Genomic DNA, 139974 nt, shown 5'->3' with positions numbered 1-139974 from the left:
TTTCCACTCTGTCGGGCAAGGAAAACCTGCGGGAGCACAGAATACATCTCCCATCGTGTTCTGGACGTTGCACGGATGTCTGCCAAGTGTTTGGCATAAAGAAAAGAAAAGCTGTCCAAAACAGCTTCTTATCGAATATTCATGTGATTAAAAAAGTCAGGAGAATATAAGGTACTGTTTTGTATCTGTTGGCAAGTTGAGCACACAATCCCAGTGTTGTACAGCTTCTTTCTTCACCTTTCCGATGCTGCCGCTCTCTCCAGCTCCCGGAGCCGAAGAAGCGGCTTCTTCGCGCAAAGACGATTGTACCGGTCACAGTGCTCTCTTAGCGCGGCTTCTGCCGAAAGAAGCCCGGGAGCGGCGCTTAGCTCCGGAGAGCATCGTCCCTTCGTCTTTAGCGTCTTTTGTGGTCTACACCTTAGCAAATAGCGTTTCCAGTCTGTCTGGCAAAGAAAACCTGCGGGAGCACAGAAAACATCTCCCATCGTGTTCTGGACATTGCACGGAGGTCTGCAAAGTGTTTGCAAGAAGAAATTAATAGTTGTCCAAAAAAACTTTCTATCAAATATTCTTGTGATTGGAAAAGTCAGGAAAGTGGTAAGGTACTCATTTCTATCAGTTGGCTAGTTGAGCACACAATCCCAGGGTTGTGCAGCTTCCCTCTTCACCTTTCCGATGCTGCCGCTCTCTCCGGCTCCCGGAGCCGAAGAAACGGCTTCTTCGCGCAAAGACGATGGTACCGCTCACAGTGCTCTCTTAGCGCGGCTTCTGCCGAAAGAAGCCCGGGAGCGGCGCTTACCTCCGGAGAGCATCGTCCCTTCGCGTTTGGCGTCTTTTGTAGTCTACATTTTAGCAGATAGCGTTTCCACTCTGTCTGGCAAGGAAAACCTGCGGGAGCACAGAAAACATCTCCCATCGTGTTCTGGACATTGCACGGATGTCTGCCAAGTGTTTGGCATAAAGAAAGGGAAAGCTGTCCAAAACAGCTTCCTATCGAAAATTCTTGTGATTGGAAAAATCAGGAAAGTGGTAAGGAAATGTTTTCTATCAGTTGGCAAGCTGCGCACACAATCCCAGTGTTGTACAGCTTCCTTCTTCACCTTTCCGATGCTGCCGCTCTCTCCGGCTCCCGGAGCCGAAGAAGCGGCTTCTTCGCGCAAAGACGATTGTACTGCTCACAGTGCTCTCTTAGCGCGGCTTCTGCCGAAAGAAGCCCTGGAGCGGCGCTTAGCTCCGGAGAGCATCGTCCCTTCGCGTTTAGCGTCTTTTGTAGTCTACATTTTAGCAGATAGCGTTTCCACTCTGTCTGGCAAGGAAAACCTGCGGGAGCACAGAAAACATCTCCCATCGTGTTCTGGACATTGCACGGAGCTCTGCCAAGTGTTTGTATGAAGAAATTGATAGTTGTCCAAAATAACTTTCTATCGAATACTCTTGTGATGGGAAAAGTCAGGAAAGTGGTAAGGTAATGTTTTCTATCAGTTGGCGAGCTGCGCACACAATCACAGTGTTGTAGAGCTTCTTTCTTCACCTTTCCGATGCTGCCGCTCTCTCCGGCTCCCGGAGCCGAAGAAACGGCTCCTTCGCGCAAAGACGATTGTACCGGTCCCAGTGCTCTCTTAGCGCGGCTTCTGCCGAAAGAAGCCCGGGAGCGGCGCTTAGCTCCGGAGAGCATCGTCCCTTCGTCTTTAGCGTCTTTTGTGGTCTACATCCTAGCAGAAAGCTTTTCCATTCTGTCTGGCAAGGAAAACCTGCGGGAGCACAGAATACATCTCCCATCGTGTTCTGGACGTTGCACGGAGGTCTGCCAAGTGTTTGGCATAAAGAAAGGAAAAGCTGTCCAAAACAGCTTCCTATCGAATATTCATGTGATTGGAAAAGTCAGGAGAATGGTAAGGTACTGTTTTCTATCAGTTGGCAAGCTGCGCACACAATCACAGTGTTGTAGAGCTTCTTTCTTCACCTTTCCGATGCTGCCTCTCTCTCCAGCTCCCGGAGCCGAAGATGCGGCTTCTTCGCGCAAAGACGATTGTACCGGTCACAGTGCTCTCTTAGCGCGGCTTCTGCCAAAAGACGCCCGGGAGCGGCGCTTAGCTCCGGAGAGCATCGTCCCTTCGTCTTTAGCGTCTTTTGTGGTCTACATCCTGGCAGAAAGCTTTTCCACTCTGTCTGGCAAGGAAAACCTGCGGGAGCACAGAAAACATCTCCCATCGTGTTCTGGACATTGCACGGAGGTCTGCCAAGTGTTTGTATGAAGAAATGGATAGTTGTCCAAAATAACTTTCTATCGAATACTCTTGTGATGGGAAAAATCAGGAAAGTGGTAAGGTAATGTTTTCTATCAGTTTGCGAGCTGCGCACACAATCACAGTGTTGTACAGCTTCTTTCTTCACCTTTCCGATGCTGCCTCTCTCTCCGGCTCCCGGAGCCGAAGAAACGGCTTCTTCGCGCAAAGACGATTGTACCGGTCCCAGTGCTCTCTTAGCGCGGCTTCTGCCGAAAGAAGCCCGGGAGCGGCGCTTAGCTCCGGAGAGCATCGTCCCTTCGTCTTTAGCGTCTTTTGTGGTCTACATCCTGGCAGAAAGCTTTTCCACTCTGTCTGGCAAGGAAAACCTGCGGGAGCACAGAATACATCTCCCATCGTGTTCTGGACGTTGCACGGAGGTCTGCCAAGTGTTTGGCATAAAGAAAAGAAAAGCTGTCCAAAACAGCTTCTTATCGAATATTCATGTGATTAGAAAAGTCAGGAGAATGGTAAGGTAATGTTTTCTATCAGTTGGCAAGTTGAGCACACAATCCCAGGGTTGTGCAGCTTCCCTCTTCACCTTTCCGATCCTGCCGCTCTCTCCGGCTCCCGGAGCCGAAGAAGCGGCTTCTTCGCGCAAAGACGATTGTACCGCTCACAGTGCTCTTAGCGCCGCTTCTGCCGAAAGAAGCCCGGGAGCGGCGATTAGCTCCGGAGAGCATCGTCCCTTCGCGTTTGGCGTCTTTTGTAGTCTACATTTTAGCAGATAGCGTTTCCACTCTGTCTGGCAAGGAAAACCTGCGGGAGCACAGAAAACATCTCCCATCGTGTTCTGGACATTGCACGGACGTCTGCCAAGTGTTTGGCATAAAGAAAAGAAAAGCTGTCCAAAACAGCTTCTTATCGAATATTCATGTGATTAGAAAAGTCAGGAGAATGGTAAGGTACTGTTTTCTATCAGTTGGCAAGCTGCGCACACAATCCCAGTGTTGTACAGCTTCCTTCTTCACCTGAGCCGAAGAAGCGGCTTCTTCGCGCAAAGACGATCGTACCGGTCACAGTGCTCTCTTAGCGCCGCTTCTGCCGAAAGAAGCCCTTGAGCGGCGCTTAGCTCCGGAGAGCATCGTCCCTTCGCGTTTAGCGTCTTTTGTAGTCTACATTTTATCAGATAGCGTTTCCACTCTGTCTGGCAAGGAAAACCTGCGGGAGCACAGAAAACATCTCCCATCGTGTTCTGGACATTGCACGGATCTCTACCACGTGTTTGTATGAAGAAATTGATAGTTGTCCCAAATAACATTCTATCGAATACTCTTGTGATGGGAAAAGTCAGGAAAGTGGTAAGGTAATGTTTTCTATCAGTTGGCGAGCTGCGCACACAATCCCAGTGTTGTACAGCTTCCTTCTTCACCTTTCCGATGCTGCCTCTCTCTCCGGCTCCCGGAGCCGAAGAAACGGCTTCTTCGCGCAAAGACGATTGTACCGGTCCCAGTGCTCTCTTAGCGCGGCTTCTGCCGAAAGAAGCCCGGTAGCGGCGCTTAGCTCCGGAGAGCACCGTCCCTTCGTCTTTAGCGTCTTTTGTGGTCTACATCCTAGCAGAAAGCTTTTCCACTCTGTCGGGCAAGGAAAACCTGCGGGAGCACAGAAAACATCTCCCATCCTGTTCTGGACGTTGCACGGAGGTCTGCCAAGTGTTTGGCATAAAGAAAAGAAAAGCTGTCCAAAACAGCTTCTTATCGAATATTCATGTGATTAGAAAAGTCAGGAGAATGGTAAGGTAATGTTTTCTATCAGTTGGCAAGTTGAGCTCACAATCCCAGGGTTGTGCAGCTTCCTTCTTCACCTTTCCGATGCTGCCGCTCTCTCCGGCTCCCGGAGCCGAAGAAACGGCTTCTTCGCGCAAAGACGATTGTACCGGTCACATGGCTCTCTTAGTGCGGCTTCTGCCGAATGACGCCCGGGAGCGCCGCTTAGTTCCGGAGAGCACCGTCCCTTCGTCTTTAGCGTCTTTTGTGGTCTACATCCTAGCAGAAAGCTTTTCCAGTCTGTCGGGCAAGGAAAACTTGCGGGAGCACAGGAAACATCTCCCATCGTGTTCTGGACGTTGCACGGACGTCTGCCAAGTGTTTGGCATAAAGAAAAGAAAAGCTGTCCAAAACAGCTTCTTATCGAATATTCATGTGAACAGAAAAGTCAGGAGAATGGTAAGGTACTGTTTTCTATCAGTTGGCAAGTTGAGCACACAATCCCAGTGTTGTACAGCTTCTTTCTTCACCTTTCCCATGCTGCCGCTCTCTCCGGCTCCCGGAGCCGAAGAAGCGGCTTCTTCGCGCAAAGACGATCGTACAGGTCACAGTGCTCTCTTAGTGCGGCTTCTGCCGAAAGACGCCCGGGAGCGGCGCTTAGCTCCGGAGAGCATCGTCCCTTCGTCTTTAGCGTCTTTTGTGGTCTATACCTTAGCAAATAGCGTTTCCAGTCTGTCTGGCAAGGAAAACCTGCGGGAGCACAGAAAACATCTCCCATCGTGTTCTGGACATTGCACGGAGCTCTGCCAAGTGTTTGGCATAAAGAAAGGGAAAGCTGTCCAAAACAGCTTCCTATCGAAAATTCTTGTGATTGGAAAAATCAGGAAAGTGGTAAGGTAATGTTTTCTATCAGTTGGCAAGCTGCGCACACAATCCCAGTGTTGTACAGCTTCTTTCTTCACCTTTCCGATGCTGCCGCTCTCTCCGGCTCCCGGAGCCCAAGAAGCGGCTTCTTCGCGCAAAGACGATCGTACCGCTCACAGTGCTCTCTTAGCGCGGCTTCTGCCGAAAGAAGCCCGGGAGCGGCGCTTAGCTCCGGAGAGCATCGTCCCTTCGTCTTTAGCGTCTTTTGTGGTCTACATCCTAGCAGAAAGCTTTTCCACTCTGTCTGGCAAGGAAAACCTGCGGGAGCACAGAAAACATCTCCCATCGTGTTCTGGACATTGCACGGAGGTCTGCCAAGTGTTTGTATGAAGAAATTGATAGTTGTCCAAAATAACTTCTTATCGAATACTCTTGTGATGGGAAAATTCAGGAAAGTGGTAAGGTAATGTTTTCTATCAGTTGGCAAGCTGCGCACACAATCACAGTGTTGTAGAGCTTCTTTCTTCACCTTTCCGATGATGCCTCTCTCTCCGGCTCCCGGAGCCGAAGAAACGGCTTCTTCGCGCAAAGACGATTGTACCGGTCCCAGTGCTCTCTTAGCGCGGCTTCTGCCGAAAGACGCCCGGGAGCGGCGCTTAGCTCCGGAGAGCATCGTCCCTTCGTCTTCAGCGTCTTTTGTGGTCTACATCCTAGCGGAAAGCTTTTCCTCTCTGTCTGGCACGGAAAACCTGCGGGAGCACAGAAAACATCTCCCATCGTGTTCTGGACGTTGCACGGAGGTCTGCCAAGTGTTTGGCATAAAGGAAAGAAAAGCTGTCCAAAACAACTTCTTATCGAATATTCATGTGTTTAGAAAAGTCAGGAGAATGGTAAGGTAATATTTTCTATCAGTTGGCAAGTTGAGCACACAATCCCAGGGTTGTGCAGCTTCCCTCTTCACCTTTCCGATGCTGCCGCTCTCTCCGGCTCCCGGAGCCGAAGAAGCGGCTTCTTCGCGCAAAGACGATTGTACCGCTCACAGTGCTCTTAGCGCCGCTTCTGCCGAAAGAAGCCCGGGAGCGGCGATTAGCTCCGGAGAGCATCGTCCCTTCGCGTTTGGCGTCTTTTGTAGTCTACATTTTAGCAGATAGCGTTTCCACTCTGTCTGGCAAGGAAAACCTGCGCGAGCACAGAAAACATCTCCCATCGTGTTCTGGACGTTGCACGGAGGTCTGCCAAGTGTTTGGCATAAAGAAAAGAAAAGCTGTCCAAAACAGCTTCTTATCGAATATTCATGTGATTAGAAAAGTCAGGAGAATGGTAAGGTACTGTTTTCTATCAGTTGGCAAGCTGCGCACACAATCCCAGTGTTGTACAGCTTCCTTCTTCACCTTTCCGACGCTGCCGCTCTCTCCGGCTCCCTGAGCCCAAGAAGCGGCTTCTTCGCGCAAAGACGATTGTACCGCTCACAGTGCTCTCTTAGCGCGGCTTCTGCCGAAAGACGCCCGGGAGCGGCGATTAGCTCCGGAGAGCATCGTCCCTTCGTCTTTAGCGTCTTTTGTGGTCTACATCCTAGCAGAAAGCTTTTCCATTCTGTCTGGCAAGGAAAACCTGCGGGAGCACAGAAAACATCTCCCATCGTGTTCTGGACGTTGCACGGAGGTCTGCCAAGTGTTTGGCATAAAGAAAAGAAAAGCTGTCCAAAACAGCTTCTTATCTAATATTCATGTGATTATAAAAGTCAGGAGAATATAAGGTACTGTTTTCTATCAGTTGGCAAGTTGAGCACACAATCCCAGTGTTGTACAGCTTCCTTCTTCACCTGTGCAGAAGAAGCGGCTTCTTCGCGCAAAGACGATTGTACCGGTCACAGTGCTCTCTTAGCGCCGCTTCTGCCGAAAGAAGCCCGGGAGCGGCGCTTAGCTCCGGAGAGCATCGTCCCTTCGTCTTTAGCGTCTTTTGTGGTCTACACCTTAGCAAATAGCGTTTCCAGTCTGTCTGGCAAAGAAAACCTGCGGGAGCACAGAAAACATCTCCCATCGTGTTCTGGACATTGCACGGAGCTCTGCCAAGTGTTTGCAAGAAGAAATTAATAGTTGTCCAAAAAAACTTTCTATCAAATATTCTTGTGATTGGAAAAGTCAGGAAAGTGGTAAGGTACTCATTTCTATCAGTTGGTTAGTTGAGCACACAATCCCAGGGTTGTGCAGCTTCCCTCTTCACCTTTCCGATGCTGCCGCTCTCTCCGGCTCCCGGAGCCGAAGAAGCGGCTTCTTCGCGCAAAGACGATTGTACCGCTCACAGTGCTCTCTTAGTGCCGCTTCTGCCGAAATAAGCCCGGGAGCGGCGCATAGCTCCGGAGAGCATCGTCCCTTCGCGTTTGGCGTCTTTTGTAGTCTACATTTTAGCAGATAGCGTTTCCACTCTGTCTGGCAAGGAAAACCTGCGGGAGCACAGAAAACATCTCCCATCGTGTTCTGGACGTTGCACGGAGCTCTGCCAAGTGTTTGTATGAAGAAATTGATAGTTGTCCAAAATAACTTTCTATCGAATATTCTTGTGATGGGAAAAGTCAGGAAAGTGGTAAGGTAATGTTTTCTATCAGTTGGCGAGCTGCGCACACAATCACAGTGTTGTAGAGCTTCTTTCTTCACCTTTCCGATGCTGCCTCTCTCTCCGCCTCCCGGAGCCGAAGAAACGGCTTCTGCGCGCAAAGACGATTGTACCGGTCCCAGTGCTCTCTTAGCGCGGCTTCTGCCGAAAGACGCCCGGGAGCGGCGCTTAGCTCCGGAGAGCATCGTCCCTTCGTCGTTAGCGTCTTTTGTGGTCTACATTTTAGCAGATAGCTTTTCCACTCTGTCTGGCAAGGAAAACCTGCGGGAGCACAGAAAACATCTCCCATCGTGTTCTGGACGTTGCACGGAGGTCTGCCAAGTGTTTGGCATAAAGAAAAGAAAAGCTGTCCAACACAGCTTCTTATCGAATATTCATGTGATTAGAAAAGTCAGGAGAATGGTAAGGTACTGTTTTCTATCAGTTGGCAAGTTGAGCACACAATCCCAGTGTTGTACAGCTTCTTTCTTCACCTTTCCGATGCTGCCGCTCTCTCCGGCTCCCGGAGCCGAAGAAGCGGCTTCCTCGCTCAAAGACGATTGTACCGCTCACAGTGCTCTCTTAGCGCGGCTTCTGCCGAAAGAAGCCCGGGAGCGGCGATTAGCTCCGGAGAGCGTCGTCCCTTCGTCTTTAGCGTCTTTTGTGGTCTACATCCTAGCAGAAAGCTTTTCCACTCTGTCTGGCAAGGAAAACCTGCGGGAGCACAGAAAACATCTCCCATCGTGTTCTGGTCGTTGCACGGATGTCTGCCAAGTGTTTGGCATAAAGAAAAGAAAAGCTGTCCAAAACAGCTTCTTATCGAATATTCATGTGATTAGAAAAGTCAGGAGAATGGTAAGGTACTGTTTTCTATCAGTTGGCAAGTTGAGCACACAATCCCAGTGTTGTACAGCTTCCTTCTTCACCTTTCCCATGCTGCCGCTCTCCCCGGCTCCCGGAGCCCAAGAAGCGGCTTCTTCGCGCAAAGACGATCGTACCGGTCACAGTGCTCTCTTAGCGCGGCTTCTGCCGAAAGACGCCCGGGAGCGGCGCATAGCTCCGGAGAGCATCGTCCCTTCGTCTTTAGCGTCTTTTGTGGTCTACACCTTAGCAAATAGCGTTTCCAGTCTGTCTGGCAAGGAAAACCTGCGGGAGCACAGAAAACATCTCCCATCGTGTTCTGGACATTGCACGGATGTCTGCCAAGTGTTTGCAAGAAGAAATTAATAGTTGTCCAAAATAACTTTCTATCAAATGTTGTTGTGATTGGAAAAGTCAGGAAAGTGGTAAGGTACTCATTTCTATCAGTTGGCTAGTTGAGCACACAATCACAGTGTTGTAGAGCTTCCTTCTTCACCTTTCCGATGCTGCCGCTCTCTCCGGCTCCCTGCGCCCAAGAAGCGGCTTCTTCGCGCAAAGACGATTGTACCGCTCACAGTGCTCTCTTAGCGCGGCTTCTGCCGAAAGACGCCCGGGAGCGGCGCTTAGCTCCGGAGAGCATCGTCCCTTCGTCTTTAGCGTCTTTTGTGGTCTACATTTTAGCAGAAAGCTTTTCCACTCTGTCTGGCAAGGAAAACCTGCGGGAGCACAGAAAACATCTTCCATCGTGTTCTGGACATTGCACGGAGGTCTGCCAAGTGTTTGTATGAAGAAATTGATAGTTGTCCAAAATAACTTTCTATCGAATACTCTTGTGATGGGAAAAGTCAGGAAAGTGGTAAGGTAATGTTTTCTATCAGTTGGCGAGCTGCGCACACAATCACAGTGTTGTAGAGCTTCTTTCTTCACCTTTCCGATGCTGCCGCCCTCTCCGGCTCCCTGAGCCGAAGAAACGGCTTCTTCGCGCAAAGACGATTGTACCGGTCCCAGTGCTCTCTTAGCGCGGCTTCTGCCGAAAGAAGCCCGGGAGCGGCGCTTAGCTCCGGAGAGCATCGTCCCTTCGTCTTTAGCGTCTTTTGGGGTCTACATCCTAGCGGAAAGCTTTTCCACTCTGTCTGGCAAGGAAAACCTGCGGGAGCACAGAAAACATCTCCCATCGTGTTCTGGACATTGCACGGAGGTCTGCCAAGTGTTTGGCATAAAGAAAAGAAAAGCTGTCCAAAACAGCTTCTTATCGAATATTCATGTGATTAGAAAAGTCAGGAGAATGGTAAGGTACTGTTTTCTATCAGTTGGCAAGTTGAGCACACAATCCCAGTGTTGTACAGCTTCCTTCTTCACCTTTCCCATGCTGCCGCTCTCCCCGGCTCCCGGAGCCCAAGAAGCGGCTTCTTCGCGCAAAGACGATCGTACCGGTCACAGTGCTCTCTTAGCGCGGCTTCTGCCGAAAGACGCCCGGGAGCGGCGCATAGCTCCGGAGAGCATCGTCCCTTCGTCTTTAGCGTCTTTTGTGGTCTACACCTTAGCAAATAGCGTTTCCAGTCTGTCTGGCAAGGAAAACCTGCGGGAGCACAGAAAACATCTTCCATCGTGTTCTGGACATTGCACGGATGTCTGCCAAGTGTTTGCAAGAAGAAATTAATAGTTGTCCAAAATAACTTTCTATCAAATGTTGTTGTGATTGGAAAAGTCAGGAAAGTGGTAAGGTACTCATTTCTATCAGTTGGCTAGTTGAGCACACAATCACAGTGTTGTAGAGCTTCCTTCTTCACCTTTCCGATGCTGCCGCTCTCTCCGGCTCCCTGCGCCCAAGAAGCGGCTTCTTCGCGCAAAGACGATTGTACCGCTCACAGTGCTCTCTTAGCGCGGCTTCTGCCGAAAGACGCCCGGGAGCGGCGCTTAGCTCCGGAGAGCATCGTCCCTTCGTCTTTAGCGTCTTTTGTGGTCTACATTTTAGCAGAAAGCTTTTCCACTCTGTCTGGCAAGGAAAACCTGCGGGAGCACAGAAAACATCTTCCATCGTGTTCTGGACATTGCACGGAGGTCTGCCAAGTGTTTGTATGAAGAAATTGATAGTTGTCCAAAATAACTTTCTATCGAATACTCTTGTGATGGGAAAAGTCAGGAAAGTGGTAAGGTAATGTTTTCTATCAGTTGGCGAGCTGCGCACACAATCACAGTGTTGTAGAGCTTCTTTCTTCACCTTTCCGATGCTGCCGCCCTCTCCGGCTCCCTGAGCCGAAGAAACGGCTTCTTCGCGCAAAGACGATTGTACCGGTCCCAGTGCTCTCTTAGCGCGGCTTCTGCCGAAAGAAGCCCGGGAGCGGCGCTTAGCTCCGGAGAGCATCGTCCCTTCGTCTTTAGCGTCTTTTGTGGTCTATACCTTAGCAAATAGCGTTTCCAGTCTGTCTGGCAAGGAAAACCTGCGGGAGCACAGAAAACATCTCCCATCGTGTTCTGGACATTGCACGGAGCTCTGCCAAGTGTTTGGCATAAAGAAAGGGAAAGCTGTCCAAAACAGCTTCCTATCGAAAATTCTTGTGATTGGAAAAATCAGGAAAGTGGTAAGGTAATGTTTTCTGTCAGTTGGCAAGCTGCGCACACAATCCCAGTGTTGTACAGCTTCTTTCTTCACCTTTCCGATGCTGCCGCTCTCTCCGGCTCCCGGAGCCCAAGAAGCGGCTTCTTCGCGCAAAGACGATCGTACCGCTCACAGTGCTCTCTTAGCGCGGCTTCTGCCGAAAGAAGCCCGGGAGCGGCGCTTAGCTCCGGAGAGCATCGTCCCTTCGTCTTTAGCGTCTTTTGTGGTCTACATCCTAGCAGAAAGCTTTTCCACTCTGTCTGGCAAGGAAAACCTGCGGGAGCACAGAAAACATCTCCCATCGTGTTCTGGACATTGCACGGAGGTCTGCCAAGTGTTTGTATGAAGAAATTGATAGTTGTCCAAAATAACTTCTTATCGAATACTCTTGTGATGGGAAAATTCAGGAAAGTGGTAAGGTAATGTTTTCTATCAGTTGGCAAGCTGCGCACACAATCACAGTGTTGTAGAGCTTCTTTCTTCACCTTTCCGATGATGCCTCTCTCTCCGGCTCCCGGAGCCGAAGAAACGGCTTCTTCGCGCAAAGACGATTGTACCGGTCCCAGTGCTCTCTTAGCGCGGCTTCTGCCGAAAGACGCCCGGGAGCGGCGCTTAGCTCCGGAGAGCATCGTCCCTTCGTCTTCAGCGTCTTTTGTGGTCTACATCCTAGCGGAAAGCTTTTCCTCTCTGTCTGGCACGGAAAACCTGCGGGAGCACAGAAAACATCTCCCATCGTGTTCTGGACGTTGCACGGAGGTCTGCCAAGTGTTTGGCATAAAGGAAAGAAAAGCTGTCCAAAACAACTTCTTATCGAATATTCATGTGTTTAGAAAAGTCAGGAGAATGGTAAGGTAATATTTTCTATCAGTTGGCAAGTTGAGCACACAATCCCAGGGTTGTGCAGCTTCCCTCTTCACCTTTCCGATGCTGCCGCTCTCTCCGGCTCCCGGAGCCGAAGAAGCGGCTTCTTCGCGCAAAGACGATTGTACCGCTCACAGTGCTCTTAGCGCCGCTTCTGCCGAAAGAAGCCCGGGAGCGGCGATTAGCTCCGGAGAGCATCGTCCCTTCGCGTTTGGCGTCTTTTGTAGTCTACATTTTAGCAGATAGCGTTTCCACTCTGTCTGGCAAGGAAAACCTGCGCGAGCACAGAAAACATCTCCCATCGTGTTCTGGACGTTGCACGGAGGTCTGCCAAGTGTTTGGCATAAAGAAAAGAAAAGCTGTCCAAAACAGCTTCTTATCGAATATTCATGTGATTAGAAAAGTCAGGAGAATGGTAAGGTACTGTTTTCTATCAGTTGGCAAGCTGCGCACACAATCCCAGTGTTGTACAGCTTCCTTCTTCACCTTTCCGACGCTGCCGCTCTCTCCGGCTCCCTGAGCCCAAGAAGCGGCTTCTTCGCGCAAAGACGATTGTACCGCTCACAGTGCTCTCTTAGCGCGGCTTCTGCCGAAAGACGCCCGGGAGCGGCGATTAGCTCCGGAGAGCATCGTCCCTTCGTCTTTAGCGTCTTTTGTGGTCTACATCCTAGCAGAAAGCTTTTCCATTCTGTCTGGCAAGGAAAACCTGCGGGAGCACAGAAAACATCTCCCATCGTGTTCTGGACGTTGCACGGAGGTCTGCCAAGTGTTTGGCATAAAGAAAAGAAAAGCTGTCCAAAACAGCTTCTTATCTAATATTCATGTGATTATAAAAGTCAGGAGAATATAAGGTACTGTTTTCTATCAGTTGGCAAGTTGAGCACACAATCCCAGTGTTGTACAGCTTCCTTCTTCACCTGTGCAGAAGAAGCGGCTTCTTCGCGCAAAGACGATTGTACCGGTCACAGTGCTCTCTTAGCGCCGCTTCTGCCGAAAGAAGCCCGGGAGCGGCGCTTAGCTCCGGAGAGCATCGTCCCTTCGTCTTTAGCGTCTTTTGTGGTCTACACCTTAGCAAATAGCGTTTCCAGTCTGTCTGGCAAAGAAAACCTGCGGGAGCACAGAAAACATCTCCCATCGTGTTCTGGACATTGCACGGAGCTCTGCCAAGTGTTTGCAAGAAGAAATTAATAGTTGTCCAAAAAAACTTTCTATCAAATATTCTTGTGATTGGAAAAGTCAGGAAAGTGGTAAGGTACTCATTTCTATCAGTTGGTTAGTTGAGCACACAATCCCAGGGTTGTGCAGCTTCCCTCTTCACCTTTCCGATGCTGCCGCTCTCTCCGGCTCCCGGAGCCGAAGAAGCGGCTTCTTCGCGCAAAGACGATTGTACCGCTCACAGTGCTCTCTTAGTGCCGCTTCTGCCGAAATAAGCCCGGGAGCGGCGCATAGCTCCGGAGAGCATCGTCCCTTCGCGTTTGGCGTCTTTTGTAGTCTACATTTTAGCAGATAGCGTTTCCACTCTGTCTGGCAAGGAAAACCTGCGGGAGCACAGAAAACATCTCCCATCGTGTTCTGGACGTTGCACGGAGCTCTGCCAAGTGTTTGTATGAAGAAATTGATAGTTGTCCAAAATAACTTTCTATCGAATATTCTTGTGATGGGAAAAGTCAGGAAAGTGGTAAGGTAATGTTTTCTATCAGTTGGCGAGCTGCGCACACAATCACAGTGTTGTAGAGCTTCTTTCTTCACCTTTCCGATGCTGCCTCTCTCTCCGCCTCCCGGAGCCGAAGAAACGGCTTCTGCGCGCAAAGACGATTGTACCGGTCCCAGTGCTCTCTTAGCGCGGCTTCTGCCGAAAGACGCCCGGGAGCGGCGCTTAGCTCCGGAGAGCATCGTCCCTTCGTCGTTAGCGTCTTTTGTGGTCTACATTTTAGCAGATAGCTTTTCCACTCTGTCTGGCAAGGAAAACCTGCGGGAGCACAGAAAACATCTCCCATCGTGTTCTGGACGTTGCACGGAGGTCTGCCAAGTGTTTGGCATAAAGAAAAGAAAAGCTGTCCAACACAGCTTCTTATCGAATATTCATGTGATTAGAAAAGTCAGGAGAATGGTAAGGTACTGTTTTCTATCAGTTGGCAAGTTGAGCACACAATCCCAGTGTTGTACAGCTTCTTTCTTCACCTTTCCGATGCTGCCGCTCTCTCCGGCTCCCGGAGCCGAAGAAGCGGCTTCCTCGCTCAAAGACGATTGTACCGCTCACAGTGCTCTCTTAGCGCGGCTTCTGCCGAAAGAAGCCCGGGAGCGGCGATTAGCTCCGGAGAGCGTCGTCCCTTCGTCTTTAGCGTCTTTTGTGGTCTACATCCTAGCAGAAAGCTTTTCCACTCTGTCTGGCAAGGAAAACCTGCGGGAGCACAGAAAACATCTCCCATCGTGTTCTGGTCGTTGCACGGATGTCTGCCAAGTGTTTGGCATAAAGAAAAGAAAAGCTGTCCAAAACAGCTTCTTATCGAATATTCATGTGATTAGAAAAGTCAGGAGAATGGTAAGGTACTGTTTTCTATCAGTTGGCAAGTTGAGCACACAATCCCAGTGTTGTACAGCTTCCTTCTTCACCTTTCCCATGCTGCCGCTCTCCCCGGCTCCCGGAGCCCAAGAAGCGGCTTCTTCGCGCAAAGACGATCGTACCGGTCACAGTGCTCTCTTAGCGCGGCTTCTGCCGAAAGACGCCCGGGAGCGGCGCATAGCTCCGGAGAGCATCGTCCCTTCGTCTTTAGCGTCTTTTGTGGTCTACACCTTAGCAAATAGCGTTTCCAGTCTGTCTGGCAAGGAAAACCTGCGGGAGCACAGAAAACATCTCCCATCGTGTTCTGGACATTGCACGGATGTCTGCCAAGTGTTTGCAAGAAGAAATTAATAGTTGTCCAAAATAACTTTCTATCAAATGTTGTTGTGATTGGAAAAGTCAGGAAAGTGGTAAGGTACTCATTTCTATCAGTTGGCTAGTTGAGCACACAATCACAGTGTTGTAGAGCTTCCTTCTTCACCTTTCCGATGCTGCCGCTCTCTCCGGCTCCCTGCGCCCAAGAAGCGGCTTCTTCGCGCAAAGACGATTGTACCGCTCACAGTGCTCTCTTAGCGCGGCTTCTGCCGAAAGACGCCCGGGAGCGGCGCTTAGCTCCGGAGAGCATCGTCCCTTCGTCTTTAGCGTCTTTTGTGGTCTACATTTTAGCAGAAAGCTTTTCCACTCTGTCTGGCAAGGAAAACCTGCGGGAGCACAGAAAACATCTTCCATCGTGTTCTGGACATTGCACGGAGGTCTGCCAAGTGTTTGTATGAAGAAATTGATAGTTGTCCAAAATAACTTTCTATCGAATACTCTTGTGATGGGAAAAGTCAGGAAAGTGGTAAGGTAATGTTTTCTATCAGTTGGCGAGCTGCGCACACAATCACAGTGTTGTAGAGCTTCTTTCTTCACCTTTCCGATGCTGCCGCCCTCTCCGGCTCCCTGAGCCGAAGAAACGGCTTCTTCGCGCAAAGACGATTGTACCGGTCCCAGTGCTCTCTTAGCGCGGCTTCTGCCGAAAGAAGCCCGGGAGCGGCGCTTAGCTCCGGAGAGCATCGTCCCTTCGTCTTTAGCGTCTTTTGGGGTCTACATCCTAGCGGAAAGCTTTTCCACTCTGTCTGGCAAGGAAAACCTGCGGGAGCACAGAAAACATCTCCCATCATGTTCTGGACGTTGCACGGAGGTCTGCCAAGTGTTTGGCATAAAGAAAAGAAAAGCTGTCCAAAACAGCTTCTTATCGAATATTCATGTGATTAGAAAAGTCAGGAGAATGCTAAGGTACTGTTTTCTATCAGTTGGCAATCTGCGCACACAATCCCAGTGTTGTACAGCTTCCTTCTTCACCTGAGCCGAAGAAGCGGCTTCTTCGCGCAAAGACGATTGTACCGGTCCCAGTGCTCTCTTAGCGCGGCTTCTGCCGAAAGACGCCCGGGAGCGGCGCTTAGCTCCGGAGAGCATCGTCCCTTCGTCTTTAGCGTCTTTTGTGGTCTACATCCTAGCGGAAAGCTTTTCCTCTCTGTCTGGCACGGAAAACCGGCGGGAGCACAGAAAACATCTCCCATCGTGTTCTGGACGTTGCACGGAGGTCTGCCAAGTGTTTGGCATAAAGAAAAGAAAAGCTGTCCAACACAGCTTCTTATCGAATATTCATGTGATTAGAAAAGTCAGGAGAATGGTAAGGTAATATTTTCTATCAGTTGGCAAGTTGAGCACACAATCCCAGGGTTGTGCAGCTTCCCTCTTCACCTTTCCGATGCTGCCGCTCTCTCCGGCTCCCGGAGCCGAAGAAGCGGCTTCTTCGCGCAAAGACGATTGTACCGCTCACAGTGCTCTTAGCGCCGCTTCTGCCGAAAGAAGCCCGGGAGCGGCGCTTAGCTCCGGAGAGCATCGTCCCTTCGCGTTTGGCGTCTTTTGTAGTCTACATTTTAGCAGATAGCGTTTCCACTCTGTCTGGCAAGGAAAACCTGCGCGAGCACAGAAAACATCTCCCATCGTGTTCTGGACGTTGCACGGACGTCTGCCAAGTGTTTGGCATAAAGAAAAGAAAAGCTGTCCAAAACAGCTTCTTATCGAATATTCATGTGATTAGAAAAGTCAGGAGAATGGTAAGGTACTGTTTTCTATCAGTTGGCAAGCTGCGCACACAATCCCAGTGTTGTACAGCTTCCTTCTTCTCCTGAGCCGAAGAAGCGGCTTCTTCGCGCAAAGACGATTGTACCGGTCACAGTGCTCTCTTAGCGCCGCTTCTGCCGAAAGAAGCCCGTGAGCGGCGCTTAGCTCCGGAGAGCATCGTCCCTTCGCGTTTAGCGTCTTTTGTAGTCTACATTTTAGCAGATAGCGTTTCCACTCTGTCTGGCAAGGAAAACCTGCGGGAGCACAGAAAACATCTCCCATCGTGTTCTGGACATTGCACGGAGCTCTGCCAAGTGTTTGTATGAAGAAATTGATAGCTGCCCAAAATAACTTTCTATCGAATACTCTTGCGATGGGAAAATTCAGGAAAGTGGTAAGGTAATGTTTTCTATCAGTTGGCGAGCTGCGCACACAATCCCAGTGTTGTACAGCTTCCTTCTTCACCTTTCCGATGCTGCCACTCTCTCCGGCTCCCGGAGCCGAAGAAACGGCTTCTTCGCGCAAAGACGATTGTACCGCTCACAGTGCTCTCTTAGCGCGGCTTCTGCCGAAAGAAGCCCGGGAGCGGCTCTTAGCTCCGGAGAGCATCGTACCTTCGTCGTTAGCGTCTTTTGTGGTCTACATTTTAGCAGATAGCCTTTCCACTCTGTCTGGCAAGGAAAACCTGCGGGAGCACAGAAAACATCTCCCATCCTGTTCTGGACGTTGCACGGAGGTCTGCCAAGTGTTTGGCATAAAGAAAAGAAATCTGTCCAACACACCTTCTTATCGAATATTCATGTGATTAGAAAAGTCAGGAGAATGGTAAGGTACTGTTTTCTATCAGTTGGCAAGTTGAGCACACAATCCCAGTGTTGTACAGCTTCTTTCTTCACCTTTCCGATGCTGCCGCTCTCTCCGGCTCCCGGAGCCGAAGAAGCGGCTTCCTCGCTCAAAGACGATTGTACCGGTCACAGTGCTCTCTTAGCGCGGCTTCTGCCGAAAGAAGCCCGGGAGCGGCGATTAGCTCCGGAGAGCGTCGTCCCTTCGTCTTTAGCGTCTTTTGTGGTCTACATCCTAGCAGAAAGCTTTTCCACTCTGTCGGGCAAGGAAAACCTGCGGGAGCACAGAAAACATCTCCCATCGTGTTCTGGACATTGCACGGAGCTCTGCCAAGTGTTTGGCATAAAGAAAGGGAAAGCTGTCCAAAACAGCTTCCTATCGAAAATTCTTGTGATTGGAAAAATCAGGAAACTGGTAAGGTAATGTTTTCTATCAGTTGGCAAGCTGCGCACACAATCCCAGTGTTGTACAGCTTCCTTCTTCACCTTTCCGATGCTGCCGCTCTCTCCGGCTCCCTGAGCCCAAGAAGCGGCTTCTTCGCGCAAAGACGATTGTACCGCTCACAGTGCTCTCTTAGCGCGGCTTCTGCCGAAAGACGCCCGGGAGCGGCGCTTAGCTCCGGAGAGCATCGTCCCTTCGTCTTTAGCGTCTTTTGTGGTCTACATCCTAGCAGAAAGCTTTTCCATTCTGTCTGGCAAGGAAAACCTGCGGGAGCACAGAAAACATCTCCCATCGTGTTCTGGACGTTGCACGGAGGTCTGCCAAGTGTTTGGCATAAAGAAAAGAAAAGCTGTCCAAAACAGCTTCTTATCTAATATTCATGTGATTATAAAAGTCAGGAGAATATAAGGTACTGTTTTCTATCAGTTGGCAAGTTGAGCACACAATCCCAGTGTTGTACAGCTTCCTTCTTCACCTGTGCAGAAGAAGCGGCTTCTTCGCGCAAAGACGATTGTACCGGTCACAGTGCTCTCTTAGCGCCGCTTCTGCCGAAAGACGCCCGGGAGCGGCGCTTAGCTCCGGAGAGCATCGTCCCTTCGTCTTTAGCGTCTTTTGTGGTCTACATTTTAGCAGAAAGCTTTTCCACTCTGTCTGGCAAGGAAAACCTGCGGGAGCACAGAAAACATCTTCCATCGTGTTCTGGACATTGCACGGAGGTCTGCCAAGTGTTTGTATGAAGAAATTGATAGTTGTCCAAAATAACTTTCTATCGAATACTCTTGTGATGGGAAAAGTCAGGAAAGTGGTAAGGTAATGTTTTCTATCAGTTGGCGAGCTGCGCACACAATCACAGTGTTGTAGAGCTTCTTTCTTCACCTTTCCGATGCTGCCGCCCTCTCCGGCTCCCTGAGCCGAAGAAACGGCTTCTTCGCGCAAAGACGATTGTACCGGTCCCAGTGCTCTCTTAGCGCGGCTTCTGCCGAAAGAAGCCCGGGAGCGGCGCTTAGCTCCGGAGAGCATCGTCCCTTCGTCTTTAGCGTCTTTTGGGGTCTACATCCTAGCGGAAAGCTTTTCCACTCTGTCTGGCAAGGAAAACCTGCGGGAGCACAGAAAACATCTCCCATCATGTTCTGGACGTTGCACGGAGGTCTGCCAAGTGTTTGGCATAAAGAAAAGAAAAGCTGTCCAAAACAGCTTCTTATCGAATATTCATGTGATTAGAAAAGTCAGGAGAATGCTAAGGTACTGTTTTCTATCAGTTGGCAATCTGCGCACACAATCCCAGTGTTGTACAGCTTCCTTCTTCACCTGAGCCGAAGAAGCGGCTTCTTCGCGCAAAGACGATTGTACCGGTCCCAGTGCTCTCTTAGCGCGGCTTCTGCCGAAAGACGCCCGGGAGCGGCGCTTAGCTCCGGAGAGCATCGTCCCTTCGTCTTTAGCGTCTTTTGTGGTCTACATCCTAGCGGAAAGCTTTTCCTCTCTGTCTGGCACGGAAAACCGGCGGGAGCACAGAAAACATCTCCCATCGTGTTCTGGACGTTGCACGGAGGTCTGCCAAGTGTTTGGCATAAAGAAAAGAAAAGCTGTCCAACACAGCTTCTTATCGAATATTCATGTGATTAGAAAAGTCAGGAGAATGGTAAGGTAATATTTTCTATCAGTTGGCAAGTTGAGCACACAATCCCAGGGTTGTGCAGCTTCCCTCTTCACCTTTCCGATGCTGCCGCTCTCTCCGGCTCCCGGAGCCGAAGAAGCGGCTTCTTCGCGCAAAGACGATTGTACCGCTCACAGTGCTCTTAGCGCCGCTTCTGCCGAAAGAAGCCCGGGAGCGGCGCTTAGCTCCGGAGAGCATCGTCCCTTCGCGTTTGGCGTCTTTTGTAGTCTACATTTTAGCAGATAGCGTTTCCACTCTGTCTGGCAAGGAAAACCTGCGCGAGCACAGAAAACATCTCCCATCGTGTTCTGGACGTTGCACGGACGTCTGCCAAGTGTTTGGCATAAAGAAAAGAAAAGCTGTCCAAAACAGCTTCTTATCGAATATTCATGTGATTAGAAAAGTCAGGAGAATGGTAAGGTACTGTTTTCTATCAGTTGGCAAGCTGCGCACACAATCCCAGTGTTGTACAGCTTCCTTCTTCTCCTGAGCCGAAGAAGCGGCTTCTTCGCGCAAAGACGATTGTACCGGTCACAGTGCTCTCTTAGCGCCGCTTCTGCCGAAAGAAGCCCGTGAGCGGCGCTTAGCTCCGGAGAGCATCGTCCCTTCGCGTTTAGCGTCTTTTGTAGTCTACATTTTAGCAGATAGCGTTTCCACTCTGTCTGGCAAGGAAAACCTGCGGGAGCACAGAAAACATCTCCCATCGTGTTCTGGACATTGCACGGAGCTCTGCCAAGTGTTTGTATGAAGAAATTGATAGCTGCCCAAAATAACTTTCTATCGAATACTCTTGCGATGGGAAAATTCAGGAAAGTGGTAAGGTAATGTTTTCTATCAGTTGGCGAGCTGCGCACACAATCCCAGTGTTGTACAGCTTCCTTCTTCACCTTTCCGATGCTGCCACTCTCTCCGGCTCCCGGAGCCGAAGAAACGGCTTCTTCGCGCAAAGACGATTGTACCGCTCACAGTGCTCTCTTAGCGCGGCTTCTGCCGAAAGAAGCCCGGGAGCGGCTCTTAGCTCCGGAGAGCATCGTACCTTCGTCGTTAGCGTCTTTTGTGGTCTACATTTTAGCAGATAGCCTTTCCACTCTGTCTGGCAAGGAAAACCTGCGGGAGCACAGAAAACATCTCCCATCCTGTTCTGGACGTTGCACGGAGGTCTGCCAAGTGTTTGGCATAAAGAAAAGAAATCTGTCCAACACACCTTCTTATCGAATATTCATGTGATTAGAAAAGTCAGGAGAATGGTAAGGTACTGTTTTCTATCAGTTGGCAAGTTGAGCACACAATCCCAGTGTTGTACAGCTTCTTTCTTCACCTTTCCGATGCTGCCGCTCTCTCCGGCTCCCGGAGCCGAAGAAGCGGCTTCCTCGCTCAAAGACGATTGTACCGGTCACAGTGCTCTCTTAGCGCGGCTTCTGCCGAAAGAAGCCCGGGAGCGGCGATTAGCTCCGGAGAGCGTCGTCCCTTCGTCTTTAGCGTCTTTTGTGGTCTACATCCTAGCAGAAAGCTTTTCCACTCTGTCGGGCAAGGAAAACCTGCGGGAGCACAGAAAACATCTCCCATCGTGTTCTGGACATTGCACGGAGCTCTGCCAAGTGTTTGGCATAAAGAAAGGGAAAGCTGTCCAAAACAGCTTCCTATCGAAAATTCTTGTGATTGGAAAAATCAGGAAACTGGTAAGGTAATGTTTTCTATCAGTTGGCAAGCTGCGCACACAATCCCAGTGTTGTACAGCTTCCTTCTTCACCTTTCCGATGCTGCCGCTCTCTCCGGCTCCCTGAGCCCAAGAAGCGGCTTCTTCGCGCAAAGACGATTGTACCGCTCACAGTGCTCTCTTAGCGCGGCTTCTGCCGAAAGACGCCCGGGAGCGGCGCTTAGCTCCGGAGAGCATCGTCCCTTCGTCTTTAGCGTCTTTTGTGGTCTACATCCTAGCAGAAAGCTTTTCCATTCTGTCTGGCAAGGAAAACCTGCGGGAGCACAGAAAACATCTCCCATCGTGTTCTGGACGTTGCACGGAGGTCTGCCAAGTGTTTGGCATAAAGAAAAGAAAAGCTGTCCAAAACAGCTTCTTATCTAATATTCATGTGATTATAAAAGTCAGGAGAATATAAGGTACTGTTTTCTATCAGTTGGCAAGTTGAGCACACAATCCCAGTGTTGTACAGCTTCCTTCTTCACCTGTGCAGAAGAAGCGGCTTCTTCGCGCAAAGACGATTGTACCGGTCACAGTGCTCTCTTAGCGCCGCTTCTGCCGAAAGACGCCCGGGAGCGGCGCTTAGCTCCGGAGAGCATCGTCCCTTCGTCTTTAGCGTCTTTTGTGGTCTACACCTTAGCAAATAGCGTTTCCAGTCTGTCTGGCAAAGAAAACCTGCGGGAGCACAGAAAACATCTCCCATCGTGTTCTGGACATTGCACTGAGCTCTGCCAAGTGTTTGCAAGAAGAAATTAATAGTTGTCCAAAAAAACTTTCTATCAAATATTCTTGTGATTGGAAAAGTCAGGAAAGTGGTAAGGTACTCATTTCTATCAGTTGGCTAGTTGAGCACACAATCCCAGGGTTATGCAGCTTCCCTCTTCACCTTTCCGATGCTGCCTCTCTCTCCGGCTCCCGGAGCCGAAGAAGCGGCTTCTTCGCGCAAAGACGATTGTACCGCTCACAGTGCTCTCTTAGTGCCGCTTCTGCCGAAATAAGCCCGGGAGCGGCGCATAACTCCGGAGAGCATCGTCCCTTCGCGTTTGGCGTCTTTTGTAGTCTACATTTTAGCAGATAGCGTTTCCACTCTGTCTGGCAAGGAAAACCTGCGGGAGCACAGAAAACATCTCCCATCGTGTTCTGGACGTTGCACGGAGCTCTGCCAAGTGTTTGGCATAAAGAAAGGGAAAGCTGTCCAAAACAGCTTCCTATCGAAAATTCTTGTGATTGGAAAAATCAGGAAAGTGGTAAGGTAATGTTTTCTATCAGTTGGCAAGCTGCGCACACAATCCCAGTGTTGTACAGCTTCCTTCTTCACCTTTCCGATGCTGCCGCTCTCTCCGGCTCCCTGAGCCCAAGAAGCGGCTTCTTCGCGCAAAGACGATTGTACCGCTCACAGTGCTCTCTTAGTGCGGCTTCTGCCGAAAGACGCCCGGGAGCGGCGCTTAGCTCCGGAGAGCATCGTACCTTCGTCTTTAGCGTCTTTTGTGGTCTACATCCTAGCAGAAAGCTTTTCCACTCTGTCGGGCAAGGAAAACCTGCGGGAGCACAGAAAACATCTCCCATCGTGTTCTGGACGTTGCACGGAGGTCTGCCAAGTGTTTGGCATAAAGAAAATAAAAGCTGTCCAAAACAGCTTCTTATCGAATATTCATGTGATTATAAAAGTCAGGAGAATATAAGGTACTGTTTTCTATAAGTTGGCAAGTTGAGCGCACAATCCCAGTGTTGTACAGCTTCTTTCTTCACCTTTCCGATGCTGCCGCTCTCTCCGGCTCCCGGAGCCGAAGAAGCGGCTTCTTCGCGCAAAGACGATCGTACCGCTCACAGTGCTCTCTTAGCGCGGCTTCTGCCGAAAGACGCCCGGGAGCGGCGCTTAGCTCCGGAGAGCATCGTGCCTTCGTCTTTAGCGTCTTTTGTGGTCTACATTTTAGCAGAAAGCTTTTCCACTCTGTCTGGCAAGGAAAACCTGCGGGAGCACAGAAAACATCTTCCATCGTGTTCTGGACATTGCACGGAGGTCTGCCAAGTGTTTGTATGAAGAAATTGATAGTTGTCCAAAATAACTTTCTATCGAATATTCTTGAGATGGGAAAAGTCAGGAAAGTGGTAAGGTAATGTTTTCTATCAGTTGGCGAGCTGCGCACACAATCACAGTGTTGTAGAGCTTCTTTCTTCACCTTTCCGATGCTGCCTCTCTCTCCGGCTCCCGGAGCCGAAGAAACGGCTTCTGCGCGCAAAGACGATTGTACCGGTCCCAGTGCTCTCTTAGCGCGGCTTCTGCCGAAAGACGCCCGGGAGCGGCGCTTAGCTCCGGAGAGCATCGTCCCTTCGTCGTTAGCGTCTTTTGTGGTCTACATTTTAGCAGATAGCTTTTCCACTCTGTCTGGCAAGGAAAACCTGCGGGAGCACAGAAAACATCTCCCATCGTGTTCTGGACGTTGCACGGAGGTCTGCCAAGTGTTTGGCATAAAGAAAAGAAATCTGTCCAACACACCTTCTTATCGAATATTCATGTGATTAGAAAAGTCAGGAGAATGGTAAGGTACTGTTTTCTATCAGTTGGCAAGTTGAGCACACAATCCCAGTGTTGTACAGCTTCTTTCTTCACCTTTCCGATGCTGCCGCTCTCTCCGGCTCCCGGAGCCGAAGAAGCGGCTTCCTCGCTCAAAGACGATTGTACCGGTCACAGTGCTCTCTTAGCGCGGCTTCTGCCGAAAGAAGCCCGGGAGCGGCGATTAGCTCCGGAGAGCGTCGTCCCTTCGTCTTTAGCGTCTTTTGTGGTCTACATCCTAGCAGAAAGCTTTTCCACTCTGTCTGGCAAGGAAAACCTGCGGGAGCACAGAAAACATCTCCCATCGTGTTCTGGTCGTTGCACGGATGTCTGCCAAGTGTTTGGCATAAAGAAAAGAAAAGCTGTCCAAAACAGCTTCTTATCGAATATTCATGTGATTGGAAAAGTCAGGAGAATGGTAAGGTACTGTTTTCTATCAGTTGGCAAGTTGAGCACACAATCCCAGTGTTGTAGAGCTTCTTTCTTCACCTTTCCCATGCTGCCGCTCTCCCCGGCTCCCGGAGCCGTAGAAGCGGCTTCTTCGCGCAAAGACGATCGTACCGGTCACAGTGCTCTCTTAGCGCGGCTTCTGCCGAAAGAAGCCCGGGAGCGGCGCATAGCTCCGGAGAGCATCGTCCCTTCGTCTTTAGCGTCTTTTGTGGTCTACACCTTAGCAAATAGCGTTTCCACTCTGTCTGGCAAGGAAAACCTGCGGGAGCACAGAAAACATCTCCCATCGTGTTCTGGACATTGCACGGATGTCTGCCAAGTGTTTGCAAGAAGAAATTAATAGTTGTCCAAAATAACTTTCTATCAAATATTGTTGTGATTGGAAAAGTCAGGAAAGTGGTAAGGTACTCATTTCTATCAGTTGGCTAGTTGAGCACACAATCACAGTGTTGTAGAGCTTCCTTCTTCACCTTTCCGATGCTGCCGCTCTCTCCGGCTCCCTGAGCCCAAGAAGCGGCTTCTTCGCGCAAAGACGATTGTACCGCTCACAGTGCTCTCTTAGCGCGGCTTCTGCCGAAAGACGCCCGGGAGCGGCGCTTAGCTCCGGAGAGCATCGTGCCTTCGTCTTTAGCGTCTTTTGTGGTCTACATTTTAGCAGAAAGCTTTTCCACACTGTCTGGCAAGGAAAACCTGCGGGAGCACAGAAAACATCTTCCATCGTGTTCTGGACATTGCACGGAGGTCTGCCAAGTGTTTGTATGAAGAAATGGATAGTTGTCCAAAATAACTTTCTATCGAATACTCTTGTGATGGGAAAAATCAGGAAAGTGGTAAGGTAATGTTTTCTATCAGTTGGCGAGCTGCGCACACAATCACAGTGTTGTGCAGCTTCCCTCTTCACCTTTCCGATGCTGCCGCTCTCTCCGGCTCCCGGAGCCGAAGAAGCGGCTTCTTCGCGCAAAGACGATTGTACCGCTCACAGTGCTCTCTTAGCGCCGCTTCTGCCGAAAGAAGCCCGGGAGCGGCGATTAGCTCCGGAGAGCATCGTCCCTTCGTCTTTGGCGTCTTTTGTGGTCTACATTTTAGCAGAAAGCTTTTCCACTCTGTCTGGCAAGGAAAACCTGCGCGAGCACAGAAAACATCTTCCATCGTGTTCTGGACATTGCACGGAGGTCTGCCAAGTGTTTGTATGAAGAAATTGATAGTTGTCCAAAATAACTTTCTATCGAATACTCTTGTGATGGGAAAAGTCAGGAAAGTGGTAAGGTAATGTTTTCTATCAGTTGGCGAGCTGCGCACACAATCACAGTGTTGTAGAGCTTCTTTCTTCACCTTTCCGATGCTGCCGCCCTCTCCGGCTCCCTGAGCCGAAGAAACGGCTTCTTCGCGCAAAGACGATTGTACCGGTCCCAGTGCTCTCTTAGCGCGGCTTCTGCCGAAAGAAGCCCGGGAGCGGCGCTTAGCTCCGGAGAGCATCGTCCCTTCGTCTTTAGCGTCTTTTGGGGTCTACATCCTAGCGGAAAGCTTTTCCACTCTGTCTGGCAAGGAAAACCTGCGGGAGCACAGAAAACATCTCCCATCATGTTCTGGACGTTGCACGGAGGTCTGCCAAGTGTTTGGCATAAAGAAAAGAAAAGCTGTCCAAAACAGCTTCTTATCGAATATTCATGTGATTAGAAAAGTCAGGAGAATGCTAAGGTACTGTTTTCTATCAGTTGGCAATCTGCGCACACAATCCCAGTGTTGTACAGCTTCCTTCTTCACCTGAGCCGAAGAAGCGGCTTCTTCGCGCAAAGACGATTGTACCGGTCCCAGTGCTCTCTTAGCGCGGCTTCTGCCGAAAGACGCCCGGGAGCGGCGCTTAGCTCCGGAGAGCATCGTCCCTTCGTCTTTAGCGTCTTTTGTGGTCTACATCCTAGCGGAAAGCTTTTCCTCTCTGTCTGGCACGGAAAACCGGCGGGAGCACAGAAAACATCTCCCATCGTGTTCTGGACGTTGCACGGAGGTCTGCCAAGTGTTTGGCATAAAGAAAAGAAAAGCTGTCCAACACAGCTTCTTATCGAATATTCATGTGATTAGAAAAGTCAGGAGAATGGTAAGGTAATATTTTCTATCAGTTGGCAAGTTGAGCACACAATCCCAGGGTTGTGCAGCTTCCCTCTTCACCTTTCCGATGCTGCCGCTCTCTCCGGCTCCCGGAGCCGAAGAAGCGGCTTCTTCGCGCAAAGACGATTGTACCGCTCACAGTGCTCTTAGCGCCGCTTCTGCCGAAAGAAGCCCGGGAGCGGCGATTAGCTCCGGAGAGCATCGTCCCTTCGCGTTTGGCGTCTTTTGTACTCTACATTTTAGCAGATAGCGTTTCCACTCTGTCTGGCTAGGAAAACCTGCGCGAGCACAGAAAACATCTCCCATCGTGTTCTGGACGTTGCACGGACGTCTGCCAAGTGTTTGGCATAAAGAAAAGAAAAGCTGTCCAAAACAGCTTCTTATCGAATATTCATGTGATTAGAAATGTCAGGAGAATGGTAAGGTACTGTTTTCTATCAGTTGGCAAGCTGCGCACACAATCCCAGTGTTGTACAGCTTCCTTCTTCTCCTGAGCCGAAGAAGCGGCTTCTTCGCGCAAAGACGATTGTACCGGTCACAGTGCTCTCTTAGCGCCGCTTCTGCCGAAAGAAGCCCGTGAGCGGCGCTTAGCTCCGGAGAGCATCGTCCCTTCGCGTTTAGCGTCTTTTGTAGTCTACATTTTAGCAGATAGCGTTTCCACTCTGTCTGGCAAGGAAAACCTGCGGGAGCACAGAAAACATCTCCCATCGTGTTCTGGACATTGCACGGAGCTCTGCCAAGTGTTTGTATGAAGAAATTGATAGCTGCCCAAAATAACTTTCTATCGAATACTCTTGTGATGGGAAAAGTCAGGAAAGTGGTAAGGTATTGTTTTCTATCAGTGGGCGAGCTGCGCACACAATCCCAGTGTTGTACAGCTTCCTTCTTCACCTTTCCGATGCTGCCACTCTCTCCGGCTCCCGGAGCCGAAGAAACGGCTTCTTCGCGCAAAGACGATTGTACCGCTCACAGTGCTCTCTTAGCGCGGCTTCTGCCGAAAGAAGCCCGGGAGCGGCTCTTAGCTCCGGAGAGCATCGTACCTTCGTCGTTAGCGTCTTTTGTGGTCTACATTTTAGCAGATAGCCTTTCCACTCTGTCTGGCAAGGAAAACCTGCGGGAGCACAGAAAACATCTCCCATCCTGTTCTGGACGTTGCACGGAGGTCTGCCAAGTGTTTGGCATAAAGAAAAGAAATCTGTCCAACACACCTTCTTATCGAATATTCATGTGATTAGAAAAGTCAGGAGAATGGTAAGGTAATGTTTTCTATCAGTTGGCAAGTTGAGCACACAATCCCAGTGTTGTACAGCTTCTTTCTTCACCTTTCCGATGCTGCCGCTCTCTCCGGCTCCCGGAGCCGAAGAAGCGGCTTCCTCGCTCAAAGACGATTGTACCGGTCACAGTGCTCTCTTAGCGCGGCTTCTGCCGAAAGAAGCCCGGGAGCGGCGATTAGCTCCGGAGAGCGTCGTCCCTTCGTCTTTAGCGTCTTTTGTGGTCTACATCCTAGCAGAAAGCTTTTCCACTCTGTCTGGCAAGGAAAACCTGCAGGAGCACAGAAAACATCTCCCATCGTGTTCTGGACATTGCACGGAGCTCTGCCAAGTGTTTGGCATAAAGAAAGGGAAAGCTGTCCAAAACAGCTTCCTATCGAAAATTCTTGTGATTGGAAAAATCAGGAAACTGGTAAGGTAATGTTTTCTATCAGTTGGCAAGCTGCGCACACAATCCCAGTGTTGTACAGCTTCCTTCTTCACCTTTCCGACGCTGCCGCTCTCTCCGGCTCCCTGAGCCCAAGAAGCGGCTTCTTCGCGCAAAGACGATTGTACCGCTCACAGTGCTCTCTTAGCGCGGCTTCTGCCGAAAGACGCCCGGGAGCGGCGCTTAGCTCCGGAGAGCATCGTCCCTTCGTCTTTAGCGTCTTTTGTGGTCTACATCCTAGCAGAAAGCTTTTCCATTCTGTCTGGCAAGGAAAACCTGCGGGAGCACAGAAAACATCTCCCATCGTGTTCTGGACGTTGCACGGAGGTCTGCCAAGTGTTTGGCATAAAGAAAAGAAAAGCTGTCCAAAACAGCTTCTTATCTAATATTCATGTGATTATAAAAGTCAGGAGAATATAAGGTACTGTTTTCTATCAGTTGGCAAGTTGAGCACACAATCCCAGTGTTGTACAGCTTCCTTCTTCACCTGTGCAGAAGAAGCGGCTTCTTCGCGCAAAGACGATTGTACCGGTCACAGTGCTCTCTTAGCGCCGCTTCTGCCGAAAGAAGCCCGGGAGCGGCGCTTAGCTCCGGAGAGCATCGTCCCTTCGTCTTTAGCGTCTTTTGTGGTCTACACCTTAGCAAATAGCGTTTCCAGTCTGTCTGGCAAAGAAAACCTGCGGGAGCACAGAAAACATCTCCCATCGTGTTCTGGACATTGCACTGAGCTCTGCCAAGTGTTTGCAAGAAGAAATTAATAGTTGTCCAAAAAAACTTTCTATCAAATATTCTTGTGATTGGAAAAGTCAGGAAAGTGGTAAGGTACTCATTTCTATCAGTTGGCTAGTTGAGCACACAATCACAGGGTTATGCAGCTTCCCTCTTCACCTTTCCGATGCTGCCTCTCTCTCCGGCTCCCGGAGCCGAAGAAGCGGCTTCTTCGCGCAAAGACGATTGTACCGCTCACAGTGCTCTCTTAGTGCCGCTTCTGCCGAAATAAGCCCGGGAGCGGCGCATAACTCCGGAGAGCATCGTCCCTTCGCGTTTGGCGTCTTTTGTAGTCTACATTTTAGCAGATAGCGTTTCCACTCTGTCTGGCAAGGAAAACCTGCGGGAGCACAGAAAACATCTCCCATCGTGTTCTGGACATTGCACGGAGGTCTGCCAAGTGTTTGTATGAAGAAATTGATAGCAGCCCAAAATGACTTTCTATCGAATACTCTTGTGATGGGAAAAGTCAGGAAAGTGGTAAGGTAATGTTTTCTATCAGTTGGCGAGCTGCGCACACAATCCCAGTGTTGTACAGCTTCCTTCTTCACCTGTCCGATGCTGCCTCTCTCTCCGGCTCCCGGAGCCGAAGAAACGGCTTCTTCGCGCAAAGACGATTGTACCGGTCACAGTGCTCTCTTAGCGCGGCTTCTGCCGAAAGACGCCCGGGAGCGGCGCTTAGCTCCGGAGAGCATCGTCCCTTCGTCTTTAGCGTCTTTTGTGGTCTACATCCTAGCAGAAAGCTTTTCCACTCTGTCGGGCAAGGAAAACCTGCGGGAGCACAGAAAACATCTCCCATCGTGTTCTGGACATTGCACGGAGGTCTGCCAAGTGTTTGGCATAAAGAAAAGAAAAACTGTCCAAAACAGCTTCTTATCGAATATTCATGTGATTAGAAAAGTCAGGAGAATGGTAAGGTAATGTTTTCTATCAGTTGGCAAGTTGAGCACACAATCCCAGGGTTGTGCAGCTTCCTTCTTCACCTTTCCGATGCTGCCGCTCTCTCCGGCTCCCGGAGCCGAAGAAGCGGCTTCTTCGCGCAAAGACAATTGTACCGCTCACAGTGCTCTCTTAGTGCCGCTTCTGCCGAAAGAAGCCCGGGAGCGGCGCATAGCTCCGGAGAGCATCGTCCCTTCGCGTTTGGCGTCTTTTGTAGTCTACATTTTAGCAGATAGCGTTTCCACTCTGTCTGGCAAGGAAAATCTGCGGGAGCACAGAAAACATCTCAAATCGTGTTCTGGACGTTGCACGGAGGTCTGCCAAGTGTTTGGCATAAAGAAAAGAAAAGCTGTCCAAAACAGCTTCTTATCGAATATTCATGTGATTAGAAAAGTCAGGAGAATGGTAAGGTACTGTTTTCTATCAGTTGGCAAGTTGAGCACACAATCCCAGTGTTGTACAGCTTCTTTCTTCACCTTTCCGATGCTGCCGCTCTCTCCGGCTCCCGGAGCCGAAGAAGCGGCTTCTTCGCTCAAAGACGATCGTACCGGTCACAGTGCTCTCTTAGCGCGGCTTCTGCCGAAAGAAGCCCGGGAGCGGCGATTAGCTCCGGAGAGCGTCGTCCCTTCGTCTTTAGCGTCTTTTGTGGTCTACATCCTAGCAGAAAGCTTTTCCACTCTGTCTGGCAAGGAAAACCTGCGGGAGCACAGAAAACATCTCCCATCCTGTTCTGGACATTGCACGGAGGTCTGCCAAGTGTTTGTATGAAGAAATTGATAGTTGTCCAAAATAACTTTCTATCGAATACTCCTGTGATGGGAAAAGTCAGGAAAGTGGTAAGGTAATGTTTTCTATCAGTTGGCGAGCTGCGCACACAATCCCAGTGTTGTACAGCTTCCTTCTTCACCTTTCCGATGCTGCCTCTCTCTCCGGCTCCCGGAGCCGAAGAAACGGCTTCTTCGCGCAAAGACGATTGTACCGGTCCCAGTGCTCTCTTAGCGCGGCTTCTGCCGAAAGACGCCCGGGAGCGGCGCTTAGCTCCGGAGAGCATCGTCCCTTCGTCTTTAGCGTCTTTTGCGGTCTACATCCTAGCAGAAAGCTTTTCCACTCTGTCTGGCAAGGAAAACCTGCGGGAGCACAGAAAACATCTCCCATCGTGTTCTGGACATTGCACGGAGGTCTGCCAAGTGTTTGGCATAAAGAAAAGAAAAACTGTCCAAAACAGCTTCTTATCGAATATTCATGTGATTAGAAAAGTCAGGAGAATGGTAAGGTAATGTTTTCTATCAGTTGGCAAGTTGAGCGCACAATCCCAGGGTTGTGCAGCTTTCTTCTTCACCTTTCCGATGCTGCCGCTCTCTCCGGCTCCCGGAGCCGAAGAAACGGCTTCTTCGCGCAAAGACGATTGTACCGGTCCCAGTGCTCTCTTAGCGCGGCTTCTGCCGAAAGAAGCCCGGGAGCGGCGCTTAGCTCCGGAGAGCATCGTCCCTTCGCGTTTGGCGTCTTTTGTAGTCTACATTTTAGCAGATAGCGTTTCCACTCTGTCTGGCAAGGAAAACCTGCGGGAGCACAGCAAACATCTCCCATCGTGTTCTGGACATTGCACGGAGGTCTGCCTAGTGTTTGTATGAAGAAATTGATAGTTGTCCAAAAAACCTTCTTATCGAATACTCTTGTGATGGGAAAATTCAGGAAAGTGGTAAGGTAATGTTTTCTATCAGTTGGCAAGCTGCGCACACAATCACAGTGTTGTAGAGCTTCTTTCTTCACCTTTCCGATGATGCCTCTCTCTCCGGCTCCCGGAGCCGAAGAAACGGCTTCTTCGCGCAAAGACGATTGTACCGGTCATAGTGCTCTCTTAGCGCGGCTTCTGCCGAAAGAAGCCCGGGAGCGGCGCTTAGCTCCGGAGAGCATCGTCCCTTCGTCTTTAGCGTCTTTTGTGGTCTACATCCTGGCAGAAAGCTTTTCCACTCTGTCTGGCAAGGAAAACCTGCGGGAGCACAGAAAACATCTCCCATCGTGTTCTGGACGTTGCACGGAGGTCTGCCATGTGTTTGGCATAAAGAAAAGAAAAGCTGTCCAAAACAGCTTCTTATCGAATATTCATGTGATTAGAAAAGTCAGGAGAATGGTAAGGTAATGTTTTCTATCAGTTGGCAAGTTGAGCACACAATCCCAGGGTTGTGCAGCTTCCTTCTTCACCTTTCCGATGCTGCCGCTCTCTCCGGCTCCCGGAGCCGAAGAAGCGGCTTCTTCGCGCAAAGACGATTGTACCGCTCACAGTGCTCTTAGCGCCGCTTCTGCCGAAAGAAGCCCGAGAGCGGCGCTTAGCTCCGGAGAGCATCGTCCCTTCGTCTTTAGCGTCTTTTGTGGTCTACATCCTAGCAGAAAGCTTTTCCACTCTGTCGGGCAAGGAAAACCTGCGGGAGCACAGAAAACATCTCCCATCCTGTTCTGGACGTTGCACGGACGTCTGCCAAGTGTTTGGCATAAAGAAAAGAAAAGCTGTCCAAAACAGCTTCTTATCGAATATTCATGTGATTAGAAAAGTCAGGAGAATGGTAAGGTACTGTTTTCTATCAGTTGGCAAGCTGCGCACACAATCCCAGTGTTGTACAGCTTCCTTCTTCACCTGAGCCGAAGAAGCGGCTTCTTCGCGCAAAGACGATTGTACCGGTCACAGTGCTCTCTTAGCGCCGCTTCTGCCGAAAGAAGCCCGGGAGCGGCACTTAGCTCCGGAGAGCATCGTCCCTTCGCGTTTAGCGTCTTTTGTAGTCTACATTTTAGCAGATAGCGTTTCCACTCTGTCTGGCAAGGAAAACCTGCGGGAGCACAGAAAACATCTCCCATCGTGTTCTGGACATTGCACGGAGGTCTGCCAAGTGTTTGTATGAAGAAATTGATAGCTGCCCAAAATAACTTTCTATCGAATACTCTTGTGATGGGAAAAGTCAGGAAAGTGGTAAGGTAATGTTTTCTATCAGTTGGCGAGCTGCGCACACAATCCCAGTGTTGTACAGCTTCCTTCTTCACCTTTCCCATGCTGCCGCTCTCTCCGGCTCCCGGAGCCGAAGAAACGGCTTCTTCGCGCAAAGACGATTGTACCGCTCACAGTGCTCTCTTAGCGCGCCTTCTGCCGAAAGACGCCCGGGAGCGGCGCTTAGCTCCGGAGAGCATCGTCCCTTCGTCTTTAGCGTCTTTTGTGGTCTACATCCTAGCAGAAAGCTTTTCCACTCTGTCTGGCAAGGAAAACCTGCGGGAGCACAGAAAACATCTCCCATCGTGTTCTGGACATTGCACGGAGGTCTGCCAAGTGTTTGGCATAAAGAAAAGAAAAACTGTCCAAAACAGCTTCTAATCGAATATTCATGTGATTAGAAAAGTCAGGAGAATGGTAAGGTAATGTTTTCTATCAGTTGGCAAGTTGAGCGCACAATCCCAGGGTTGTGCAGCTTTCTTCTTCACCTTTCCGATGCTGCCGCTCTCTCCGGCTCCCGGAGCCGAAGAAACGGCTTCTTCGCGCAAAGACGATGGTACCGGTCCCAGTGCTCTCTTAGCGCGGCTTCTGCCGAAAGAAGCCCGGGAGCGGCGCTTAGCTCCGGAGAGCATCGTCCCTTCGCGTTTGGCGTCTTTTGTAGTCTACATTTTAGCAGATAGCGTTTCCACTCTGTCTGGCAAGGAAAACCTGCGGGAGCACAGAAAACATCTCCCATCGTGTTCTGGACATTGCACGGAGGTCTGCCAAGTGTTTGGCATAAAGAAAGGGAAAGCTGTCCAAAACAGCTTCCTATCGAAAATTCTTGTGATTGGAAAAATCAGGAAAGTGGTAAGGTAATGTTTTCTATCAGTTGGCAAGCTGCGCACACAATCCCAGTGTTGTACAGCTTCCTTCTTCACCTTTCCGATGCTGCCGCTCTCTCCGGCTCCCGGAGCCCAAGAAGCGGCTTCTTCGCGCAAAGACGATTGTACCGCTCACAGTGCTCTCTTATCGCGGCTTCTGCCGAAAGACGCCCGGGAGCGGCGCTTAGCTCCGGAGAGGATCGTCCCTTCGTCTTTAGCGTCTTTTGCGGTCTACATCCTAGCAGAAAGCTTTTCCACTCTGTCTGGCAAGGAAAACCTGCGGGAGCACAGAAAACATCTCCCATCGTGTTCTGGACGTTGCACGGAGGTCTGCCAAGTGTTTGTATGAAGAAATTGATAGTTGTCCAAAATAACTTTCTATCGAATACTCTTGTGATGGGAAAATTCAGGAAAGTGGTAAGGTAATGTTTTCTATCAGTTGGCAAGCTGCGCACACAATCACAGTGTTGTAGAGCTTCTTTCTTCACCTTTCCGATGCTGCCTCTCTCTCCGGCTCCCGGAGCCGAAGAAACGGCTTCTTCGCGCAAAGACGATTGTACCGGTCCCAGTGCTCTCTTAGCGCGGCTTCTGCCGAAAGAAGCCCGGGAGCGGCGCTTAGCTCCGGAGAGCATCGTCCCTTCGTCTTTAGCGTCTTTTGCGGTCTACATCCTAGCAGAAAGCTTTTCCTCTCTGTCTGGCAAGGAAAACCTGCGGGAGCACAGAAAACATCTCCCATCCTGTTCTGGACGTTGCACGGAGGTCTGCCAAGTTTTTGGCATAAAGAAAAGAAAAGCTGTCCAAAAGAGCTTCTTATCGAATATTCATGTGATTAGAAAAGTCAGGAGAATGGTAAGGTAATGTTTTCTATCAGTTGGCAAGTTGAGCACACAATCCCAGGGTTGTGCAGCTTCCTTCTTCACCTTTCCGATGCTGCCGCTCTCTCCGGCTCCCGGACCCGAAGAAGCGGCTTCTTCGCGCAAAGACGATTGTACCGCTCACAGTGCTCTTAGCGCCGCTTCTGCCGAAAGAAGCCCGGGAGCGGCGCTCAGCTCCGGAGAGCATCGTCCCTTCGTCTTTAGCGTCTTTTGTGGTCTACATCCTAGCAGAAAGCTTTTCCACTCTGTCGGGCAAGGAAAACCTGCGGGAGCACAGAATACATCTCCCATCGTGTTCTGGACGTTGCACGGACGTCTGCCAAGTGTTTGGCATAAAGAAAAGAAAAGCTGTCCAAAACAGCTTCTTATCGAATATTCATGTGATTATAAAAGTCAGGAGAATATAAGCTAAAGTTTTCTATCAGTTGGCAAGTTGAGCACACAATCCCAGTGTTGTACAGCTTCTTTCTTCACCTTTCCGATGCTGCCGCTCTCTCCGGCTCCCGGAGCCCAAGAAGCGGCTTCTTCGCGCAAAGACGATCGTACCGGTCACAGTGCTCTCTTAGCGCGGCTTCTGCCGAAAGACGCCCGGGAGCGGCGCTTAGCTCCGGAGAGCATCGTACCTTCGTCTTTAGCGTCTTTTGTGGTCTACATCCTAGCAGAAAGCTTTTCCACTCTGTCTGGCAAGGAAAACCTGCGGGAGCACAGAAAACATCTCCCATCGTGTTCTGGACATTGCACGGAGGTCTGCCAAGTGTTTGTATGAAGAAATTGATAGTTGTCCAAAATAACTTTCTATCGAATACTCTTGTGATGGGAAAAGTCAGGAAAGTGGTAAGGTAATGTTTTCTATCAGTTGGCGAGCTGCGCACACAATCACAGTGTTGTAGAGCTTCTTTCTTCACCTTTCCGATGCTGCCGCCCTCTCCGGCTCCCGGAGCCGAAGAAACGGCTTCTTCGCGCAAAGACGATTGTACCGGTCCCAGTGCTCTCTTAGCGCGGCTTCTGCCGAAAGAAGCCCGGGAGCGGCGCTTAGCTCCGGAGAGCATCGTCCCTTCGTCTTTAGCGTCTTTTGGTGTCTACATCCTAGCAGAAAGCTTTTCCACTCTGTCTGGCAAGGAAAACCTGCGGGAGCACAGAAAACATCTCCCATCATGTTCTGGACGTTGGACGGAGGTCTGCCAAGTGTTTGGCATAAAGAAAAGAAAAGCTGTCCAAAACAGCTTCTTATCGAATATTCATGTGATTAGAAAAGTCAGGAGAATGCTAAGGTACTGTTTTCTATCAGTTGGCAATCTGCGCACACAATCCCAGTGTTGAACAGCTTCCTTCTTCACCTGAGCCGAAGAAGCGGCTTCTTCGCGCAAAGACGATTGTACCGGTCCCAGTGCTCTCTTAGCGCGGCTTCTGCCGAAAGACGCCCGGGAGCGGCGCTTAGCTCCGGAGAGCATCGTCCCTTCGTCTTTAGCGTCTTTTGTGGTCTACATCCTGGCAGAAAGCTTTTTCACTCTGTCTGGCAAGGAAAACCTGCGGGAGCACAGAAAACATCTCCCATCGTGTTCTGGACGTTGCACGGAGGTCTGCCAAGTGTTTGGCATAAAGAAAAGAAAAGCTGTCCAAAACAGCTTCTTATCGAATATTCATGTGATTAGAAAAGTCAGGAGAATGGTAAGGTAATGTTTTCTATCAGTTGGCAAGTTGAGCACACAATCCCAGGGTTGTGCAGCTTCCTTCTTCACCTTTCCGATGCTGCCGCTCTCTCCGGCTCCCGGAGCCGAAGAAGCGGCTTCTTCGCGCAAAGACGATTGTACCGCTCACAGTGCTCTCTTAGCGCGGCTTCTGCCGAAAGAAGCCCGAGAGCGGCGCTTAGCTCCGGAGAGCATCGTCCCTTCGTCTTTAGCGTCTTTTGTGGTCTACATCCTAGCAGAAAGCTTTTCCACTCTGTCGGGCAAGGAAAACCTGCGGGAGCACAGAAAACATCTCCCATCCTGTTCTGGACGTTGCACGGACGTCTGCCAAGTGTTTGGCATAAAGAAAAGAAAAGCTGTCCAAAACAGCTTCTTATCGAATATTCATGTGATTAGAAAAGTCAGGAGAATGGTAAGGTACTGTTTTCTATCAGTTGGCAAGCTGCGCACACAATCCCAGTGTTGTACAGCTTCCTTCTTCACCTGAGCCGAAGAAGCGGCTTCTTCGCGCCAAGACGATTGTACCGGTCACAGTGCTCTCTTAGCGCCGCTTCTGCCGAAAGAAGCCCGGGAGCGGCGCTTAGCTCCGGAGAGCATCGTCCCTTCGCGTTTAGCGTCTTTTGTAGTCTACATTTTAGCAGATAGCGTTTCCACTCTGTCTGGCAAGGAAAACCTGCGGGAGCACAGAAAACATCTCCCATCGTGTTCTGGACATTGCACGGAGGTCTGCCAAGTGTTTGTATGAAGAAATTGATAGCTGCCCAAAATAACTTTCTATCGAATACTCTTGTGATGGGAAAAGTCAGGAAAGTGGTAAGGTAATGTTTTCTATCAGTTGGCGAGCTGCGCACACAATCCCAGTGTTGTACAGCTTCCTTCTTCACCTTTCCCATGCTGCCGCTCTCTCCGGCTCCCGGAGCCGAAGAAACGGCTTCTTCGCGCAAAGACGATTGTACCGGTCACAGTGCTCTCTTAGCGCGCCTTCTGCCGAAAGACGCCCGGGAGCGGCGCTTAGCTCCGGAGAGCATCGTCCCTTCGTCTTTAGCGTCTTTTGTGGTCTACATCCTAGCAGAAAGCTTTTCCACTCTGTCTGGCAAGGAAAACCTGCGGGAGCACAGAAAACATCTCCCATCGTGTTCTGGACATTGCACGGAGGTCTGCCAAGTGTTTGGCATAAAGAAAAGAAAAACTGTCCAAAACAGCTTCTAATCGAATATTCATGTGATTAGAAAAGTCAGGAGAATGGTAAGGTAATGTTTTCTATCAGTTGGCAAGTTGAGCGCACAATCCCAGGGTTGTGCAGCTTTCTTCTTCACCTTTCCGATGCTGCCGCTCTCTCCGGCTCCCGGAGCCGAAGAAACGGCTTCTTCGCGCAAAGACGATGGTACCGGTCCCAGTGCTCTCTTAGCGCGGCTTCTGCCGAAAGAAGCCCGGGAGCGGCGCTTAGCTCCGGAGAGCATCGTCCCTTCGCGTTTGGCGTCTTTTGTAGTCTACATTTTAGCAGATAGCGTTTCCACTCTGTCTGGCAAGGAAAACCTGCGCGAGCACAGAAAACATCTCCCATCGTGTTCTGGACATTGCACGGAGGTCTGCCAAGTGTTTGGCATAAAGAAAGGGAAAGCTGTCCAAAACAGCTTCCTATCGAAAATTCTTGTGATTGGAAAAATCAGGAAAGTGGTAAGGTAATGTTTTCTATCAGTTGGCAAGCTGCGCACACAATCCCAGTGTTGTACAGCTTCCTTCTTCACCTTTCCGATGCTGCCGCTCTCTCCGGCTCCCGGAGCCCAAGAAGCGGCTTCTTCGCGCAAAGACGATTGTACCGCTCACAGTGCTCTCTTATCGCGGCTTCTGCCGAAAGACGCCCGGGAGCGGCGCTTAGCTCCGGAGAGGATCGTCCCTTGGTCTTTAGCGTCTTTTGCGGTCTACATCCTAGCAGAAAGCTTTTCCACTCTGTCTGGCAAGGAAAACCTGCGGGAGCACAGAAAACATCTCCCATCGTGTTCTGGACGTTGCACGGAGGTCTGCCAAGTGTTTGTATGAAGAAATTGATAGTTGTCCAAAATAACTTTCTATCGAATACTCTTGTGATGGGAAAATTCAGGAAAGTGGTAAGGTAATGTTTTCTATCAGTTGGCAAGCTGCGCACACAATCACAGTGTTGTAGAGCTTCTTTCTTCACCTTTCCGATGCTGCCTCTCTCTCCGGCTCCCGGAGCCGAAGAAACGGCTTCTTCGCGCAAAGACGATTGTACCGGTCCCAGTGCTCTCTTAGCGCGGCTTCTGCCGAAAGAAGCCCGGGAGCGGCGCTTAGCTCCGGAGAGCATCGTCCCTTCGTCTTTAGCGTCTTTTGCGGTCTACATCCTAGCAGAAAGCTTTTCCTCTCTGTCTGGCAAGGAAAACCTGCGGGAGCACAGAAAACATCTCCCATCCTGTTCTGGACGTTGCACGGAGGTCTGCCAAGTTTTTGGCATAAAGAAAAGAAAAGCTGTCCAAAACAGCTTCTTATCGAATATTCATGTGATTAGAAAAGTCAGGAGAATGGTAAGGTAATGTTTACTATCAGTTGGCAAGTTGAGCACACAATCCCAGGGTTGTGCAGCTTCCTTCTTCACCTTTCCGATGCTGCCGCTCTCTCCGGCTCCCGGACCCGAAGAAGCGGCTTCTTCGCGCAAAGACGATTGTACCGCTCACAGTGCTCTTAGCGCCGCTTCTGCCGAAAGAAGCCCGGGAGCGGCGCTCAGCTCCGGAGAGCATCGTCCCTTCGTCTTTAGCGTCTTTTGTGGTCTACATCCTAGCAGAAAGCTTTTCCACTCTGTCGGGCAAGGAAAACCTGCGGGAGCACAGAATACATCTCCCATCGTGTTCTGGACGTTGCACGGACGTCTGCCAAGTGTTTGGCATAAAGAAAAGAAAAGCTGTCCAAAACAGCTTCTTATCGAATATTCATGTGATTATAAAAGTCAGGAGAATATAAGCTAAAGTTTTCTATCAGTTGGCAAGTTGAGCACACAATCCCAGTGTTGTACAGCTTCTTTCTTCACCTTTCCGATGCTGCCGCTCTCTCCGGCTCCCGGAGCCCAAGAAGCGGCTTCTTCGCGCAAAGACGATCGTACCGGTCACAGTGCTCTCTTAGCGCGGCTTCTGCCGAAAGACGCCCGGGAGCGGCGCTTAGCTCCGGAGAGCATCGTCCCTTCGTCTTTAGCGTCTTTTGTGGTCTACATCCTAGCAGAAAGCTTTTCCACTCTGTCTGGCAAGGAAAACCTGCGGGAGCACAGAAAACATCTCCCATCGTGTTCTGGACATTGCACGGAGGTCTGCCAAGTGTTTGTATGAAGAAATTGATAGTTGTCCAAAATAACTTTCTATCGAATACTCTTGTGATGGGAAAAGTCAGGAAAGTGGTAAGGTAATGTTTTCTATCAGTTGGCGAGCTGCGCACACAATCACAGTGTTGTAGAGCTTCTTTCTTCACCTTTCCGATGCTGCCGCCCTCTCCGGCTCCCGGAGCCGAAGAAACGGCTTCTTCGCGCAAAGACGATTGTACCGGTCCCAGTGCTCTCTTAGCGCGGCTTCTGCCGAAAGAAGCCCGGGAGCGGCGCTTAGCTCCGGAGAGCATCGTCCCTTCGTCTTTAGCGTCTTTTGGTGTCTACATCCTAGCAGAAAGCTTTTCCACTCTGTCTGGCAAGGAAAACCTGCGGGAGCACAGAAAACATCTCCCATCATGTTCTGGACGTTGGACGGACGTCTGCCAAGTGTTTGGCATAAAGAAAAGAAAAGCTGTCCAAAACAGCTTCTTATCGAATATTCATGTGATTAGAAAAGTCAGGAGAATGCTAAGGTACTGTTTTCTATCAGTTGGCAATCTGCGCACACAATCCCAGTGTTGAACAGCTTCCTTCTTCACCTGAGCCGAAGAAGCGGCTTCTTCGCGCAAAGACGATTGTACCGGTCCCAGTGCTCTCTTAGCGCGGCTTCTGCCGAAAGACGCCCGGGAGCGGCGCTTAGCTCCGGAGAGCATCGTCCCTTCGTCTTTAGCGTCTTTTGTGGTCTACATCCTGGCAGAAAGCTTTTTCACTCTGTCTGGCAAGGAAAACCTGCGGGAGCACAGAAAACATCTCCCATCGTGTTCTGGACGTTGCACGGAGGTCTGCCAAGTGTTTGGCATAAAGAAAAGAAAAGCTGTCCAAAACAGCTTCTTATCGAATATTCATGTGATTAGAAAAGTCAGGAGAATGGTAAGGTAATGTTTTCTATCAGTTGGCAAGTTGAGCACACAATCCCAGGGTTGTGCAGCTTCCTTCTTCACCTTTCCGATGCTGCCGCTCTCTCCGGCTCCCGGAGCCGAAGAAGCGGCTTCTTCGCGCAAAGACGATTGTACCGCTCACAGTGCTCTTAGCGCCGCTTCTGCCGAAAGAAGCCCGAGAGCGGCGCTTAGCTCCGGAGAGCATCGTCCCTTCGTCTTTAGCGTCTTTTGTGGTCTACATCCTAGCAGAAAGCTTTTCCACTCTGTCGGGCAAGGAAAACCTGCGGGAGCACAGAAAACATCTCCCATCCTGTTCTGGACGTTGCACGGACGTCTGCCAAGTGTTTGGCATAAAGAAAAGAAAAGCTGTCCAAAACAGCTTCTTATCGAATATTCATGTGATTAGAAAAGTCAGGAGAATGGTAAGGTACTGTTTTCTATCAGTTGGCAAGCTGCGCACACAATCCCAGTGTTGTACAGCTTCCTTCTTCACCTGAGCCGAAGAAGCGGCTTCTTCGCGCCAAGACGATTGTACCGGTCACAGTGCTCTCTTAGCGCCGCTTCTGCCGAAAGAAGCCCGGGAGCGGCGCTTAGCTCCGGAGAGCATCGTCCCTTCGCGTTTAGCGTCTTTTGTAGTCTACATTTTAGCAGATAGCGTTTCCACTCTGTCTGGCAAGGAAAACCTGCGGGAGCACAGAAAACATCTCCCATCGTGTTCTGGACATTGCACGGAGGTCTGCCAAGTGTTTGTATGAAGAAATTGATAGCTGCCCAAAATAACTTTCTATCGAATACTCTTGTGATGGGAAAAGTCAGGAAAGTGGTAAGGTAATGTTTTCTATCAGTTGGCGAGCTGCGCACACAATCCCAGTGTTGTACAGCTTCCTTCTTCACCTTTCCCATGCTGCCGCTCTCTCCGGCTCCCGGAGCCGAAGAAACGGCTTCTTCGCGCAAAGACGATTGTACCGGTCACAGTGCTCTCTTAGCGCGCCTTCTGCCGAAAGACGCCCGGGAGCGGCGCTTAGCTCCGGAGAGCATCGTCCCTTCGTCTTTAGCGTCTTTTGTGGTCTACATCCTAGCAGAAAGCTTTTCCACTCTGTCTGGCAAGGAAAACCTGCGGGAGCACAGAAAACATCTCCCATCGTGTTCTGGACATTGCACGGAGGTCTGCCAAGTGTTTGGCATAAAGAAAAGAAAAACTGTCCAAAACAGCTTCTAATCGAATATTCATGTGATTAGAAAAGTCAGGAGAATGGTAAGGTAATGTTTTCTATCAGTTGGCAAGTTGAGCGCACAATCCCAGGGTTGTGCAGCTTTCTTCTTCACCTTTCCGATGCTGCCGCTCTCTCCGGCTCCCGGAGCCGAAGAAACGGCTTCTTCGCGCAAAGACGATGGTACCGCTCACAGTGCTCTCTTAGCGCGGCTTCTGCCGAAAGAAGCCCGGGAGCGGCGCTTAGCTCCGGAGAGCATCGTCCCTTCGCGTTTGGCGTCTTTTGTAGTCTACATTTTAGCAGATAGCGTTTCCACTCTGTCTGGCAAGGAAAACCTGCGCGAGCACAGAAAACATCTCCCATCGTGTTCTGGACATTGCACGGAGGTCTGCCAAGTGTTTGGCATAAAGAAAGGGAAAGCTGTCCAAAACAGCTTCCTATCGAAAATTCTTGTGATTGGAAAAATCAGGAAAGTGGTAAGGTAATGTTTTCTATCAGTTGGCAAGCTGCGCACACAATCCCAGTGTTGTACAGCTTCCTTCTTCACCTTTCCGATGCTGCCGCTCTCTCCGGCTCCCGGAGCCCAAGAAGCGGCTTCTTCGCGCAAAGACGATTGTACCGCTCACAGTGCTCTCTTATCGCGGCTTCTGCCGAAAGACGCCCGGGAGCGGCGCTTAGCTCCGGAGAGGATCGTCCCTTGGTCTTTAGCGTCTTTTGCGGTCTACATCCTAGCAGAAAGCTTTTCCACTCTGTCTGGCAAGGAAAACCTGCGGGAGCACAGAAAACATCTCCCATCGTGTTCTGGACGTTGCACGGAGGTCTGCCAAGTGTTTGTATGAAGAAATTGATAGTTGTCCAAAATAACTTTCTATCGAATACTCTTGTGATGGGAAAATTCAGGAAAGTGGTAAGGTAATGTTTTCTATCAGTTGGCAAGCTGCGCACACAATCACAGTGTTGTAGAGCTTCTTTCTTCACCTTTCCGATGCTGCCTCTCTCTCCGGCTCCCGGAGCCGAAGAAACGGCTTCTTCGCGCAAAGACGATTGTACCGGTCCCAGTGCTCTCTTAGCGCGGCTTCTGCCGAAAGAAGCCCGGGAGCGGCGCTTAGCTCCGGAGAGCATCGTCCCTTCGTCTTTAGCGTCTTTTGTGGTCTACATCCTATCGGAAAGCTTTTCCTCTCTGTCTGGCACGGAAAACCTGCGGGAGCACAGAAAACATCTCCCATCGTGTTCTGGACGTTGCACGGAGGTCTGCCAAGTGTTTGGCATAAAGAAAAGAAAAGCTGTCCAAAACAGCTTCTTATCGAATATTCATGTGTTTAGAAAAGTCAGGAGAATGGTAAGGTAATATTTTCTATCAGTTGGCAAGTTGAGCACACAATCCCAGGGTTGTGCAGCTTCCCTCTTCACCTTTCCGATGCTGCCGCTCTCTCCGGCTCCCGGAGCCGAAGAAGCGGCTTCTTCGCGCAAAGACGATTGTACCGCTCACAGTGCTCTTAGCGCCGCTTCTGCCGAAAGAAGCCCGGGAGCGGCGATTAGCTCCGGAGAGCATCGTCCCTTCGCGTTTGGCGTCTTTTGTAGTCTACATTTTAGCAGATAGCGTTTCCACTCTGTCTGGCAAGGAAAACCTGCGCGAGCACAGAAAACATCTCCCATCGTGTTCTGGACGTTGCACGGACGTCTGCCAAGTGTTTGGCATAAAGAAAAGAAAAGCTGTCCAAAACAGCTTCTTATCGAATATTCATGTGATTAGAAAAGTCAGGAGAATGGTAAGGTACTGTTTTCTATCAGTTGGCAAGCTGCGCACACAATCCCAGTGTTGTACAGCTTCCTTCTTCTCCTGAGCCGAAGAAGCGGCTTCTTCGCGCAAAGACGATTGTACCGGTCACAGTGCTCTCTTAGCGCCGCTTCTGCCGAAAGAAGCCCGGGAGCGGCGCTTAGCTCCGGAGAGCATCGTCCCTTCGCGTTTAGCGTCTTTTGTAGTCTACATTTTAGCAGATAGCGTTTCCACTCTGTCTGGCAAGGAAAACCTGCGGGAGCACAGAAAACATCTCCCATCGTGTTCTGGACATTGCACGGAGGTCTGCCAAGTGTTTGTATGAAGAAATGGATAATTGTCCAAAATAACTTTCTATCGAATACTCTTGTGATGGGAAAATTCAGGAAAGTGGTAAGGTAATGTTTTCTATCAGTTGGCAAGCTGCGCACACAATCACAGTGTTGTACAGCTTCCTTCTTCACCTTTCCGATGCTGCCGCCCTCTCCGGCTCCCGGAGCCGAAGAAACGGCTTCTTCGCGCAAAGACGATTGTACCGGTCCCAGTGCTCTCTTAGCGCGGCTTCTGCCGAAAGAAGCCCGGGAGCGGCGCTTAGCTCCGGAGAGCATCGTCCCTTCGTCTTTAGCGTCTTTTGTGGTCTACATCCTGGCAGAAAGCTTTTCCACTCTGTCTGGCAAGGAAAACCTGCGGGAGCACAGAAAACATCTCCCATCTTGTTCTGGACGTTGCACGGAGGTCTGCCCTGTGTTTGGCATAAAGAAAAGAAAAGCTGTCCAAAACAGCTTCTTATCGAATATTCATGTGATTAGAAAAGTCAGGAGAATGGTAAGGTAATGTTTTCTATCAGTTGGCAAGTTGAGCACACAATCCCAGGGTTGTGCAGCTTCCTTCTTCACCTTTCCGATGCTGCCGCTCTCTCCGGCTCCCGGAGCCGAAGAAGCGGCTTCTTCGCGCAAAGACGATTCTACCGCTCACAGTGCTCTTAGCGCCGCTTCTGCCGAAAGAAGCCCGGGAGCGGCGCTTAGCTCCGGAGAGCATCGTCCCTTCGTCTTTAGCGTCTTTTGTGGTCTACATCCTAGCAGAAAGCTTTTCCACTCTGTCGGGCAAGGAAAACCTGCGGGAGCACAGAAAACATCTCCCATCATGTTCTGGACGTTGCACGGAGGTCTGCCAAGTGTTTCGCATAAAGAAAAGAAAAGCTGTCCAAAACAGCTTCTTATCGAATATTCATGTGATTAGAAAAGTCAGGAGAATGGTAAGGTACTGTTTTCTATCAGTTGGCAAGCTGCGCACACAATCCCAGTGTTGTACAGCTTCCTTCTTCACCTGAGCCGAAGAAGCGGCTTCTTCGCGCAAAGACGATTGTACCGGTCCCAGTGCTCTCTTAGCGCGGCTTCTGCCGAAAGAAGCCCGGGAGCGGCGCTTAGCTCCGGAGAGCATCGTCCCTTCGCGTTTAGCGTCTTTTGTAGTCTACATTTTAGCAGATAGCGTTTCCACTCTGTCTGGCAAGGAAAACCTGTGGGAGCACAGAAAACATCTCCCATCGTGTTCTGGACATTGCACGGAGCTCTGCCAAGTGTTTGTATGAAGAAATTGATAGTTGTCCAAAATAACTTTCTATCGAATACTCTTGTGATGGGAAAATTCAGGAAAGTGGTAAGGTAATGTTTTCTATCAGTTGGCGAGCTGCGCACACAATCCCAGTGTTGTACAGCTTCTTTCTTCACCTTTCCGATGCTGCCGCTCTCTCCGGCTCCCGGAGCCGAAGAAGCGGCTTCTTCGCTCAAAGACGATCGTACCGGTCACAGTGCTCTCTTAGCGCGGCTTCTGCCGAAAGAAGCCCGGGAGCGGCGATTAGCTCCGGAGAGCGTCGTCCCTTCGTCTTTAGCGTCTTTTGTGGTCTACATCCTAGCAGAAAGCTTTTCCACTCTGTCTGGCAAGGAAAACCTGCGGGAGCACAGAAAACATCTCCCATCCTGTTCTGGACATTGCACGGAGGTCTGCCAAGTGTTTGTATGAAGAAATTGATAGTTGTCCAAAATAACTTTCTATCGAATACTCCTGTGATGGGAAAAGTCAGGAAAGTGGTAAGGTAATGTTTTCTATCAGTTGGCGAGCTGCGCACACAATCCCAGTGTTGTACAGCTTCCTTCTTCACCTTTCCGATGCTGCCTCTCTCTCCGGCTCCCGGAGCCGAAGAAACGGCTTCTTCGCGCAAAGACGATTGTACCGGTCCCAGTGCTCTCTTAGCGCGGCTTCTGCCGAAAGACGCCCGGGAGCGGCGCTTAGCTCCGGAGAGCATCGTCCCTTCGTCTTTAGCGTCTTTTGCGGTCTACATCCTAGCAGAAAGCTTTTCCACTCTGTCTGGCAAGGAAAACCTGCGGGAGCACAGAAAACATCTCCCATCGTGTTCTGGACATTGCACGGAGGTCTGCCAAGTGTTTGGCATAAAGAAAAGAAAAACTGTCCAAAACAGCTTCTTATCGAATATTCATGTGATTAGAAAAGTCAGGAGAATGGTAAGGTAATGTTTTCTATCAGTTGGCAAGTTGAGCGCACAATCCCAGGGTTGTGCAGCTTTCTTCTTCACCTTTCCGATGCTGCCGCTCTCTCCGGCTCCCGGAGCCGAAGAAACGGCTTCTTCGCGCAAAGACGATTGTACCGGTCCCAGTGCTCTCTTAGCGCGGCTTCTGCCGAAAGAAGCCCGGGAGCGGCGCTTAGCTCCGGAGAGCATCGTCCCTTCGCGTTTGGCGTCTTTTGTAGTCTACATTTTAGCAGATAGCGTTTCCACTCTGTCTGGCAAGGAAAACCTGCGGGAGCACAGCAAACATCTCCCATCGTGTTCTGGACATTGCACGGAGGTCTGCCTAGTGTTTGTATGAAGAAATTGATAGTTGTCCAAAAAACCTTCTTATCGAATACTCTTGTGATGGGAAAATTCAGGAAAGTGGTAAGGTAATGTTTTCTATCAGTTGGCAAGCTGCGCACACAATCACAGTGTTGTAGAGCTTCTTTCTTCACCTTTCCGATGATGCCTCTCTCTCCGGCTCCCGGAGCCGAAGAAACGGCTTCTTCGCGCAAAGACGATTGTACCGGTCACAGTGCTCTCTTAGCGCGGCTTCTGCCGAAAGAAGCCCGGGAGCGGCGCTTAGCTCCGGAGAGCATCGTCCCTTCGTCTTTAGCGTCTTTTGTGGTCTACATCCTGGCAGAAAGCTTTTCCACTCTGTCTGGCAAGGAAAACCTGCGGGAGCACAGAAAACATCTCCCATCGTGTTCTGGACGTTGCACGGAGGTCTGCCATGTGTTTGGCATAAAGAAAAGAAAAGCTGTCCAAAACAGCTTCTTATCGAATATTCATGTGATTAGAAAAGTCAGGAGAATGGTAAGGTAATGTTTTCTATCAGTTGGCAAGTTGAGCACACAATCCCAGGGTTGTGCAGCTTCCTTCTTCACCTTTCCGATGCTGCCGCTCTCTCCGGCTCCCGGAGCCGAAGAAGCGGCTTCTTCGCGCAAAGACGATTGTACCGCTCACAGTGCTCTTAGCGCCGCTTCTGCCGAAAGAAGCCCGAGAGCGGCGCTTAGCTCCGGAGAGCATCGTCCCTTCGTCTTTAGCGTCTTTTGTGGTCTACATCCTAGCAGAAAGCTTTTCCACTCTGTCGGGCAAGGAAAACCTGCGGGAGCACAGAAAACATCTCCCATCCTGTTCTGGACGTTGCACGGACGTCTGCCAAGTGTTTGGCATAAAGAAAAGAAAAGCTGTCCAAAACAGCTTCTTATCGAATATTCATGTGATTAGAAAAGTCAGGAGAATGGTAAGGTACTGTTTTCTATCAGTTGGCAAGCTGCGCACACAATCCCAGTGTTGTACAGCTTCCTTCTTCACCTGAGCCGAAGAAGCGGCTTCTTCGCGCAAAGACGATTGTACCGGTCACAGTGCTCTCTTAGCGCCGCTTCTGCCGAAAGAAGCCCGGGAGCGGCACTTAGCTCCGGAGAGCATCGTCCCTTCGCGTTTAGCGTCTTTTGTAGTCTACATTTTAGCAGATAGCGTTTCCACTCTGTCTGGCAAGGAAAACCTGCGGGAGCACAGAAAACATCTCCCATCGTGTTCTGGACATTGCACGGAGGTCTGCCAAGTGTTTGTATGAAGAAATTGATAGCTGCCCAAAATAACTTTCTATCGAATACTCTTGTGATGGGAAAAGTCAGGAAAGTGGTAAGGTAATGTTTTCTATCAGTTGGCGAGCTGCGCACACAATCCCAGTGTTGTACAGCTTCCTTCTTCACCTTTCCCATGCTGCCGCTCTCTCCGGCTCCCGGAGCCGAAGAAACGGCTTCTTCGCGCAAAGACGATTGTACCGCTCACAGTGCTCTCTTAGCGCGCCTTCTGCCGAAAGAAGCCCGGGAGCGGCGCTTAGCTCCGGAGAGCATCGTCCCTTCGTCTTTAGCGTCTTTTGTGGTCTACATCCTAGCAGAAAGCTTTTCCACTCTGTCTGGCAAGGAAAACCTGCGGGAGCACAGAAAACATCTCCCATCGTGTTCTGGACATTGCACGGAGGTCTGCCAAGTGTTTGGCATAAAGAAAAGAAAAACTGTCCAAAACAGCTTCTAATCGAATATTCATGTGATTAGAAAAGTCAGGAGAATGGTAAGGTAATGTTTTCTATCAGTTGGCAAGTTGAGCGCACAATCCCAGGGTTGTGCAGCTTTCTTCTTCACCTTTCCGATGCTGCCGCTCTCTCCGGCTCCCGGAGCCGAAGAAACGGCTTCTTCGCGCAAAGACGATGGTACCGGTCCCAGTGCTCTCTTAGCGCGGCTTCTGCCGAAAGAAGCCCGGGAGCGGCGCTTAGCTCCGGAGAGCATCGTCCCTTCGCGTTTGGCGTCTTTTGTAGTCTACATTTTAGCAGATAGCGTTTCCACTCTGTCTGGCAAGGAAAACCTGCGGGAGCACAGAAAACATCTCCCATCGTGTTCTGGACATTGCACGGAGGTCTGCCAAGTGTTTGGCATAAAGAAAGGGAAAGCTGTCCAAAACAGCTTCCTATCGAAAATTCTTGTGATTGGAAAAATCAGGAAAGTGGTAAGGTAATGTTTTCTATCAGTTGGCAAGCTGCGCACACAATCCCAGTGTTGTACAGCTTCCTTCTTCACCTTTCCGATGCTGCCGCTCTCTCCGGCTCCCGGAGCCCAAGAAGCGGCTTCTTCGCGCAAAGACGATTGTACCGCTCACAGTGCTCTCTTATCGCGGCTTCTGCCGAAAGACGCCCGGGAGCGGCGCTTAGCTCCGGAGAGGATCGTCCCTTCGTCTTTAGCGTCTTTTGCGGTCTACATCCTAGCAGAAAGCTTTTCCACTCTGTCTGGCAAGGAAAACCTGCGGGAGCACAGAAAACATCTCCCATCGTGTTCTGGACGTTGCACGGAGGTCTGCCAAGTGTTTGTATGAAGAAATTGATAGTTGTCCAAAATAACTTTCTATCGAATACTCTTGTGATGGGAAAATTCAGGAAAGTGGTAAGGTAATGTTTTCTATCAGTTGGCAAGCTGCGCACACAATCACAGTGTTGTAGAGCTTCTTTCTTCACCTTTCCGATGCTGCCTCTCTCTCCGGCTCCCGGAGCCGAAGAAACGGCTTCTTCGCGCAAAGACGATTGTACCGGTCCCAGTGCTCTCTTAGCGCGGCTTCTGCCGAAAGAAGCCCGGGAGCGGCGCTTAGCTCCGGAGAGCATCGTCCCTTCGTCTTTAGCGTCTTTTGCGGTCTACATCCTAGCAGAAAGCTTTTCCTCTCTGTCTGGCAAGGAAAACCTGCGGGAGCACAGAAAACATCTCCCATCCTGTTCTGGACGTTGCACGGAGGTCTGCCAAGTTTTTGGCATAAAGAAAAGAAAAGCTGTCCAAAAGAGCTTCTTATCGAATATTCATGTGATTAGAAAAGTCAGGAGAATGGTAAGGTAATGTTTTCTATCAGTTGGCAAGTTGAGCACACAATCCCAGGGTTGTGCAGCTTCCTTCTTCACCTTTCCGATGCTGCCGCTCTCTCCGGCTCCCGGAGCCGAAGAAGCGGCTTCTTCGCGCAAAGACGATTGTACCGCTCACAGTGCTCTTAGCGCCGCTTCTGCCGAAAGAAGCCCGGGAGCGGCGCTCAGCTCCGGAGAGCATCGTCCCTTCGTCTTTAGCGTCTTTTGTGGTCTACATCCTAGCAGAAAGCTTTTCCACTCTGTCGGGCAAGGAAAACCTGCGGGAGCACAGAATACATCTCCCATCGTGTTCTGGACGTTGCACGGAGGTCTGCCAAGTGTTTGGCATAAAGAAAAGAAAAGCTGTCCAAAACAGCTTCTTATCGAATATTCATGTGATTATAAAAGTCAGGAGAATATAAGCTAAAGTTTTCTATCAGTTGGCAAGTTGAGCACACAATCCCAGTGTTGTACAGCTTCTTTCTTCACCTTTCCGATGCTGCCGCTCTCTCCGGCTCCCGGAGCCCAAGAAGCGGCTTCTTCGCGCAAAGACGATCGTACCGGTCACAGTGCTCTCTTAGCGCGGCTTCTGCCGAAAGACGCCCGGGAGCGGCGCTTAGCTCCGGAGAGCATCGTACCTTCGTCTTTAGCGTCTTTTGTGGTCTACATCCTAGCAGAAAGCTTTTCCACTCTGTCTGGCAAGGAAAACCTGCGGGAGCACAGAAAACATCTCCCATCGTGTTCTGGACATTGCACGGAGGTCTGCCAAGTGTTTGTATGAAGAAATTGATAGTTGTCCAAAATAACTTTCTATCGAATACTCTTGTGATGGGAAAAGTCAGGAAAGTGGTAAGGTAATGTTTTCTATCAGTTGGCGAGCTGCGCACACAATCACAGTGTTGTAGAGCTTCTTTCTTCACCTTTCCGATGCTGCCGCCCTCTCCGGCTCCCGGAGCCGAAGAAACGGCTTCTTCGCGCAAAGACGATTGTACCGGTCCCAGTGCTCTCTTAGCGCGGCTTCTGCCGAAAGAAGCCCGGGAGCGGCGCTTAGCTCCGGAGAGCATCGTCCCTTCGTCTTTAGCGTCTTTTGGTGTCTACATCCTAGCGGAAAGCTTTTCCACTCTGTCTGGCAAGGAAAACCTGCGGGAGCACAGAAAACATCTCCCATCATGTTCTGGACGTTGGACGGACGTCTGCCAAGTGTTTGGCATAAAGAAAAGAAAAGCTGTCCAAAACAGCTTCTTATCGAATATTCATGTGATTAGAAAAGTCAGGAGAATGCTAAGGTACTGTTTTCTATCAGTTGGCAATCTGCGCACACAATCCCAGTGTTGAACAGCTTCCTTCTTCACCTGAGCCGAAGAAGCGGCTTCTTCGCGCAAAGACGATTGTACCGGTCCCAGTGCTCTCTTAGCGCGGCTTCTGCCGAAAGACGCCCGGGAGCGGCGCTTAGCTCCGGAGAGCATCGTCCCTTCGTCTTTAGCGTCTTTTGTGGTCTACATCCTGGCAGAAAGCTTTTTCACTCTGTCTGGCAAGGAAAACCTGCGGGAGCACAGAAAACATCTCCCATCGTGTTCTGGACGTTGCACGGAGGTCTGCCAAGTGTTTGGCATAAAGAAAAGAAAAGCTGTCCAAAACAGCTTCTTATCGAATATTCATGTGTTTAGAAAAGTCAGGAGAATGGTAAGGTAATGTTTTCTATCAGTTGGCAAGTTGAGCACACAATCCCAGGGTTGTGCAGCTTCCTTCTTCACCTTTCCGATGCTGCCGCTCTCTCCGGCTCCCGGAGCCGAAGAAGCGGCTTCTTCGCGCAAAGACGATTGTACCGCTCACAGTGCTCTTAGCGCCGCTTCTGCCGAAAGAAGCCCGAGAGCGGCGCTTAGCTCCGGAGAGCATCGTCCCTTCGTCTTTAGCGTCTTTTGTGGTCTACATCCTAGCAGAAAGCTTTTCCACTCTGTCGGGCAAGGAAAACCTGCGGGAGCACAGAAAACATCTCCCATCCTGTTCTGGACGTTGCACGGACGTCTGCCAAGTGTTTGGCATAAAGAAAAGAAAAGCTGTCCAAAACAGCTTCTTATCGAATATTCATGTGATTAGAAAAGTCAGGAGAATGGTAAGGTACTGTTTTCTATCAGTTGGCAAGCTGCGCACACAATCCCAGTGTTGTACAGCTTCCTTCTTCACCTGAGCCGAAGAAGCGGCTTCTTCGCGCCAAGACGATTGTACCGGTCACAGTGCTCTCTTAGCGCCGCTTCTGCCGAAAGAAGCCCGGGAGCGGCGCTTAGCTCCGGAGAGCATCGTCCCTTCGCGTTTAGCGTCTTTTGTAGTCTACATTTTAGCAGATAGCGTTTCCACTCTGTCTGGCAAGGAAAACCTGCGGGAGCACAGAAAACATCTCCCATCGTGTTCTGGACATTGCACGGAGGTCTGCCAAGTGTTTGTATGAAGAAATTGATAGCTGCCCAAAATAACTTTCTATCGAATACTCTTGTGATGGGAAAAGTCAGGAAAGTGGTAAGGTAATGTTTTCTATCAGTTGGCGAGCTGCGCACACAATCCCAGTGTTGTACAGCTTCCTTCTTCACCTTTCCCATGCTGCCGCTCTCTCCGGCTCCCGGAGCCGAAGAAACGGCTTCTTCGCGCAAAGACGATTGTACCGGTCACAGTGCTCTCTTAGCGCGCCTTCTGCCGAAAGACGCCCGGGAGCGGCGCTTAGCTCCGGAGAGCATCGTCCCTTCGTCTTTAGCGTCTTTTGTGGTCTACATCCTAGCAGAAAGCTTTTCCACTCTGTCTGGCAAGGAAAACCTGCGGGAGCACAGAAAACATCTCCCATCGTGTTCTGGACATTGCACGGAGGTCTGCCAAGTGTTTGGCATAAAGAAAAGAAAAACTGTCCAAAACAGCTTCTAATCGAATATTCATGTGATTAGAAAAGTCAGGAGAATGGTAAGGTAATGTTTTCTATCAGTTGGCAAGTTGAGCGCACAATCCCAGGGTTGTGCAGCTTTCTTCTTCACCTTTCCGATGCTGCCGCTCTCTCCGGCTCCCGGAGCCGAAGAAACGGCTTCTTCGCGCAAAGACGATGGTACCGCTCACAGTGCTCTCTTAGCGCGGCTTCTGCCGAAAGAAGCCCGGGAGCGGCGCTTAGCTCCGGAGAGCATCGTCCCTTCGCGTTTGGCGTCTTTTGTAGTCTACATTTTAGCAGATAGCGTTTCCACTCTGTCTGGCAAGGAAAACCTGCGGGAGCACAGAAAACATCTCCCATCGTGTTCTGGACATTGCACGGAGCTCTGCCAAGTGTTTGGCATAAAGAAAGGGAAAGCTGTCCAAAACAGCTTCCTATCGAAAATTCTTGTGATTGGAAAAATCAGGAAAGTGGTAAGGTAATGTTTTCTATCAGTTGGCAAGCTGCGCACACAATCCCAGTGTTGTACAGCTTCCTTCTTCACCTTTCCGATGCTGCCGCTCTCTCCGGCTCCCGGAGCCCAAGAAGCGGCTTCTTCGCGCAAAGACGATTGTACCGCTCACAGTGCTCTCTTATCGCGGCTTCTGCCGAAAGACGCCCGGGAGCGGCGCTTAGCTCCGGAGAGGATCGTCCCTTGGTCTTTAGCGTCTTTTGCGGTCTACATCCTAGCAGAAAGCTTTTCCACTCTGTCTGGCAAGGAAAACCTGCGGGAGCACAGAAAACATCTCCCATCGTGTTCTGGACGTTGCACGGAGGTCTGCCAAGTGTTTGTATGAAGAAATTGATAGTTGTCCAAAATAACTTTCTATCGAATACTCTTGTGATGGGAAAATTCAGGAAAGTGGTAAGGTAATGTTTTCTATCAGTTGGCAAGCTGCGCACACAATCACAGTGTTGTAGAGCTTCTTTCTTCACCTTTCCGATGCTGCCTCTCTCTCCGGCTCCCGGAGCCGAAGAAACGGCTTCTTCGCGCAAAGACGATTGTACCGGTCCCAGTGCTCTCTTAGCGCGGCTTCTGCCGAAAGAAGCCCGGGAGCGGCGCTTAGCTCCGGAGAGCATCGTCCCTTCGTCTTTAGCGTCTTTTGCGGTCTACATCCTAGCAGAAAGCTTTTCCTCTCTGTCTGGCAAGGAAAACCTGCGGGAGCACAGAAAACATCTCCCATCCTGTTCTGGACGTTGCACGGAGGTCTGCCAAGTTTTTGGCATAAAGAAAAGAAAAGCTGTCCAAAACAGCTTCTTATCGAATATTCATGTGATTAGAAAAGTCAGGAGAATGGTAAGGTAATGTTTACTATCAGTTGGCAAGTTGAGCACACAATCCCAGGGTTGTGCAGCTTCCTTCTTCACCTTTCCGATGCTGCCGCTCTCTCCGGCTCCCGGAGCCGAAGAAGCGGCTTCTTCGCGCAAAGACGATTGTACCGCACACAGTGCTCTTAGCGCCGCTTCTGCCGAAAGAAGCCCGGGAGCGGCGCTTAGCTCCGGAGAGCATCGTCCCTTCGTCTTTAGCGTCTTTTGTGGTCTACATCCTAGCAGAAAGCTTTTCCACTCTGTCGGGCAAGGAAAACCTGCGGGAGCACAGAATACATCTCCCATCGTGTTCTGGACGTTGCACGGAGGTCTGCCAAGTGTTTGGCATAAAGAAAAGAAAAGCTGTCCAAAACAGCTTCTTATCGAATATTCATGTGATTATAAAAGTCAGGAGAATGGTAAGGTACTGTTTTCTATCAGTTGGCAAGTTGAGCACACAATCCCAGTGTTGTACAGCTTCTTTCTTCACCTTTCCGATGCTGCCGCTCTCTCCGGCTCCCGGAGCCCAAGAAGCGGCTTCTTCGCGCAAAGACGAACGTACCGGTCACAGTGCTCTCTTAGCGCGGCTTCTGCCGAAAGACGCCCGGGAGCGGCGCTTAGCTCCGGAGAGCATCGTACCTTCGTCTTTAGCGTCTTTTGTGGTCTACATCCTAGCAGAAAGCTTTTCCACTCTGTCTGGCAAGGAAAACCTGCGGGAGCACAGAAAACATCTCCCATCGTGTTCTGGACATTGCACGGAGGTCTGCCAAGTGTTTGTATGAAGAAATTGATAGTTGTCCAAAATAACTTTCTATCGAATACTCTTGTGATGGGAAAAGTCAGGAAAGTGGTAAGGTAATGTTTTCTATCAGTTGGCGAGCTGCGCACACAATCCCAGTGTTGTACAGCTTCTTTCTTCACCTTTCCGATGCTGCCGCCCTCTCCGGCTCCCGGAGCCGAAGAAACGGCTTCTTCGCGCAAAGACGATTGTACCGGTCCCAGTGCTCTCTTAGCGCGGCTTCTGCCGAAAGAAGCCCGGGAGCGGCGCTTAGCTCCGGAGAGCATCGTCCCTTCGTCTTTAGCGTCTTTTGTGGTCTACATCCTAGCGGAAAGCTTTTCCACTCTGTCTGGCAAGGAAAACCTGCGGGAGCACAGAAAACATCTCCCATCATGTTCTGGACGTTGGACGGACGTCTGCCAAGTGTTTGGCATAAAGAAAAGAAAAGCTGTCCAAAACAGCTTCTTATCGAATATTCATGTGATTAGAAAAGTCAGGAGAATGCTAAGGTACTGTTTTCTATCAGTTGGCAATCTGCGCACACAATCCCAGTGTTGTACAGCTTCCTTCTTCACCTGAGCCGAAGAAGCGGCTTCTTCGCGCAAAGACGATTGTACCGGTCCCAGTGCTCTCTTAGCGCGGCTTCTGCCGAAAGACGCCCGGGAGCGGCGCTTAGCTCCGGAGAGCATCGTCCCTTCGTCTTTAGCGTCTTTTGTGGTCTACATCCTATCGGAAAGCTTTTCCTCTCTGTCTGGCACGGAAAACCTGCGGGAGCACAGAAAACATCTCCCATCGTGTTCTGGACGTTGCACGGAGGTCTGCCAAGTGTTTGGCATAAAGAAAAGAAAAGCTGTCCAAAACAGCTTCTTATCGAATATTCATGTGTTTAGAAAAGTCAGGAGAATGGTAAGGTAATATTTTCTATCAGTTGGCAAGTTGAGCACACAATCCCAGGGTTGTGCAGCTTCCCTCTTCACCTTTCCGATGCTGCCGCTCTCTCCGGCTCCCGGAGCCGAAGAAGCGGCTTCTTCGCGCAAAGACGATTGTACCGCTCACAGTGCTCTTAGCGCCGCTTCTGCCGAAAGAAGCCCGGGAGCGGCGATTAGCTCCGGAGAGCATCGTCCCTTCGCGTTTGGCGTCTTTTGTAGTCTACATTTTAGCAGATAGCGTTTCCACTCTGTCTGGCAAGGAAAACCTGCGCGAGCACAGAAAACATCTCCCATCGTGTTCTGGACGTTGCACGGACGTCTGCCAAGTGTTTGGCATAAAGAAAAGAAAAGCTGTCCAAAACAGCTTCTTATCGAATATTCATGTGATTAGAAAAGTCAGGAGAATGGTAAGGTACTGTTTTCTATCAGTTGGCAAGCTGCGCACACAATCCCAGTGTTGTACAGCTTCCTTCTTCTCCTGAGCCGAAGAAGCGGCTTCTTCGCGCAAAGACGATTGTACCGGTCACAGTGCTCTCTTAGCGCCGCTTCTGCCGAAAGAAGCCCGGGAGCGGCGCTTAGCTCCGGAGAGCATCGTCCCTTCGCGTTTAGCGTCTTTTGTAGTCTACATTTTAGCAGATAGCGTTTCCACTCTGTCTGGCAAGGAAAACCTGCGGGAGCACAGAAAACATCTCCCATCGTGTTCTGGACATTGCACGGAGGTCTGCCAAGTGTTTGTATGAAGAAATGGATAATTGTCCAAAATAACTTTCTATCGAATACTCTTGTGATGGGAAAATTCAGGAAAGTGGTAAGGTAATGTTTTCTATCAGTTGGCAAGCTGCGCACACAATCACAGTGTTGTAGAGCTTCTTTCTTCACCTTTCCGATGCTGCCGCCCTCTCCGGCTCCCGGAGCCGAAGAAACGGCTTCTTCGCGCAAAGACGATTGTACCGGTCCCAGTGCTCTCTTAGCGCGGCTTCTGCCGAAAGAAGCCCGGGAGCGGCGCTTAGCTCCGGAGAGCATCGTCCCTTCGTCTTTAGCGTCTTTTGTGGTCTACATCCTGGCAGAAAGCTTTTCCACTCTGTCTGGCAAGGAAAACCTGCGGGAGCACAGAAAACATCTCCCATCTTGTTCTGGACGTTGCACGGAGGTCTGCCCTGTGTTTGGCATAAAGAAAAGAAAAGCTGTCCAAAACAGCTTCTTATCGAATATTCATGTGATTAGAAAAGTCAGGAGAATGGTAAGGTAATGTTTTCTATCAGTTGGCAAGTTGAGCACACAATCCCAGGGTTGTGCAGCTTCCTTCTTCACCTTTCCGATGCTGCCGCTCTCTCCGGCTCCCGGACCCGAAGAAGCGGCTTCTTCGCTCAAAGACGATTCTACCGCTCACAGTGCTCTTAGCGCCGCTTCTGCCGAAAGAAGCCCGGGAGCGGCGCTTAGCTCCGGAGAGCATCGTCCCTTCGTCTTTAGCGTCTTTTGTGGTCTACATCCTAGCAGAAAGCTTTTCCACTCTGTCGGGCAAGGAAAACCTGCGGGAGCACAGAAAACATCTCCCATCATGTTCTGGACGTTGCACGGAGGTCTGCCAAGTGTTTGGCATAAAGAAAAGAAAAGCTGTCCAAAACAGCTTCTTATCGAATATTCATGTGATTAGAAAAGTCAGGAGAATGGTAAGGTACTGTTTTCTATCAGTTGGCAAGCTGCGCACACAATCCCAGTGTTGTACAGCTTCCTTCTTCACCTGAGCCGAAGAAGCGGCTTCTTCGCGCAAAGACGATTGTACCGGTCCCAGTGCTCTCTTAGCGCGGCTTCTGCCGAAAGAAGCCCGGGAGCGGCGCTTAGCTCCGGAGAGCATCGTCCCTTCGCGTTTGGCGTCTTTTGTAGTCTACATTTTAGCAGATTGCGTTTCCACTCTGTCTGGCAAGGAAAATCTGCGGGAGCACAGAAAACATCTCCCATCGTGTTCTGGACGTTGCACGGAGGTCTGCCAAGTGTTTGGCATAAAGAAAAGAAAAGCTGTCCAAAACAGCTTCTTATCGAATATTCATGTGATTAGAAAAGTCAGGAGAATGGTAAGGTACTGTTTTCTATCAGTTGGCAAGTTGAGCACAAAATCCCAGTGTTGTACAGCTTCTTTCTTCACCTTTCCGATGCTGCCGCTCTCTCCGGCTCCCGGAGCCGAAGAAGCGGCTTCTTCGCTCAAAGACGATCGTACCGGTCACAGTGCTCTCTTAGCGCGGCTTCTGCCGAAAGAAGCCCGGGAGCGGCGCTTAGCTCCGGAGAGCATCGTCCCTTCGTCTTTAGCGTCTTTTGTGGTCTACATCCTAGCAGAAAGCTTTTCCACTCTGTCTGGCAAGGAAAACCTGCGGGAGCACAGAAAACATCTCCCATCGTGTTCTGGACATTGCACGGAGGTCTGCCAAGTGTTTGTATGAAGAAATTGATAGTTGTCCAAAATAACTTTCTATCGAATACTCTTGTGATGGGAAAATTCAGGAAAGTGGTAAGGTAATGTTTTCTATCAGTTGGCGAGCTGCGCACACAATCACAGTGTTGTAGAGCTTCTTTCTTCACCTTTCCGATGCTGCCTCTCTCTCCGGCTCCCGGAGCCGAAGAAACGGCTTCTTCGCGCAAAGACGATTGTACCGGTCCCAGTGCTCTCTTAGCGCGGCTTCTGCCGAAAGAAGCCCGGGAGCGGCGCTTAGCTCCGGAGAGCATCGTCCCTTCGTCTTTAGCGTCTTTTGTGGTCTACATCCTAGCAGAAAGCTTTTCCACTCTGTCTGGCAAGGAAAACCTGCGGGAGCACAGAAAACATCTCCCATCGTGTTCTGGACATTGCACGGAGGTCTGCCAAGTGTTTGTATGAAGAAATTGATAGTTGTCCAAAATAACTTTCTATCGAATACTCTTGTGATGGGAAAATTCAGGAAAGTGGTAAGGTAATGTTTTCTATCAGTTGGCGAGCTGCGCACACAATCACAGTGTTGTAGAGCTTCTTTCTTCACCTTTCCGATGCTGCCTCTCTCTCCGGCTCCCGGAGCCGAAGAAACGGCTTCTTCGCGCAAAGACGATTGTACCGGTCCCAGTGCTCTCTTAGCGCGGCTTCTGCCGAAAGAAGCCCGGGAGCGGCGCTTAGCTCCGGAGAGCATCGTCCCTTCGTCTTTAGCGTCTTTTGTGGTCTACATCCTGGCAGAAAGCTTTTCCACTCTGTCTGGCAAGGAAAATCTGCGGGAGCACAGAAAACATCTCCCATCGTGTTCTGGACGTTGCACGGAGGTCTGCCATGTGTTTGGCATAAAGAAAAGAAAAGCTGTCCAAAACAGCTTCTTATCGAATATTCATGTGTTTAGAAAAGTCAGGAGAATGGTAAGGTAATGTTTTCTATCAGTTGGCAAGTTGAGCACACAATCCCAGGGTTGTGCAGCTTCCTTCTTCACCTTTCCGATGCTGCCGCTCTCTCCGGCTCCCGGAGCCGAAGAAGCGGCTTCTTCGCGCAAAGACGATTGTACCGGTCCCAGTGCTCTCTTAGCGCGGCTTCTGCCGAAAGAAGCCCGGGAGCGGCGCTTAGCTCCGGAGAGCATCGTCCCTTCGTCTTTAGCGTCTTTTGCGGTCTACATCCTAGCAGAAATCTTTTCCTCTCTGTCTGGCAAGGAAAACCTGCGGGAGCACAGAAAACATCTCCCATCCTGTTCTGGACGTTGCACGGAGGTCTGCCAAGTGTTTGGCATAAAGAAAAGAAAAGCTGTCCAAAACAGCTTCTTATCGAATATTCATGTGATTAGAAAAGTCAGGAGAATGGTAAGGTAATGTTTTCTATCAGTTGGCAAGTTGAGCACACAATCCCAGGGTTGTGCAGCTTCCTTCTTCACCTTTCCGATGCTGCCGCTCTCTCCGGCTCCCGGAGCCGAAGAAGCGGCTTCTTCGCGCAAAGACGATTGTACCGCTCACAGTGCTCTTAGCGCCGCTTCTGCCGAAAGAAGCCCGGGAGCGGCGCTCAGCTCCGGAGAGCATCGTCCCTTCGCGTTTGGCGTCTTTTGTAGTCTACATTTTAGCAGATTGCGTTTCCACTCTGTCTGGCAAGGAAAATCTGCGGGAGCACAGAAAACATCTCCCATCGTGTTCTGGACGTTGCACGGAGGTCTGCCAAGTGTTTGGCATAAAGAAAAGAAAAGCTGTCCAAAACAGCTTCTTATCGAATATTCATGTGATTAGAAAAGTCAGGAGAATGGTAAGGTACTGTTTTCTATCAGTTGGCAAGTTGAGCACAAAATCCCAGTGTTGTACAGCTTCTTTCTTCACCTTTCCGATGCTGCCGCTCTCTCCGGCTCCCGGAGCCGAAGAAGCGGCTTCTTCGCTCAAAGACGATCGTACCGGTCACAGTGCTCTCTTAGCGCGGCTTCTGCCGAAAGAAGCCCGGGAGCGGCGATTAGCTCCGGAGAGCGTCGTCCCTTCGTCTTTAGCGTCTTTTGTGGTCTACATCCTAGCAGAAAGCTTTTCCACTCTGTCTGGCAAGGAAAACCTGCGGGAGCACAGAAAACATCTCCCATCGTGTTCTGGACATTGCACGGAGGTCTGCCAAGTGTTTGTATGAAGAAATTGATAGTTGTCCAAAATAACTTTCTATCGAATACTCCTGTGATGGGAAAAGTCAGGAAAGTGGTAAGGTAATGTTTTCTATCAGTTGGCGAGCTGCGCACACAATCCCAGTGTTGTACAGCTTCCTTCTTCACCTTTCCGATGCTGCCTCTCTCTCCGGCTCCCGGAGCCGAAGAAACGGCTTCTTCGCGCAAAGACGATTGTACCGGTCACAGTGCTCTCTTAGCGCGGCTTCTGCCGAAAGACGCCCGGGAGCGGCGCTTAGCTCCGGAGAGCATCGTCCCTTCGTCTTTAGCGTCTTTTGCGGTCTACATCCTAGCAGAAAGCTTTTCCACTCTGTCGGGCAAGGAAAACCTGCGGGAGCACAGAAAACATCTCCCATCGTGTTCTGGACATTGCACGGAGGTCTGCCAAGTGTTTGGCATAAAGAAAAGAAAAACTGTCCAAAACAGCTTCTTATCGAATATTCATGTGATTAGAAAAGTCAGGAGAATGGTAAGGTAATGTTTTCTATCAGTTGGCAAGTTGAGCGCACAATCCCAGGGTTGTGCAGCTTTCTTCTTCACCTTTCCGATGCTGCCGCTCTCTCCGGCTCCCGGAGCCGAAGAAACGGCTTCTTCGCGCAAAGACGATGGTACCGCTCACAGTGCTCTCTTAGCGCGGCTTCTGCCGAAAGAAGCCCGGGAGCGGCGCTTAGCTCCGGAGAGCATCGTCCCTTCGCGTTTGGCGTCTTTTGTAGTCTACATTTTAGCAGATAGCGTTTCCACTCTGTCTGGCAAGGATAACCTGCAGGAGCACAGAAAACATCTCCCATCGTGTTCTGGACATTGCACGGAGCTCTGCCAAGTGTTTGGCATAAAGAAAGGGAAAGCTGTCCAAAACAGCTTCCTATCGAAAATTCTTGTGATTGGAAAAATCAGGAAAGTGGTAAGGTAATGTTTTCTATCAGTTGGCAAGCTGCGCACACAATCCCAGTGTTGTACAGCTTCTTTCTTCACCTTTCCGATGCTGCCGCTCTCTCCGGCTCCCGGAGCCCAAGAAGCGGCTTCTTCGCGCAAAGACGATTGTACCGGTCCCAGTGCTCTCTTAGCGCGGCTTCTGCCGAAAGAAGCCCGGGAGCGGCGCTTAGCTCCGGAGAGCATCGTCCCTTCGTCTTTAGCGTCTTTTGTGGTCTACATCCTAGCAGAAAGCTTTTCCACTCTGTCTGGCAAGGAAAACCTGCGGGAGCACAGAAAACATCTCCCATCGTGTTCTGGACATTGCACGGAGGTCTGCCAAGTGTTTGTATGAAGAAATTGATAGTTGTCCAAAATAACTTCTTATCGAATACTCTTGTGATGGGAAAATTCAGGAAAGTGGTAAGGTAATGTTTTCTATCAGTTGGCAAGCTGCGCACACAATCACAGTGTTGTAGAGCTTCTTTCTTCACCTTTCCGATGCTGCCTCTCTCTCCGGCTCCCGGAGCCGAAGAAACGGCTTCTTCGCGCAAAGACGATTGTACCGGTCCCAGTGCTCTCTTAGCGCGGCTTCTGCCGAAAGAAGCCCGGGAGCGGCGCTTAGCTCCGGAGAGCATCGTCCCTTCGTCTTTAGCGTCTTTTGTGGTCTACATCCTGGCAGAAAGCTTTTCCACTCTGTCTGGCAAGGAAAACCTGCGGGAGCACAGAAAACATCTCCCATCGTGTTCTGGACGTTGCACGGAGGTCTGCCATGTGTTTGGCATAAAGAAAAGAAAAGCTGTCCAAAACAGCTTCTTATCGAATATTCATGTGATTAGAAAAGTCAGGAGAATGGTAAGGTAATGTTTTCTATCAGTTGGCAAGTTGAGCACACAATCCCAGGGTTGTGCAGCTTCCTTCTTCACCTTTCCGATGCTGCCGCTCTCTCCGGCTCCCGGAGCCGAAGAAGCGGCTTCTTCGCGCAAAGACGATTCTACCGCTCACAGTGCTCTTAGCGCCGCTTCTGCCGAAAGAAGCCCGGGAGCGGCGCTTAGCTCCGGAGAGCATCGTCCCTTCGTCTTTAGCGTCTTTTGTGGTCTACATCCTAGCAGAAAGCTTTTCCTCTCTGTCGGGCAAGGAAAACCTGCGGGAGCACAGAAAACATCTCCCATCATGTTCTGGACGTTGCACGGAGGTCTGCCAAGTGTTTGGCATAAAGAAAAGAAAAGCTGTCCAAAACAGCTTCTTATCGAATATTCATGTGATTAGAAAAGTCAGGAGAATGGTAAGGTACTGTTTTCTATCAGTTGGCAAGCTGCGCACACAATCCCAGTGTTGTACAGCTTCCTTCTTCACCTGAGCCGAAGAAACGGCTTCTTCGCGCCAAGACGATTGTACCGGTCACAGTGCTCTCTTAGCGCCGCTTCTGCCGAAAGAAGCCCGGGAGCGGCGCTTAGCTCCGGAGAGCATCGTCCCTTCGCGTTTAGCGTCTTTTGTAGTCTACATTTTAGCAGATAGCGTTTCCACTCTGTCTGGCAAGGAAAACCTGCGGGAGCACAGAAAACATCTCCCATCGTGTTCTGGACATTGCACGGAGGTCTGCCAAGTGTTTTTATGAAGAAATTGATAGTTGTCCAAAATAACTTTCTATCGAATACTCTTGTGATGGGAAAAGTCAGGAAAGTGGTAAGGTAATGTTTTCTATCAGTTGGCGAGCTGCGCACACAATCCCAGTGTTGTACAGCTTCTTTCTTCACCTTTCCGATGCTGCCTCTCTCTCCGGCTCCCGGAGCCCAAGAAGCGGCTTCTTCGCGCAAAGACGATTGTACCGCTCACAGTGCTCTCTTAGCGCGGCTTCTGCCGATAGAAGCCCGGGAACGGCGCTTAGCTCCGGAGAGCATCGTCCCTTCGTCTTTAGCGTCTTTTGTGGTCTACATCCTAGCAGAAAGCTTTTCCACTCTGTCTGGCAAGGAAAACCTGCGGGAGCACAGAAAACATCTCCCATCGTGTTCTGGACATTGCACGGAGGTCTGCCAAGTGTTTGTATGAAGAAATTGATAGTTGTCCAAAATAACTTTCTATCGAATACTCTTGTGATGGGAAAATTCAGGAAAGTGGTAAGGTAATGTTTTCTATCAGTTGGCGAGCTGCGCACACAATCACAGTGTTGTAGAGCTTCTTTCTTCACCTTTCCGATGCTGCCTCTCTCTCCGGCTCCCGGAGCCGAAGAAACGGCTTCTTCGCGCAAAGACGATTGTACCGGTCCCAGTGCTCTCTTAGCGCGGCTTCTGCCGAAAGACGCCCGGGAGCGGCGCTTAGCTCCGGAGAGCATCGTCCCTTCGTCTTTAGCGTCTTTTGTGGTCTACATCCTATCGGAAAGCTTTTCCTCTCTGTCTGGCACGGAAAACCTGCGGGAGCACAGAAAACATCTCCCATCTTGTTCTGGACGTTGCACGGAGGTCTGCCAAGTGTTTGGCATAAAGAAAAGAAAAACTGTCCAAAACAGCTTCTTATCGAATATTCATGTGTTTAGAAAAGTCAGGAGAATGGTAAGGTAATATTTTCTATCAGTTGGCAAGTTGAGCACACAATCCCAGGGTTGTGCAGCTTCCCTCTTCAGCTTTCCGATGCTGCCGCTCTCTCCGGCTCCCTGAGCCCAAGAAGCGGCTTCTTCGCGCAAAGACGATTGTACCGCTCACAGTGCTCTTAGCGCCGCTTCTGCCGAAAGAAGCCCGGGAGCGGCGATTAGCTCCGGAGAGCATCGTCCCTTCGCGTTTGGCGTCTTTTGTAGTCTACATTTTAGCAGATAGCGTTTCCACTCTATCTGGCAAGGAAAACCTGCGCGAGCACAGAAAACATCTCCCATCGTGTTCTGGACGTTGCACGGAGGTCTGCCAAGTGTTTGGCATAAAGAAAAGAAAAGCTGTCCAAAACAGCTTCTTATCGAATATTCATGTGATTAGAAAAGTCAGGAGAATGGTAAGGTACTGTTTTCTATCAGTTGGCAAGCTGCGCACACAATCCCAGTGTTGTACAGCTTCCTTCTTCTCCTGAGCCGAAGAAGCGGCTTCTTCGCGCAAAGACGATTGTACCGCTCACAGTGATCTCTTAGCGCCGCTTCTGCCGAAAGAAGCCCGGGAGCGGCGCTTAGCTCCGGAGAGCATCGTCCCTTCGCGTTTAGCGTCTTTTGTAGTCTACATTTTAGCAGATAGCGTTTCCACTCTGTCTGGCAAGGAAAACCTGCGGGAGCACAGAAAACATCTCCCATCGTGTTCTGGACATTGCACGGAGGTCTGCCAAGTGTTTGTATGAAGAAATTGATAGTTGTCCAAAATAACTTTCTATCGAATACTCTTGTGATGGGAAAAGTCAGGAAAGTGGTAAGGTAATGTTTTCTATCAGTTGGCGAGCTGCGCACACAATCCCAGTGTTGTACAGCTTCTTTCTTCACCTTTCCGATGCTGCCGCCCTCTCCGGCTCCCGGAGCCGAAGAAACGGCTTCTTCGCGCAAAGACGATTGTACCGGTCCCAGTGCTCTCTTAGCGCGGCTTCTGCCGAAAGAAGCCCGGGAGCGGCGCTTAGCTCCGGAGAGCATCGTCCCTTCGTCTTTAGCGTCTTTTGTGGTCTACATCCTAGCGGAAAGCTTTTCCACTCTGTCTGGCAAGGAAAACCTGCGGGAGCACAGAAAACATCTCCCATCATGTTCTGGACGTTGGACGGACGTCTGCCAAGTGTTTGGCATAAAGAAAAGAAAAGCTGTCCAAAACAGCTTCTTATCGAATATTCATGTGATTAGAAAAGTCAGGAGAATGCTAAGGTACTGTTTTCTATCAGTTGGCAATCTGCGCACACAATCCCAGTGTTGTACAGCTTCCTTCTTCACCTGAGCCGAAGAAGCGGCTTCTTCGCGCAAAGACGATTGTACCGGTCCCAGTGCTCTCTTAGCGCGGCTTCTGCCGAAAGACGCCCGGGAGCGGCGCTTAGCTCCGGAGAGCATCGTCCCTTCGTCTTTAGCGTCTTTTGTGGTCTACATCCTATCGGAAAGCTTTTCCTCTCTGTCTGGCACGGAAAACCTGCGGGAGCACAGAAAACATCTCCCATCGTGTTCTGGACGTTGCACGGAGGTCTGCCAAGTGTTTGGCATAAAGAAAAGAAAAGCTGTCCAAAACAGCTTCTTATCGAATATTCATGTGTTTAGAAAAGTCAGGAGAATGGTAAGGTAATATTTTCTATCAGTTGGCAAGTTGAGCACACAATCCCAGGGTTGTGCAGCTTCCCTCTTCACCTTTCCGATGCTGCCGCTCTCTCCGGCTCCCGGAGCCGAAGAAGCGGCTTCTTCGCGCAAAGACGATTGTACCGCTCACAGTGCTCTTAGCGCCGCTTCTGCCGAAAGAAGCCCGGGAGCGGCGATTAGCTCCGGAGAGCATCGTCCCTTCGCGTTTGGCGTCTTTTGTAGTCTACATTTTAGCAGATAGCGTTTCCACTCTGTCTGGCAAGGAAAACCTGCGCGAGCACAGAAAACATCTCCCATCGTGTTCTGGACGTTGCACGGACGTCTGCCAAGTGTTTGGCATAAAGAAAAGAAAAGCTGTCCAAAACAGCTTCTTATCGAATATTCATGTGATTAGAAAAGTCAGGAGAATGGTAAGGTACTGTTTTCTATCAGTTGGCAAGCTGCGCACACAATCCCAGTGTTGTACAGCTTCCTTCTTCTCCTGAGCCGAAGAAGCGGCTTCTTCGCGCAAAGACGATTGTACCGGTCACAGTGCTCTCTTAGCGCCGCTTCTGCCGAAAGAAGCCCGGGAGCGGCGCTTAGCTCCGGAGAGCATCGTCCCTTCGCGTTTAGCGTCTTTTGTAGTCTACATTTTAGCAGATAGCGTTTCCACTCTGTCTGGCAAGGAAAACCTGCGGGAGCACAGAAAACATCTCCCATCGTGTTCTGGACATTGCACGGAGGTCTGCCAAGTGTTTGTATGAAGAAATGGATAATTGTCCAAAATAACTTTCTATCGAATACTCTTGTGATGGGAAAATTCAGGAAAGTGGTAAGGTAATGTTTTCTATCAGTTGGCAAGCTGCGCACACAATCACAGTGTTGTAGAGCTTCTTTCTTCACCTTTCCGATGCTGCCGCCCTCTCCGGCTCCCGGAGCCGAAGAAACGGCTTCTTCGCGCAAAGACGATTGTACCGGTCCCAGTGCTCTCTTAGCGCGGCTTCTGCCGAAAGAAGCCCGGGAGCGGCGCTTAGCTCCGGAGAGCATCGTCCCTTCGTCTTTAGCGTCTTTTGTGGTCTACATCCTGGCAGAAAGCTTTTCCACTCTGTCTGGCAAGGAAAACCTGCGGGAGCACAGAAAACATCTCCCATCTTGTTCTGGACGTTGCACGGAGGTCTGCCCTGTGTTTGGCATAAAGAAAAGAAAAGCTGTCCAAAACAGCTTCTTATCGAATATTCATGTGATTAGAAAAGTCAGGAGAATGGTAAGGTAATGTTTTCTATCAGTTGGCAAGTTGAGCACACAATCCCAGGGTTGTGCAGCTTCCTTCTTCACCTTTCCGATGCTGCCGCTCTCTCCGGCTCCCGGACCCGAAGAAGCGGCTTCTTCGCTCAAAGACGATTCTACCGCTCACAGTGCTCTTAGCGCCGCTTCTGCCGAAAGAAGCCCGGGAGCGGCGCTTAGCTCCGGAGAGCATCGTCCCTTCGTCTTTAGCGTCTTTTGTGGTCTACATCCTAGCAGAAAGCTTTTCCACTCTGTCGGGCAAGGAAAACCTGCGGGAGCACAGAAAACATCTCCCATCATGTTCTGGACGTTGCACGGAGGTCTGCCAAGTGTTTGGCATAAAGAAAAGAAAAGCTGTCCAAAACAGCTTCTTATCGAATATTCATGTGATTAGAAAAGTCAGGAGAATGGTAAGGTACTGTTTTCTATCAGTTGGCAAGCTGCGCACACAATCCCAGTGTTGTACAGCTTCCTTCTTCACCTGAGCCGAAGAAGCGGCTTCTTCGCGCAAAGACGATTGTACCGGTCCCAGTGCTCTCTTAGCGCGGCTTCTGCCGAAAGAAGCCCGGGAGCGGCGCTTAGCTCCGGAGAGCATCGTCCCTTCGCGTTTGGCGTCTTTTGTAGTCTACATTTTAGCAGATTGCGTTTCCACTCTGTCTGGCAAGGAAAATCTGCGGGAGCACAGAAAACATCTCCCATCGTGTTCTGGACGTTGCACGGAGGTCTGCCAAGTGTTTGGCATAAAGAAAAGAAAAGCTGTCCAAAACAGCTTCTTATCGAATATTCATGTGATTAGAAAAGTCAGGAGAATGGTAAGGTACTGTTTTCTATCAGTTGGCAAGTTGAGCACAAAATCCCAGTGTTGTACAGCTTCTTTCTTCACCTTTCCGATGCTGCCGCTCTCTCCGGCTCCCGGAGCCGAAGAAGCGGCTTCTTCGCTCAAAGACGATCGTACCGGTCACAGTGCTCTCTTAGCGCGGCTTCTGCCGAAAGAAGCCCGGGAGCGGCGCTTAGCTCCGGAGAGCATCGTCCCTTCGTCTTTAGCGTCTTTTGTGGTCTACATCCTAGCAGAAAGCTTTTCCACTCTGTCTGGCAAGGAAAACCTGCGGGAGCACAGAAAACATCTCCCATCGTGTTCTGGACATTGCACGGAGGTCTGCCAAGTGTTTGTATGAAGAAATTGATAGTTGTCCAAAATAACTTTCTATCGAATACTCTTGTGATGGGAAAATTCAGGAAAGTGGTAAGGTAATGTTTTCTATCAGTTGGCGAGCTGCGCACACAATCACAGTGTTGTAGAGCTTCTTTCTTCACCTTTCCGATGCTGCCTCTCTCTCCGGCTCCCGGAGCCGAAGAAACGGCTTCTTCGCGCAAAGACGATTGTACCGGTCCCAGTGCTCTCTTAGCGCGGCTTCTGCCGAAAGAAGCCCGGGAGCGGCGCTTAGCTCCGGAGAGCATCGTCCCTTCGTCTTTAGCGTCTTTTGTGGTCTACATCCTAGCAGAAAGCTTTTCCACTCTGTCTGGCAAGGAAAACCTGCGGGAGCACAGAAAACATCTCCCATCGTGTTCTGGACATTGCACGGAGGTCTGCCAAGTGTTTGTATGAAGAAATTGATAGTTGTCCAAAATAACTTTCTATCGAATACTCTTGTGATGGGAAAATTCAGGAAAGTGGTAAGGTAATGTTTTCTATCAGTTGGCGAGCTGCGCACACAATCACAGTGTTGTAGAGCTTCTTTCTTCACCTTTCCGATGCTGCCTCTCTCTCCGGCTCCCGGAGCCGAAGAAACGGCTTCTTCGCGCAAAGACGATTGTACCGGTCCCAGTGCTCTCTTAGCGCGGCTTCTGCCGAAAGAAGCCCGGGAGCGGCGCTTAGCTCCGGAGAGCATCGTCCCTTCGTCTTTAGCGTCTTTTGTGGTCTACATCCTGGCAGAAAGCTTTTCCACTCTGTCTGGCAAGGAAAATCTGCGGGAGCACAGAAAACATCTCCCATCGTGTTCTGGACGTTGCACGGAGGTCTGCCATGTGTTTGGCATAAAGAAAAGAAAAGCTGTCCAAAACAGCTTCTTATCGAATATTCATGTGTTTAGAAAAGTCAGGAGAATGGTAAGGTAATGTTTTCTATCAGTTGGCAAGTTGAGCACACAATCCCAGGGTTGTGCAGCTTCCTTCTTCACCTTTCCGATGCTGCCGCTCTCTCCGGCTCCCGGAGCCGAAGAAGCGGCTTCTTCGCGCAAAGACGATTGTACCGGTCCCAGTGCTCTCTTAGCGCGGCTTCTGCCGAAAGAAGCCCGGGAGCGGCGCTTAGCTCCGGAGAGCATCGTCCCTTCGTCTTTAGCGTCTTTTGCGGTCTACATCCTAGCAGAAATCTTTTCCTCTCTGTCTGGCAAGGAAAACCTGCGGGAGCACAGAAAACATCTCCCATCCTGTTCTGGACGTTGCACGGAGGTCTGCCAAGTGTTTGGCATAAAGAAAAGAAAAGCTGTCCAAAACAGCTTCTTATCGAATATTCATGTGATTAGAAAAGTCAGGAGAATGGTAAGGTAATGTTTTCTATCAGTTGGCAAGTTGAGCACACAATCCCAGGGTTGTGCAGCTTCCTTCTTCACCTTTCCGATGCTGCCGCTCTCTCCGGCTCCCGGAGCCGAAGAAGCGGCTTCTTCGCGCAAAGACGATTGTACCGCTCACAGTGCTCTTAGCGCCGCTTCTGCCGAAAGAAGCCCGGGAGCGGCGCTCAGCTCCGGAGAGCATCGTCCCTTCGCGTTTGGCGTCTTTTGTAGTCTACATTTTAGCAGATTGCGTTTCCACTCTGTCTGGCAAGGAAAATCTGCGGGAGCACAGAAAACATCTCCCATCGTGTTCTGGACGTTGCACGGAGGTCTGCCAAGTGTTTGGCATAAAGAAAAGAAAAGCTGTCCAAAACAGCTTCTTATCGAATATTCATGTGATTAGAAAAGTCAGGAGAATGGTAAGGTACTGTTTTCTATCAGTTGGCAAGTTGAGCACAAAATCCCAGTGTTGTACAGCTTCTTTCTTCACCTTTCCGATGCTGCCGCTCTCTCCGGCTCCCGGAGCCGAAGAAGCGGCTTCTTCGCTCAAAGACGATCGTACCGGTCACAGTGCTCTCTTAGCGCGGCTTCTGCCGAAAGAAGCCCGGGAGCGGCGATTAGCTCCGGAGAGCGTCGTCCCTTCGTCTTTAGCGTCTTTTGTGGTCTACATCCTAGCAGAAAGCTTTTCCACTCTGTCTGGCAAGGAAAACCTGCGGGAGCACAGAAAACATCTCCCATCGTGTTCTGGACATTGCACGGAGGTCTGCCAAGTGTTTGTATGAAGAAATTGATAGTTGTCCAAAATAACTTTCTATCGAATACTCCTGTGATGGGAAAAGTCAGGAAAGTGGTAAGGTAATGTTTTCTATCAGTTGGCGAGCTGCGCACACAATCCCAGTGTTGTACAGCTTCCTTCTTCACCTTTCCGATGCTGCCTCTCTCTCCGGCTCCCGGAGCCGAAGAAACGGCTTCTTCGCGCAAAGACGATTGTACCGGTCACAGTGCTCTCTTAGCGCGGCTTCTGCCGAAAGACGCCCGGGAGCGGCGCTTAGCTCCGGAGAGCATCGTCCCTTCGTCTTTAGCGTCTTTTGCGGTCTACATCCTAGCAGAAAGCTTTTCCACTCTGTCGGGCAAGGAAAACCTGCGGGAGCACAGAAAACATCTCCCATCGTGTTCTGGACATTGCACGGAGGTCTGCCAAGTGTTTGGCATAAAGAAAAGAAAAACTGTCCAAAACAGCTTCTTATCGAATATTCATGTGATTAGAAAAGTCAGGAGAATGGTAAGGTAATGTTTTCTATCAGTTGGCAAGTTGAGCGCACAATCCCAGGGTTGTGCAGCTTTCTTCTTCACCTTTCCGATGCTGCCGCTCTCTCCGGCTCCCGGAGCCGAAGAAACGGCTTCTTCGCGCAAAGACGATGGTACCGCTCACAGTGCTCTCTTAGCGCGGCTTCTGCCGAAAGAAGCCCGGGAGCGGCGCTTAGCTCCGGAGAGCATCGTCCCTTCGCGTTTGGCGTCTTTTGTAGTCTACATTTTAGCAGATAGCGTTTCCACTCTGTCTGGCAAGGATAACCTGCAGGAGCACAGAAAACATCTCCCATCGTGTTCTGGACATTGCACGGAGCTCTGCCAAGTGTTTGGCATAAAGAAAGGGAAAGCTGTCCAAAACAGCTTCCTATCGAAAATTCTTGTGATTGGAAAAATCAGGAAAGTGGTAAGGTAATGTTTTCTATCAGTTGGCAAGCTGCGCACACAATCCCAGTGTTGTACAGCTTCTTTCTTCACCTTTCCGATGCTGCCGCTCTCTCCGGCTCCCGGAGCCCAAGAAGCGGCTTCTTCGCGCAAAGACGATTGTACCGGTCCCAGTGCTCTCTTAGCGCGGCTTCTGCCGAAAGAAGCCCGGGAGCGGCGCTTAGCTCCGGAGAGCATCGTCCCTTCGTCTTTAGCGTCTTTTGTGGTCTACATCCTAGCAGAAAGCTTTTCCACTCTGTCTGGCAAGGAAAACCTGCGGGAGCACAGAAAACATCTCCCATCGTGTTCTGGACATTGCACGGAGGTCTGCCAAGTGTTTGTATGAAGAAATTGATAGTTGTCCAAAATAACTTCTTATCGAATACTCTTGTGATGGGAAAATTCAGGAAAGTGGTAAGGTAATGTTTTCTATCAGTTGGCAAGCTGCGCACACAATCACAGTGTTGTAGAGCTTCTTTCTTCACCTTTCCGATGCTGCCTCTCTCTCCGGCTCCCGGAGCCGAAGAAACGGCTTCTTCGCGCAAAGACGATTGTACCGGTCCCAGTGCTCTCTTAGCGCGGCTTCTGCCGAAAGAAGCCCGGGAGCGGCGCTTAGCTCCGGAGAGCATCGTCCCTTCGTCTTTAGCGTCTTTTGTGGTCTACATCCTGGCAGAAAGCTTTTCCACTCTGTCTGGCAAGGAAAACCTGCGGGAGCACAGAAAACATCTCCCATCGTGTTCTGGACGTTGCACGGAGGTCTGCCATGTGTTTGGCATAAAGAAAAGAAAAGCTGTCCAAAACAGCTTCTTATCGAATATTCATGTGATTAGAAAAGTCAGGAGAATGGTAAGGTAATGTTTTCTATCAGTTGGCAAGTTGAGCACACAATCCCAGGGTTGTGCAGCTTCCTTCTTCACCTTTCCGATGCTGCCGCTCTCTCCGGCTCCCGGAGCCGAAGAAGCGGCTTCTTCGCGCAAAGACGATTCTACCGCTCACAGTGCTCTTAGCGCCGCTTCTGCCGAAAGAAGCCCGGGAGCGGCGCTTAGCTCCGGAGAGCATCGTCCCTTCGTCTTTAGCGTCTTTTGTGGTCTACATCCTAGCAGAAAGCTTTTCCACTCTGTCGGGCAAGGAAAACCTGCGGGAGCACAGAAAACATCTCCCATCATGTTCTGGACGTTGCACGGAGGTCTGCCAAGTGTTTGGCATAAAGAAAAGAAAAGCTGTCCAAAACAGCTTCTTATCGAATATTCATGTGATTAGAAAAGTCAGGAGAATGGTAAGGTACTGTTTTCTATCAGTTGGCAAGCTGCGCACACAATCCCAGTGTTGTACAGCTTCCTTCTTCACCTGAGCCGAAGAAACGGCTTCTTCGCGCCAAGACGATTGTACCGGTCACAGTGCTCTCTTAGCGCCGCTTCTGCCGAAAGAAGCCCGGGAGCGGCGCTTAGCTCCGGAGAGCATCGTCCCTTCGCGTTTAGCGTCTTTTGTAGTCTACATTTTAGCAGATAGCGTTTCCACTCTGTCTGGCAAGGAAAACCTGCGGGAGCACAGAAAACATCTCCCATCGTGTTCTGGACATTGCACGGAGGTCTGCCAAGTGTTTTTATGAAGAAATTGATAGTTGTCCAAAATAACTTTCTATCGAATACTCTTGTGATGGGAAAAGTCAGGAAAGTGGTAAGGTAATGTTTTCTATCAGTTGGCGAGCTGCGCACACAATCCCAGTGTTGTACAGCTTCTTTCTTCACCTTTCCGATGCTGCCTCTCTCTCCGGCTCCCGGAGCCCAAGAAGCGGCTTCTTCGCGCAAAGACGATTGTACCGCTCACAGTGCTCTCTTAGCGCGGCTTCTGCCGATAGAAGCCCGGGAACGGCGCTTAGCTCCGGAGAGCATCGTCCCTTCGTCTTTAGCGTCTTTTGTGGTCTACATCCTAGCAGAAAGCTTTTCCACTCTGTCTGGCAAGGAAAACCTGCGGGAGCACAGAAAACATCTCCCATCGTGTTCTGGACATTGCACGGAGGTCTGCCAAGTGTTTGTATGAAGAAATTGATAGTTGTCCAAAATAACTTTCTATCGAATACTCTTGTGATGGGAAAATTCAGGAAAGTGGTAAGGTAATGTTTTCTATCAGTTGGCGAGCTGCGCACACAATCACAGTGTTGTAGAGCTTCTTTCTTCACCTTTCCGATGCTGCCTCTCTCTCCGGCTCCCGGAGCCGAAGAAACGGCTTCTTCGCGCAAAGACGATTGTACCGGTCCCAGTGCTCTCTTAGCGCGGCTTCTGCCGAAAGACGCCCGGGAGCGGCGCTTAGCTCCGGAGAGCATCGTCCCTTCGTCTTTAGCGTCTTTTGTGGTCTACATCCTATCGGAAAGCTTTTCCTCTCTGTCTGGCACGGAAAACCTGCGGGAGCACAGAAAACATCTCCCATCTTGTTCTGGACGTTGCACGGAGGTCTGCCAAGTGTTTGGCATAAAGAAAAGAAAAACTGTCCAAAACAGCTTCTTATCGAATATTCATGTGTTTAGAAAAGTCAGGAGAATGGTAAGGTAATATTTTCTATCAGTTGGCAAGTTGAGCACACAATCCCAGGGTTGTGCAGCTTCCCTCTTCAGCTTTCCGATGCTGCCGCTCTCTCCGGCTCCCTGAGCCCAAGAAGCGGCTTCTTCGCGCAAAGACGATTGTACCGCTCACAGTGCTCTTAGCGCCGCTTCTGCCGAAAGAAGCCCGGGAGCGGCGATTAGCTCCGGAGAGCATCGTCCCTTCGCGTTTGGCGTCTTTTGTAGTCTACATTTTAGCAGATAGCGTTTCCACTCTATCTGGCAAGGAAAACCTGCGCGAGCACAGAAAACATCTCCCATCGTGTTCTGGACGTTGCACGGAGGTCTGCCAAGTGTTTGGCATAAAGAAAAGAAAAGCTGTCCAAAACAGCTTCTTATCGAATATTCATGTGATTAGAAAAGTCAGGAGAATGGTAAGGTACTGTTTTCTATCAGTTGGCAAGCTGCGCACACAATCCCAGTGTTGTACAGCTTCCTTCTTCTCCTGAGCCGAAGAAGCGGCTTCTTCGCGCAAAGACGATTGTACCGCTCACAGTGATCTCTTAGCGCCGCTTCTGCCGAAAGAAGCCCGGGAGCGGCGCTTAGCTCCGGAGAGCATCGTCCCTTCGCGTTTAGCGTCTTTTGTAGTCTACATTTTAGCAGATAGCGTTTCCACTCTGTCTGGCAAGGAAAACCTGCGGGAGCACAGAAAACATCTCCCATCGTGTTCTGGACATTGCACGGAGGTCTGCCAAGTGTTTGTATGAAGAAATTGATAGTTGTCCAAAATAACTTTCTATCGAATACTCTTGTGATGGGAAAAGTCAGGAAAGTGGTAAGGTAATGTTTTCTATCAGTTGGCAAGCTGCGCACACAATCACAGTGTTGTAGAGCTTCTTTCTTCACCTTTCCGATGCTGCCTCTCTCTCCGGCTCCCGGAGCCGAAGAAACGGCTTCTTCGCGCAAAGACGATTGTACCGGTCCCAGTGCTCTCTTAGCGCGGCTTCTGCCGAAAGAAGCCCGGGAGCGGCGCTTAGCTCCGGAGAGCATCGTCCCTTCGTCTTTAGCGTCTTTTGTGGTCTACATCCTGGCAGAAAGCTTTTCCACTCTGTCTGGCAAGGAAAACCTGCAGGAGCACAGAAAACATCTCCCATCTTGTTCTGGACGTTGCACGGAGGTCTGCCCTGTGTTTGGCATAAAGAAAAGAAAAACTGTCCAAAACAGCTTCTTATCGAATATTCATGTGATTAGAAAAGTCAGGAGAATGGTAAGGTAATGTTTTCTATCAGTTGGCAAGTTGAGCACACAATCCCAGGGTTGTGCAGCTTCCTTCTTCACCTTTCCGATGCTGCCGCTCTCTCCGGCTCCCGGAGCCGAAGAAGCGGCTTCTTCGCGCAAAGACGATTGTACCGCTCACAGTGCTCTCTTAGTGCCGCTTCTGCCGAAAGAAGCCCGGGAGCGGCGCTCAGCTCCGGAGAGCATCGTCCCTTCGCGTTTGGCGTCTTTTGTAGGCTACATTTTAGCAGATTGCGTTTCCACACTGTCTGGCAAGGAAAATCTGCGGGAGCACAGAAAACATCTCCCATCGTGTTCTGGACGTTGCACGGAGGTCTGCCAAGTGTTTGGCATAAAGAAAAGAAAAGCTGTCCAAAACAGCTTCTTATCGAATATTCATGTGATTAGAAAAGTCAGGAGAATGGTAAGGTACTGTTTTCTATCAGTTGGCAAGTTGAGCACAAAATCCCAGTGTTGTACAGCTTCTTTCTTCACCTTTCCGATGCTGCCGCTCTCTCCGGCTCCCGGAGCCGAAGAAGCGGCTTCTTCGCTCAAAGACGATCGTACCGCTCACAGTGCTCTCTTAGCGCGGCTTCTGCCGAAAGAAGCCCGGGAGCGGCGATTAGCTCCGGAGAGCGTCGTCCCTTCGTCTTTAGCGTCTTTTGTGGTCTACATCCTAGCAGAAAGCTTTTCCACTCTGTCTGGCAAGGAAAACCTGCGGGAGCACAGAAAACATCTCCCATCGTGTTCTGGACATTGCACGGAGGTCTGCCAAGTGTTTGTATGAAGAAATTGATAGTTGTCCAAAATAACTTTCTATCGAATACTCCTGTGATGGGAAAAGTCAGGAAAGTGGTAAGGTAATGTTTTCTATCAGTTGGCGAGCTGCGCACACAATCCCAGTGTTGTACAGCTTCCTTCTTCACCTTTCCGATGCTGCCGCTCTCTCCGGCTCCCGGAGCCGAAGAAACGGCTTCTTCGCGCAAAGACGATTGTACCGGTCACAGTGCTCTCTTAGCGCGGCTTCTGCCGAAAGACGCCCGGGAGCGGCGCTTAGCTCCGGAGAGCATCGTCCCTTCGTCTTTAGCGTCTTTTGCGGTCTACATCCTAGCAGAAAGCTTTTCCACTCTGTCGGGCAAGGAAAACCTGCGGGAGCACAGAAAACATCTCCCATCGTGTTCTGGACATTGCACGGAGGTCTGCCAAGTGTTTGGCATAAAGAAAAGAAAAACTGTCCAACACAGCTTCTTATCGAATATTCATGTGATTAGAAAAGTCAGGAGAATGGTAAGGTAATGTTTTCTATCAGTTGGCAAGTTGAGCGCACAATCCCAGGGTTGTGCAGCTTTCTTCTTCACCTTTCCGATGCTGCCGCTCTCTCCGGCTCCCGGAGCCGAAGAAACGGCTTCTTCGCGCAAAGACGATTGTACCGGTCCCAGTGCTCTCCTAGCGCGGCTTCTGCCGAAAGAAGCCCGGGAGCGGCGCTTAGCTCCGGAGAGCATCGTCCCTTCGCGTTTGGCGTCTTTTGTAGTCTACATTTTAGCAGATAGCGTTTCCACTCTGTCTGGCAAGGAAAACCTGCGGGAGCACAGAAAACATCTCCCATCGTGTTCTGGACATTGCACGGAGCTCTGCCAAGTGTTTGGCATAAAGAAAGGGAAAGCTGTCCAAAACAGCTTCCTATCGAAAATTCTTGTGATTGGAAAAATCAGGAAAGTGGTAAGGTAATGTTTTCTATCAGTTGGCAAGCTGCGCACACAATCCCAGTGTTGTACAGCTTCTTTCTTCACCTTTCCGATGCTGCCGCTCTCTCCGGCTCCCGGAGCCCAAGAAGCGGCTTCTTCGCGCAAAGACGATTGTACCGCTCACAGTGCTCTCTTAGCGCGGCTTCTGCCGGAAGAAGCCCGGGAGCGGCGCTTAGCTCCGGAGAGCATCGTCCCTTCGTCTTTAGCGTCTTTTGTGGTCTACATCCTAGCAGAAAGCTTTTCCACTCTGTCTGGCAAGGAAAACCTGCGGGAGCACAGAAAACATCTCCCATCGTGTTCTGGACATTGCACGGAGGTCTGCCAAGTGTTTGTATGAAGAAATTGATAGTTGTCCAAAATAACTTCTTATCGAATACTCTTGTGATGGGAAAATTCAGGAAAGTGGTAAGGTAATGTTTTCTATCAGTTGGCGAGCTGCGCACACAATCACAGTGTTGTAGAGCTTCTTTCTTCACCTTTCCGATGATGCCTCTCTCTCCGGCTCCCGGAGCCGAAGAAACGGCTTCTTCGCGCAAAGACGATTGTACCGGTCACAGTGCTCTCTTAGCGCGGCTTCTGCCGAAAGAAGCCCGGGAGCGGCGCTTAGCTCCGGAGAGCATCGTCCCTTCGTCTTTAGCGTCTTTTGTGGTCTACATCCTGGCAGAAAGCTTTTCCACTCTGTCTGGCAAGGAAAACCTGCGGGAGCACAGAAAACATCTCCCATCTTGTTCTGGACGTTGCACGGAGGTCTGCCATGTGTTTGGCATAAAGAAAAGAAAAGCTGTCCAAAACAGCTTCTTATCGAATATTCATGTGATTAGAAAAGTCAGGAGAATGGTAAGGTAATGTTTTCTATCAGTTGGCAAGTTGAGCACACAATCCCAGGGTTGTGCAGCTTCCTTCTTCACCTTTCCGATGCTGCCGCTCTCTCCGGCTCCCGGAGCCGAAGAAGCGGCTTCTTCGCGCAAAGACGATTGTACCGCTCACAGTGCTCTTAGCGCCGCTTCTGCCGAAAGAAGCCCGGGAGCGGCGCTTAGCTCCGGAGAGCATCGTCCCTTCGTCTTTAGCGTCTTTTGTGGTCTACATCCTGGCAGAAAGCTTTTCCACTCTGTCTGGCAAGGAAAACCTGCGGGAGCACAGAAAACATCTCCCATCTTGTTCTGGACGTTGCACGGAGGTCTGCCATGTGTTTGGCATAAAGAAAAGAAAAGCTGTCCAAAACAGCTTCTTATCGAATATTCATGTGATTAGAAAAGTCAGGAGAATGGTAAGGTAATGTTTTCTATCAGTTGGCAAGTTGAGCACACAATCCCAGGGTTGTGCAGCTTCCTTCTTCACCTTTCCGATGCTGCCGCTCTCTCCGGCTCCCGGAGCCGAAGAAGCGGCTTCTTCGCGCAAAGACGATTCTACCGCTCACAGTGCTCTTAGCGCCGCTTCTGCCGAAAGAAGCCCGGGAGCGGCGCTTAGCTCCGGAGAGCATCGTCCCTTCGTCTTTAGCGTCTTTTGTGGTCTACATCCTAGCAGAAAGCTTTTCCACTCTGTCGGGCAAGGAAAACCTGCGGGAGCACAGAAAACATCTCCCATCATGTTCTGGACGTTGCACGGAGGTCTGCCAAGTGTTTGGCATAAAGAAAAGAAAAGCTGTCCAAAACAGCTTCTTATCGAATATTCATGTGATTAGAAAAGTCAGGAGAATGGTAAGGTACTGTTTTCTATCAGTTGGCAAGCTGCGCACACAATCCCAGTGTTGTACAGCTTCCTTCTTCACCTGAGCCGAAGAAGCGGCTTCTTCGCGCCAAGACGATTGTACCGGTCACAGTGCTCTCTTAGCGCCGCTTCTGCCGAAAGAAGCCCGGGAGCGGCGCTTAGCTCCGGAGAGCATCGTCCCTTCGCGTTTAGCGTCTTTTGTAGTCTACATTTTAGCAGATAGCGTTTCCACTCTGTCTGGCAAGGAAAACCTGCGCGACCACAGAAAACATCTCCCATCGTGTTCTGGACATTGCACGGAGGTCTGCCAAGTGTTTTTATGAAGAAATTGATAGTTGTCCAAAATAACTTTCTATCGAATACTCTTGTGATGGGAAAAGTCAGGAAAGTGGTAAGGTAATGTTTTCTATCAGTTGGCGAGCTGCGCACACAATCCCAGTGTTGTACAGCTTCTTTCTTCACCTTTCCGATGCTGCCGCTCTCTCCGGCTCCCGGAGCCCAAGAAGCGGCTTCTTCGCGCAAAGACGATTGTACCGCTCACAGTGCTCTCTTAGCGCGGCTTCTGCCGATAGAAGCCCGGGAACGGCGCTTAGCTCCGGAGAGCATCGTCCCTTCGTCTTTAGCGTCTTTTGTGGTCTACATCCTAGCAGAAAGCTTTTCCACTCTGTCTGGCAAGGAAAACCTGCGGGAGCACAGAAAACATCTCCCATCGTGTTCTGGACATTGCACGGAGGTCTGCCAAGTGTTTGTATGAAGAAATTGATAGTTGTCCAAAATAACTTTCTATCGAATACTCTTGTGATGGGAAAATTCAGGAAAGTGGTAAGGTAATGTTTTCTATCAGTTGGCGAGCTGCGCACACAATCACAGTGTTGTAGAGCTTCTTTCTTCACCTTTCCGATGATGCCTCTCTCTCCGGCTCCCGGAGCCGAAGAAACGGCTTCTTCGCGCAAAGACGATTGTACCGGTCCCAGTGCTCTCTTAGCGCGGCTTCTGCCGAAAGACGCCCGGGAGCGGCGCTTAGCTCCGGAGAGCATCGTCCCTTCGTCTTTAGCGTCTTTTGTGGTCTACATCCTATCGGAAAGCTTTTCCTCTCTGTCTGGCACGGAAAACCTGCGGGAGCAGAGAAAACATCTCCCATCGTGTTCTGGACGTTGCACGGAGGTCTGCCAAGTGTTTGGCATAAAGAAAAGAAAAGCTGTCCAAAACAGCTTCTTATCGAATATTCATGTGATTAGAAAAGTCAGGAGAATGGTAAGGTAATGTTTTCTATCAGTTGGCAAGTTGAGCACACAATCCCAGGGTTGTGCAGCTTCCTTCTTCACCTTTCCGATGCTGCCGCTCTCTCCGGCTCCCGGAGCCGAAGAAGCGGCTTCTTCGCGCAAAGACGATTGTACCGCTCACAGTGCTCTTAGCGCCGCTTCTGCCGAAAGAAGCCCGGGAGCGGCGCTTAGCTCCGGAGAGCATCGTCCCTTCGTCTTTAGCGTCTTTTGTGGTCTACATCCTGGCAGAAAGCTTTTCCACTCTGTCTGGCAAGGAAAACCTGCGGGAGCACAGAAAACATCTCCCATCTTGTTCTGGACGTTGCACGGAGGTCTGCCATGTGTTTGGCATAAAGAAAAGAAAAGCTGTCCAAAACAGCTTCTTATCGAATATTCATGTGATTAGAAAAGTCAGGAGAATGGTAAGGTAATGTTTTCTATCAGTTGGCAAGTTGAGCACACAATCCCAGGGTTGTGCAGCTTCCTTCTTCACCTTTCCGATGCTGCCGCTCTCTCCGGCTCCCGGAGCCGAAGAAGCGGCTTCTTCGCGCAAAGACGATTCTACCGCTCGCAGTGCTCTTAGCGCCGCTTCTGCCGAAAGAAGCCCGGGAGCGGCGCTTAGCTCCGGAGAGCATCGTCCCTTCGTCTTTAGCGTCTTTTGTGGTCTACATCCTAGCAGAAAGCTTTTCCACTCTGTCGGGCAAGGAAAACCTGCGGGAGCACAGAAAACATCTCCCATCATGTTCTGGACGTTGCACGGAGGTCTGCCAAGTGTTTGGCATAAAGAAAAGAAAAGCTGTCCAAAACAGCTTCTTATCGAATATTCATGTGATTAGAAAAGTCAGGAGAATGGTAAGGTACTGTTTTCTATCAGTTGGCAAGCTGCGCACACAATCCCAGTGTTGTACAGCTTCCTTCTTCACCTGAGCCGAAGAAGCGGCTTCTTCGCGCAAAGACGATTGTACCGGTCCCAGTGCTCTCTTAGCGCGGCTTCTGCCGAAAGAAGCCCGGGAGCGGCGCTTAGCTCCGGAGAGCATCGTCCCTTCGCGTTTAGCGTCTTTTGTAGTCTACATTTTAGCAGATAGCGTTTCCACTCTGTCTGGCAAGGAAAACCTGTGGGAGCACAGAAAACATCTCCCATCGTGTTCTGGACATTGCACGGAGCTCTGCCAAGTGTTTGTATGAAGAAATTGATAGTTGTCCAAAATAACTTTCTATCGAATACTCTTGTGATGGGAAAATTCAGGAAAGTGGTAAGGTAATGTTTTCTATCAGTTGGCGAGCTGCGCACACAATCCCAGTGTTGTACAGCTTCTTTCTTCACCTTTCCGATGCTGCCGCTCTCTCCGGCTCCCGGAGCCGAAGAAGCGGCTTCTTCGCTCAAAGACGATCGTACCGGTCACAGTGCTCTCTTAGCGCGGCTTCTGCCGAAAGAAGCCCGGGAGCGGCGCTTAGCTCCGGAGAGCGTCGTCCCTTCGTCTTTAGCGTCTTTTGTGGTCTACATCCTAGCAGAAAGCTTTTCCACTCTGTCTGGCAAGGAAAACCTGCGGGAGCACAGAAAACATCTCCCATCCTGTTCTGGACATTGCACGGAGGTCTGCCAAGTGTTTGTATGAAGAAATTGATAGTTGTCCAAAATAACTTTCTATCGAATACTCCTGTGATGGGAAAAGTCAGGAAAGTGGTAAGGTAATGTTTTCTATCAGTTGGCGAGCTGCGCACACAATCCCAGTGTTGTACAGCTTCCTTCTTCACCTTTCCGATGCTGCCTCTCTCTCCGGCTCCCGGAGCCGAAGAAACGGCTTCTTCGCGCAAAGACGATTGTACCGGTCCCAGTGCTCTCTTAGCGCGGCTTCTGCCGAAAGACGCCCGGGAGCGGCGCTTAGCTCCGGAGAGCATCGTCCCTTCGTCTTTAGCGTCTTTTGCGGTCTACATCCTAGCAGAAAGCTTTTCCACTCTGTCTGGCAAGGAAAACCTGCGGGAGCACAGAAAACATCTCCCATCGTGTTCTGGACATTGCACGGAGGTCTGCCAAGTGTTTGGCATAAAGAAAAGAAAAACTGTCCAAAACAGCTTCTTATCGAATATTCATGTGATTAGAAAAGTCAGGAGAATGGTAAGGTAATGTTTTCTATCAGTTGGCAAGTTGAGCGCACAATCCCAGGGTTGTGCAGCTTTCTTCTTCACCTTTCCGATGCTGCCGCTCTCTCCGGCTCCCGGAGCCGAAGAAACGGCTTCTTCGCGCAAAGACGATTGTACCGGTCCCAGTGCTCTCTTAGCGCGGCTTCTGCCGAAAGAAGCCCGGGAGCGGCGCTTAGCTCCGGAGAGCATCGTCCCTTCGCGTTTGGCGTCTTTTGTAGTCTACATTTTAGCAGATAGCGTTTCCACTCTGTCTGGCAAGGAAAACCTGCGGGAGCACAGCAAACATCTCCCATCGTGTTCTGGACATTGCACGGAGGTCTGCCTAGTGTTTGTATGAAGAAATTGATAGTTGTCCAAAAAACCTTCTTATCGAATACTCTTGTGATGGGAAAATTCAGGAAAGTGGTAAGGTAATGTTTTCTATCAGTTGGCAAGCTGCGCACACAATCACAGTGTTGTAGAGCTTCTTTCTTCACCTTTCCGATGATGCCTCTCTCTCCGGCTCCCGGAGCCGAAGAAACGGCTTCTTCGCGCAAAGACGATTGTACCGGTCACAGTGCTCTCTTAGCGCGGCTTCTGCCGAAAGAAGCCCGGGAGCGGCGCTTAGCTCCGGAGAGCATCGTCCCTTCGTCTTTAGCGTCTTTTGTGGTCTACATCCTGGCAGAAAGCTTTTCCACTCTGTCTGGCAAGGAAAACCTGCGGGAGCACAGAAAACATCTCCCATCGTGTTCTGGACGTTGCACGGAGGTCTGCCATGTGTTTGGCATAAAGAAAAGAAAAGCTGTCCAAAACAGCTTCTTATCGAATATTCATGTGATTAGAAAAGTCAGGAGAATGGTAAGGTAATGTTTTCTATCAGTTGGCAAGTTGAGCACACAATCCCAGGGTTGTGCAGCTTCCTTCTTCACCTTTCCGATGCTGCCGCTCTCTCCGGCTCCCGGAGCCGAAGAAGCGGCTTCTTCGCGCAAAGACGATTGTACCGCTCACAGTGCTCTTAGCGCCGCTTCTGCCGAAAGAAGCCCGAGAGCGGCGCTTAGCTCCGGAGAGCATCGTCCCTTCGTCTTTAGCGTCTTTTGTGGTCTACATCCTAGCAGAAAGCTTTTCCACTCTGTCGGGCAAGGAAAACCTGCGGGAGCACAGAAAACATCTCCCATCCTGTTCTGGACGTTGCACGGACGTCTGCCAAGTGTTTGGCATAAAGAAAAGAAAAGCTGTCCAAAACAGCTTCTTATCGAATATTCATGTGATTAGAAAAGTCAGGAGAATGGTAAGGTACTGTTTTCTATCAGTTGGCAAGCTGCGCACACAATCCCAGTGTTGTCCAGCTTCCTTCTTCACCTGAGCCGAAGAAGCGGCTTCTTCGCGCAAAGACGATTGTACCGGTCACAGTGCTCTCTTAGCGCCGCTTCTGCCGAAAGAAGCCCGGGAGCGGCACTTAGCTCCGGAGAGCATCGTCCCTTCGCGTTTAGCGTCTTTTGTAGTCTACATTTTAGCAGATAGCGTTTCCACTCTGTCTGGCAAGGAAAACCTGCGGGAGCACAGAAAACATCTCCCATCGTGTTCTGGACATTGCACGGAGGTCTGCCAAGTGTTTGTATGAAGAAATTGATAGCTGCCCAAAATAACTTTCTATCGAATACTCTTGTGATGGGAAAAGTCAGGAAAGTGGTAAGGTAATGTTTTCTATCAGTTGGCGAGCTGCGCACACAATCCCAGTGTTGTACAGCTTCCTTCTTCACCTTTCCCATGCTGCCGCTCTCTCCGGCTCCCGGAGCCGAAGAAACGGCTTCTTCGCGCAAAGACGATTGTACCGCTCACAGTGCTCTCTTAGCGCGCCTTCTGCCGAAAGACGCCCGGGAGCGGCGCTTAGCTCCGGAGAGCATCGTCCCTTCGTCTTTAGCGTCTTTTGTGGTCTACATCCTAGCAGAAAGCTTTTCCACTCTGTCTGGCAAGGAAAACCTGCGGGAGCACAGAAAACATCTCCCATCGTGTTCTGGACATTGCACGGAGGTCTGCCAAGTGTTTGGCATAAAGAAAAGAAAAACTGTCCAAAACAGCTTCTAATCGAATATTCATGTGATTAGAAAAGTCAGGAGAATGGTAAGGTAATGTTTTCTATCAGTTGGCAAGTTGAGCGCACAATCCCAGGGTTGTGCAGCTTTCTTCTTCACCTTTCCGATGCTGCCGCTCTCTCCGGCTCCCGGAGCCGAAGAAACGGCTTCTTCGCGCAAAGACGATGGTACCGGTCCCAGTGCTCTCTTAGCGCGGCTTCTGCCGAAAGAAGCCCGGGAGCGGCGCTTAGCTCCGGAGAGCATCGTCCCTTCGCGTTTGGCGTCTTTTGTAGTCTACATTTTAGCAGATAGCGTTTCCACTCTGTCTGGCAAGGAAAACCTGCGGGAGCACAGAAAACATCTCCCATCGTGTTCTGGACATTGCACGGAGGTCTGCCAAGTGTTTGGCATAAAGAAAGGGAAAGCTGTCCAAAACAGCTTCCTATCGAAAATTCTTGTGATTGGAAAAATCAGGAAAGTGGTAAGGTAATGTTTTCTATCAGTTGGCAAGCTGCGCACACAATCCCAGTGTTGTACAGCTTCCTTCTTCACCTTTCCGATGCTGCCGCTCTCTCCGGCTCCCGGAGCCCAAGAAGCGGCTTCTTCGCGCAAAGACGATTGTACCGCTCACAGTGCTCTTAGCGCCGCTTCTGCCGAAAGAAGCCCGAGAGCGGCGCTTAGCTCCGGAGAGCATCGTCCCTTCGTCTTTAGCGTCTTTTGTGGTCTACATCCTAGCAGAAAGCTTTTCCACTCTGTCGGGCAAGGAAAACCTGCGGGAGCACAGAAAACATCTCCCATCCTGTTCTGGACGTTGCACGGACGTCTGCCAAGTGTTTGGCATAAAGAAAAGAAAAGCTGTCCAAAACAGCTTCTTATCGAATATTCATGTGATTAGAAAAGTCAGGAGAATGGTAAGGTACTGTTTTCTATCAGTTGGCAAGCTGCGCACACAATCCCAGTGTTGTACAGCTTCCTTCTTCACCTGAGCCGAAGAAGCGGCTTCTTCGCGCCAAGACGATTGTACCGGTCACAGTGCTCTCTTAGCGCCGCTTCTGCCGAAAGAAGCCCGGGAGCGGCGCTTAGCTCCGGAGAGCATCGTCCCTTCGCGTTTAGCGTCTTTTGTAGTCTACATTTTAGCAGATAGCGTTTCCACTCTGTCTGGCAAGGAAAACCTGCGGGAGCACAGAAAACATCTCCCATCGTGTTCTGGACATTGCACGGAGGTCTGCCAAGTGTTTGTATGAAGAAATTGATAGCTGCCCAAAATAACTTTCTATCGAATACTCTTGTGATGGGAAAAGTCAGGAAAGTGGTAAGGTAATGTTTTCTATCAGTTGGCGAGCTGCGCACACAATCCCAGTGTTGTACAGCTTCCTTCTTCACCTTTCCCATGCTGCCGCTCTCTCCGGCTCCCGGAGCCGAAGAAACGGCTTCTTCGCGCAAAGACGATTGTACCGGTCACAGTGCTCTCTTAGCGCGCCTTCTGCCGAAAGACGCCCGGGAGCGGCGCTTAGCTCCGGAGAGCATCGTCCCTTCGTCTTTAGCGTCTTTTGTGGTCTACATCCTAGCAGAAAGCTTTTCCACTCTGTCTGGCAAGGAAAACCTGCGGGAGCACAGAAAACATCTCCCATCGTGTTCTGGACATTGCACGGAGGTCTGCCAAGTGTTTGGCATAAAGAAAAGAAAAACTGTCCAAAACAGCTTCTAATCGAATATTCATGTGATTAGAAAAGTCAGGAGAATGGTAAGGTAATGTTTTCTATCAGTTGGCAAGTTGAGCGCACAATCCCAGGGTTGTGCAGCTTTCTTCTTCACCTTTCCGATGCTGCCGCTCTCTCCGGCTCCCGGAGCCGAAGAAACGGCTTCTTCGCGCAAAGACGATGGTACCGGTCCCAGTGCTCTCTTAGCGCGGCTTCTGCCGAAAGAAGCCCGGGAGCGGCGCTTAGCTCCGGAGAGCATCGTCCCTTCGCGTTTGGCGTCTTTTGTAGTCTACATTTTAGCAGATAGCGTTTCCACTCTGTCTGGCAAGGAAAACCTGCGGGAGCACAGAAAACATCTCCCATCGTGTTCTGGACATTGCACGGAGGTCTGCCAAGTGTTTGGCATAAAGAAAGGGAAAGCTGTCCAAAACAGCTTCCTATCGAAAATTCTTGTGATTGGAAAAATCAGGAAAGTGGTAAGGTAATGTTTTCTATCAGTTGGCAAGCTGCGCACACAATCCCAGTGTTGTACAGCTTCCTTCTTCACCTTTCCGATGCTGCCGCTCTCTCCGGCTCCCGGAGCCCAAGAAGCGGCTTCTTCGCGCAAAGACGATTGTACCGCTCACAGTGCTCTTAGCGCCGCTTCTGCCGAAAGAAGCCCGAGAGCGGCGCTTAGCTCCGGAGAGCATCGTCCCTTCGTCTTTAGCGTCTTTTGTGGTCTACATCCTAGCAGAAAGCTTTTCCACTCTGTCGGGCAAGGAAAACCTGCGGGAGCACAGAAAACATCTCCCATCCTGTTCTGGACGTTGCACGGACGTCTGCCAAGTGTTTGGCATAAAGAAAAGAAAAGCTGTCCAAAACAGCTTCTTATCGAATATTCATGTGATTAGAAAAGTCAGGAGAATGGTAAGGTACTGTTTTCTATCAGTTGGCAAGCTGCGCACACAATCCCAGTGTTGTACAGCTTCCTTCTTCACCTGAGCCGAAGAAGCGGCTTCTTCGCGCCAAGACGATTGTACCGGTCACAGTGCTCTCTTAGCGCCGCTTCTGCCGAAAGAAGCCCGGGAGCGGCGCTTAGCTCCGGAGAGCATCGTCCCTTCGCGTTTAGCGTCTTTTGTAGTCTACATTTTAGCAGATAGCGTTTCCACTCTGTCTGGCAAGGAAAACCTGCGGGAGCACAGAAAACATCTCCCATCGTGTTCTGGACATTGCACGGAGGTCTGCCAAGTGTTTGTATGAAGAAATTGATAGCTGCCCAAAATAACTTTCTATCGAATACTCTTGTGATGGGAAAAGTCAGGAAAGTGGTAAGGTAATGTTTTCTATCAGTTGGCGAGCTGCGCACACAATCCCAGTGTTGTACAGCTTCCTTCTTCACCTTTCCCATGCTGCCGCTCTCTCCGGCTCCCGGAGCCGAAGAAACGGCTTCTTCGCGCAAAGACGATTGTACCGGTCACAGTGCTCTCTTAGCGCGCCTTCTGCCGAAAGACGCCCGGGAGCGGCGCTTAGCTCCGGAGAGCATCGTCCCTTCGTCTTTAGCGTCTTTTGTGGTCTACATCCTAGCAGAAAGCTTTTCCACTCTGTCTGGCAAGGAAAACCTGCGGGAGCACAGAAAACATCTCCCATCGTGTTCTGGACATTGCACGGAGGTCTGCCAAGTGTTTGGCATAAAGAAAAGAAAAACTGTCCAAAACAGCTTCTAATCGAATATTCATGTGATTAGAAAAGTCAGGAGAATGGTAAGGTAATGTTTTCTATCAGTTGGCAAGTTGAGCGCACAATCCCAGGGTTGTGCAGCTTTCTTCTTCACCTTTCCGATGCTGCCGCTCTCTCCGGCTCCCGGAGCCGAAGAAACGGCTTCTTCGCGCAAAGACGATGGTACCGCTCACAGTGCTCTCTTAGCGCGGCTTCTGCCGAAAGAAGCCCGGGAGCGGCGCTTAGCTCCGGAGAGCATCGTCCCTTCGCGTTTGGCGTCTTTTGTAGTCTACATTTTAGCAGATAGCGTTTCCACTCTGTCTGGCAAGGAAAACCTGCGGGAGCACAGAAAACATCTCCCATCGTGTTCTGGACATTGCACGGAGCTCTGCCAAGTGTTTGGCATAAAGAAAGGGAAAGCTGTCCAAAACAGCTTCCTATCGAAAATTCTTGTGATTGGAAAAATCAGGAAAGTGGTAAGGTAATGTTTTCTATCAGTTGGCAAGCTGCGCACACAATCCCAGTGTTGTACAGCTTCCTTCTTCACCTTTCCGATGCTGCCGCTCTCTCCGGCTCCCGGAGCCCAAGAAGCGGCTTCTTCGCGCAAAGACGATTGTACCGCTCACAGTGCTCTCTTATCGCGGCTTCTGCCGAAAGACGCCCGGGAGCGGCGCTTAGCTCCGGAGAGGATCGTCCCTTGGTCTTTAGCGTCTTTTGCGGTCTACATCCTAGCAGAAAGCTTTTCCACTCTGTCTGGCAAGGAAAACCTGCGGGAGCACAGAAAACATCTCCCATCGTGTTCTGGACGTTGCACGGAGGTCTGCCAAGTGTTTGTATGAAGAAATTGATAGTTGTCCAAAATAACTTTCTATCGAATACTCTTGTGATGGGAAAATTCAGGAAAGTGGTAAGGTAATGTTTTCTATCAGTTGGCAAGCTGCGCACACAATCACAGTGTTGTAGAGCTTCTTTCTTCACCTTTCCGATGCTGCCTCTCTCTCCGGCTCCCGGAGCCGAAGAAACGGCTTCTTCGCGCAAAGACGATTGTACCGGTCCCAGTGCTCTCTTAGCGCGGCTTCTGCCGAAAGAAGCCCGGGAGCGGCGCTTAGCTCCGGAGAGCATCGTCCCTTCGTCTTTAGCGTCTTTTGCGGTCTACATCCTAGCAGAAAGCTTTTCCTCTCTGTCTGGCAAGGAAAACCTGCGGGAGCACAGAAAACATCTCCCATCCTGTTCTGGACGTTGCACGGAGGTCTGCCAAGTTTTTGGCATAAAGAAAAGAAAAGCTGTCCAAAACAGCTTCTTATCGAATATTCATGTGATTAGAAAAGTCAGGAGAATGGTAAGGTAATGTTTACTATCAGTTGGCAAGTTGAGCACACAATCCCAGGGTTGTGCAGCTTCCTTCTTCACCTTTCCGATGCTGCCGCTCTCTCCGGCTCCCGGAGCCGAAGAAGCGGCTTCTTCGCGCAAAGACGATTGTACCGCACACAGTGCTCTTAGCGCCGCTTCTGCCGAAAGAAGCCCGGGAGCGGCGCTTAGCTCCGGAGAGCATCGTCCCTTCGTCTTTAGCGTCTTTTGTGGTCTACATCCTAGCAGAAAGCTTTTCCACTCTGTCGGGCAAGGAAAACCTGCGGGAGCACAGAATACATCTCCCATCGTGTTCTGGACGTTGCACGGAGGTCTGCCAAGTGTTTGGCATAAAGAAAAGAAAAGCTGTCCAAAACAGCTTCTTATCGAATATTCATGTGATTAGAAAAGTCAGGAGAATGGTAAGGTACTGTTTTCTATCAGTTGGCAAGCTGCGCACACAATCCCAGTGTTGTACAGCTTCCTTCTTCACCTGAGCCGAAGAAGCGGCTTCTTCGCGCAAAGACGATTGTACCGGTCCCAGTGCTCTCTTAGCGCGGCTTCTGCCGAAAGAAGCCCGGGAGCGGCGCTTAGCTCCGGAGAGCATCGTCCCTTCGCGTTTGGCGTCTTTTGTAGTCTACATTTTAGCAGATTGCGTTTCCACTCTGTCTGGCAAGGAAAATCTGCGGGAGCACAGAAAACATCTCCCATCGTGTTCTGGACGTTGCACGGAGGTCTGCCAAGTGTTTGGCATAAAGAAAAGAAAAGCTGTCCAAAACAGCTTCTTATCGAATATTCATGTGATTAGAAAAGTCAGGAGAATGGTAAGGTACTGTTTTCTATCAGTTGGCAAGTTGAGCACAAAATCCCAGTGTTGTACAGCTTCTTTCTTCACCTTTCCGATGCTGCCGCTCTCTCCGGCTCCCGGAGCCGAAGAAGCGGCTTCTTCGCTCAAAGACGATCGTACCGGTCACAGTGCTCTCTTAGCGCGGCTTCTGCCGAAAGAAGCCCGGGAGCGGCGATTAGCTCCGGAGAGCGTCGTCCCTTCGTCTTTAGCGTCTTTTGTGGTCTACATCCTAGCAGAAAGCTTTTCCACTCTGTCGGGCAAGGAAAACCTGCGGGAGCACAGAAAACATCTCCCATCGTGTTCTGGACATTGCACGGAGGTCTGCCAAGTGTTTGTATGAAGAAATTGATAGTTGTCCAAAATAACTTTCTATCGAATACTCCTGTGATGGGAAAAGTCAGGAAAGTGGTAAGGTAATGTTTTCTATCAGTTGGCGAGCTGCGCACACAATCCCAGTGTTGTACAGCTTCCTTCTTCACCTTTCCGATGCTGCCTCTCTCTCCGGCTCCCGGAGCCGAAGAAACGGCTTCTTCGCGCAAAGACGATTGTACCGGTCACAGTGCTCTCTTAGCGCGGCTTCTGCCGAAAGACGCCCGGGAGCGGCGCTTAGCTCCGGAGAGCATCGTCCCTTCGTCTTTAGCGTCTTTTGCGGTCTACATCCTAGCAGAAAGCTTTTCCACTCTGTCGGGCAAGGAAAACCTGCGGGAGCACAGAAAACATCTCCCATCGTGTTCTGGACATTGCACGGAGGTCTGCCAAGTGTTTGGCATAAAGAAAAGAAAAACTGTCCAAAACAGCTTCTTATCGAATATTCATGTGATTAGAAAAGTCAGGAGAATGGTAAGGTAATGTTTTCTATCAGTTGGCAAGTTGAGCGCACAATCCCAGGGTTGTGCAGCTTTCTTCTTCACCTTTCCGATGCTGCCGCTCTCTCCGGCTCCCGGAGCCGAAGAAACGGCTTCTTCGCGCAAAGACGATGGTACCGATCACAGTGCTCTCTTAGCGCGGCTTCTGCCGAAAGAAGCCCGGGAGCGGCGCTTAGCTCCGGAGAGCATCGTCCCTTCGCGTTTGGCGTCTTTTGTAGTCTACATTTTAGCAGATAGCGTTTCCACTCTGTCTGGCAAGGAAAACCTGCGGGAGCACAGAAAACATCTCCCATCGTGTTCTGGACATTGCACGGAGCTCTGCCAAGTGTTTGGCATAAAGAAAGGGAAAGCTGTCCAAAACAGCTTCCTATCGAAAATTCTTGTGATTGGAAAAATCAGGAAAGTGGTAAGGTAATGTTTTCTATCAGTTGGCAAGCTGCGCACACAATCCCAGTGTTGTACAGCTTCTTTCTTCACCTTTCCGATGCTGCCGCTCTCTCCGGCTCCCGGAGCCGAAGAAGCGGCTTCTTCGCGCAAAGACGATTGTACCGCTCACAGTGCTCTCTTAGCGCGGCTTCTGCCGAAAGAAGCCCGGGAGCGGCGCTTAGCTCCGGAGAGCATCGTCCCTTCGTCTTTAGCGTCTTTTGTGGTCTACATCCTAGCAGAAAGCTTTTCCACTCTGTCTGGCAAGGAAAACCTGCGGGAGCACAGAAAACATCTCCCATCGTGTTCTGGACGTTGCACGGAGGTCTGCCAAGTGTTTGTATGAAGAAATTGATAGTTGTCCAAAATAACTTTCTATCGAATACTCTTGTGATGGGAAAATTCAGGAAAGTGGTAAGGTAATGTTTTCTATCAGTTGGCGAGCTGCGCACACAATCACAGTGTTGTAGAGCTTCTTTCTTCACCTTTCCGATGCTGCCTCTCTCTCCGGCTCCCGGAGCCGAAGAAACGGCTTCTTCGCGCAAAGACGATTGTACCGGTCCCAGCGCTCTCTTAGCGCGGCTTCTGCCGAAAGACGCCCGGGAGCGGCGCTTAGCTCCGGAGAGCATCGTCCCTTCGTCTTTAGCGTCTTTTGTGGTCTACATCCTAGCAGAAAGCTTTTCCTCTCTGTCTGGCACGGAAAACCTGCGGGAGCACAGAAAACATCTCCCATCGTGTTCTGGACGTTGCACGGAGGTCTGCCAAGTGTTTGGCATAAAGAAAAGAAAAGCTGTCCAAAACAGCTTCTTATCGAATATTCATGTGTTTAGAAAAGTCAGGAGAATGGTAAGGTAATATTTTCTATCAGTTGGCAAGTTGAGCACACAATCCCAGAGTTGTGCAGCTTCCCTCTTCACCTTTCCGATGCTGCCACTCTCTCCGGCTCCCTGAGCCCAAGAAGCGGCTTCTTCGCGCAAAGACGATTGTACCGCTCACAGTGCTCTTAGCGCCGCTTCTGCCGAAAGAAGCCCGGGAGCGGCGATTAGCTCCGGAGAGCATCGTCCCTTCGCGTTTGGCGTCTTTTGTAGTCTACATTTTAGCAGATAGCGTTTCCACTCTGTCTGGCAAGGAAAACCTGCGCGAGCACAGAAAACATCTCCCATCGTGTTCTGGACGTTGCACGGACGTCTGCCAAGTGTTTGGCATAAAGAAAAGAAAAGCTGTCCAAAACAGCTTCTTATCGAATATTCATGTGATTAGAAAAGTCAGGAGAATGGTAAGGTACTGTTTTCTATCAGTTGGCAAGCTGCGCACACAATCCCAGTGTTGTACAGCTTCCTTCTTCTCCTGAGCCGAAGAAGCGGCTTCTTCGCGCAAAGACGATTGTACCGCTCACAGTGATCTCTTAGCGCCGCTTCTGCCGAAAGAAGCCCGGGAGCGGCGCTTAGCTCCGGAGAGCATCGTCCCTTCGCGTTTAGCGTCTTTTGTAGTCTACATTTTAGCAGATAGCGTTTCCACTCTGTCTGGCAAGGAAAACCTGCGGGAGCACAGAAAACATCTCCCATCGTGTTCTGGACATTGCACGGAGGTCTGCCAAGTGTTTGTATGAAGAAATTGATAGTTGTCCAAAATAACTTTCTATCGAATACTCTTGTGATGGGAAAATTCAGGAAAGTGGTAAGGTAATGTTTTCTATCAGTTGGCAAGCTGCGCACACAATCACAGTGTTGTAGAGCTTCTTTCTTCACCTTTCCGATGCTGCCTCTCTCTCCGGCTCCCGGAGCCGAAGAAACGGCTTCTTCGCGCAAAGACGATTGTACCGGTCACAGTGCTCTCTTAGCGCGGCTTCTGCCGAAAGAAGCCCGGGAGCGGCGCTTAGCTCCGGAGAGCATCGTCCCTTCGTCTTTAGCTTCTTTTGTGGTCTACATCCTGGCAGAAAGCTTTTCCACTCTGTCTGGCAAGGAAAACCTGCGGGAGCACAGAAAACATCTCCCATCTTGTTCTGGACGTTGCACGGAGGTCTGCCCTGTGTTTGGCATAAAGAAAAGAAAAGCTGTCCAAAACAGCTTCTTATCGAATATTCATGTGATTAGAAAAGTCAGGAGAATGGTAAGGTAATGTTTTCTATCAGTTGGCAAGTTGAGCACACAATCCCAGGGTTGTGCAGCTTCTTTCTTCACCTTTCCGATGCTGCCGCTCTCTCCGGCTCCCGGAGCCCAAGAAGCGGCTTCTTCGCGCAAAGACGATTGTACCGCTCACAGTGCTCTCTTAGCGCGGCTTCTGCCGAAAGAAGCCCGGGAGCGGCGCTTAGCTCCGGAGAGCATCGTCCCTTCGTCTTTAGCGTCTTTTGTGGTCTACATCCTAGCAGAAAGCTTTTCCACTCTGTCTGGCAAGGAAAACCTGCGGGAGCACAGAAAACATCTCCCATCGTGTTCTGGACATTGCACGGAGGTCTGCCAAGTGTTTGTATGAAGAAATTGATAGTTGTCCAAAATAACTTTCTATCGAATACTCTTGTGATGGGAAAATTCAGGAAAGTGGTAAGGTAATGTTTTCTATCAGTTGGCGAGCTGCGCACACAATCACAGTGTTGTAGAGCTTCTTTCTTCACCTTTCCGATGCTGCCTCTCTCTCCGGCTCCCGGAGCCGAAGAAACGGCTTCTTCGCGCAAAGACGATTGTACCGGTCCCAGTGCTCTCTTAGCGCGGCTTCTGCCGAAAGAAGCCCGGGAGCGGCGCTTAGCTCCGGAGAGCATCGTCCCTTCGTCTTTAGCGTCTTTTGTGGTCTACATCCTAGCAGAAAGCTTTTCCACTCTGTCTGGCAAGGAAAACCTGCGGGAGCACAGAAAACATCTCCCATCGTGTTCTGGACATTGCACGGAGGTCTGCCAAGTGTTTGTATGAAGAAATTGATAGTTGTCCAAAATAACTTTCTATCGAATACTCTTGTGATGGGAAAATTCAGGAAAGTGGTAAGGTAATGTTTTCTATCAGTTGGCGAGCTGCGCACACAATCACAGTGTTGTAGAGCTTCTTTCTTCACCTTTCCGATGCTGCCTCTCTCTCCGGCTCCCGGAGCCGAAGAAACGGCTTCTTCGCGCAAAGACGATTGTACCGGTCCCAGTGCTCTCTTAGCGCGGCTTCTGCCGAAAGAAGCCCGGGAGCGGCGCTTAGCTCCGGAGAGCATCGTCCCTTCGTCTTTAGCGTCTTTTGTGGTCTACATCCTGGCAGAAAGCTTTTCCACTCTGTCTGGCAAGGAAAATCTGCGGGAGCACAGAAAACATCTCCCATCGTGTTCTGGACGTTGCACGGAGGTCTGCCATGTGTTTGGCATAAAGAAAAGAAAAGCTGTCCAAAACAGCTTCTTATCGAATATTCATGTGTTTAGAAAAGTCAGGAGAATGGTAAGGTAATGTTTTCTATCAGTTGGCAAGTTGAGCACACAATCCCAGGGTTGTGCAGCTTCCTTCTTCACCTTTCCGATGCTGCCGCTCTCTCCGGCTCCCGGAGCCGAAGAAGCGGCTTCTTCGCGCAAAGACGATTGTACCGCTCACAGTGCTCTTAGCGCCGCTTCTGCCGAAAGAAGCCCGGGAGCGGCGCTTAGCTCCGGAGAGCATCGTCCCTTCGTCTTTAGCGTCTTTTGTGGTCTACATCCTAGCAGAAAGCTTTTCCACTCTGTCGGGCAAGGAAAACCTGCGGGAGCACAGAAAACATCTCCCATCATGTTCTGGACGTTGCACGGACGTCTGCCAAGTGTTTGGCATAAAGAAAAGAAAAGCTGTCCAAAACAGCTTCTTATCGAATATTCATGTGATTAGAAAAGTCAGGAGAATGGTAAGGTACTGTTTTCTATCAGTTGGCAAGCTGCGCACACAATCCCAGTGTTGTACAGCTTCCTTCTTCACCTGAGCCGAAGAAGCGGCTTCTTCGCGCAAAGACGATTGTACCGCTCACAGTGCTCTCTTAGCGCCGCTTCTGCCGAAAGAAGCCCGGGAGCGGCGCTTAGCTCCGGAGAGCATCGTCCCTTCGCGTTTAGCGTCTTTTGTAGTCTACATTTTAGCAGATAGCGTTTCCACTCAGTCTGGCAAGGAAAACCTGCGGGAGCACAGAAAACACCTCCCATCGTGTTCTGGACATTGCACGGAGGTCTGCCAAGTGTTTGTATGAAGAAATTGATAGCAGCCCAAAATAACTTTCTATCGAATACTCTTGTGATGGGAAAAGTCAGGAAAGTGGTAAGGTAATGATTTCTATCAGTTGGCGATCTGCGCACACAATCCCAGTGTTGTACAGCTTCCTTCTTCACCTTTCCGATGCTGCCTCTCTCTCCGGCTCCCGGAGCCGAAGAAACGGCTTCTTCGCGCAAAGACGATTGTACCGGTCCCAGTGCTCTCTTAGCGCGGCTTCTGCCGAAAGAAGCCCGGGAGCGGCGCTTAGCTCCGGAGAGCATCGTCCCTTCGTCTTTAGCGTCTTTTGCGGTCTACATCCTAGCAGAAATCTTTTCCTCTCTGTCTGGCAAGGAAAACCTGCGGGAGCACAGAAAACATCTCCCATCCTGTTCTGGACGTTGCACGGAGGTCTGCCAAGTGTTTGGCATAAAGAAAAGAAAAGCTGTCCAAAACAGCTTCTTATCGAATATTCATGTGATTAGAAAAGTCAGGAGAATGGTAAGGTAATGTTTTCTATCAGTTGGCAAGTTGAGCACACAATCCCAGGGTTGTGCAGCTTCCTTCTTCACCTTTCCGATGCTGCCGCTCTCTCCGGCTCCCGGAGCCGAAGAAGCGGCTTCTTCGCGCAAAGACGATTGTACCGCTCACAGTGCTCTTAGCGCCGCTTCTGCCGAAAGAAGCCCGGGAGCGGCGCTCAGCTCCGGAGAGCATCGTCCCTTCGCGTTTGGCGTCTTTTGTAGTCTACATTTTAGCAGATTGCGTTTCCACTCTGTCTGGCAAGGAAAATCTGCGGGAGCACAGAAAACATCTCCCATCGTGTTCTGGACGTTGCACGGAGGTCTGCCAAGTGTTTGGCATAAAGAAAAGAAAAGCTGTCCAAAACAGCTTCTTATCGAATATTCATGTGATTAGAAAAGTCAGGAGAATGGTAAGGTACTGTTTTCTATCAGTTGGCAAGTTGAGCACAAAATCCCAGTGTTGTACAGCTTCTTTCTTCACCTTTCCGATGCTGCCGCTCTCTCCGGCTCCCGGAGCCGAAGAAGCGGCTTCTTCGCTCAAAGACGATCGTACCGGTCACAGTGCTCTCTTAGCGCGGCTTCTGCCGAAAGAAGCCCGGGAGCGGCGATTAGCTCCGGAGAGCGTCGTCCCTTCGTCTTTAGCGTCTTTTGTGGTCTACATCCTAGCAGAAAGCTTTTCCACTCTGTCTGGCAAGGAAAACCTGCGGGAGCACAGAAAACATCTCCCATCGTGTTCTGGACATTGCACGGAGGTCTGCCAAGTGTTTGTATGAAGAAATTGATAGTTGTCCAAAATAACTTTCTATCGAATACTCCTGTGATGGGAAAAGTCAGGAAAGTGGTAAGGTAATGTTTTCTATCAGTTGGCGAGCTGCGCACACAATCCCAGTGTTGTACAGCTTCCTTCTTCACCTTTCCGATGCTGCCTCTCTCTCCGGCTCCCGGAGCCGAAGAAACGGCTTCTTCGCGCAAAGACGATTGTACCGGTCACAGTGCTCTCTTAGCGCGGCTTCTGCCGAAAGACGCCCGGGAGCGGCGCTTAGCTCCGGAGAGCATCGTCCCTTCGTCTTTAGCGTCTTTTGCGGTCTACATCCTAGCAGAAAGCTTTTCCACTCTGTCGGGCAAGGAAAACCTGCGGGAGCACAGAAAACATCTCCCATCGTGTTCTGGACATTGCACGGAGGTCTGCCAAGTGTTTGGCATAAAGAAAAGAAAAACTGTCCAAAACAGCTTCTTATCGAATATTCATGTGATTAGAAAAGTCAGGAGAATGGTAAGGTAATGTTTTCTATCAGTTGGCAAGTTGAGCGCACAATCCCAGGGTTGTGCAGCTTTCTTCTTCACCTTTCCGATGCTGCCGCTCTCTCCGGCTCCCGGAGCCGAAGAAACGGCTTCTTCGCGCAAAGACGATTGTACCGCTCACAGTGCTCTCTTAGCGCGGCTTCTGCCGAAAGAAGCCCGGGAGCGGCGCTTAGCTCCGGAGAGCATCGTCCCTTCGCGTTTGGCGTCTTTTGTAGTCTACATTTTAGCAGATAGCGTTTCCACTCTGTCTGGCAAGGAAAACCTGCGGGAGCACAGAAAACATCTCCCATCGTGTTCTGGACATTGCACGGAGCTCTGCCAAGTGTTTGGCATAAAGAAAGGGAAAGCTGTCCAAAACAGCTTCCTATCGAAAATTCTTGTGATTGGAAAAATCAGGAAAGTGGTAAGGTAATGTTTTCTATCAGTTGGCAAGCTGCGCACACAATCCCAGTGTTGTACAGCTTCTTTCTTCACCTTTCCGATGCTGCCGCTCTCTCCGGCTCCCGGAGCCCAAGAAGCGGCTTCTTCGCGCAAAGACGATTGTACCGGTCCCAGTGCTCTCTTAGCGCGGCTTCTGCCGAAAGAAGCCCGGGAGCGGCGCTTAGCTCCGGAGAGCATCGTCCCTTCGTCTTTAGCGTCTTTTGTGGTCTACATCCTAGCAGAAAGCTTTTCCACTCTGTCTGGCAAGGAAAACCTGCGGGAGCACAGAAAACATCTCCCATCGTGTTCTGGACGTTGCACGGAGGTCTGCCATGTGTTTGGCATAAAGAAAAGAAAAGCTGTCCAAAACAGCTTCTTATCGAATATTCATGTGATTAGAAAAGTCAGGAGAATGGTAAGGTAATGTTTTCTATCAGTTGGCAAGTTGAGCACACAATCCCAGGGTTGTGCAGCTTCCTTCTTCACCTTTCCGATGCTGCCGCTCTCTCCGGCTCCCGGAGCCGAAGAAGCGGCTTCTTCGCGCAAAGACGATTCTACCGCTCACAGTGCTCTTAGCGCCGCTTCTGCCGAAAGAAGCCCGGGAGCGGCGCTTAGCTCCGGAGAGCATCGTCCCTTCGTCTTTAGCGTCTTTTGTGGTCTACATCCTAGCAGAAAGCTTTTCCACTCTGTCGGGCAAGGAAAACCTGCGGGAGCACAGAAAACATCTCCCATCATGTTCTGGACGTTGCACGGAGGTCTGCCAAGTGTTTGGCATAAAGAAAAGAAAAGCTGTCCAAAACAGCTTCTTATCGAATATTCATGTGATTAGAAAAGTCAGGAGAATGGTAAGGTACTGTTTTCTATCAGTTGGCAAGCTGCGCACACAATCCCAGTGTTGTACAGCTTCCTTCTTCACCTGAGCCGAAGAAACGGCTTCTTCGCGCCAAGACGATTGTACCGGTCACAGTGCTCTCTTAGCGCCGCTTCTGCCGAAAGAAGCCCGGGAGCGGCGCTTAGCTCCGGAGAGCATCGTCCCTTCGCGTTTAGCGTCTTTTGTAGTCTACATTTTAGCAGATAGCGTTTCCACTCTGTCTGGCAAGGAAAACCTGCGGGAGCACAGAAAACATCTCCCATCGTGTTCTGGACATTGCACGGAGGTCTGCCAAGTGTTTTTATGAAGAAATTGATAGTTGTCCAAAATAACTTTCTATCGAATACTCTTGTGATGGGAAAAGTCAGGAAAGTGGTAAGGTAATGTTTTCTATCAGTTGGCGAGCTGCGCACACAATCCCAGTGTTGTACAGCTTCTTTCTTCACCTTTCCGATGCTGCCTCTCTCTCCGGCTCCCGGAGCCCAAGAAGCGGCTTCTTCGCGCAAAGACGATTGTACCGCTCACAGTGCTCTCTTAGCGCGGCTTCTGCCGATAGAAGCCCGGGAACGGCGCTTAGCTCCGGAGAGCATCGTCCCTTCGTCTTTAGCGTCTTTTGTGGTCTACATCCTAGCAGAAAGCTTTTCCACTCTGTCTGGCAAGGAAAACCTGCGGGAGCACAGAAAACATCTCCCATCGTGTTCTGGACATTGCACGGAGGTCTGCCAAGTGTTTGTATGAAGAAATTGATAGTTGTCCAAAATAACTTTCTATCGAATACTCTTGTGATGGGAAAATTCAGGAAAGTGGTAAGGTAATGTTTTCTATCAGTTGGCGAGCTGCGCACACAATCACAGTGTTGTAGAGCTTCTTTCTTCACCTTTCCGATGCTGCCTCTCTCTCCGGCTCCCGGAGCCGAAGAAACGGCTTCTTCGCGCAAAGACGATTGTACCGGTCCCAGTGCTCTCTTAGCGCGGCTTCTGCCGAAAGACGCCCGGGAGCGGCGCTTAGCTCCGGAGAGCATCGTCCCTTCGTCTTTAGCGTCTTTTGTGGTCTACATCCTATCGGAAAGCTTTTCCTCTCTGTCTGGCACGGAAAACCTGCGGGAGCACAGAAAACATCTCCCATCTTGTTCTGGACGTTGCACGGAGGTCTGCCAAGTGTTTGGCATAAAGAAAAGAAAAACTGTCCAAAACAGCTTCTTATCGAATATTCATGTGTTTAGAAAAGTCAGGAGAATGGTAAGGTAATATTTTCTATCAGTTGGCAAGTTGAGCACACAATCCCAGGGTTGTGCAGCTTCCCTCTTCAGCTTTCCGATGCTGCCGCTCTCTCCGGCTCCCTGAGCCCAAGAAGCGGCTTCTTCGCGCAAAGACGATTGTACCGCTCACAGTGCTCTTAGCGCCGCTTCTGCCGAAAGAAGCCCGGGAGCGGCGATTAGCTCCGGAGAGCATCGTCCCTTCGCGTTTGGCGTCTTTTGTAGTCTACATTTTAGCAGATAGCGTTTCCACTCTATCTGGCAAGGAAAACCTGCGCGAGCACAGAAAACATCTCCCATCGTGTTCTGGACGTTGCACGGACGTCTGCCAAGTGTTTGGCATAAAGAAAAGAAAAGCTGTCCAAAACAGCTTCTTATCGAATATTCATGTGATTAGAAAAGTCAGGAGAATGGTAAGGTACTGTTTTCTATCAGTTGGCAAGCTGCGCACACAATCCCAGTGTTGTACAGCTTCCTTCTTCTCCTGAGCCGAAGAAGCGGCTTCTTCGCGCAAAGACGATTGTACCGCTCACAGTGATCTCTTAGCGCCGCTTCTGCCGAAAGAAGCCCGGGAGCGGCGCTTAGCTCCGGAGAGCATCGTCCCTTCGCGTTTAGCGTCTTTTGTAGTCTACATTTTAGCAGATAGCGTTTCCACTCTGTCTGGCAAGGAAAACCTGCGGGAGCACAGAAAACATCTCCCATCGTGTTCTGGACATTGCACGGAGGTCTGCCAAGTGTTTGTATGAAGAAATTGATAGTTGTCCAAAATAACTTTCTATCGAATACTCTTGTGATGGGAAAAGTCAGGAAAGTGGTAAGGTAATGTTTTCTATCAGTTGGCAAGCTGCGCACACAATCACAGTGTTGTAGAGCTTCTTTCTTCACCTTTCCGATGCTGCCTCTCTCTCCGGCTCCCGGAGCCGAAGAAACGGCTTCTTCGCGCAAAGACGATTGTACCGGTCCCAGTGCTCTCTTAGCGCGGCTTCTGCCGAAAGAAGCCCGGGAGCGGCGCTTAGCTCCGGAGAGCATCGTCCCTTCGTCTTTAGCGTCTTTTGTGGTCTACATCCTGGCAGAAAGCTTTTCCACTCTGTCTGGCAAGGAAAACCTGCAGGAGCACAGAAAACATCTCCCATCTTGTTCTGGACGTTGCACGGAGGTCTGCCCTGTGTTTGGCATAAAGAAAAGAAAAGCTGTCCTAAACAGCTTCTTATCGAATATTCATGTGATTAGAAAAGTCAGGAGAATGGTAAGGTAATGTTTTCTATCAGTTGGCAAGTTGAGCACACAATCCCAGGGTTGTGCAGCTTCCTTCTTCACCTTTCCGATGCTGCCGCTCTCTCCGGCTCCCGGAGCCGAAGAAGCGGCTTCTTCGCGCAAAGACAATTGTTCCGCTCACAGTGCTCTTAGCGCCGCTTCTGCCGAAAGAAGCCCGGGAGCGGCGCTCAGCTCCGGAGAGCATCGTCCCTTCGCGTTTGGCGTCTTTTGTAGGCTACATTTTAGCAGATTGCGTTTCCACACTGTCTGGCAAGGAAAATCTGCGGGAGCACAGAAAACATCTCCCATCGTGTTCTGGACGTTGCACGGAGGTCTGCCAAGTGTTTGGCATAAAGAAAAGAAAAGCTGTCCAAAACAGCTTCTTATCGAATATTCATGTGATTAGAAAAGTCAGGAGAATGGTAAGGTACTGTTTTCTATCAGTTGGCAAGTTGAGCACAAAATCCCAGTGTTGTACAGCTTCTTTCTTCACCTTTCCGATGCTGCCGCTCTCTCCGGCTCCCGGAGCCGAAGAAGCGGCTTCTTCGCTCAAAGACGATCGTACCGCTCACAGTGCTCTCTTAGCGCGGCTTCTGCCGAAAGAAGCCCGGGAGCGGCGATTAGCTCCGGAGAGCGTCGTCCCTTCGTCTTTAGCGTCTTTTGTGGTCTACATCCTAGCAGAAAGCTTTTCCACTCTGTCTGGCAAGGAAAACCTGCGGGAGCACAGAAAACATCTCCCATCGTGTTCTGGACATTGCACGGAGGTCTGCCAAGTGTTTGTATGAAGAAATTGATAGTTGTCCAAAATAACTTTCTATCGAATACTCCTGTGATGGGAAAAGTCAGGAAAGTGGTAAGGTAATGTTTTCTATCAGTTGGCGAGCTGCGCACACAATCCCAGTGTTGTACAGCTTCCTTCTTCACCTTTCCGATGCTGCCGCTCTCTCCGGCTCCCGGAGCCGAAGAAACGGCTTCTTCGCGCAAAGACGATTGTACCGGTCACAGTGCTCTCTTAGCGCGGCTTCTGCCGAAAGACGCCCGGGAGCGGCGCTTAGCTCCGGAGAGCATCGTCCCTTCGTCTTTAGCGTCTTTTGCGGTCTACATCCTAGCAGAAAGCTTTTCCACTCTGTCGGGCAAGGAAAACCTGCGGGAGCACAGAAAACATCTCCCATCGTGTTCTGGACATTGCACGGAGGTCTGCCAAGTGTTTGGCATAAAGAAAAGAAAAACTGTCCAAAACAGCTTCTTATCGAATATTCATGTGATTAGAAAAGTCAGGAGAATGGTAAGGTAATGTTTTCTATCAGTTGGCAAGTTGAGCGCACAATCCCAGGGTTGTGCAGCTTTCTTCTTCACCTTTCCGATGCTGCCGCTCTCTCCGGCTCCCGGAGCCGAAGAAACGGCTTCTTCGCGCAAAGACGATTGTACCGGTCCCAGTGCTCTCCTAGCGCGGCTTCTGCCGAAAGAAGCCCGGGAGCGGCGCTTAGCTCCGGAGAGCATCGTCCCTTCGCGTTTGGCGTCTTTTGTAGTCTACATTTTAGCAGATAGCGTTTCCACTCTGTCTGGCAAGGAAAACCTGCGGGAGCACAGAAAACATCTCCCATCGTGTTCTGGACATTGCACGGAGCTCTGCCAAGTGTTTGGCATAAAGAAAGGGAAAGCTGTCCAAAACAGCTTCCTATCGAAAATTCTTGTGATTGGAAAAATCAGGAAAGTGGTAAGGTAATGTTTTCTATCAGTTGGCAAGCTGCGCACACAATCCCAGTGTTGTACAGCTTCTTTCTTCACCTTTCCGATGCTGCCGCTCTCTCCGGCTCCCGGAGCCCAAGAAGCGGCTTCTTCGCGCAAAGACGATTGTACCGCTCACAGTGCTCTCTTAGCGCGGCTTCTGCCGGAAGAAGCCCGGGAGCGGCGCTTAGCTCCGGAGAGCATCGTCCCTTCGTCTTTAGCGTCTTTTGTGGTCTACATCCTAGCAGAAAGCTTTTCCACTCTGTCTGGCAAGGAAAACCTGCGGGAGCACAGAAAACATCTCCCATCGTGTTCTGGACATTGCACGGAGGTCTGCCAAGTGTTTGTATGAAGAAATTGATAGTTGTCCAAAATAACTTCTTATCGAATACTCTTGTGATGGGAAAATTCAGGAAAGTGGTAAGGTAATGTTTTCTATCAGTTGGCGAGCTGCGCACACAATCACAGTGTTGTAGAGCTTCTTTCTTCACCTTTCCGATGATGCCTCTCTCTCCGGCTCCCGGAGCCGAAGAAACGGCTTCTTCGCGCAAAGACGATTGTACCGGTCACAGTGCTCTCTTAGCGCGGCTTCTGCCGAAAGAAGCCCGGGAGCGGCGCTTAGCTCCGGAGAGCATCGTCCCTTCGTCTTTAGCGTCTTTTGTGGTCTACATCCTGGCAGAAAGCTTTTCCACTCTGTCTGGCAAGGAAAACCTGCGGGAGCACAGAAAACATCTCCCATCTTGTTCTGGACGTTGCACGGAGGTCTGCCATGTGTTTGGCATAAAGAAAAGAAAAGCTGTCCAAAACAGCTTCTTATCGAATATTCATGTGATTAGAAAAGTCAGGAGAATGGTAAGGTAATGTTTTCTATCAGTTGGCAAGTTGAGCACACAATCCCAGGGTTGTGCAGCTTCCTTCTTCACCTTTCCGATGCTGCCGCTCTCTCCGGCTCCCGGAGCCGAAGAAGCGGCTTCTTCGCGCAAAGACGATTGTACCGCTCACAGTGCTCTTAGCGCCGCTTCTGCCGAAAGAAGCCCGGGAGCGGCGCTTAGCTCCGGAGAGCATCGTCCCTTCGTCTTTAGCGTCTTTTGTGGTCTACATCCTGGCAGAAAGCTTTTCCACTCTGTCTGGCAAGGAAAACCTGCGGGAGCACAGAAAACATCTCCCATCTTGTTCTGGACGTTGCACGGAGGTCTGCCATGTGTTTGGCATAAAGAAAAGAAAAGCTGTCCAAAACAGCTTCTTATCGAATATTCATGTGATTAGAAAAGTCAGGAGAATGGTAAGGTAATGTTTTCTATCAGTTGGCAAGTTGAGCACACAATCCCAGGGTTGTGCAGCTTCCTTCTTCACCTTTCCGATGCTGCCGCTCTCTCCGGCTCCCGGAGCCGAAGAAGCGGCTTCTTCGCGCAAAGACGATTCTACCGCTCACAGTGCTCTTAGCGCCGCTTCTGCCGAAAGAAGCCCGGGAGCGGCGCTTAGCTCCGGAGAGCATCGTCCCTTCGTCTTTAGCGTCTTTTGTGGTCTACATCCTAGCAGAAAGCTTTTCCACTCTGTCGGGCAAGGAAAACCTGCGGGAGCACAGAAAACATCTCCCATCATGTTCTGGACGTTGCACGGAGGTCTGCCAAGTGTTTGGCATAAAGAAAAGAAAAGCTGTCCAAAACAGCTTCTTATCGAATATTCATGTGATTAGAAAAGTCAGGAGAATGGTAAGGTACTGTTTTCTATCAGTTGGCAAGCTGCGCACACAATCCCAGTGTTGTACAGCTTCCTTCTTCACCTGAGCCGAAGAAGCGGCTTCTTCGCGCCAAGACGATTGTACCGGTCACAGTGCTCTCTTAGCGCCGCTTCTGCCGAAAGAAGCCCGGGAGCGGCGCTTAGCTCCGGAGAGCATCGTCCCTTCGCGTTTAGCGTCTTTTGTAGTCTACATTTTAGCAGATAGCGTTTCCACTCTGTCTGGCAAGGAAAACCTGCGCGACCACAGAAAACATCTCCCATCGTGTTCTGGACATTGCACGGAGGTCTGCCAAGTGTTTTTATGAAGAAATTGATAGTTGTCCAAAATAACTTTCTATCGAATACTCTTGTGATGGGAAAAGTCAGGAAAGTGGTAAGGTAATGTTTTCTATCAGTTGGCGAGCTGCGCACACAATCCCAGTGTTGTACAGCTTCTTTCTTCACCTTTCCGATGCTGCCGCTCTCTCCGGCTCCCGGAGCCCAAGAAGCGGCTTCTTCGCGCAAAGACGATTGTACCGCTCACAGTGCTCTCTTAGCGCGGCTTCTGCCGATAGAAGCCCGGGAACGGCGCTTAGCTCCGGAGAGCATCGTCCCTTCGTCTTTAGCGTCTTTTGTGGTCTACATCCTAGCAGAAAGCTTTTCCACTCTGTCTGGCAAGGAAAACCTGCGGGAGCACAGAAAACATCTCCCATCGTGTTCTGGACATTGCACGGAGGTCTGCCAAGTGTTTGTATGAAGAAATTGATAGTTGTCCAAAATAACTTTCTATCGAATACTCTTGTGATGGGAAAATTCAGGAAAGTGGTAAGGTAATGTTTTCTATCAGTTGGCGAGCTGCGCACACAATCACAGTGTTGTAGAGCTTCTTTCTTCACCTTTCCGATGATGCCTCTCTCTCCGGCTCCCGGAGCCGAAGAAACGGCTTCTTCGCGCAAAGACGATTGTACCGGTCCCAGTGCTCTCTTAGCGCGGCTTCTGCCGAAAGACGCCCGGGAGCGGCGCTTAGCTCCGGAGAGCATCGTCCCTTCGTCTTTAGCGTCTTTTGTGGTCTACATCCTATCGGAAAGCTTTTCCTCTCTGTCTGGCACGGAAAACCTGCGGGAGCAGAGAAAACATCTCCCATCGTGTTCTGGACGTTGCACGGAGGTCTGCCAAGTGTTTGGCATAAAGAAAAGAAAAGCTGTCCAAAACAGCTTCTTATCGAATATTCATGTGATTAGAAAAGTCAGGAGAATGGTAAGGTAATGTTTTCTATCAGTTGGCAAGTTGAGCACACAATCCCAGGGTTGTGCAGCTTCCTTCTTCACCTTTCCGATGCTGCCGCTCTCTCCGGCTCCCGGAGCCGAAGAAGCGGCTTCTTCGCGCAAAGACGATTGTACCGCTCACAGTGCTCTTAGCGCCGCTTCTGCCGAAAGAAGCCCGGGAGCGGCGCTTAGCTCCGGAGAGCATCGTCCCTTCGTCTTTAGCGTCTTTTGTGGTCTACATCCTGGCAGAAAGCTTTTCCACTCTGTCTGGCAAGGAAAACCTGCGGGAGCACAGAAAACATCTCCCATCTTGTTCTGGACGTTGCACGGAGGTCTGCCATGTGTTTGGCATAAAGAAAAGAAAAGCTGTCCAAAACAGCTTCTTATCGAATATTCATGTGATTAGAAAAGTCAGGAGAATGGTAAGGTAATGTTTTCTATCAGTTGGCAAGTTGAGCACACAATCCCAGGGTTGTGCAGCTTCCTTCTTCACCTTTCCGATGCTGCCGCTCTCTCCGGCTCCCGGAGCCGAAGAAGCGGCTTCTTCGCGCAAAGACGATTCTACCGCTCACAGTGCTCTTAGCGCCGCTTCTGCCGAAAGAAGCCCGGGAGCGGCGCTTAGCTCCGGAGAGCATCGTCCCTTCGTCTTTAGCGTCTTTTGTGGTCTACATCCTAGCAGAAAGCTTTTCCACTCTGTCGGGCAAGGAAAACCTGCGGGAGCACAGAAAACATCTCCCATCATGTTCTGGACGTTGCACGGAGGTCTGCCAAGTGTTTGGCATAAAGAAAAGAAAAGCTGTCCAAAACAGCTTCTTATCGAATATTCATGTGATTAGAAAAGTCAGGAGAATGGTAAGGTACTGTTTTCTATCAGTTGGCAAGCTGCGCACACAATCCCAGTGTTGTACAGCTTCCTTCTTCACCTGAGCCGAAGAAGCGGCTTCTTCGCGCAAAGACGATTGTACCGGTCCCAGTGCTCTCTTAGCGCGGCTTCTGCCGAAAGAAGCCCGGGAGCGGCGCTTAGCTCCGGAGAGCATCGTCCCTTCGCGTTTAGCGTCTTTTGTAGTCTACATTTTAGCAGATAGCGTTTCCACTCTGTCTGGCAAGGAAAACCTGTGGGAGCACAGAAAACATCTCCCATCGTGTTCTGGACATTGCACGGAGCTCTGCCAAGTGTTTGTATGAAGAAATTGATAGTTGTCCAAAATAACTTTCTATCGAATACTCTTGTGATGGGAAAATTCAGGAAAGTGGTAAGGTAATGTTTTCTATCAGTTGGCGAGCTGCGCACACAATCCCAGTGTTGTACAGCTTCTTTCTTCACCTTTCCGATGCTGCCGCTCTCTCCGGCTCCCGGAGCCGAAGAAGCGGCTTCTTCGCTCAAAGACGATCGTACCGGTCACAGTGCTCTCTTAGCGCGGCTTCTGCCGAAAGAAGCCCGGGAGCGGCGCTTAGCTCCGGAGAGCGTCGTCCCTTCGTCTTTAGCGTCTTTTGTGGTCTACATCCTAGCAGAAAGCTTTTCCACTCTGTCTGGCAAGGAAAACCTGCGGGAGCACAGAAAACATCTCCCATCCTGTTCTGGACATTGCACGGAGGTCTGCCAAGTGTTTGTATGAAGAAATTGATAGTTGTCCAAAATAACTTTCTATCGAATACTCCTGTGATGGGAAAAGTCAGGAAAGTGGTAAGGTAATGTTTTCTATCAGTTGGCGAGCTGCGCACACAATCCCAGTGTTGTACAGCTTCCTTCTTCACCTTTCCGATGCTGCCTCTCTCTCCGGCTCCCGGAGCCGAAGAAACGGCTTCTTCGCGCAAAGACGATTGTACCGGTCCCAGTGCTCTCTTAGCGCGGCTTCTGCCGAAAGACGCCCGGGAGCGGCGCTTAGCTCCGGAGAGCATCGTCCCTTCGTCTTTAGCGTCTTTTGCGGTCTACATCCTAGCAGAAAGCTTTTCCACTCTGTCTGGCAAGGAAAACCTGCGGGAGCACAGAAAACATCTCCCATCGTGTTCTGGACATTGCACGGAGGTCTGCCAAGTGTTTGGCATAAAGAAAAGAAAAACTGTCCAAAACAGTTTCTTATCGAATATTCATGTGATTAGAAAAGTCAGGAGAATGGTAAGGTAATGTTTTCTATCAGTTGGCAAGTTGAGCGCACAATCCCAGGGTTGTGCAGCTTTCTTCTTCACCTTTCCGATGCTGCCGCTCTCTCCGGCTCCCGGAGCCGAAGAAACGGCTTCTTCGCGCAAAGACGATTGTACCGGTCCCAGTGCTCTCTTAGCGCGGCTTCTGCCGAAAGAAGCCCGGGAGCGGCGCTTAGCTCCGGAGAGCATCGTCCCTTCGCGTTTGGCGTCTTTTGTAGTCTACATTTTAGCAGATAGCGTTTCCACTCTGTCTGGCAAGGAAAACCTGCGGGAGCACAGCAAACATCTCCCATCGTGTTCTGGACATTGCACGGAGGTCTGCCTAGTGTTTGTATGAAGAAATTGATAGTTGTCCAAAAAACCTTCTTATCGAATACTCTTGTGATGGGAAAATTCAGGAAAGTGGTAAGGTAATGTTTTCTATCAGTTGGCAAGCTGCGCACACAATCACAGTGTTGTAGAGCTTCTTTCTTCACCTTTCCGATGATGCCTCTCTCTCCGGCTCCCGGAGCCGAAGAAACGGCTTCTTCGCGCAAAGACGATTGTACCGGTCACAGTGCTCTCTTAGCGCGGCTTCTGCCGAAAGAAGCCCGGGAGCGGCGCTTAGCTCCGGAGAGCATCGTCCCTTCGTCTTTAGCGTCTTTTGTGGTCTACATCCTGGCAGAAAGCTTTTCCACTCTGTCTGGCAAGGAAAACCTGCGGGAGCACAGAAAACATCTCCCATCGTGTTCTGGACGTTGCACGGAGGTCTGCCATGTGTTTGGCATAAAGAAAAGAAAAGCTGTCCAAAACAGCTTCTTATCGAATATTCATGTGATTAGAAAAGTCAGGAGAATGGTAAGGTAATGTTTTCTATCAGTTGGCAAGTTGAGCACACAATCCCAGGGTTGTGCAGCTTCCTTCTTCACCTTTCCGATGCTGCCGCTCTCTCCGGCTCCCGGAGCCGAAGAAGCGGCTTCTTCGCGCAAAGACGATTGTACCGCTCACAGTGCTCTTAGCGCCGCTTCTGCCGAAAGAAGCCCGAGAGCGGCGCTTAGCTCCGGAGAGCATCGTCCCTTCGTCTTTAGCGTCTTTTGTGGTCTACATCCTAGCAGAAAGCTTTTCCACTCTGTCGGGCAAGGAAAACCTGCGGGAGCACAGAAAACATCTCCCATCCTGTTCTGGACGTTGCACGGACGTCTGCCAAGTGTTTGGCATAAAGAAAAGAAAAGCTGTCCAAAACAGCTTCTTATCGAATATTCATGTGATTAGAAAAGTCAGGAGAATGGTAAGGTACTGTTTTCTATCAGTTGGCAAGCTGCGCACACAATCCCAGTGTTGTCCAGCTTCCTTCTTCACCTGAGCCGAAGAAGCGGCTTCTTCGCGCAAAGACGATTGTACCGGTCACAGTGCTCTCTTAGCGCCGCTTCTGCCGAAAGAAGCCCGGGAGCGGCACTTAGCTCCGGAGAGCATCGTCCCTTCGCGTTTAGCGTCTTTTGTAGTCTACATTTTAGCAGATAGCGTTTCCACTCTGTCTGGCAAGGAAAACCTGCGGGAGCACAGAAAACATCTCCCATCGTGTTCTGGACATTGCACGGAGGTCTGCCAAGTGTTTGTATGAAGAAATTGATAGCTGCCCAAAATAACTTTCTATCGAATACTCTTGTGATGGGAAAAGTCAGGAAAGTGGTAAGGTAATGTTTTCTATCAGTTGGCGAGCTGCGCACACAATCCCAGTGTTGTACAGCTTCCTTCTTCACCTTTCCCATGCTGCCGCTCTCTCCGGCTCCCGGAGCCGAAGAAACGGCTTCTTCGCGCAAAGACGATTGTACCGCTCACAGTGCTCTCTTAGCGCGCCTTCTGCCGAAAGACGCCCGGGAGCGGCGCTTAGCTCCGGAGAGCATCGTCCCTTCGTCTTTAGCGTCTTTTGTGGTCTACATCCTAGCAGAAAGCTTTTCCACTCTGTCTGGCAAGGAAAACCTGCGGGAGCACAGAAAACATCTCCCATCGTGTTCTGGACATTGCACGGAGGTCTGCCAAGTGTTTGGCATAAAGAAAAGAAAAACTGTCCAAAACAGCTTCTAATCGAATATTCATGTGATTAGAAAAGTCAGGAGAATGGTAAGGTAATGTTTTCTATCAGTTGGCAAGTTGAGCGCACAATCCCAGGGTTGTGCAGCTTTCTTCTTCACCTTTCCGATGCTGCCGCTCTCTCCGGCTCCCGGAGCCGAAGAAACGGCTTCTTCGCGCAAAGACGATGGTACCGGTCCCAGTGCTCTCTTAGCGCGGCTTCTGCCGAAAGAAGCCCGGGAGCGGCGCTTAGCTCCGGAGAGCATCGTCCCTTCGCGTTTGGCGTCTTTTGTAGTCTACATTTTAGCAGATAGCGTTTCCACTCTGTCTGGCAAGGAAAACCTGCGGGAGCACAGAAAACATCTCCCATCGTGTTCTGGACATTGCACGGAGGTCTGCCAAGTGTTTGGCATAAAGAAAGGGAAAGCTGTCCAAAACAGCTTCCTATCGAAAATTCTTGTGATTGGAAAAATCAGGAAAGTGGTAAGGTAATGTTTTCTATCAGTTGGCAAGCTGCGCACACAATCCCAGTGTTGTACAGCTTCCTTCTTCACCTTTCCGATGCTGCCGCTCTCTCCGGCTCCCGGAGCCCAAGAAGCGGCTTCTTCGCGCAAAGACGATTGTACCGCTCACAGTGCTCTTAGCGCCGCTTCTGCCGAAAGAAGCCCGAGAGCGGCGCTTAGCTCCGGAGAGCATCGTCCCTTCGTCTTTAGCGTCTTTTGTGGTCTACATCCTAGCAGAAAGCTTTTCCACTCTGTCGGGCAAGGAAAACCTGCGGGAGCACAGAAAACATCTCCCATCCTGTTCTGGACGTTGCACGGACGTCTGCCAAGTGTTTGGCATAAAGAAAAGAAAAGCTGTCCAAAACAGCTTCTTATCGAATATTCATGTGATTAGAAAAGTCAGGAGAATGGTAAGGTACTGTTTTCTATCAGTTGGCAAGCTGCGCACACAATCCCAGTGTTGTACAGCTTCCTTCTTCACCTGAGCCGAAGAAGCGGCTTCTTCGCGCCAAGACGATTGTACCGGTCACAGTGCTCTCTTAGCGCCGCTTCTGCCGAAAGAAGCCCGGGAGCGGCGCTTAGCTCCGGAGAGCATCGTCCCTTCGCGTTTAGCGTCTTTTGTAGTCTACATTTTAGCAGATAGCGTTTCCACTCTGTCTGGCAAGGAAAACCTGCGGGAGCACAGAAAACATCTCCCATCGTGTTCTGGACATTGCACGGAGGTCTGCCAAGTGTTTGTATGAAGAAATTGATAGCTGCCCAAAATAACTTTCTATCGAATACTCTTGTGATGGGAAAAGTCAGGAAAGTGGTAAGGTAATGTTTTCTATCAGTTGGCGAGCTGCGCACACAATCCCAGTGTTGTACAGCTTCCTTCTTCACCTTTCCCATGCTGCCGCTCTCTCCGGCTCCCGGAGCCGAAGAAACGGCTTCTTCGCGCAAAGACGATTGTACCGGTCACAGTGCTCTCTTAGCGCGCCTTCTGCCGAAAGACGCCCGGGAGCGGCGCTTAGCTCCGGAGAGCATCGTCCCTTCGTCTTTAGCGTCTTTTGTGGTCTACATCCTAGCAGAAAGCTTTTCCACTCTGTCTGGCAAGGAAAACCTGCGGGAGCACAGAAAACATCTCCCATCGTGTTCTGGACATTGCACGGAGGTCTGCCAAGTGTTTGGCATAAAGAAAAGAAAAACTGTCCAAAACAGCTTCTAATCGAATATTCATGTGATTAGAAAAGTCAGGAGAATGGTAAGGTAATGTTTTCTATCAGTTGGCAAGCTGAGCGCACAATCCCAGGGTTGTGCAGCTTTCTTCTTCACCTTTCCGATGCTGCCGCTCTCTCCGGCTCCCGGAGCCGAAGAAACGGCTTCTTCGCGCAAAGACGATGGTACCGCTCACAGTGCTCTCTTAGCGCGGCTTCTGCCGAAAGAAGCCCGGGAGCGGCGCTTAGCTCCGGAGAGCATCGTCCCTTCGCGTTTGGCGTCTTTTGTAGTCTACATTTTAGCAGATAGCGTTTCCACTCTGTCTGGCAAGGAAAACCTGCGGGAGCACAGAAAACATCTCCCATCGTGTTCTGGACATTGCACGGAGCTCTGCCAAGTGTTTGGCATAAAGAAAGGGAAAGCTGTCCAAAACAGCTTCCTATCGAAAATTCTTGTGATTGGAAAAATCAGGAAAGTGGTAAGGTAATGTTTTCTATCAGTTGGCAAGCTGCGCACACAATCCCAGTGTTGTACAGCTTCCTTCTTCACCTTTCCGATGCTGCCGCTCTCTCCGGCTCCCGGAGCCCAAGAAGCGGCTTCTTCGCGCAAAGACGATTGTACCGCTCACAGTGCTCTCTTATCGCGGCTTCTGCCGAAAGACGCCCGGGAGCGGCGCTTAGCTCCGGAGAGGATCGTCCCTTGGTCTTTAGCGTCTTTTGCGGTCTACATCCTAGCAGAAAGCTTTTCCACTCTGTCTGGCAAGGAAAACCTGCGGGAGCACAGAAAACATCTCCCATCGTGTTCTGGACGTTGCACGGAGGTCTGCCAAGTGTTTGTATGAAGAAATTGATAGTTGTCCAAAATAACTTTCTATCGAATACTCTTGTGATGGGAAAATTCAGGAAAGTGGTAAGGTAATGTTTTCTATCAGTTGGCAAGCTGCGCACACAATCACAGTGTTGTAGAGCTTCTTTCTTCACCTTTCCGATGCTGCCTCTCTCTCCGGCTCCCGGAGCCGAAGAAACGGCTTCTTCGCGCAAAGACGATTGTACCGGTCCCAGTGCTCTCTTAGCGCGGCTTCTGCCGAAAGAAGCCCGGGAGCGGCGCTTAGCTCCGGAGAGCATCGTCCCTTCGTCTTTAGCGTCTTTTGCGGTCTACATCCTAGCAGAAAGCTTTTCCTCTCTGTCTGGCAAGGAAAACCTGCGGGAGCACAGAAAACATCTCCCATCCTGTTCTGGACGTTGCACGGAGGTCTGCCAAGTGTTTGGCATAAAGAAAAGAAAAGCTGTCCAAAACAGCTTCTTATCGAATATTCATGTGATTAGAAAAGTCAGGAGAATGGTAAGGTAATGTTTACTATCAGTTGGCAAGTTGAGCACACAATCCCAGGGTTGTGCAGCTTCCTTCTTCACCTTTCCGATGCTGCCGCTCTCTCCGGCTCCCGGAGCCGAAGAAGCGGCTTCTTCGCGCAAAGACGATTGTACCGCACACAGTGCTCTTAGCGCCGCTTCTGCCGAAAGAAGCCCGGGAGCGGCGCTTAGCTCCGGAGAGCATCGTCCCTTCGTCTTTAGCGTCTTTTGTGGTCTACATCCTAGCAGAAAGCTTTTCCACTCTGTCGGGCAAGGAAAACCTGCGGGAGCACAGAATACATCTCCCATCGTGTTCTGGACGTTGCACGGAGGTCTGCCAAGTGTTTGGCATAAAGAAAAGAAAAGCTGTCCAAAACAGCTTCTTATCGAATATTCATGTGATTATAAAAGTCAGGAGAATGGTAAGGTACTGTTTTCTATCAGTTGGCAAGTTGAGCACACAATCCCAGTGTTGTACAGCTTCTTTCTTCACCTTTCCGATGCTGCCGCTCTCTCCGGCTCCCGGAGCCCAAGAAGCGGCTTCTTCGCGCAAAGACGAACGTACCGGTCCCAGTGCTCTCTTAGCGCGGCTTCTGCCGAAAGACGCCCGGGAGCGGCGCTTAGCTCCGGAGAGCATCGTACCTTCGTCTTTAGCGTCTTTTGTGGTCTACATCCTAGCAGAAAGCTTTTCCACTCTGTCTGGCAAGGAAAACCTGCGGGAGCACAGAAAACATCTCCCATCGTGTTCTGGACATTGCACGGAGGTCTGCCAAGTGTTTGTATGAAGAAATTGATAGTTGTCCAAAATAACTTTCTATCGAATACTCTTGTGATGGGAAAAGTCAGGAAAGTGGTAAGGTAATGTTTTCTATCAGTTGGCGAGCTGCGCACACAATCCCAGTGTTGTACAGCTTCTTTCTTCACCTTTCCGATGCTGCCGCCCTCTCCGGCTCCCGGAGCCGAAGAAACGGCTTCTTCGCGCAAAGACGATTGTACCGGTCCCAGTGCTCTCTTAGCGCGGCTTCTGCCGAAAGAAGCCCGGGAGCGGCGCTTAGCTCCGGAGAGCATCGTCCCTTCGTCTTTAGCGTCTTTTGTGGTCTACATCCTAGCGGAAAGCTTTTCCACTCTGTCTGGCAAGGAAAACCTGCGGGAGCACAGAAAACATCTCCCATCATGTTCTGGACGTTGGACGGACGTCTGCCAAGTGTTTGGCATAAAGAAAAGAAAAGCTGTCCAAAACAGCTTCTTATCGAATATTCATGTGATTAGAAAAGTCAGGAGAATGCTAAGGTACTGTTTTCTATCAGTTGGCAATCTGCGCACACAATCCCAGTGTTGTACAGCTTCCTTCTTCACCTGAGCCGAAGAAGCGGCTTCTTCGCGCAAAGACGATTGTACCGGTCCCAGTGCTCTCTTAGCGCGGCTTCTGCCGAAAGACGCCCGGGAGCGGCGCTTAGCTCCGGAGAGCATCGTCCCTTCGTCTTTAGCGTCTTTTGTGGTCTACATCCTATCGGAAAGCTTTTCCTCTCTGTCTGGCACGGAAAACCTGCGGGAGCACAGAAAACATCTCCCATCGTGTTCTGGACGTTGCACGGAGGTCTGCCAAGTGTTTGGCATAAAGAAAAGAAAAGCTGTCCAAAACAGCTTCTTATCGAATATTCATGTGTTTAGAAAAGTCAGGAGAATGGTAAGGTAATATTTTCTATCAGTTGGCAAGTTGAGCACACAATCCCAGGGTTGTGCAGCTTCCCTCTTCACCTTTCCGATGCTGCCGCTCTCTCCGGCTCCCGGAGCCGAAGAAGCGGCTTCTTCGCGCAAAGACGATTGTACCGCTCACAGTGCTCTTAGCGCCGCTTCTGCCGAAAGAAGCCCGGGAGCGGCGATTAGCTCCGGAGAGCATCGTCCCTTCGCGTTTGGCGTCTTTTGTAGTCTACATTTTAGCAGATAGCGTTTCCACTCTGTCTGGCAAGGAAAACCTGCGCGAGCACAGAAAACATCTCCCATCGTGTTCTGGACGTTGCACGGACGTCTGCCAAGTGTTTGGCATAAAGAAAAGAAAAGCTGTCCAAAACAGCTTCTTATCGAATATTCATGTGATTAGAAAAGTCAGGAGAATGGTAAGGTACTGTTTTCTATCAGTTGGCAAGCTGCGCACACAATCCCAGTGTTGTACAGCTTCCTTCTTCTCCTGAGCCGAAGAAGCGGCTTCTTCGCGCAAAGACGATTGTACCGGTCACAGTGCTCTCTTAGCGCCGCTTCTGCCGAAAGAAGCCCGGGAGCGGCGCTTAGCTCCGGAGAGCATCGTCCCTTCGCGTTTAGCGTCTTTTGTAGTCTACATTTTAGCAGATAGCGTTTCCACTCTGTCTGGCAAGGAAAACCTGCGGGAGCACAGAAAACATCTCCCATCGTGTTCTGGACATTGCACGGAGGTCTGCCAAGTGTTTGTATGAAGAAATGGATAATTGTCCAAAATAACTTTCTATCGAATACTCTTGTGATGGGAAAATTCAGGAAAGTGGTAAGGTAATGTTTTCTATCAGTTGGCAAGCTGCGCACACAATCACAGTGTTGTAGAGCTTCTTTCTTCACCTTTCCGATGCTGCCGCCCTCTCCGGCTCCCGGAGCCGAAGAAACGGCTTCTTCGCGCAAAGACGATTGTACCGGTCCCAGTGCTCTCTTAGCGCGGCTTCTGCCGAAAGAAGCCCGGGAGCGGCGCTTAGCTCCGGAGAGCATCGTCCCTTCGTCTTTAGCGTCTTTTGTGGTCTACATCCTGGCAGAAAGCTTTTCCACTCTGTCTGGCAAGGAAAACCTGCGGGAGCACAGAAAACATCTCCCATCTTGTTCTGGACGTTGCACGGAGGTCTGCCCTGTGTTTGGCATAAAGAAAAGAAAAGCTGTCCAAAACAGCTTCTTATCGAATATTCATGTGATTAGAAAAGTCAGGAGAATGGTAAGGTAATGTTTTCTATCAGTTGGCAAGTTGAGCACACAATCCCAGGGTTGTGCAGCTTCCTTCTTCACCTTTCCGATGCTGCCGCTCTCTCCGGCTCCCGGAGCCGAAGAAGCGGCTTCTTCGCGCAAAGACGATTCTACCGCTCACAGTGCTCTTAGCGCCGCTTCTGCCGAAAGAAGCCCGGGAGCGGCGCTTAGCTCCGGAGAGCATCGTCCCTTCGTCTTTAGCGTCTTTTGTGGTCTACATCCTAGCAGAAAGCTTTTCCACTCTGTCGGGCAAGGAAAACCTGCGGGAGCACAGAAAACATCTCCCATCATGTTCTGGACGTTGCACGGAGGTCTGCCAAGTGTTTGGCATAAAGAAAAGAAAAGCTGTCCAAAACAGCTTCTTATCGAATATTCATGTGATTAGAAAAGTCAGGAGAATGGTAAGGTACTGTTTTCTATCAGTTGGCAAGCTGCGCACACAATCCCAGTGTTGTACAGCTTCCTTCTTCACCTGAGCCGAAGAAGCGGCTTCTTCGCGCAAAGACGATTGTACCGGTCCCAGTGCTCTCTTAGCGCGGCTTCTGCCGAAAGAAGCCCGGGAGCGGCGCTTAGCTCCGGAGAGCATCGTCCCTTCGCGTTTGGCGTCTTTTGTAGTCTACATTTTAGCAGATTGCGTTTCCACTCTGTCTGGCAAGGAAAATCTGCGGGAGCACAGAAAACATCTCCCATCGTGTTCTGGACGTTGCACGGAGGTCTGCCAAGTGTTTGGCATAAAGAAAAGAAAAGCTGTCCAAAACAGCTTCTTATCGAATATTCATGTGATTAGAAAAGTCAGGAGAATGGTAAGGTACTGTTTTCTATCAGTTGGCAAGTTGAGCACAAAATCCCAGTGTTGTACAGCTTCTTTCTTCACCTTTCCGATGCTGCCGCTCTCTCCGGCTCCCGGAGCCGAAGAAGCGGCTTCTTCGCTCAAAGACGATCGTACCGGTCACAGTGCTCTCTTAGCGCGGCTTCTGCCGAAAGAAGCCCGGGAGCGGCGATTAGCTCCGGAGAGCGTCGTCCCTTCGTCTTTAGCGTCTTTTGTGGTCTACATCCTAGCAGAAAGCTTTTCCACTCTGTCGGGCAAGGAAAACCTGCGGGAGCACAGAAAACATCTCCCATCGTGTTCTGGACGTTGCACGGAGGTCTGCCAAGTGTTTGGCATAAAGAAAAGAAAAGCTGTCCAAAACAGCTTCTTATCGAATATTCATGTGTTTAGAAAAGTCAGGAGAATGGTAAGGTAATATTTTCTATCAGTTGGCAAGTTGAGCACACAATCCCAGCGTTGTGCAGCTTCCCTCTTCACCTTTCCGATGCTGCCACTCTCTCCGGCTCCCTGAGCCCAAGAAGCGGCTTCTTCGCGCAAAGACGATTGTACCGCTCACAGTGCTCTTAGCGCCGCTTCTGCCGAAAGAAGCCCGGGAGCGGCGATTAGCTCCGGAGAGCATCGTCCCTTCGCGTTTGGCGTCTTTTGTAGTCTACATTTTAGCAGATAGCGTTTCCACTCTGTCTGGCAAGGAAAACCTGCGCGAGCACAGAAAACATCTCCCATCGTGTTCTGGACGTTGCACGGACGTCTGCCAAGTGTTTGGCATAAAGAAAAGAAAAGCTGTCCAAAACAGCTTCTTATCGAATATTCATGTGATTAGAAAAGTCAGGAGAATGGTAAGGTACTGTTTTCTATCAGTTGGCAAGCTGCGCACACAATCCCAGTGTTGTACAGCTTCCTTCTTCTCCTGAGCCGAAGAAGCGGCTTCTTCGCGCAAAGACGATTGTACCGCTCACAGTGATCTCTTAGCGCCGCTTCTGCCGAAAGAAGCCCGGGAGCGGCGCTTAGCTCCGGAGAGCATCGTCCCTTCGCGTTTAGCGTCTTTTGTAGTCTACATTTTAGCAGATAGCGTTTCCACTCTGTCTGGCAAGGAAAACCTGCGGGAGCACAGAAAACATCTCCCATCGTGTTCTGGACATTGCACGGAGGTCTGCCAAGTGTTTGTATGAAGAAATTGATAGTTGTCCAAAATAACTTTCTATCGAATACTCTTGTGATGGGAAAATTCAGGAAAGTGGTAAGGTAATGTTTTCTATCAGTTGGCAAGCTGCGCACACAATCCCAGTGTTGTACAGCTTCTTTCTTCACCTTTCCGATGCTGCCGCTCTCTCCGGCTCCCGGAGCCGAAGAAGCGGCTTCTTCGCGCAAAGACGATTGTACCGCTCACAGTGCTCTCTTAGCGCGGCTTCTGCCGAAAGAAGCCCGGGAGCGGCGCTTAGCTCCGGAGAGCATCGTCCCTTCGTCTTTAGCGTCTTTTGTGGTCTACATCCTAGCAGAAAGCTTTTCCACTCTGTCTGGCAAGGAAAACCTGCGGGAGCACAGAAAACATCTCCCATCGTGTTCTGGACGTTGCACGGAGGTCTGCCAAGTGTTTGTATGAAGAAATTGATAGTTGTCCAAAATAACTTTCTATCGAATACTCTTGTGATGGGAAAATTCAGGAAAGTGGTAAGGTAATGTTTTCTATCAGTTGGCGAGCTGCGCACACAATCACAGTGTTGTAGAGCTTCTTTCTTCACCTTTCCGATGCTGCCTCTCTCTCCGGCTCCCGGAGCCGAAGAAACGGCTTCTTCGCGCAAAGACGATTGTACCGGTCCCAGTGCTCTCTTAGCGCGGCTTCTGCCGAAAGACGCCCGGGAGCGGCGCTTAGCTCCGGAGAGCATCGTCCCTTCGTCTTTAGCGTCTTTTGTGGTCTACATCCTAGCAGAAAGCTTTTCCTCTCTGTCTGGCACGGAAAACCTGCGGGAGCACAGAAAACATCTCCCATCGTGTTCTGGACGTTGCACGGAGGTCTGCCAAGTGTTTGGCATAAAGAAAAGAAAAGCTGTCCAAAACAGCTTCTTATCGAATATTCATGTGTTTAGAAAAGTCAGGAGAATGGTAAGGTAATATTTTCTATCAGTTGGCAAGTTGAGCACACAATCCCAGGGTTGTGCAGCTTCCCTCTTCACCTTTCCGATGCTGCCACTCTCTCCGGCTCCCTGAGCCCAAGAAGCGGCTTCTTCGCGCAAAGACGATTGTACCGCTCACAGTGCTCTTAGCGCCGCTTCTGCCGAAAGAAGCCCGGGAGCGGCGATTAGCTCCGGAGAGCATCGTCCCTTCGCGTTTGGCGTCTTTTGTAGTCTACATTTTAGCAGATAGCGTTTCCACTCTGTCTGGCAAGGAAAACCTGCGCGAGCACAGAAAACATCTCCCATCGTGTTCTGGACGTTGCACGGACGTCTGCCAAGTGTTTGGCATAAAGAAAAGAAAAGCTGTCCAAAACAGCTTCTTATCGAATATTCATGTGATTAGAAAAGTCAGGAGAATGGTAAGGTACTGTTTTCTATCAGTTGGCAAGCTGCGCACACAATCCCAGTGTTGTACAGCTTCCTTCTTCTCCTGAGCCGAAGAAGCGGCTTCTTCGCGCAAAGACGATTGTACCGCTCACAGTGATCTCTTAGCGCCGCTTCTGCCGAAAGAAGCCCGGGAGCGGCGCTTAGCTCCGGAGAGCATCGTCCCTTCGCGTTTAGCGTCTTTTGTAGTCTACATTTTAGCAGATAGCGTTTCCACTCTGTCTGGCAAGGAAAACCTGCGGGAGCACAGAAAACATCTCCCATCGTGTTCTGGACATTGCACGGAGGTCTGCCAAGTGTTTGTATGAAGAAATTGATAGTTGTCCAAAATAACTTTCTATCGAATACTCTTGTGATGGGAAAATTCAGGAAAGTGGTAAGGTAATGTTTTCTATCAGTTGGCAAGCTGCGCACACAATCACAGTGTTGTAGAGCTTCTTTCTTCACCTTTCCGATGCTGCCTCTCTCTCCGGCTCCCGGAGCCGAAGAAACGGCTTCTTCGCGCAAAGACGATTGTACCGGTCACAGTGCTCTCTTAGCGCGGCTTCTGCCGAAAGAAGCCCGGGAGCGGCGCTTAGCTCCGGAGAGCATCGTCCCTTCGTCTTTAGCTTCTTTTGTGGTCTACATCCTGGCAGAAAGCTTTTCCACTCTGTCTGGCAAGGAAAACCTGCGGGAGCACAGAAAACATCTCCCATCTTGTTCTGGACGTTGCACGGAGGTCTGCCCTGTGTTTGGCATAAAGAAAAGAAAAGCTGTCCAAAACAGCTTCTTATCGAATATTCATGTGATTAGAAAAGTCAGGAGAATGGTAAGGTAATGTTTTCTATCAGTTGGCAAGTTGAGCACACAATCCCAGGGTTGTGCAGCTTCTTTCTTCACCTTTCCGATGCTGCCGCTCTCTCCGGCTCCCGGAGCCCAAGAAGCGGCTTCTTCGCGCAAAGACGATTGTACCGCTCACAGTGCTCTCTTAGCGCGGCTTCTGCCGAAAGAAGCCCGGGAGCGGCGCTTAGCTCCGGAGAGCATCGTCCCTTCGTCTTTAGCGTCTTTTGTGGTCTACATCCTAGCAGAAAGCTTTTCCTCTCTGTCTGGCACGGAAAACCTGCGGGAGCACAGAAAACATCTCCCATCGTGTTCTGGACGTTGCACGGAGGTCTGCCAAGTGTTTGGCATAAAGAAAAGAAAAGCTGTCCAAAACAGCTTCTTATCGAATATTCATGTGTTTAGAAAAGTCAGGAGAATGGTAAGGTAATATTTTCTATCAGTTGGCAAGTTGAGCACACAATCCCAGGGTTGTGCAGCTTCCCTCTTCACCTTTCCGATGCTGCCACTCTCTCCGGCTCCCTGAGCCCAAGAAGCGGCTTCTTCGCGCAAAGACGATTGTACCGCTCACAGTGCTCTTAGCGCCGCTTCTGCCGAAAGAAGCCCGGGAGCGGCGATTAGCTCCGGAGAGCATCGTCCCTTCGCGTTTGGCGTCTTTTGTAGTCTACATTTTAGCAGATAGCGTTTCCACTCTGTCTGGCAAGGAAAACCTGCGCGAGCACAGAAAACATCTCCCATCGTGTTCTGGACGTTGCACGGACGTCTGCCAAGTGTTTGGCATAAAGAAAAGAAAAGCTGTCCAAAACAGCTTCTTATCGAATATTCATGTGATTAGAAAAGTCAGGAGAATGGTAAGGTACTGTTTTCTATCAGTTGGCAAGCTGCGCACACAATCCCAGTGTTGTACAGCTTCCTTCTTCTCCTGAGCCGAAGAAGCGGCTTCTTCGCGCAAAGACGATTGTACCGCTCACAGTGATCTCTTAGCGCCGCTTCTGCCGAAAGAAGCCCGGGAGCGGCGCTTAGCTCCGGAGAGCATCGTCCCTTCGCGTTTAGCGTCTTTTGTAGTCTACATTTTAGCAGATAGCGTTTCCACTCTGTCTGGCAAGGAAAACCTGCGGGAGCACAGAAAACATCTCCCATCGTGTTCTGGACATTGCACGGAGGTCTGCCAAGTGTTTGTATGAAGAAATTGATAGTTGTCCAAAATAACTTTCTATCGAATACTCTTGTGATGGGAAAATTCAGGAAAGTGGTAAGGTAATGTTTTCTATCAGTTGGCAAGCTGCGCACACAATCACAGTGTTGTAGAGCTTCTTTCTTCACCTTTCCGATGCTGCCTCTCTCTCCGGCTCCCGGAGCCGAAGAAACGGCTTCTTCGCGCAAAGACGATTGTACCGGTCACAGTGCTCTCTTAGCGCGGCTTCTGCCGAAAGAAGCCCGGGAGCGGCGCTTAGCTCCGGAGAGCATCGTCCCTTCGTCTTTAGCTTCTTTTGTGGTCTACATCCTGGCAGAAAGCTTTTCCACTCTGTCTGGCAAGGAAAACCTGCGGGAGCACAGAAAACATCTCCCATCTTGTTCTGGACGTTGCACGGAGGTCTGCCCTGTGTTTGGCATAAAGAAAAGAAAAGCTGTCCAAAACAGCTTCTTATCGAATATTCATGTGATTAGAAAAGTCAGGAGAATGGTAAGGTAATGTTTTCTATCAGTTGGCAAGTTGAGCACACAATCCCAGGGTTGTGCAGCTTCTTTCTTCACCTTTCCGATGCTGCCGCTCTCTCCGGCTCCCGGAGCCCAAGAAGCGGCTTCTTCGCGCAAAGACGATTGTACCGCTCACAGTGCTCTCTTAGCGCGGCTTCTGCCGAAAGAAGCCCGGGAGCGGCGCTTAGCTCCGGAGAGCATCGTCCCTTCGTCTTTAGCGTCTTTTGTGGTCTACATCCTAGCAGAAAGCTTTTCCACTCTGTCTGGCAAGGAAAACCTGCGGGAGCACAGAAAACATCTCCCATCGTGTTCTGGACATTGCACGGAGGTCTGCCAAGTGTTTGTATGAAGAAATTGATAGTTGTCCAAAATAACTTTCTATCGAATACTCTTGTGATGGGAAAATTCAGGAAAGTGGTAAGGTAATGTTTTCTATCAGTTGGCGAGCTGCGCACACAATCACAGTGTTGTAGAGCTTCTTTCTTCACCTTTCCGATGCTGCCTCTCTCTCCGGCTCCCGGAGCCGAAGAAACGGCTTCTTCGCGCAAAGACGATTGTACCGGTCCCAGTGCTCTCTTAGCGCGGCTTCTGCCGAAAGAAGCCCGGGAGCGGCGCTTAGCTCCGGAGAGCATCGTCCCTTCGTCTTTAGCGTCTTTTGTGGTCTACATCCTAGCAGAAAGCTTTTCCACTCTGTCTGGCAAGGAAAACCTGCGGGAGCACAGAAAACATCTCCCATCGTGTTCTGGACATTGCACGGAGGTCTGCCAAGTGTTTGTATGAAGAAATTGATAGTTGTCCAAAATAACTTTCTATCGAATACTCTTGTGATGGGAAAATTCAGGAAAGTGGTAAGGTAATGTTTTCTATCAGTTGGCGAGCTGCGCACACAATCACAGTGTTGTAGAGCTTCTTTCTTCACCTTTCCGATGCTGCCTCTCTCTCCGGCTCCCGGAGCCGAAGAAACGGCTTCTTCGCGCAAAGACGATTGTACCGGTCCCAGTGCTCTCTTAGCGCGGCTTCTGCCGAAAGAAGCCCGGGAGCGGCGCTTAGCTCCGGAGAGCATCGTCCCTTCGTCTTTAGCGTCTTTTGTGGTCTACATCCTGGCAGAAAGCTTTTCCACTCTGTCTGGCAAGGAAAATCTGCGGGAGCACAGAAAACATCTCCCATCGTGTTCTGGACGTTGCACGGAGGTCTGCCATGTGTTTGGCATAAAGAAAAGAAAAGCTGTCCAAAACAGCTTCTTATCGAATATTCATGTGTTTAGAAAAGTCAGGAGAATGGTAAGGTAATGTTTTCTATCAGTTGGCAAGTTGAGCACACAATCCCAGGGTTGTGCAGCTTCCTTCTTCACCTTTCCGATGCTGCCGCTCTCTCCGGCTCCCGGAGCCGAAGAAGCGGCTTCTTCGCGCAAAGACGATTGTACCGCTCACAGTGCTCTTAGCGCCGCTTCTGCCGAAAGAAGCCCGGGAGCGGCGCTTAGCTCCGGAGAGCATCGTCCCTTCGTCTTTAGCGTCTTTTGTGGTCTACATCCTAGCAGAAAGCTTTTCCACTCTGTCGGGCAAGGAAAACCTGCGGGAGCACAGAAAACATCTCCCATCATGTTCTGGACGTTGCACGGACGTCTGCCAAGTGTTTGGCATAAAGAAAAGAAAAGCTGTCCAAAACAGCTTCTTATCGAATATTCATGTGATTAGAAAAGTCAGGAGAATGGTAAGGTACTGTTTTCTATCAGTTGGCAAGCTGCGCACACAATCCCAGTGTTGTACAGCTTCCTTCTTCACCTGAGCCGAAGAAGCGGCTTCTTCGCGCAAAGACGATTGTACCGCTCACAGTGCTCTCTTAGCGCCGCTTCTGCCGAAAGAAGCCCGGGAGCGGCGCTTAGCTCCGGAGAGCATCGTCCCTTCGCGTTTAGCGTCTTTTGTAGTCTACATTTTAGCAGATAGCGTTTCCACTCAGTCTGGCAAGGAAAACCTGCGGGAGCACAGAAAACACCTCCCATCGTGTTCTGGACATTGCACGGAGGTCTGCCAAGTGTTTGTATGAAGAAATTGATAGCAGCCCAAAATAACTTTCTATCGAATACTCTTGTGATGGGAAAAGTCAGGAAAGTGGTAAGGTAATGTTTTCTATCAGTTGGCGATCTGCGCACACAATCCCAGTGTTGTACAGCTTCCTTCTTCACCTTTCCGATGCTGCCTCTCTCTCCGGCTCCCGGAGCCGAAGAAACGGCTTCTTCGCGCAAAGACGATTGTACCGGTCCCAGTGCTCTCTTAGCGCGGCTTCTGCCGAAAGAAGCCCGGGAGCGGCGCTTAGCTCCGGAGAGCATCGTCCCTTCGTCTTTAGCGTCTTTTGCGGTCTACATCCTAGCAGAAATCTTTTCCTCTCTGTCTGGCAAGGAAAACCTGCGGGAGCACAGAAAACATCTCCCATCCTGTTCTGGACGTTGCACGGAGGTCTGCCAAGTGTTTGGCATAAAGAAAAGAAAAGCTGTCCAAAACAGCTTCTTATCGAATATTCATGTGATTAGAAAAGTCAGGAGAATGGTAAGGTAATGTTTTCTATCAGTTGGCAAGTTGAGCACACAATCCCAGGGTTGTGCAGCTTCCTTCTTCACCTTTCCGATGCTGCCGCTCTCTCCGGCTCCCGGAGCCGAAGAAGCGGCTTCTTCGCGCAAAGACGATTGTACCGCTCACAGTGCTCTTAGCGCCGCTTCTGCCGAAAGAAGCCCGGGAGCGGCGCTCAGCTCCGGAGAGCATCGTCCCTTCGCGTTTGGCGTCTTTTGTAGTCTACATTTTAGCAGATTGCGTTTCCACTCTGTCTGGCAAGGAAAATCTGCGGGAGCACAGAAAACATCTCCCATCGTGTTCTGGACGTTGCACGGAGGTCTGCCAAGTGTTTGGCATAAAGAAAAGAAAAGCTGTCCAAAACAGCTTCTTATCGAATATTCATGTGATTAGAAAAGTCAGGAGAATGGTAAGGTACTGTTTTCTATCAGTTGGCAAGTTGAGCACAAAATCCCAGTGTTGTACAGCTTCTTTCTTCACCTTTCCGATGCTGCCGCTCTCTCCGGCTCCCGGAGCCGAAGAAGCGGCTTCTTCGCTCAAAGACGATCGTACCGGTCACAGTGCTCTCTTAGCGCGGCTTCTGCCGAAAGAAGCCCGGGAGCGGCGATTAGCTCCGGAGAGCGTCGTCCCTTCGTCTTTAGCGTCTTTTGTGGTCTACATCCTAGCAGAAAGCTTTTCCACTCTGTCTGGCAAGGAAAACCTGCGGGAGCACAGAAAACATCTCCCATCGTGTTCTGGACATTGCACGGAGGTCTGCCAAGTGTTTGTATGAAGAAATTGATAGTTGTCCAAAATAACTTTCTATCGAATACTCCTGTGATGGGAAAAGTCAGGAAAGTGGTAAGGTAATGTTTTCTATCAGTTGGCGAGCTGCGCACACAATCCCAGTGTTGTACAGCTTCCTTCTTCACCTTTCCGATGCTGCCTCTCTCTCCGGCTCCCGGAGCCGAAGAAACGGCTTCTTCGCGCAAAGACGATTGTACCGGTCACAGTGCTCTCTTAGCGCGGCTTCTGCCGAAAGACGCCCGGGAGCGGCGCTTAGCTCCGGAGAGCATCGTCCCTTCGTCTTTAGCGTCTTTTGCGGTCTACATCCTAGCAGAAAGCTTTTCCACTCTGTCGGGCAAGGAAAACCTGCGGGAGCACAGAAAACATCTCCCATCGTGTTCTGGACATTGCACGGAGGTCTGCCAAGTGTTTGGCATAAAGAAAAGAAAAACTGTCCAAAACAGCTTCTTATCGAATATTCATGTGATTAGAAAAGTCAGGAGAATGGTAAGGTAATGTTTTCTATCAGTTGGCAAGTTGAGCGCACAATCCCAGGGTTGTGCAGCTTTCTTCTTCACCTTTCCGATGCTGCCGCTCTCTCCGGCTCCCGGAGCCGAAGAAACGGCTTCTTCGCGCAAAGACGATTGTACCGCTCACAGTGCTCTCTTAGCGCGGCTTCTGCCGAAAGAAGCCCGGGAGCGGCGCTTAGCTCCGGAGAGCATCGTCCCTTCGCGTTTGGCGTCTTTTGTAGTCTACATTTTAGCAGATAGCGTTTCCACTCTGTCTGGCAAGGAAAACCTGCGGGAGCACAGAAAACATCTCCCATCGTGTTCTGGACATTGCACGGAGCTCTGCCAAGTGTTTGGCATAAAGAAAGGGAAAGCTGTCCAAAACAGCTTCCTATCGAAAATTCTTGTGATTGGAAAAATCAGGAAAGTGGTAAGGTAATGTTTTCTATCAGTTGGCAAGCTGCGCACACAATCCCAGTGTTGTACAGCTTCTTTCTTCACCTTTCCGATGCTGCCGCTCTCTCCGGCTCCCGGAGCCCAAGAAGCGGCTTCTTCGCGCAAAGACGATTGTACCGGTCCCAGTGCTCTCTTAGCGCGGCTTCTGCCGAAAGAAGCCCGGGAGCGGCGCTTAGCTCCGGAGAGCATCGTCCCTTCGTCTTTAGCGTCTTTTGTGGTCTACATCCTAGCAGAAAGCTTTTCCACTCTGTCTGGCAAGGAAAACCTGCGGGAGCACAGAAAACATCTCCCATCGTGTTCTGGACGTTGCACGGAGGTCTGCCATGTGTTTGGCATAAAGAAAAGAAAAGCTGTCCAAAACAGCTTCTTATCGAATATTCATGTGATTAGAAAAGTCAGGAGAATGGTAAGGTAATGTTTTCTATCAGTTGGCAAGTTGAGCACACAATCCCAGGGTTGTGCAGCTTCCTTCTTCACCTTTCCGATGCTGCCGCTCTCTCCGGCTCCCGGAGCCGAAGAAGCGGCTTCTTCGCGCAAAGACGATTCTACCGCTCACAGTGCTCTTAGCGCCGCTTCTGCCGAAAGAAGCCCGGGAGCGGCGCTTAGCTCCGGAGAGCATCGTCCCTTCGTCTTTAGCGTCTTTTGTGGTCTACATCCTAGCAGAAAGCTTTTCCACTCTGTCGGGCAAGGAAAACCTGCGGGAGCACAGAAAACATCTCCCATCATGTTCTGGACGTTGCACGGAGGTCTGCCAAGTGTTTGGCATAAAGAAAAGAAAAGCTGTCCAAAACAGCTTCTTATCGAATATTCATGTGATTAGAAAAGTCAGGAGAATGGTAAGGTACTGTTTTCTATCAGTTGGCAAGCTGCGCACACAATCCCAGTGTTGTACAGCTTCCTTCTTCACCTGAGCCGAAGAAACGGCTTCTTCGCGCCAAGACGATTGTACCGGTCACAGTGCTCTCTTAGCGCCGCTTCTGCCGAAAGAAGCCCGGGAGCGGCGCTTAGCTCCGGAGAGCATCGTCCCTTCGCGTTTAGCGTCTTTTGTAGTCTACATTTTAGCAGATAGCGTTTCCACTCTGTCTGGCAAGGAAAACCTGCGGGAGCACAGAAAACATCTCCCATCGTGTTCTGGACATTGCACGGAGGTCTGCCAAGTGTTTTTATGAAGAAATTGATAGTTGTCCAAAATAACTTTCTATCGAATACTCTTGTGATGGGAAAAGTCAGGAAAGTGGTAAGGTAATGTTTTCTATCAGTTGGCGAGCTGCGCACACAATCCCAGTGTTGTACAGCTTCTTTCTTCACCTTTCCGATGCTGCCTCTCTCTCCGGCTCCCGGAGCCCAAGAAGCGGCTTCTTCGCGCAAAGACGATTGTACCGCTCACAGTGCTCTCTTAGCGCGGCTTCTGCCGATAGAAGCCCGGGAACGGCGCTTAGCTCCGGAGAGCATCGTCCCTTCGTCTTTAGCGTCTTTTGTGGTCTACATCCTAGCAGAAAGCTTTTCCACTCTGTCTGGCAAGGAAAACCTGCGGGAGCACAGAAAACATCTCCCATCGTGTTCTGGACATTGCACGGAGGTCTGCCAAGTGTTTGTATGAAGAAATTGATAGTTGTCCAAAATAACTTTCTATCGAATACTCTTGTGATGGGAAAATTCAGGAAAGTGGTAAGGTAATGTTTTCTATCAGTTGGCGAGCTGCGCACACAATCACAGTGTTGTAGAGCTTCTTTCTTCACCTTTCCGATGCTGCCTCTCTCTCCGGCTCCCGGAGCCGAAGAAACGGCTTCTTCGCGCAAAGACGATTGTACCGGTCCCAGTGCTCTCTTAGCGCGGCTTCTGCCGAAAGACGCCCGGGAGCGGCGCTTAGCTCCGGAGAGCATCGTCCCTTCGTCTTTAGCGTCTTTTGTGGTCTACATCCTATCGGAAAGCTTTTCCTCTCTGTCTGGCACGGAAAACCTGCGGGAGCACAGAAAACATCTCCCATCTTGTTCTGGACGTTGCACGGAGGTCTGCCAAGTGTTTGGCATAAAGAAAAGAAAAACTGTCCAAAACAGCTTCTTATCGAATATTCATGTGTTTAGAAAAGTCAGGAGAATGGTAAGGTAATATTTTCTATCAGTTGGCAAGTTGAGCACACAATCCCAGGGTTGTGCAGCTTCCCTCTTCAGCTTTCCGATGCTGCCGCTCTCTCCGGCTCCCTGAGCCCAAGAAGCGGCTTCTTCGCGCAAAGACGATTGTACCGCTCACAGTGCTCTTAGCGCCGCTTCTGCCGAAAGAAGCCCGGGAGCGGCGATTAGCTCCGGAGAGCATCGTCCCTTCGCGTTTGGCGTCTTTTGTAGTCTACATTTTAGCAGATAGCGTTTCCACTCTATCTGGCAAGGAAAACCTGCGCGAGCACAGAAAACATCTCCCATCGTGTTCTGGACGTTGCACGGACGTCTGCCAAGTGTTTGGCATAAAGAAAAGAAAAGCTGTCCAAAACAGCTTCTTATCGAATATTCATGTGATTAGAAAAGTCAGGAGAATGGTAAGGTACTGTTTTCTATCAGTTGGCAAGCTGCGCACACAATCCCAGTGTTGTACAGCTTCCTTCTTCTCCTGAGCCGAAGAAGCGGCTTCTTCGCGCAAAGACGATTGTACCGCTCACAGTGATCTCTTAGCGCCGCTTCTGCCGAAAGAAGCCCGGGAGCGGCGCTTAGCTCCGGAGAGCATCGTCCCTTCGCGTTTAGCGTCTTTTGTAGTCTACATTTTAGCAGATAGCGTTTCCACTCTGTCTGGCAAGGAAAACCTGCGGGAGCACAGAAAACATCTCCCATCGTGTTCTGGACATTGCACGGAGGTCTGCCAAGTGTTTGTATGAAGAAATTGATAGTTGTCCAAAATAACTTTCTATCGAATACTCTTGTGATGGGAAAAGTCAGGAAAGTGGTAAGGTAATGTTTTCTATCAGTTGGCAAGCTGCGCACACAATCACAGTGTTGTAGAGCTTCTTTCTTCACCTTTCCGATGCTGCCTCTCTCTCCGGCTCCCGGAGCCGAAGAAACGGCTTCTTCGCGCAAAGACGATTGTACCGGTCCCAGTGCTCTCTTAGCGCGGCTTCTGCCGAAAGAAGCCCGGGAGCGGCGCTTAGCTCCGGAGAGCATCGTCCCTTCGTCTTTAGCGTCTTTTGTGGTCTACATCCTGGCAGAAAGCTTTTCCACTCTGTCTGGCAAGGAAAACCTGCAGGAGCACAGAAAACATCTCCCATCGTGTTCTGGACGTTGCACGGAGGTCTGCCCTGTGTTTGGCATAAAGAAAAGAAAAGCTGTCCAAAACAGCTTCTTATCGAATATTCATGTGATTAGAAAAGTCAGGAGAATGGTAAGGTAATGTTTTCTATCAGTTGGCAAGTTGAGCACACAATCCCAGGGTTGTGCAGCTTCCTTCTTCACCTTTCCGATGCTGCCGCTCTCTCCGGCTCCCGGAGCCGAAGAAGCGGCTTCTTCGCGCAAAGACAATTGTTCCGCTCACAGTGCTCTTAGCGCCGCTTCTGCCGAAAGAAGCCCGGGAGCGGCGCTCAGCTCCGGAGAGCATCGTCCCTTCGCGTTTGGCGTCTTTTGTAGGCTACATTTTAGCAGATTGCGTTTCCACACTGTCTGGCAAGGAAAATCTGCGGGAGCACAGAAAACATCTCCCATCGTGTTCTGGACGTTGCACGGAGGTCTGCCAAGTGTTTGGCATAAAGAAAAGAAAAGCTGTCCAAAACAGCTTCTTATCGAATATTCATGTGATTAGAAAAGTCAGGAGAATGGTAAGGTACTGTTTTCTATCAGTTGGCAAGTTGAGCACAAAATCCCAGTGTTGTACAGCTTCTTTCTTCACCTTTCCGATGCTGCCGCTCTCTCCGGCTCCCGGAGCCGAAGAAGCGGCTTCTTCGCTCAAAGACGATCGTACCGCTCACAGTGCTCTCTTAGCGCGGCTTCTGCCGAAAGAAGCCCGGGAGCGGCGATTAGCTCCGGAGAGCGTCGTCCCTTCGTCTTTAGCGTCTTTTGTGGTCTACATCCTAGCAGAAAGCTTTTCCACTCTGTCTGGCAAGGAAAACCTGCGGGAGCACAGAAAACATCTCCCATCGTGTTCTGGACATTGCACGGAGGTCTGCCAAGTGTTTGTATGAAGAAATTGATAGTTGTCCAAAATAACTTTCTATCGAATACTCCTGTGATGGGAAAAGTCAGGAAAGTGGTAAGGTAATGTTTTCTATCAGTTGGCGAGCTGCGCACACAATCCCAGTGTTGTACAGCTTCCTTCTTCACCTTTCCGATGCTGCCGCTCTCTCCGGCTCCCGGAGCCGAAGAAACGGCTTCTTCGCGCAAAGACGATTGTACCGGTCACAGTGCTCTCTTAGCGCGGCTTCTGCCGAAAGACGCCCGGGAGCGGCGCTTAGCTCCGGAGAGCATCGTCCCTTCGTCTTTAGCGTCTTTTGCGGTCTACATCCTAGCAGAAAGCTTTTCCACTCTGTCGGGCAAGGAAAACCTGCGGGAGCACAGAAAACATCTCCCATCGTGTTCTGGACATTGCACGGAGGTCTGCCAAGTGTTTGGCATAAAGAAAAGAAAAACTGTCCAAAACAGCTTCTTATCGAATATTCATGTGATTAGAAAAGTCAGGAGAATGGTAAGGTAATGTTTTCTATCAGTTGGCAAGTTGAGCGCACAATCCCAGGGTTGTGCAGCTTTCTTCTTCACCTTTCCGATGCTGCCGCTCTCTCCGGCTCCCGGAGCCGAAGAAACGGCTTCTTCGCGCAAAGACGATTGTACCGGTCCCAGTGCTCTCCTAGCGCGGCTTCTGCCGAAAGAAGCCCGGGAGCGGCGCTTAGCTCCGGAGAGCATCGTCCCTTCGCGTTTGGCGTCTTTTGTAGTCTACATTTTAGCAGATAGCGTTTCCACTCTGTCTGGCAAGGAAAACCTGCGGGAGCACAGAAAACATCTCCCATCGTGTTCTGGACATTGCACGGAGCTCTGCCAAGTGTTTGGCATAAAGAAAGGGAAAGCTGTCCAAAACAGCTTCCTATCGAAAATTCTTGTGATTGGAAAAATCAGGAAAGTGGTAAGGTAATGTTTTCTATCAGTTGGCAAGCTGCGCACACAATCCCAGTGTTGTACAGCTTCTTTCTTCACCTTTCCGATGCTGCCGCTCTCTCCGGCTCCCGGAGCCCAAGAAGCGGCTTCTTCGCGCAAAGACGATTGTACCGCTCACAGTGCTCTCTTAGCGCGGCTTCTGCCGGAAGAAGCCCGGGAGCGGCGCTTAGCTCCGGAGAGCATCGTCCCTTCGTCTTTAGCGTCTTTTGTGGTCTACATCCTAGCAGAAAGCTTTTCCACTCTGTCTGGCAAGGAAAACCTGCGGGAGCACAGAAAACATCTCCCATCGTGTTCTGGACATTGCACGGAGGTCTGCCAAGTGTTTGTATGAAGAAATTGATAGTTGTCCAAAATAACTTCTTATCGAATACTCTTGTGATGGGAAAATTCAGGAAAGTGGTAAGGTAATGTTTTCTATCAGTTGGCGAGCTGCGCACACAATCACAGTGTTGTAGAGCTTCTTTCTTCACCTTTCCGATGATGCCTCTCTCTCCGGCTCCCGGAGCCGAAGAAACGGCTTCTTCGCGCAAAGACGATTGTACCGGTCACAGTGCTCTCTTAGCGCGGCTTCTGCCGAAAGAAGCCCGGGAGCGGCGCTTAGCTCCGGAGAGCATCGTCCCTTCGTCTTTAGCGTCTTTTGTGGTCTACATCCTGGCAGAAAGCTTTTCCACTCTGTCTGGCAAGGAAAACCTGCGGGAGCACAGAAAACATCTCCCATCTTGTTCTGGACGTTGCACGGAGGTCTGCCATGTGTTTGGCATAAAGAAAAGAAAAGCTGTCCAAAACAGCTTCTTATCGAATATTCATGTGATTAGAAAAGTCAGGAGAATGGTAAGGTAATGTTTTCTATCAGTTGGCAAGTTGAGCACACAATCCCAGGGTTGTGCAGCTTCCTTCTTCACCTTTCCGATGCTGCCTCTCTCTCCGGCTCCCGGAGCCGAAGAAGCGGCTTCTTCGCGCAAAGACGATTGTACCGCTCACAGTGCTCTTAGCGCCGCTTCTGCCGAAAGAAGCCCGGGAGCGGCGCTTAGCTCCGGAGAGCATCGTCCCTTCGTCTTTAGCGTCTTTTGTGGTCTACATCCTGGCAGAAAGCTTTTCCACTCTGTCTGGCAAGGAAAACCTGCGGGAGCACAGAAAACATCTCCCATCTTGTTCTGGACGTTGCACGGAGGTCTGCCATGTGTTTGGCATAAAGAAAAGAAAAGCTGTCCAAAACAGCTTCTTATCGAATATTCATGTGATTAGAAAAGTCAGGAGAATGGTAAGGTAATGTTTTCTATCAGTTGGCAAGTTGAGCACACAATCCCAGGGTTGTGCAGCTTCCTTCTTCACCTTTCCGATGCTGCCGCTCTCTCCGGCTCCCGGAGCCGAAGAAGCGGCTTCTTCGCGCAAAGACGATTCTACCGCTCACAGTGCTCTTAGCGCCGCTTCTGCCGAAAGAAGCCCGGGAGCGGCGCTTAGCTCCGGAGAGCATCGTCCCTTCGTCTTTAGCGTCTTTTGTGGTCTACATCCTAGCAGAAAGCTTTTCCACTCTGTCGGGCAAGGAAAACCTGCGGGAGCACAGAAAACATCTCCCATCATGTTCTGGACGTTGCACGGAGGTCTGCCAAGTGTTTGGCATAAAGAAAAGAAAAGCTGTCCAAAACAGCTTCTTATCGAATATTCATGTGATTAGAAAAGTCAGGAGAATGGTAAGGTACTGTTTTCTATCAGTTGGCAAGCTGCGCACACAATCCCAGTGTTGTACAGCTTCCTTCTTCACCTGAGCCGAAGAAGCGGCTTCTTCGCGCCAAGACGATTGTACCGGTCACAGTGCTCTCTTAGCGCCGCTTCTGCCGAAAGAAGCCCGGGAGCGGCGCTTAGCTCCGGAGAGCATCGTCCCTTCGCGTTTAGCGTCTTTTGTAGTCTACATTTTAGCAGATAGCGTTTCCACTCTGTCTGGCAAGGAAAACCTGCGGGAGCACAGAAAACATCTCCCATCGTGTTCTGGACATTGCACGGAGGTCTGCCAAGTGTTTTTATGAAGAAATTGATAGTTGTCCAAAATAACTTTCTATCGAATACTCTTGTGATGGGAAAAGTCAGGAAAGTGGTAAGGTAATGTTTTCTATCAGTTGGCGAGCTGCGCACACAATCCCAGTGTTGTACAGCTTCTTTCTTCACCTTTCCGATGCTGCCGCTCTCTCCGGCTCCCGGAGCCCAAGAAGCGGCTTCTTCGCGCAAAGACGATTGTACCGCTCACAGTGCTCTCTTAGCGCGGCTTCTGCCGATAGAAGCCCGGGAACGGCGCTTAGCTCCGGAGAGCATCGTCCCTTCGTCTTTAGCGTCTTTTGTGGTCTACATCCTAGCAGAAAGCTTTTCCACTCTGTCTGGCAAGGAAAACCTGCGGGAGCACAGAAAACATCTCCCATCGTGTTCTGGACATTGCACGGAGGTCTGCCAAGTGTTTGTATGAAGAAATTGATAGTTGTCCAAAATAACTTTCTATCGAATACTCTTGTGATGGGAAAATTCAGGAAAGTGGTAAGGTAATGTTTTCTATCAGTTGGCGAGCTGCGCACACAATCACAGTGTTGTAGAGCTTCTTTCTTCACCTTTCCGATGATGCCTCTCTCTCCGGCTCCCGGAGCCGAAGAAACGGCTTCTTCGCGCAAAGACGATTGTACCGGTCCCAGTGCTCTCTTAGCGCGGCTTCTGCCGAAAGACGCCCGGGAGCGGCGCTTAGCTCCGGAGAGCATCGTCCCTTCGTCTTTAGCGTCTTTTGTGGTCTACATCCTATCGGAAAGCTTTTCCTCTCTGTCTGGCACGGAAAACCTGCGGGAGCACAGAAAACATCTCCCATCGTGTTCTGGACGTTGCACGGAGGTCTGCCAAGTGTTTGGCATAAAGAAAAGAAAAGCTGTCCAAAACAGCTTCTTATCGAATATTCATGTGATTAGAAAAGTCAGGAGAATGGTAAGGTAATGTTTTCTATCAGTTGGCAAGTTGAGCACACAATCCCAGGGTTGTGCAGCTTCCTTCTTCACCTTTCCGATGCTGCCGCTCTCTCCGGCTCCCGGAGCCGAAGAAGCGGCTTCTTCGCGCAAAGACGATTGTACCGCTCACAGTGCTCTTAGCGCCGCTTCTGCCGAAAGAAGCCCGGGAGCGGCGCTTAGCTCCGGAGAGCATCGTCCCTTCGTCTTTAGCGTCTTTTGTGGTCTACATCCTGGCAGAAAGCTTTTCCACTCTGTCTGGCAAGGAAAACCTGCGGGAGCACAGAAAACATCTCCCATCTTGTTCTGGACGTTGCACGGAGGTCTGCCATGTGTTTGGCATAAAGAAAAGAAAAGCTGTCCAAAACAGCTTCTTATCGAATATTCATGTGATTAGAAAAGTCAGGAGAATGGTAAGGTAATGTTTTCTATCAGTTGGCAAGTTGAGCACACAATCCCAGGGTTGTGCAGCTTCCTTCTTCACCTTTCCGATGCTGCCGCTCTCTCCGGCTCCCGGAGCCGAAGAAGCGGCTTCTTCGCGCAAAGACGATTCTACCGCTCACAGTGCTCTTAGCGCCGCTTCTGCCGAAAGAAGCCCGGGAGCGGCGCTTAGCTCCGGAGAGCATCGTCCCTTCGTCTTTAGCGTCTTTTGTGGTCTACATCCTAGCAGAAAGCTTTTCCACTCTGTCGGGCAAGGAAAACCTGCGGGAGCACAGAAAACATCTCCCATCATGTTCTGGACGTTGCACGGAGGTCTGCCAAGTGTTTGGCATAAAGAAAAGAAAAGCTGTCCAAAACAGCTTCTTATCGAATATTCATGTGATTAGAAAAGTCAGGAGAATGGTAAGGTACTGTTTTCTATCAGTTGGCAAGCTGCGCACACAATCCCAGTGTTGTACAGCTTCCTTCTTCACCTGAGCCGAAGAAGCGGCTTCTTCGCGCCAAGACGATTGTACCGGTCACAGTGCTCTCTTAGCGCCGCTTCTGCCGAAAGAAGCCCGGGAGCGGCGCTTAGCTCCGGAGAGCATCGTCCCTTCGCGTTTAGCGTCTTTTGTAGTCTACATTTTAGCAGATAGCGTTTCCACTCTGTCTGGCAAGGAAAACCTGCGGGAGCACAGAAAACATCTCCCATCGTGTTCTGGACATTGCACGGAGGTCTGCCAAGTGTTTGTATGAAGAAATTGATAGTTGTCCAAAATAACTTTCTATCGAATACTCTTGTGATGGGAAAATTCAGGAAAGTGGTAAGGTAATGTTTTCTATCAGTTGGCAAGCTGCGCACACAATCACAGTGTTGTAGAGCTTCTTTCTTCACCTTTCCGATGCTGCCTCTCTCTCCGGCTCCCGGAGCCGAAGAAACGGCTTCTTCGCGCAAAGACGATTGTACCGGTCCCAGTGCTCTCTTAGCGCGGCTTCTGCCGAAAGAAGCCCGGGAGCGGCGCTTAGCTCCGGAGAGCATCGTCCCTTCGTCTTTAGCTTCTTTTGTGGTCTACATCCTGGCAGAAAGCTTTTCCACTCTGTCTGGCAAGGAAAACCTGCGGGAGCACAGAAAACATCTCCCATCTTGTTCTGGACGTTGCACGGAGGTCTGCCCTGTGTTTGGCATAAAGAAAAGAAAAGCTGTCCAAAACAGCTTCTTATCGAATATTCATGTGATTAGAAAAGTCAGGAGAATGGTAAGGTAATGTTTTCTATCAGTTGGCAAGTTGAGCACACAATCCCAGGGTTGTGCAGCTTCTTTCTTCACCTTTCCGATGCTGCCGCTCTCTCCGGCTCCCGGAGCCCAAGAAGCGGCTTCTTCGCGCAAAGACGATTGTACCGCTCACAGTGCTCTCTTAGCGCGGCTTCTGCCGAAAGAAGCCCGGGAGCGGCGCTTAGCTCCGGAGAGCATCGTCCCTTCGTCTTTAGCGTCTTTTGTGGTCTACATCCTAGCAGAAAGCTTTTCCACTCTGTCTGGCAAGGAAAACCTGCGGGAGCACAGAAAACATCTCCCATCGTGTTCTGGACATTGCACGGAGGTCTGCCAAGTGTTTGTATGAAGAAATTGATAGTTGTCCAAAATAACTTTCTATCGAATACTCTTGTGATGGGAAAATTCAGGAAAGTGGTAAGGTAATGTTTTCTATCAGTTGGCGAGCTGCGCACACAATCACAGTGTTGTAGAGCTTCTTTCTTCACCTTTCCGATGCTGCCTCTCTCTCCGGCTCCCGGAGCCGAAGAAACGGCTTCTTCGCGCAAAGACGATTGTACCGGTCCCAGTGCTCTCTTAGCGCGGCTTCTGCCGAAAGAAGCCCGGGAGCGGCGCTTAGCTCCGGAGAGCATCGTCCCTTCGTCTTTAGCGTCTTTTGTGGTCTACATCCTAGCAGAAAGCTTTTCCACTCTGTCTGGCAAGGAAAACCTGCGGGAGCACAGAAAACATCTCCCATCGTGTTCTGGACATTGCACGGAGGTCTGCCAAGTGTTTGTATGAAGAAATTGATAGTTGTCCAAAATAACTTTCTATCGAATACTCTTGTGATGGGAAAATTCAGGAAAGTGGTAAGGTAATGTTTTCTATCAGTTGGCGAGCTGCGCACACAATCACAGTGTTGTAGAGCTTCTTTCTTCACCTTTCCGATGCTGCCTCTCTCTCCGGCTCCCGGAGCCGAAGAAACGGCTTCTTCGCGCAAAGACGATTGTACCGGTCCCAGTGCTCTCTTAGCGCGGCTTCTGCCGAAAGAAGCCCGGGAGCGGCGCTTAGCTCCGGAGAGCATCGTCCCTTCGTCTTTAGCGTCTTTTGTGGTCTACATCCTGGCAGAAACCTTTTCCACTCTGTCTGGCAAGGAAAATCTGCGGGAGCACAGAAAACATCTCCCATCTTGTTCTGGACGTTGCACGGAGGTCTGCCATGTGTTTGGCATAAAGAAAAGAAAAGCTGTCCAAAACAGCTTCTTATCGAATATTCATGTGTTTAGAAAAGTCAGGAGAATGGTAAGGTAATGTTTTCTATCAGTTGGCAAGTTGAGCACACAATCCCAGGGTTGTGCAGCTTCCTTCTTCACCTTTCCGATGCTGCCGCTCTCTCCGGCTCCCGGAGCCGAAGAAGCGGCTTCTTCGCGCAAAGACGATTGTACCGCTCACAGTGCTCTTAGCGCCGCTTCTGCCGAAAGAAGCCCGGGAGCGGCGCTTAGCTCCGGAGAGCATCGTCCCTTCGTCTTTAGCGTCTTTTGTGGTCTACATCCTAGCAGAAAGCTTTTCCACTCTGTCGGGCAAGGAAAACCTGCGGGAGCACAGAAAACATCTCCCATCATGTTCTGGACGTTGCACGGACGTCTGCCAAGTGTTTGGCATAAAGAAAAGAAAAGCTGTCCAAAACAGCTTCTTATCGAATATTCATGTGATTAGAAAAGTCAGGAGAATGGTAAGGTACTGTTTTCTATCAGTTGGCAAGCTGCGCACACAATCCCAGTGTTGTACAGCTTCCTTCTTCACCTGAGCCGAAGAAGCGGCTTCTTCGCGCAAAGACGATTGTACCGCTCACAGTGCTCTCTTAGCGCCGCTTCTGCCGAAAGAAGCCCGGGAGCGGCGCTTAGCTCCGGAGAGCATCGTCCCTTCGCGTTTAGCGTCTTTTGTAGTCTACATTTTAGCAGATAGCGTTTCCACTCAGTCTGGCAAGGAAAACCTGCGGGAGCACAGAAAACATCTCCCATCGTGTTCTGGACATTGCACGGAGGTCTGCCAAGTGTTTGTATGAAGAAATTGATAGCAGCCCAAAATAACTTTCTATCGAATACTCTTGTGATGGGAAAAGTCAGGAAAGTGGTAAGGTAATGTTTTCTATCAGTTGGCGATCTGCGCACACAATCCCAGTGTTGTACAGCTTCCTTCTTCACCTTTCCGATGCTGCCTCTCTCTCCGGCTCCCGGAGCCGAAGAAACGGCTTCTTCGCGCAAAGACGATTGTACCGGTCCCAGTGCTCTCTTAGCGCGGCTTCTGCCGAAAGAAGCCCGGGAGCGGCGCTTAGCTCCGGAGAGCATCGTCCCTTCGTCTTTAGCGTCTTTTGCGGTCTACATCCTAGCAGAAATCTTTTCCTCTCTGTCTGGCAAGGAAAACCTGCGGGAGCACAGAAAACATCTCCCATCCTGTTCTGGACGTTGCACGGAGGTCTGCCAAGTGTTTGGCATAAAGAAAAGAAAAGCTGTCCAAAACAGCTTCTTATCGAATATTCATGTGATTAGAAAAGTCAGGAGAATGGTAAGGTAATGTTTTCTATCAGTTGGCAAGTTGAGCACACAATCCCAGGGTTGTGCAGCTTCCTTCTTCACCTTTCCGATGCTGCCGCTCTCTCCGGCTCCCGGAGCCGAAGAAGCGGCTTCTTCGCGCAAAGACGATTGTACCGCTCACAGTGCTCTTAGCGCCGCTTCTGCCGAAAGAAGCCCGGGAGCGGCGCTCAGCTCCGGAGAGCATCGTCCCTTCGCGTTTGGCGTCTTTTGTAGTCTACATTTTAGCAGATTGCGTTTCCACTCTGTCTGGCAAGGAAAATCTGCGGGAGCACAGAAAACATCTCCCATCGTGTTCTGGACGTTGCACGGAGGTCTGCCAAGTGTTTGCCATAAAGAAAAGAAAAGCTGTCCAAAACAGCTTCTTATCGAATATTCATGTGATTAGAAAAGTCAGGAGAATGGTAAGGTACTGTTTTCTATCAGTTGGCAAGTTGAGCACAAAATCCCAGTGTTGTACAGCTTCTTTCTTCACCTTTCCGATGCTGCCGCTCTCTCCGGCTCCCGGAGCCGAAGAAGCGGCTTCTTCGCTCAAAGACGATCGTACCGGTCACAGTGCTCTCTTAGCGCGGCTTCTGCCGAAAGAAGCCCGGGAGCGGCGATTAGCTCCGGAGAGCGTCGTCCCTTCGTCTTTAGCGTCTTTTGTGGTCTACATCCTAGCAGAAAGCTTTTCCACTCTGTCTGGCAAGGAAAACCTGCGGGAGCACAGAAAACATCTCCCATCGTGTTCTGGACATTGCACGGAGGTCTGCCAAGTGTTTGTATGAAGAAATTGATAGTTGTCCAAAATAACTTTCTATCGAATACTCCTGTGATGGGAAAAGTCAGGAAAGTGGTAAGGTAATGTTTTCTATCAGTTGGCGAGCTGCGCACACAATCCCAGTGTTGTACAGCTTCCTTCTTCACCTTTCCGATGCTGCCTCTCTCTCCGGCTCCCGGAGCCGAAGAAACGGCTTCTTCGCGCAAAGACGATTGTACCGGTCACAGTGCTCTCTTAGCGCGGCTTCTGCCGAAAGACGCCCGGGAGCGGCGCTTAGCTCCGGAGAGCATCGTCCCTTCGTCTTTAGCGTCTTTTGCGGTCTACATCCTAGCAGAAAGCTTTTCCACTCTGTCGGGCAAGGAAAACCTGCGGGAGCACAGAAAACATCTCCCATCGTGTTCTGGACATTGCACGGAGGTCTGCCAAGTGTTTGGCATAAAGAAAAGAAAAACTGTCCAAAACAGCTTCTTATCGAATATTCATGTGATTAGAAAAGTCAGGAGAATGGTAAGGTAATGTTTTCTATCAGTTGGCAAGTTGAGCGCACAATCCCAGGGTTGTGCAGCTTTCTTCTTCACCTTTCCGATGCTGCCGCTCTCTCCGGCTCCCGGAGCCGAAGAAACGGCTTCTTCGCGCAAAGACGATGGTACCGCTCACAGTGCTCTCTTAGCGCGGCTTCTGCCGAAAGAAGCCCGGGAGCGGCGCTTAGCTCCGGAGAGCATCGTCCCTTCGCGTTTGGCGTCTTTTGTAGTCTACATTTTAGCAGATAGCGTTTCCACTCTGTCTGGCAAGGAAAACCTGCGGGAGCACAGAAAACATCTCCCATCGTGTTCTGGACATTGCACGGAGGTCTGCCAAGTGTTTGTATGAAGAAATTGATAGTTGTCCAAAATAACTTCTTATCGAATACTCTTGTGATGGGAAAATTCAGGAAAGTGGTAAGGTAATGTTTTCTATCAGTTGGCAAGCTGCGCACACAATCACAGTGTTGTAGAGCTTCTTTCTTCACCTTTCCGATGCTGCCTCTCTCTCCGGCTCCCGGAGCCGAAGAAACGGCTTCTTCGCGCAAAGACGATTGTACCGGTCCCAGTGCTCTCTTAGCGCGGCTTCTGCCGAAAGAAGCCCGGGAGCGGCGCTTAGCTCCGGAGAGCATCGTCCCTTCGTCTTTAGCGTCTTTTGTGGTCTACATCCTGGCAGAAAGCTTTTCCACTCTGTCTGGCAAGGAAAACCTGCGGGAGCACAGAAAACATCTCCCATCGTGTTCTGGACGTTGCACGGAGGTCTGCCATGTGTTTGGCATAAAGAAAAGAAAAGCTGTCCAAAACAGCTTCTTATCGAATATTCATGTGATTAGAAAAGTCAGGAGAATGGTAAGGTAATGTTTTCTATCAGTTGGCAAGTTGAGCACACAATCCCAGGGTTGTGCAGCTTCCTTCTTCACCTTTCCGATGCTGCCGCTCTCTCCGGCTCCCGGAGCCGAAGAAGCGGCTTCTTCGCGCAAAGACGATTCTACCGCTCACAGTGCTCTTAGCGCCGCTTCTGCCGAAAGAAGCCCGGGAGCGGCGCTTAGCTCCGGAGAGCATCGTCCCTTCGTCTTTAGCGTCTTTTGTGGTCTACATCCTAGCAGAAAGCTTTTCCACTCTGTCGGGCAAGGAAAACCTGCGGGAGCACAGAAAACATCTCCCATCATGTTCTGGACGTTGCACGGAGGTCTGCCAAGTGTTTGGCATAAAGAAAAGAAAAGCTGTCCAAAACAGCTTCTTATCGAATATTCATGTGATTAGAAAAGTCAGGAGAATGGTAAGGTACTGTTTTCTATCAGTTGGCAAGCTGCGCACACAATCCCAGTGTTGTACAGCTTCCTTCTTCACCTGAGCCGAAGAAACGGCTTCTTCGCGCCAAGACGATTG

The sequence above is a fragment of the Ammospiza caudacuta genome, chromosome 4 (assembly GCF_027887145.1).
Source record: "Ammospiza caudacuta isolate bAmmCau1 chromosome 4, bAmmCau1.pri, whole genome shotgun sequence".
Classification (NCBI taxonomy): domain Eukaryota; kingdom Metazoa; phylum Chordata; class Aves; order Passeriformes; family Passerellidae; genus Ammospiza; species Ammospiza caudacuta.
This window is presented reverse-complemented; position numbering follows the sequence as displayed.